We start from the raw sequence: 114,639 nt of genomic DNA, 5'->3' as shown, positions 1-114,639 counted from the left end.
TCTTCTAGAAATCTTCCTCTTGCTATCTGCTACCTCTTCGCACACCCCTTCGCTACCTCTCGTTCCTTTCTTTTTCATTTTCTTCTGTTTCCTTTTCTTTTCTTTTTCCCGCCCACATGACTGCTGCATCACCGACTGTTCACCCTCATCTCCCAGTCTGTCAGAAGAAGAAAACAAAACACACCAACACACCTACGGTCGTTGACTCTCGCTCTCATTCACCGCGCCCTCCTGTCCCACATGCAACATCTTTACCTGGCTTGTTATGTAATATCACTTAAATATGACGGGAACCCCCTTACATATATATCTTTAATCGATACTTTTTTGTGTTAATGGTAATGTATTTTTAAGGAGAAGTTTTGTGTAGATGGAAGTTATCTCTGTTATTTCGAAGTTTGTAGCATTTGTTTTTCCCTTTTTTTTTTTTTTATATGGGGTCTGTTGGTACTTGGACCTAGACACTGTCAAATAAACTGTGTTTTGTATGAGCCTGATGTCTTGGTTCTTGGAGAGATTTTCAGATAACAGAAAGTTTTCATAATCCCCTCTGAAGTCCCACTGTACTGGCTTCTGCAGTCTCCTAAATATTTTTTTTTTTGTTTTGGTTTTTAAACAGTCAAAATATTCTAACTTCAAGTCAGACATATTGATATTAAAATATACATGTAATGCTACTAATGAGAACCGATATGCATTTAACAGTCTTTGTTACACTATTCTGGTGAAAACTAAATTAAACAAGCAACCACACTGTAGCATCAAAGGGTACAGTTGGTTCATGATGAAATCCTAAATAAAAACAGAATTACCATAAATGTATAAACTCTCATTTATGAGAATCAATAACCTCAACATCAATACTAGTTTGTCATATACATTATAGGTAATGAAATGCATTTGCTGACTTTCTCCTCGCCTTTTAAAATACAATACATTTAATGGAAATAACGTAAAACAAAAACAATAAATGGCATAGAATGATTTTTTTTTTAAATCATCTATGAAAACATGCAAATAATCCTCAGAATTTCACCACACAATACTGTAAAATGAGTCACAAAGATTGTAGTGACTTCTTTTCCTCGGACCATAAAAGAGAGTCACTCACTGTTGCTGATGTAGTAGCTTATAGTTGACGCGTGCATGGTGCTAGTAAACCAATTGCCACAACGAAGTTTACCATAAAAAAGGGATTTATTCGTACAAACCAGTGGAACAGGTCTTCATGTCACAGCACAGCATGTCACGGTCAAATAATTGTTTGCTTCCAATCAGCAACACCTGCCGATCGCTTGGCTCGGTTTAAATAAGCCCCCCGTGACATATGCCCCACCTCACTTCCTGTGTGAGCGGAAGTTACAAAATAAGACACAAAAATACATACCAAAATAAAAGCCCAGAATGGCTCCTACAAAGATTATGTCACACATTGGCAAGTGCACATTGTATTTAGTTTTATGTGCCATGTGAATCAGTAAACATTTTTGAGTTTTTGATCAGTGAGGCTGAAAGTCTGTAGTGGGACAGTCATATTAATGTTTGGTTTGGTTTCTGCACATTTATCAGCACAGATAAGATTAAAGTAAAGATCATTAAACTGAAACCAATGGTACACAGAACTTTATCACCAGGCAAATCTTATCAAGTTTTAATTATTAGTTTAAAATAAAAATAATTTTAAAGTTATTCTCCCCCAGTTACAGACATACCAGCTCATAGTGCTGGACAGACATATAGGCGAGAAACATCTTTGAACAGACACTAACCAACAGCATATTTTAGCTGCTAACAAGAATTTCCGTCTCAGAACAATACGCAACGGCGTGACCCAATGTAATCCCAATGTGAGCGACAAGAGACCTTTCTACTGCAGACATTATACTTAATGGTCATTTGTACCTCATACAACCCCACTTCAATTTTCAATTTATTTGTTTATTTCGGGCATGTCAATTTAAATCATCATCATCACACTTCATCTTAGTTCAATAATACAATGCACATGGCCGAAAGGGAAAGCGGGAGAAGCAAAAGCTTATCTAGTCCCGCCCCCATTACCCACAGAATAAAATCTTTATCATAATCTTTTCTCCTTTTTTTTTTTTTTAACATTCTTTTACTTATGACATTTTGACATAATATGTTACGGCATTAGTAGCATATAGATCATATCATAGTCTTTTCTTTTCTTTTTGCTTTTTTCTGTTTTTTTACATTTTGATATAACATATTTTACTTATGACATTCGATATAACATGTTGGCAACAGGTAGTAAGCAGAGCTGAAGTTTAGCTCTAGACAGTACAGTACATACAACCCCACTTCAAAAAAGATAAACTATCCCTTTAAGCGGTGTGTTGAGGAATACTGAGTAAGTTTCCAACAAGTTGATGCACTTTAAAAAAAAAAGAAGAAGAAAAAAAAAGTATATAATCTACAAACTTAACTTAAACTGGTGAATTTTTTTGAGACGGGTCTTCTTGTAGGCAGCGAAAACACGCTGTTAGTTTGCGTTTATCTCCTGTGTCTCTGCACCATGCACTGGTAAAGCTAACTGAGGGAGAGCAGAGAGCTGTCTACTGCAGATATATTTTACCTCATACAACCCCACTTTAAAAAAAACTGTTCTATCCCTTTTAACCAGTGAGAAGTTCACGGATCTGAAGCTAATGGATGTTGTACTGTACTTCCTGCACTGTACTGTACCATCCTGTCTGTCTATTGTTTTTGCCTATTGTTTTTCTGCATCAGAAACTGGATTATCTGTGTGTTGTCTTTGTGTTGGGATTAGGGACACTGCTACAAAGCATCAGTATGTGGTGTTTTCACACTGTAAAAGACACATTTCAGTGACATCACAGGTTTATGGAGCTGCTGCCGTCCACTCGGAGATTCTTTGTCCCTCCTGGATACTTTATACTGTGAAAATATAAGTGGTTTCCACATTTATATGGGAACTGAAATACATTTACAAATATGGGAATTGAAATTAATTTACATTTGTAACATTAATAATATGTAATTATCAGGAGTTATTAATATTTTTGAATCAAATGCATTAAGTATTTTAGTATTTATTCATTATAGATATTATACTTGTGTAACAACAGCTCATAAAAACACGATCACGTAAATATAAAAATATGTTTGGTTTTTCAGTATTTATCACATGATTGCGTTAAACAATTAATTCAACTGTTAAATATAACTGAATAATAAAGTAGAGATTAGTGGAGGTGTGGTATGGCTGCAGAGTTAGTTTTTGGACTGTCATGTTGGGTCATTAGATTACTTTCTGCATTTCTACATCCAGTTAAACCGTGGGTATTTGCCCAGCCTGGGGGCACGTGACATGATTTTTTTTGGGGGGGGGGGGGTGTTCTTGGTTTGGGTTGTTTTGCTGCCTTAGCTGCTGAGCCCTCCTGATTGTAGCATCTGTGTGTGTGTATACACATGAAGGGAAAATGATAAGAATAACACGTGTCCTGTCGCCATTTAAAACCTAATCCCAGCCGGCCGCGGCCGTAATCTGGCGAGAGGGGGATTTCTCCGTCCAGCAGATTGACCATGAGGATGTTATCGAGAGGGATGAGGGGCCAAAGGGTGATTACTCCCCCAGTGGGACGGGAGGAGAGGGGGGATGGGGAAAAAGCCTTGTATTTTGTATTATTTGGTGCCAGACGAGCAGGGCCAAGAGGATCCACTCATCAAGCGGTGTGGGAACAATGATGGTGCAGATGCAGTTTAGAGCCTCAGTCCATGTGACACATGAAGCTACTAGGAGCTGGATTCAGATTCAGATTCAGGGAGCTCAGAGCTTCAGACGTCCATTAGATGGTCCAATACAAATGATATAAGATAAGAATCTTTTATTTATCCCACTTGTTGAAAATCCACTTGTAACGCAATAAACAACAAGCAAGAGTAAAAAATAATATCCAAAAAGAGACGCACTACACATGTACAAAATATTATATAGAAAACGATACTGTTTTGTATTATAAATCATAGCAGAAGAAAATATACAATGTTTCTTCATTTTGTTGAAATATTACACAGTATAGTGGTATGTATAGGCATGGATAATAATAATAAATGTACAGTTTTTCTATACAAGAGTGGCACTTGAAGTCAATAAATAATTATTACATGTTTGTAATAAGTTGTCAGGCAGAACAGTAAAAAACCACAATATTTATATAGGGAAGTAAAGGTTGCACAAAATGTAAATCCTTAAGCAAAATAGGTCTTCAACCTCTTTGCAGTTCTGAATCAAATTAAAATAAAATAATTAAGTTATTATAATAGTGAAGGCAATGGTACAGTGATTTGTGTAAAACGTAAAATAATAAGTGATTTGAGAATCCTGTAATTTAAGGGTCATGAGATAAAAACAAAATACTGAATGCTGAATGAGACGCATTTATGTGATTTCTAAGCAAAGAAAAATGAAGTTCACCCAAGGTTAAAATGCGGATGGGATCTAGCATGCAGTAGCTATCTAAAAAGTAGGCTCCACCAAGAGTCAACAAAAAGTGACATACTGTCAAAAAACATTTCTGTTGTGCACATTAATTTGACAGAAGGTGTTTATAAATCAGACTTGTTTGTTTTTAGGTACATGATGGATGTGTTAAAAGTTCTAATAATACATCCACAACACATGGCAACAGGCAGTCAAATGCAAAAGTCGACAATTACGGAGTATAAAATGAACAGATGCGTTAGTCTGGCCCCTGATGCATATTTTGGTTCATAATTAGATACACACACACGTCTGCTGTTCACTATAAACGGTGTGTTAACCCAAAATACAGAGATAATGTTGATAATGTGTTTCCATTAAAAGCGTCCTGCCCGGGAGTGACTGTGTAGCTGATGTAGGGAGTGTGTGTCTGATTATCTTGCAGACAACGAGGAATTCAAACAGGCAGCGGTCCAGTCTTGAGTCTGACTCTGAAGCCTCGGAGCTGCTGCTTTCCTGGACATGTTTCCAGAGGAGGAAAGACAGAGCAGCTGTCTGCCAAACACTCGCCGAAAACGGACCAATTTGCATTTCGCTGATGCTCCAACTGAACATATCTGACAGGGAGTGAGAAGGAAAGGCCCGAGTGTTTTACACAAGGGCATTCTTTTTTATTTACTTGACACATGGGCTCAAACAGTGACCTTTCGGCTACAGACAGCGTCTTGTCACCGTCAACCACAGTACTGCTGATTTAGGCACGCATGGATATCGCACATTTCAAGTTTGCTCAGTAAAGCAAACGATGGGCTGGAGTCAGGATGTAAAATGTGTCATTTACCATCGATCTGCATCACATCTGAGAGGTGGAAAGAGCTCAGATCATAATGGTCGGTCCACACCTGGGCATATTTTAAAGGAGACATATTAAGCCCGTTTTCCACAAATTAAAATAGTTCCCAGGTGTCTTAAAGACATGTCTGTGACATGCTTTGGTCACAATCCCCCAAGGATCAAACATCACAGCTCTTTTCATCCTCTCAAAACGCCCTATTCAGAATGGCTGGTCTCAGTGTCTGTCCTTTTAAATGCAAATGAACCACTGCTTGCCCCCCCCCCCCCCCCCCTTCTACTGGTACCAGGTAGGTAGGTATAATGCAAATTCGAAAACTAGTTACATCACTGGAAGACAACTGAGGGAACAGCTCATAAAACCACATGGATTTCAACCTAGGAAGCCTGAAAATTACAGATTTTTTGTCAATTCACACATTTTGGGACCGAAAGGCAAGACAAACACCCATGTATGTGTATATGTTAAAGAGCCTTCAAAAAGTGATATTTTCATAATATGTCCCCTTTAAACTCTGTGGACATATTATCTGATAAGTTAATGTGCTACTGGGTATCAAATATTAATATTAAATAAATCCTAAAAGATCTGCACCAAAAATCTCAAGTAAAAATAGTCAGATTCCTTAAGTTTTAATTTTACAAAAGGACACTTCCATCCATCCACAGCTCATGTGCATACACTTAAGGAGATGTGAGTCAGGTAATAATGATGATTATTGTTCACTTCCTGCATTTACCAATGGCACTTGTGTGTGCCAAGGCTACGTGGAGGCGTCTGAGTCAGCGATGACGTTTGGAAATGACTCCTGTTGTTTCTCTGCTGGTCTCAGTTGAACACACTGGATGTAGTGTATGAATGGATGGAGGCTGTTGCACAATAGAGTATGTATTCACTTATCTAATTGAAAACCTCACTTCATAACCTGTTCAATATTACCCCTTTTCCACCAAATAGAACATGGTACTAGTTCAGTGCTGCTGCTAGAGCCAGCGCTTAAAGGAATACTTCACCCAAAATCGATAATTCACCAACTTTCTACTTACCGTCATGCCAAGGAAGAGTTTGGAGAGCTTTCGGAGTTATCAAAACCCTTTTGGAGTTCCAGGTGGGGGTCCGGCTGGCTGGATTTTCAGATTGGTGAATTATCGATTTTGGGTAAAGTATCCATTTTACTGTTTCCAGGCTGGTGCCTCCAAAGAACCAGTTTGCTTTTCCACAAGCAAGGAGCCATCGCAGTGCTGCTCTTGTCTTTACAAGCCTACATTGCAACCCAGAGGCGGAAAACAAACATCCATTTCTCTCTTTTTAGTCGATGCAACTGACTCGCTTGTTCTCGTTTTTAAAAATGGTGGTTCTTTGTTTTCACTGTTTCTGTTTGGTCAGGTAACCCCACCCCCAGCCCCTCGTGTCATTGGTGTTTATCTGGAACTAACCAACTCGCTCAGTATTCCTCCGCACGGGCAGGCTCCGTGACACTGCGTCGGAATACTGAGTGAGTTGGTTAGTTCCAGATAAACAGCTTTTTTCTGACTAGTTGATGGACTGAAAAACATGTGTATATAATGGAGGACAGGTGTATTATTTGTGACGTCGGAGTCGGACAGTAACTTTTTCGATTACTCGTTACTGAAAAAAGTAACATCCAATCACTGGTCATCAGTTGTTAACTCTGGACCAGCTTGGAGTTAGTTCTTGCTTGGAACCAGTTCGGAACCACTTTTGAGAACCAAGAACCAGTGCTAATGGTGCGTTCCAGTTGTACTGGGAAGTCGGACTCTCCGAGTTCTCACTCGGAAATTTCACCTGGAACGCACCCTGATGTCGGAAATCCGACTCGGAAAGTGGGACGAACCTCACCAACCCCGACTTGACCACAATGCCATAGAAACGTCATTCAGAATAGCTGCGCTGTACATCAACAGTAGTGAAAGCCCTCGTAATGTATTTTTTATTAGCACGTCTGTTTTGTTTTTTGTGAAATTAAATTAGTCGTACACAAAGTACTGTCCAAAGTACATGGTACGGTATGGTTTAAATACCGTTCTATATGCAGTTTTTTACTGGAATACTGTTAACTCGGGTGTGACGTAATTCCTTGCACCGACGTCCAACTTCCAAAGTAACTGGAACGCAGCATAAGTCAGGCACTGGCTCCGAACCAGAACTGGAACTTTCTAAATGAAGATGTTTGCAGAGTTACAGTTCGACCTCCCGAGGTTAGAACATACTTTCCTTTTCCCTCTCCTTCACAGCCACGTTTTGCATCTTTGTGACTTGTTGTCGCTGCTCTTCCCCTCAGTTGCATCCATCCTGTTACTCCTCAGCTCTGCAGCCCTCCTGCTGGTGCAGGGTGTAAATAAATGAACAAAGCTGCAGTGGGTTTTAATTTAATTTTCATACAGCTGGAACCACTTAAACAAACGTCTCAGCACCGCGAGCTTCACCTCCTCCTTAACTACGGCCACACAGGGGAGTCTTGATATGTTCACACGTGAGCCTGTGCACACTAAGCACGTCTGTATTATGCGTGTGCGTATGCGCTGCTCCCCCAGAATGTTTCATAATTAACATGGCCGTTCCCTCCGGCCTCTCACATCTGCACTGAATCTGCCACTACTGATGAGCTTTACACTTTACGGCTCAACCGTTCCCTGTGACTCTCTTGTTAGTCTCTCTGGATTTTGTCAGTCAATCCCTCAGCTCTCTGTGTTTTTTTCGTTTGTTTTTTTTTACCTCGTCTGACACTCCAGCAGTTCACGGGACAGAAATGCCGGGCTAAAGCATACATGCATGAGTCAATGACTAAAAGAGACCTGGGGAAGAAGAGACAGAAAACTGAAACAAAACATCATCAGATCCATTCAGACCATCTGCACAGAGCAGTGAGCTGGATTTAGGGAGATGATTGACTGACTGCTGTTCCCTCCAGTTAGAGAATTTACTAAACAGAGTTGAGTCAATGGGAATAAGAAGGAGTACATCATCTTCTCACTGTGTTATGGCCCCACAAGACTCTTAAACAGCACATTATGTAAGTCTCCTCACATCAGTAGACCTCAGCATACTGAGGTTGTTTTATCTCCACAGTGGGAGCTTCAACAAACTTCTCCAACTGAACCTCTGACAATACTCAGATCTGCTCCAAACAAACTCACAACTGCAAAAATCTTGATGCACAAATTTACCGCAACCGCACAGATTATAATGAGCACCACTCACTCTAAAGGTCAACGACATGTCCACAAAGTTACCAAAAGCACAAAAGGCAACGCAGCACAACAGGCTCTTTAAGCGTGTTCCAAGAAACATCCAGCTTTAATACGAGCCGTCTGTGGCTAATCCACCAAATCTAGATCCAAACAAAACACTATAATGAGAACTTGAAACGTTTTCAGTTTGGACGAGCCCCCAGATGATGTTACAACCCTCACAGGACTTTTTAACAGCACAGCAGATCAACAAAGGAAGACACTCGCAGTGATCAGGTGTCTTCATTCTAACTTTACAGGAATAAAGCCATGATACAGGAGCCATCTCAAAAACAAAAGAAACATTGAATTAGAGCACAGCTGTAGATTCCCCTCTTTACAGCTCATGTCACAGATCATTTTGCTCATCATAACTCTAATGATAGACAAATGGTGGATCAGATGAAATGGAAGTCAATAAAATACAATTAACAGAGCTTAGTCAGAAATCAGAAAAACTTTATTGTCCATTGCAATAGCAGGGGAATTTCATCTCATCTCTGACGTGGCTCTAAAAAAAATTAAGAACACATGGTTAAAAACCATCAAAATCAAAGTTACGGTAGGTTTCAGTAAGTTTGTCCTTGCTGGAAGGGATCCTATAATGACGGCCTGAGGGGAGGAGTTGAAATGAATGGTGGAGTGGATGTGAAGGGCCATGTATGATAGTGGTGGCTTTAGTTCTGACTGTGAGTGTGGAGATCTGAAAGTGAAGGCAGTGTGGTGCCTGATGCCCAGTGACAGTTTGGATTTATCTTTAACAGAGAGAAAGTTGTACTAGGATGAGATATTGTAGGTGAGGACTGGCTGAGAATATTTTTGCTTACATTAAAACTCCTCAGTTTCCTCAGCAGAAAGAGCCGTTGTTCTGCCTTTGTGCAAATATAGAAAGAATGGCCAGAAAATCCACCTCAAAGCGCAGGCACCTGAAGGCATCCAACTTATTCCTTTAAACATCAAGAGAGCTGCTCCATGCAGCATCAGAGTTGACTGGAGATGATGTCAGTTGGTCAGATGCTCCGGAAGATGGATGATGACTCAATTCAATTCAATTCAAAAAACTTTATTTATCCCCGAGGGGCAATTTAAGAGCAAGCTGAGCAGTTCAAGTAACCGTCTTGTCACAGGTAATATCCACTTGGATTCCCTCTGGTATACATTGTATTGGTTTACCCCACAGTCAGCAACAACATGGGAGACTACCTGGGCTCTACCAGTCAGACAGGAATTAGTCTGGTCCCCATCACCCAACATTTTTAGATTGGAAGCTAGGTAGAAGTTTTTTTGAACAAGTGGTGATATAGCCTATTTGCTGGTGTTTTAAAAAGTGTCAGAGGCTATGGGTGTTAGGTTTCATTCAATGGTAAGTTAATATAATGTAGTTTAATTGCATAGCTATTTAATTTGTTATTCTATTACATGTCAGTGGAAAATGTTGATACACCCAATGGCCTTATAGGCTACTATTGCATTTCTTGCATTAACCCTGCACTCCTGCAAGCTTGCTAAATCCTTGGTTGTTGTATTCAATCAATTGTGAACCACTGAATGAATCCAATGTGTATTTGTGTCTTAAATCCTGCAGCAGATGAAGCGCCGCAGGTGCATGCCCTTTTGTCAGACGAGCCTGTTGCTATAGCGATGGCTCCACAGTTACGGTCGATGAGCCTGTTGGACCCAGCGTCGCGTCTGGTGGGCATGTGCACGAGGCCACCGGCTCGGTGATGACTGTCATGACCTACACACCTGCAGCATCATGTAGATCATTAGAGTTTTGTTGCTTGGTAACAGCTTGTGTCCAAGTTTCTTTCCTGTCTCGGCTGACATTTACAGAACCTGCCGTCGGACAAATAAATTGGATCTATTTAAAATTCATGTTTCAGCAGTGGGTTAGTCAATAATGTACTCAGTCTAATTTTTAAAAAAAGATTTTATCACAATAAATTATTGGAATGGAAATCCAATCTACTCTCTCACTGCATCCTATTTACAAAATCCAATCACAGGGAAATTAAACTGCTCCCCAGCTGGCTGAGGTCAGTCAAGGTAGAGCTATACTACTGTATTACAGATCATTTTTAACCTCCCCAACAGTCAGGAGGGGCTGTATGTTGTAGCCTAGCTGTGTTTGTTTTGTATTCAGTGATAGAACAAAAATGGCATTATTGCTGTAAAGAAGTTATTCCCTGTTAACTGTTACATTATGGCTCTTGGAAGTGAGAATCTTTAAAAGGAAACTCATTTGTAAAAAATCATTTAAATAATTGTCAGACATTTGCTTTGTGTTTAGCATTTAGCATTGCACAAATAGCCTGGTTGTTTTTGCCCATACAAGGCAGCTGCAACTAACTATTATTTTCATTAGCGATTAATCTGTTGATTATTTAAACGATTAAAGCAGAAGTAAGCGATATTTTTGTGTTAATATAAGTCTTAAATAGTTATATCTTCCCACAGCAATCACTTACATAGAGTGTTTGGACCGAAACACGGGTCTCTCAGTCACTCTGCTCTGCTCTGAGCCGAGGAGAAAACTTTTCTCGTATCCTACAAGTTTTATCCAATGAGGAAAGAGAACGGCATGAAGGGCTGTGTGTGCAGCCAAGGGATGCGCCTGAATGTGGTGACATAGGGCGGGGGCTGCTAACTCCGTCGGCTGACAAGAAGTTATGGTGCGTTCAAGGCAACTCGTAACTCGTGTCGTGACTTGAAGCCGTAATTTACGGTTTCAAAAGCCTGCCTTGAACGCAGCATTAACCAAAACGACCGGATCGCTTACTTCTGCTTTAATCGATTAGTTGTTAGGTCAATAAAATGTTGAAAAATGTTTAAAGAAATGTCAAGATGACGTCCTCAAAAGTCTTGTTTTGTCCACAAACCAAAGAGATACTCAATTTATTGTCACAAAGAAACCAGAAATATTCACATTTAAGAAGCTCAAATCAGAAAACTTTGACTTTTTTTTCTTAAAAAACTACCCAAAGCGATAATTCAATCACCAGAAAAGTTGACGATTCATTTAATAATCAATTACTGTGCGATTACTCAATTAATTGTTGCGGCTCTAACATGTTTTATTCACCACAGAAGCTGCAGTGGTGATATTCTCCATGAATGTAGCTCAGCGGCTATAGCCTATAGGCAACAACAACTGCGAGACTAGCAGTGTAGGACATGTCAACTGTGTAGCCTAATGATGTAGAGTGGGCAGACTGTCAGCTGTTAACAATTTACTGACTAAGAATGGCTTAAAACCACTGACACTGAACATTTCATTAGTCACATCCCCTTGGTTACGTAAGTTACCTGCCCTGCAAAGTTTGTATGACTATTATATCTCCACTGCTAATAAGGGCCCTAATGTGTAAATATGGAGGCTGTGGAGCTACAGGCTAACAGTTCCACTGCTTCCTGGTCTTAATATCATGATAACATGAGGAGAATGTGAAAGAAAAGACCTGGGAACATTCACCCATTATTACAAAAAAAAAACAATTAGCTCTAGTATCCTCATTAGCATGCAAATAAGGATAGCAAGTATTTTAATGTGCCACTTCATGAACATTTGCAGATAATGTGTCAGTAACACAGCTCCAGAGTGTCAGATAGATTCACATGTACAACTTGCCTGTGATTAGATTCTGCATGAGATAACAGTGAACACAGCATAAGCTAGGCGAAATCACACGTGAACCAGAAGTAGGCTACACGGCCAGTAGAATGTTTAATAGGCTACAGTAGGCTACTGCTGTGCATGTGTTGGGGGCTCCACCTGCACAGAGAGCTGACTGTGGCATGGCTGCTTCCATACGTCAATATCGCAAACCGCATTTTCAACTTTTCAGGTTGTGTGTGGTCATGCGTGTTTTCATAGATGACATTTCACTGCTGTGTGTGCATGCATGCTCATTAGGGCATGAAAGCTGCCTGTGTGTGTGTTTGTGTGCACGTATATAACAGACAAGTCGCAGTCTCAACGTGTCCAATGCTCTCTGTGTGTGTGTGTGTGTGTGTGTGTGTGTGTGTGTGTGTGTGTGTGTGTGTGTGTGTGTGTGTGTGAGAACAAACATTCTAACGTTAATGTGCCAATAAGTGTAAGTGTGTGCGACTGTGCGCGAGTGTGCGTCATAAAAAATGGAGAAGGCTAAAAGTAGGCCAGCGGTTCATAACACCACAGAGGCTTGTGGGGTGAAGGAGTCACACAAACAAGCCTCTCCTCCCTCTCACTCTGCCTTCCTCTTTGTCTTCATCCTCTCCTCTTCTGCCTCCTTCTCCCCTCTCCTTACGCCTCCTTTCCTCTGTCCTTGTCTCTTTTTAACTGTCTTGTCCTGGACTGCATGACTCTGCAGTTTTTACTCATGATGGCTGTTGGTGGTTTGATACCAGAGCTGCTTAAAGTGCCCCTGAGCAAGAGCATTCAACTTGATGCTGAACCGTAAAGGGATATTTCAACATTGCCATGGTCCCTATTGTTTTAGGGGTAGGTTCATTACCTTTACTGTAATTGTCGGTGCAAGCTGTTTTGAGATCGGCGGGGCAGAGACGTGAGCTGCTCAGCTAACGCAATAGAGGCGCATGGTATTTCTACGTTTCCCTCATCAAACTCATCAAATACACAATCCAACAACTCCAAAACGCTCTGGTGGACAAGTTGTGACCTGCACATTCACCACACTATGAAATAATAACGTATAATTATTTATTTATTTGTTTATTTCGGCATGTCAGTTAGATCAGTCATCATCACACATCATCTTAGTATAAGTAATAAAAGCAACATGGCCGAAAGGGAAAGCGGGAGAAACAAAAACTTATCTAGTCCCGCCCCCGTCACCCACACAATACATTATCTTCATCACAATTTTTTCTTGTGACATTTTGACATAACATGTTACAACACGACACATGAAGCAAATACTCGCTTTTTGCCGAGCAGTCGTGTCTGGAATGTAGTTCCAGTTACGTATTTACCTTGAAAACAACTCTGTCTCATAATGTTCCATTATTTCATAGCGTGGTGAATGTGCAGGTCACAACTTGTCCACAAGAGCGTTTTGGAGTTGTTAGATTGTGTATTTTATAAGTTTGATGAAGGAAAGCCCGGAAATACCATGCGCTGTTCAGAGCTCACGTCTCTGCCCCGCCAATCTAAAAATAGCTTGCACCGACAATTAAAAAACGGGTTTATGGCAATAGGCAAATTTGCAATTCCTCAAATGTTAACTTGAGGCTGTCTCCCAAAGTGAGTCAATCCCTACGGATGCACAACTTTGGTCTATAAAGTATTTTCCCTTTCTATACAGGTACACACACACACACACACACACACCCTATTTGGTGGTGATGGTGAGCAGCTTGCTCTTCACAAACTTGCATGTGATGTAATGGAGGCTATTCCCATCTCTATACAGTCTGTGGTTGTAGATTCCATTGTAAATGGATAAAAATACTGTTTTGTTTACAATTACTATCAAATGCTAATATGTTTCTTTCTTTTGCTCCCAATTATGCCCATTGGAGAAACAGAATAAGACAGACTAAAAGTTAAACCTGAACCGTTTTGTTCTGCCTCAGTACTGACTCTAATTTCCCTGTGAGTCCAGTAACTGACAGAACACATGTTGTTTTTGTTGTAACACTGATAATAATATTGTCATCACTCTCCACATATCACACCCAGGATAATATCAGTGACATTTCTCAATTTTAATGACTTCCCTGTGTAAATGTCAGAGTTGTGTTTGGTCTGCAGACACTGACAAATGTGAATTACGCACATTGACAGTTGCAGCTGATTTTCCACTGAGCACAAAACACATGGCTCTGAAATGTGCAGCAGCGTCCAAAAACGTTTCCATAAATCCGAGGACTTCTGGACCTCACTGTATATATCACTATCATTTAGGACTTTCCAGTAAAGTTTGGTTGCTTACAGTAATGATGGTGCTGTTAGTGAAATGTATAAAATAAAGAGAAAAGGCATTATGCACACTGTGTACACTGTATGTAGAGTACATATGGATTTCATAAAAACAACAGGTTGCATTGAATATTGAGTCTAAGTCTATGGTGCCACATCATAATGTGAAATAATACACTCGAGTTCCAGTTTAATTGCACTAATGAATGAATATTGCTAATAAGAGGCAGATGTATTTAAGGAGGAGCAAGCAAAAATAAGCTAAAGATAGTTTCACAATATCATTCATTTATTTTTTAGATACATTGATGATTGATGCACTTAGTCCTGCAGACAAATAATTTTGTTATGGAAGTGAAACTTTATTTATGTTTCAGAAATTCTTGGTGCTCAGTTAAAGTCACCCATTCAAAAGTTTACTTGGCATAAAAATAAAAAAATAATTTGCAAATTTTGGAATAATGTGTATTCAATTACTTATCTGAAGATAGTAAAAGTGGAACCTAAATATTTCACACTGTTAGGTTGTGAAGTCATGTGAGCTCAATAATGTTTAATCGTGAACTATAACAATACACAGTAATTTAATTGATGGTTGTATTCTGTATCTTCACATGTATAAATAACAACTTGCCTTTGAATTGTGGTTCAGAAAAATATTTCAGTGGCTGAAAATGTGAATATCCAGATACAAGAAACTCAGCAGTGTACTTCAGAGCTGTACTTGAGTCCACCATGTAAACTCTTGGTTGTAAAGATGTGTGCAACTTCAGATGATGAGTCTCAGGCCTTCCTCTGCGTCCTCTCCTCCTCCTCCACCACTCTCTGACTACTCGGTGCAGTCTTTTGTGGGTGAAGGTCTGTTTGGGAAAGTGGCCGAGTGCGTTAGCCGTTAACAGTGGCTGTGATGATAATCGAGGACAGCAACTTAACACCTGAGGTGCAGCAACAGGAAGATTAGGAGTGATGTGTATGAGGGTTTTTAATTTTCACAAAGCCTCAAAAGTGCTTAACGTTTTAAATCACCGTCTCATACGTTGCCCATCCTTAAAGAGCTGAAGGCTTTTGATTCAGACAGATTCAACTTTGTCAGGTTCAACTGTCGCTTTTTCGACAGCAGTGTTTTCCTTGACGCTAGGCAAAAATCTGCATGATTGCTTGGAGAGACCATCCCACTGTCTCTCTGCATCAGGTATGAGCCACCTCCCACACCTGCTACACCACAGCTAATATGAAGAGCATGCTGGAGCTGTATGGGTACCAATATATTTTCACATATGCACTTTCCAATAAGATTTACTTTCCATGTCCCCAGCCAATAACATCTATGGATACAGGTCTATGAGTAACTGCAGATGTAGGTTGGTGGCCCTGTGAGAATGGTATAAGCTCCCACTAATTAATCAGCCAGCTGGTTTAATCGTCTGATTTAGCCTAAATCTTTCTCAGTCATATCAGCACTATGTGTTGCAGGTGAACTGCAAACTGCCTGGGTTCACTTTAGAAATTATGTCCTTGCATTGGTTGATCCATAAGAGAAAAGTAATATTGTGTTATGTTTATTCCGTCTTTTGGTTATCAGTAGGATTGAAGGTCGCATGTGAAAAGAAAGTGTAATTATTCATTATAGCAGTTCATTTTATCTACTTAACATTTTCTGAGAGTTTACTGCAGTGCTGCACTGAGGCCATTTTGAAAAATAAGTGGGCTGACAAACAGCCTTATTGTATTGGAATGTATTCAGCTGCATTAAAATGTGATGTGTTTCTATTTCTGTTCTACTGACTGTAAGTAACTCATTTGCCCTGATATAACACTGTAGCTTAGATCTTAGGGTTTTGGCCTGGAGCCACCAGGAAGGATTCAGATATATCAACTGATGTGATGTGCACCACCACCTGACCCAACATGATTTATTCATGACTTCAGATGGCCACTGCACTGCAGCTCCTGAGGAATCTAGGAATTGTACTTGCAGATTTAAAGCTTGACAACATCATGTTGGTGGACCACGCCAAGCAGCCATTCAAGATTAAGGTGACAGACTTTGGCCGGGCCCATTTTATCTGGCAGACAGTGATGGACTCTTGTCTACAGGCCCGCTGTTACAGGTAAGTAACCGGCAACACTGCAGAATGGTTCTGGTTTTAAGTTTGTGCATCCAAAGCAGCCATCCAAAATATATTTTTAGAAATAAATGAATGCTAATAATCATAGGGCTTTCTTGCACATAGACGATAGACATGTGATCGCTGGGCTGCACTGTTGCAGAGCTGTATGTGGGCCGTGCACTACTGTACCTCCAGTAGTTGCAAGTAAGATGTGGTGTTATAATTTAAATTTATTAAAAGTTTCTGTGATAAAGCTTGGGAATTAGCACCCAAAGTAAAACAACCTTATACCATTACATAAGATATTCTATTATTAGTTCCAGGATGGGTCAATTTTCTACATCAGTGCTCAAACATACACTCCAGTTGCTCAGAGCGCTTGCCAGGCAAGACTAAGTACTGAAGCAGCTTGGGTTTAAAAAGTAAGAAAAGTCTAACGAAAAATTAATCATCAAAATATACTGTATCTAATATATCTAACTCATTAACATATTGCATCTCAAGCAGTACTGTAAAAACAACCAACAACTTGAGATTTAAGCTAGTCGGTAGCTAGTTTAAGGCTAGTTGTTCTCTTCAACTTGCAGTGTTTTTGCTGAGATAACCTGCCTTCATTCTCCTCTATCCGACTCAAAAAAAGTAGTCTAATCCTGCAAGAAAGTGATTAGAGCAATTCTGAAAATGTAAAACAACACTTCAGACTTGATACTGTGGTACCACATTTATATGTATCCCACCAAGATGTTGTGTGTTGCACATCTCTCTATATAGCTGTCCTTTTTTGTTTCTATCTTGTGTTTGTGCCAGATGAGGTAAATCAAATATTATTTCTCCTCAGATGCCATTTGAATGTGAACAAACCAGCAGGACTAAGAGCTACTTCAACTCCCTGGATGACCTGGATTTTTAGCTCCAACAAATTTTAAAAAGTGTGTCAGTGAGAGTCAATGAGATTTTACTGACCTTTGTGATTTTTTTCTGATTCAGATCAGACCACCTTGTTATCTCCCAGATGAAGACAACATGTCACCATTTGGACTTTTGCTGGCCACTAGATGCCATTTTTAAGTGTTGCCTTCTTTGTCCTGTGTTTGCACACCTGTTTCTTATCTAGGTTAATCATGTGTTCATCCGTTGTCATGGTGTCACAGCGTCTAAACCCTGTTTCTTGGTTTGGTTCTTGTTGAGTCTTTGTTGAAAACCCTGTGAGTAGCTATGTCTCTGATTAGCTGTTTGACTTGACTAACCCTGGTTTTTGGACAGTTTGTTTTACCTTAAGGATTCTATGTTGGTTGTATAATACACTTTCTAATCTATTTTTGGTTGTACCTTGTTGACGGACAGTCGTGCCATTTCCTGAGTGCTCTTTGTTGTGCTCTCTTGGACTAAGTAATTTGAATTTTTTGCCATTTTTTGCATGTGCTTTTGTTCCACCGTGCCTTTTATTTGCTCCGTACTTGCATCAACCTCGGTTCCTGGTAGTTCAAGGATTTATCAATCAGCTTTCTACCATGAGTCCAGGGTCTAAAGCTCATGGTGTGACACAATGTGGCAGAAATCAAGGACCAGAAGAACTTTTTGGATTTGCTGAAGGAAATGTTTCATCTGGACCTTGATGAACAAATAACACCCAGCCATCTCCATGAGTGACCTTGTTGAGAGCTACCCAGGGGCGGAGTGGGGCACCAAAATCTACCGGGAAAATTCTGACCGCACCGGCCCATCGGCCCAACCCCCCCCCCCCCCCACACACACACACACACACACACACACCATTTACATATTTCTGTACCGCTCACGGCTCAAACAGAGCTATATGTCATTCTATATGGCAAAATATATGAGTGCCAGAAGCAAAAAAAAAATGTGGGTGAAACAACTTAATTGGGGGTCTGCGGGTCCTCCCCCAGAAAATTTTTTGTAAAGGCTACACCATTTCCCATATTCTGGTGCATTTTAACCAATACATCCATGAATGTGAAAGAGCTGCAATTAGTGCCTCCCAAGCAGATTTAGCCTACTTAACACTGCTGACCATAACATTACATCCAGTCATGTTTACTCCTTTATTTCCCCCTTCTCAACTACTCTACAAATGGATTTTACTGACAGCGCGCTGCAAACGCCACGGTTTCGTTTCGGGTCTTGTCCTACTCACCAACATGCTTCGGTGCCCATGGAGAAGACAGAGCAGCTGCTGCTGTGATGTGAGAGGTTCCGGCTCGTAACGGTACCGCGGTCCGCGTACCGCCGCCCCCTGGCCCACTTACAGTAAAGCACGGACTTTGTTGTCTTGTTAAATTAATATAACTTATAGATAACGTAACACACGGGCAGGACTGATAAGGTTTGCTGGGTAGCTTCCGTGAGTCGTTCTGTTTTTAGCCGCAGCCGCTAGTTTAATGATAACTTTAACAGTGACAGGCTGACGCATTTCCCATGAGGCTTTGCACCATTCTACATTACTTTAAGAACAAACAAACTAATTAAATTGCTGGTTATTTTATATTTTGTGGTCATGGAGGTTTTGTAACATTGAAGTAAAATAATTATATAAAGATAGGAGGCTAAACAAAAATCATTTATAGGCTGGATTGATGAGAGTCTGATTCACTATCGCAACCATGAGTGAGAGGTAGAGAGACATGAAGGGGTACAAATAATGGGTGGACTTCTAATGTGGTATAGAGGTAGAGCTTGGAGATTATCATGAGGTCTTGTGATTACAGTTACTTTTAACTCATGATCACCACACGGCCACGCAGAGCAGCTTGCGGGCCGGCTCACTTGGGTTTATTGGCCGCCGGCCGACCGGGAAATCTCCCGGTCCTCCCGATGGCCACTCCGCCCCTGGAGCTACCCCATCAGCTTCTTGTAAGTCTACATTAAGATGCTGTATGTGGAGTCTCTCTGATGACATAAATAAATGGAGTTACTGGACCTAATCATTTTCTTCAGGTGTGAAATCATGCTGCGACGTGATGGAGATCTGTCGGGATCAGGTTCAGTCAGTCCAACAGCCATGGCTGGACCTCCATGCCTCCACCAGCACCTCCTCCTCCTCCCAGCTTCTTCCCTCACAAGGTAAGGACACTGCCCATCACCTATTAGAGGATTCTGTTCTGCACAGGCGACGTTAAATCAGCAATGAAAATGTCTGTCTGAAAAGGAAGGGGAGCGTACCTATGTTCCCCGGGTTCTATGTTCCGCCATAGGGGAATATAGGACCCTCTTGCTGAAAAAGGGTCCTATGTTCCCCACTGTTGCCGGGGAACATAGGACCCTTTTTCAAAAAAAGAGTCCTATGTTCCCCGCTGTTGCTGGTTGATGGACTCTCTCCACTTATCTGGACTCTCTCTATCTATCTGGCCTGTCTAGCCTCTACCTGGTCTTTTTACTAAACTTAACCAACTCCTTTCTTTATTGCCTAAACCCAACCAATGGGACAATTCCACTTCTCACTCAAAGTCACAACTCAACTTGTCACTCAAAAATAGGCAAAAATCTGCAACGTCACAACTCCACTTCCAGGTATGGCAAAAAATTGCATGTTCCCGGTGTCCTTTTGGGGAAAAGCGGGGAACATAGGACCCTCTTTCTAAAATGTTCCCCGGTCCGGACACAGCGGGGAACATAGGACCCTTTAGGGGAAAAGCGGGGAACATAGGACCCTTTTTTAGAAAAAGGGTTCTATGTTCCCCGGTCCCATACTAAGTGGGGGACATAGGACCCCGGGGAACATAGGCATGACCCCAAAGAAAGCTAGGCTGCCTCAAGTCAAGGAGTTCAAGTATGTCAGGGTCTTTTTCATGAGTGAGCGTAGGATGGAGTGAGGGATCAACAGACAAATAAGAGCAGTATCAGCAGTAACATAACAACATAACATATTATGCTAATGTTTTTTCAGACAATTTGTATCATGCTTGTATATCAGCAGTGTTTTGTGTGTGAGTGTGACTGTACACTCATTGTATGTAGAGTGAGAGTGGAGTAATTTTTTTGGTTAAGACAGAAGTAGGAGGGGCTGATTATGAAGTCGGGGGACAAACGGTTTATTTCTGCTCTGGTTAGCAAACACAGCTGACTCCACCCTCACAGCCCAGGAATAGAAAGTAAAAACGAGAGCAGATGAAATGAAAAATCAGGAGAACAGATGAATGAATGAAAGAAGGATTGAAAACAAGGTAAAAGGTAAATGTGAATGGTTGTTGGAGCTAATCAGGCTCCTATCGTTATACACCCCATATCAAAACCTGAATGGATGAAAATGGAGTGAGTGAATTTTAATTGCGTTGCTCAAGTGAAAAGGATGAGGGTGAGGTCATGCGTTGTTTTGAACATCAGGAAACTGGTATTGCCACTGATTTCCTGCATTAATTCAATTACAATTCACAAGGTCCCAATTAGATTCAGTATCAGTGAGGAGATATTTCATCAGTTTTTCTCTGATATGTCAGGAGCCCAGAACTACTGCTGGAACCCTCTAACCTGGTGCATGTGAACGATGTTAATGTTTGCACGAGGAATTGGTCCCAAAACAGTGACAGTAGTGTACGTTTTGTTCAACATGACTGTTGAAATATTTTCCTCTCAGCAAAGCATGACTCAGTTATTCAACTCTGTCGGGGCTTTGGGAGCAATCAGTTTCAACAACACTGTGTGGGTGTTTATGTAATAGATGGTGCATTGAATGTAAATGTTAAAATTACCCTCTAATTTCCTTTCTCTAATGTTTGGGGTTTGTATTATAAAGAACAGTTATGTGTTGTTGTTTTTTTTTCAATTTAAGTTTAGGTTGATTTAATTTTTAGTTTAATCATTAGTTAATTTCAGTGCAGAGATGTGTTTTGACTGTTTTGGCCTTCAGAGTTTCTGTAGGGGGGAGTGTTGCTCATGGCATGTTGATTACAACTTGGATTCAAAGCCAGAAACATCATGTACGCTTTATCTCTATATCCATATTTATGGAATGAGGAACAGAGAATTGGACTGCAACTTGTGAAATGTAAAACGGTTTTGGCAATTTATTATATTTCCACTGAATTTCACAATCATTTGGAGCATTTCACTGTACATACGGCTTTGCTCTTGGCTGTTGGCTTTTTTGAATTTAAATGAGTGTCATGTTTCTTACAATGTACCTGCTTAAAGTAGGGAGTACTCCACAGGCAGTACTGAGAGGAGGAACCATTACAGCATGCAAGTGTTAAAATAGAAAATCCAAGTGTGTCCTTTTGCATTAAACCAGGACACAGCATCTCATTTCCATATGTGCAGCGATGGCGTCCGTATGAATCAAGTTCTCATTAGCACACAATTTTTAGAGGGTGAACTAATGAGACTTGATACAATTTAATCTGCACGTATAGAGATATAGGTCATAAAATAACCTCAGGTCTGTTGTTACACTCTTGTGTTGTGTTGGTTCGAGGAAGCTCCAGTTGTCAGGACTGTGAACAATGGAACAAGAGTGAATTCACACTAGTGAGCAATTTGATTTATGGGTCATTCTACTGACAATATGAGAGGTTTTCTTTAGCAGCATTAAACGTTTTTTTTTTTTTTGCTGCTGTCACGCCACTGTTTCTGGTTTTGATGAAGACATATGGCACAAAGCTGCTGCTAATTACTTCACAATATATATTCCACAAGGAAAAGCTCAACCTTTGTTATTCTTTATACACTAGCAATGAAAAACAATAAAATATAATCAGCAGAGCAGCAGTGAATCACAGAGATCTTATTGTAACTGACAGTGACTGGTTCAACTCCAGCCAAGATGAATGTGCTTCCCTGTTTGTTCAACTTTATTAGAACCTTTTTTATTTTTATTGCCTGCAAAATGAAAGCAGAGGGAGGAAGGATGAATAATATCATCATTTGTTATATTATATTTATTATATTACATGTCATGATTTGATTCCCTCTGTGCTGCAGTGCCATGTAGGCAGCGGGGGGCGGGGGGTCATGTTTTGGGGGTGTACGAGAGGGATTAAATGGCGCTAATCCGTGTTTTGATGAGCACTGTCCCCAATTTGATATCACTAAAGCTTTTGGCGTGGACCGACACAACAACAGCACGTGACCCTGAGATGTACATGATATCTGTGAGAGGCATTAACCCCAAAAATAGAGGGTTAGTCAAACTGCCCAACACTAGGCTGACATTCAGGTTGTGTGTGTGTTATGTGTGTGTTCAGTGGAGGTGAAGACCTCGAGCCTCAGTATCAGTTCACATCCTGTTTCCTATCTCCAGCTGTGTCGCTGCGTTCCCTGTGTCTGATCCCAGCAAAGCAGATTCTTGAATATTGGAGCCACATTTACATTTTGACTTAGCATGCAGAAACAAGTTGATTGACACATAATGAATCAACCATAAGGTAAATGATAAATTCATTGTCTTTAGGTTTTATTCTGCAGAATGCCTTTATTGATCAGTGACAAAGCAGAGAAACATTTGCAGTCTTTTGAGCCCATGTTCTATCCATCTTAATCCTTTGGCTTCCTGGTCCCTCCCAGATGAAATGTTCAAAGCTCCATATTTTACACCTTCCCATTGTTTCATTTGAAGTGTTGAGCCATAAGAAGATATATCTGTGGTTTTAAGGACCAAAACCATCTCAGTGTAGTTTTACATCTCTCTCAGCTTCTCTCTGGAGCTGTAGTGATCCCAGGTCAGTGTCAGCCAATGAGAAGAGAGGAGCCTCTGAGCCTTAGCTGACTGTTTTCTCCATGATAGAATAATAATATAGCAGAATTCAGGTAAAATACTCATAGAAACTAAATCCTTTTAGTGTTTGATAGTGTTGTGACATCACAAAGTCACAGGAAGTCCTGACAGCTGGTTTTAAGTCTCAGTTTCTGAATACAGGCTGTGTGCATTTCTCTGTGGACTGAGGCTTTGATACTTTAGTAGAACCTAGAGCTGCTTTATAATCACACTACACATGGACATCTACCTTTATACTGTATGGAGCTTTAACACAAACATCTACCTTTACACTGTATGGAGCTTTAATACAAACATCTACCTTTATACTGTATGGAGCTTTAATACAAACATCTACCTTTATACTGTATGGAGCTTTAACACAAACATCTACCTTTATACTGTACCAGAAATTCCATTTTGTCAAAAATGAAAACGTAGAAGTACATTGAAAACACTGAATATGTTTTGAACTGGCACAAACAATTTGAAGCCTCTTTTTTTTCTTACATTTTTACATTTCAAATATGATATTAACCAAACGATTAATCTTCATGTTGATGGACAAACTATTAATCCAAAAGCAGCCTACATGTAAATTGTGGCCTCTAAAGTTTTATGTTTAGTTATATGTGGCAGAGTTGGTTTGTTGATTCTTTTAGCCCAAAACTGTCTCATGTTCGAAATATTGTAATGTTCAAACATTTGTTGTTCACATAGATTCAGTCTGACTTACTCTGATGTGACTTTTCTTTTGGCACCAACAAGTCAAACTTCACTTATTTGGCCAAACAGCTCGTCATCTATAAGGATTGTCACAAAATTGAGTGCAGAGGTTCAGGGTTTCACTGTGATCTTGAAAGAATGTGACTTGATCCTCTGTCTTTTCCTCCAGCTCCACATGAGGTTCACAGTCCCGGTTTAAAGTGAAACATCTCAGTAACCATCGGATGGATATTTGTTTCCGATGGCCGCGGACTCTGGTCTTATTGAGTGTTAATAAGTATTGATTGTGAGAGTGGGACAACAGTGGGACGAAATGAGGGAGAGATACCACTTTATTAGATTTGGATGGGATGACTTTTTCCAGTCAAACTTAGAAGGCACGCAAACAAAATCTCCCTGAGATGAAAGTTCATAACAGACGGAAACGACTTTGGTTATTACTCCTCCGTCCATCGTCACTGTCAGATAATATTGGTATCATGGAGCGGAGCAGATGAGAGCAGAAATCAGGAGGAGGGTCGGTTGTGAGAATGTTATCTCATTGTGCTCATGATGAATAAACCAGAAGTCGTATAGATCTGGGCACGAGGCAGACGGAGAGACGACAGGTGAAGTCAAGGTTTTCTGGCAGGATGTTTTTGGGGTCTGAGTGACACACATTTTTTGTACAGTGTTCCCAAAACATTTCCTCTGCCAGAGAGAGAGAGAAAAAGAGAGAGACAGACCATATTTTATATTATTTAAATGGAAGACACCAAACTGTCCTGGTGACCTACTTTTCACAACAATCCACCCAGCACATTTTCTCTGCTGCGAAACATTTGGATTCCTCTTTATATATATTTATATATAGCGCTCTGGAAAAAAATAAGAGACCACTTTCACAAATGTTTCTTAAAAGCATCTCTACATGTATGACAGTCATTATTTTATTTTATTTTATTTTTTAAACTCATTCTACTTAATGAGACAATGATGAGGTCATCACTGGGATTAAACATTGACATTATCCCACAAAAACTGATTTATAAACTCTTCCTGAGTTAAAATATTCTTGCTGTGTTCTTCAGGAATAAATATGAACATGTTTTCTTTGCATTATTATTATTATTATTATTATTCAAGGTCTGAAAAGACTTGATATTTCTGTTATTTAGACTAGTTTAGTCATTTTCAGCCAATAAAAGCTCTAAATGACAATATTTTTGTTTCAGTTTTGGGAGAAATGTTGTCGGTAGTTGATAGAATAAAACAATTTTTTTTAAATTTAATTTTACTTACTGTAAACGCATACCTATAGTAAAACCAGAGAAACTGATCATTTTTCTCTTAATTTTTTTCCAGAGCTTGTATGTGTGTGTGTGTGTGTGTGTGTGTGTGTGTGTGTGTGGCACTGCTGCTGCTTCCATGTGCACATGTACACATCAACAACAACCAACTGCTAGCAGACACACACACACACACACACACACACACACACACACACACACACACACACACACACACACACATGCATCCACACAAAACCTCTCCTGTTGCCCTGCCCCTCTCTCTTCCTTTATGCTTTTTTTGTGTGAGTGTGTGTGGAAGAATGCCCCACGACCCCCACCGCCATCATTACCCCCGGGGCCCTTGGGTATTCATCACCATGTGTATCACCCCCCCATTTACCCCTCCATCAGTCCCCCATACACACCCTCCTTTCATCCAGACACCCTCCCATACTCTCCTCTCCCCCCCTTTTGTTTGCTTCTCTGTGTCACACCATTAAACAAAGCTGGTTGTTTTGACAGCATCAAACACCACACTTCTTATTTTATTTTATTTTATTTTTTTCTACATAGTCTTACGTAAACTGCCTCATTCTCCGTGACACTCACAAAGACACGCAAGGAAGTTAAGTTCCAGAGAAACAGAGTGATCTCCCTTGGGAAAGAAGGGGAAAAAAAGGTAGAGAAGTGGCCAAAGTGTGTGCACTCCCATTGAGATCCAACACTTTCAGATGAATAGCACATGACGGAAAGCTTTGAGAGAGGAGGAGGGAGGGAAGTGAGGGAGAGGAGGAGGAGGAGTGAGGGAAGTGAGGGAGAGGAGGAGTGGCAGAGTTTAGGGAAAGAAAAAAAAGTGGAAGATACAGAAGGAAATGAAGGGGGAAGAAGTTAAAGTCTCAGAGGAAGAGAGAGAAAATCAGATGGAGGAAAGAGGAAGACGAGTTTAGTAGGAGTGTAAAGGAGGACAAGTGAAAAAAGAGAAAAGGATGGAAACCTCTTTAAAAGATGCCAGAGAAAAGACAAAAGAAGTAATATGTAATATGAATAAGAAAGTGGGGAGGAAAAAGAGGATAAATGCCTTTTAAAGAGATGACAAAAAGTCTGAGGAGGAGAAAGAGGTGGAATAATCAAAACAGGAAAAAAGATGGAGACGAGGAGGAGGCAGGAAGTGTCTTCAGAATGATCAGGAATATTTTTGCAGAAAGTAAAGTAAGGATAGAGAGAACAGGCAGAGAAGTGCAGAGGAGTTTTGGGAGAGGAAAATATGAGGAGGAAGAGGAGGGGAAAGATGATGGAAGATGACAGGAATTTTAAGGAAGAGGAAGGATGCAGATGAGGTAATAAACAAAAACTAAGAAAGAATTTAAGATTTTGTAGATTAAAATTAAGAGATTGTATAGAGAAGGTTAACATGGAGGAGGAGAAGGAGAACTGCCCATGGAAAGGAGGGAGGAAGGCAGATGAAGAAGATGAAAGAAGGAAGGAACTTTTAGAAAGGAAGGATAGGAGAAAGGGGAAACAGAAAACATCTCTGGAGCAGGAAAAAAAGTTTTCAAAAGTCTTGGGAAAGGTTTGAGGCAGGTGAAAAGATCTGAGATGATTTGAGAAAAGAGGGGGAGGAGGATGAAGATGGATGACTCTTTGTAAGAAGAGAGGAGGTAGAAGGAGAGAAAAGGTGGAAAGATATGACGGAAGAGATGATAGAGGGGCAATGGGATTTAGGAAGTATCTGAGGGATGGGAAGGATGGAGATAAGAGGAGGCAGATGGAGGGAGAGGAGCGATTGATAGGGAGAGGAAAAGTAGGTTACTGTAATAAAGTCTTGGAAGATGAAGTGAGGAAGAAGAGGAGGAGAAATGTCTGAAGAAGGACAAAAAAAAGTCTGAGGAGGAGGAGGCGGTGAAGGACAAACAAGCAGGAAAAGTTTTCGGAAGGATGGAGAGAGGAGGAGGGGGAGGAGAAGGGATGCCTTGGGAACATGAGGGAGGGGAGGGGAGGGAGGAGGGATGAAGAGGATGGGGGGCGGAGGAGGAGGAAAGGGAAGGGGGGGCATCAACAATCCTTTTTTCCCTCCTCCCCAGATGATGAGGAGGAGAAGGCTGCCGAGCGCGCTCCACTCCGCCGTGCGTCCCAGTGCCCAAAGCACCGAGCCTCTCTGAGCCAAACCGAACCGAGCCGAGCCGAACCGAGCCACGGCGTGCTCCCCCCGCCTCCTCCACCAACACTACTACTACTACTACCACGACTGTTACCGCCACCTCCACCACCACCTCCTCCACCCCACCCTCGCTTCGCCATCTCCGCCCGCTGTTGTAAAGCGATGGAGCCGTAGGCAGCCTCAGTGCCGAGCCGAGCCGAGCCGAGCGGAGCGGAGACAGCGGAGACCAGGCGGCTATGGAGGAGGCTGGAGTCTAGACTGCACGCGAACCAACAGAGCCACCGGTCCGGATTACTTTTGGCCACATTTAGTGAAGTGTAGCGCCTCTATCAGAACAGGGACTTTGTGTTTTTTTCTTCTTTTTTTCTTTCCATCTGAGGCCACCACCGCTCGCTGAGGATGCAGGCGAAGGAGACGAGCCTCTGCACGGGATGCTGGAGACTAACGCTGCTGTCGTGCGTCCTGGCTCTGCACTTGATCCCGCCGGCTGTCCACGGTAAGAAGCTGCCCTCAGCTGTGCACTTGAACCATGCAGCCGGTTTTTATTTGATAATGTTAGTAATATTTTGCTGCAGCGGCAGCAGCGGCAGCAGCAGCAGCAGCAGCAGCATGTCCTCTCTGTGGTACCTAAACACACTCCCACAGGGCAGCCAGAAAGGAGGTCAGTGAGGCTCGGATTGTAGGTTAGGAAGCTCTCAACGCTCAACTGGTATTAAAAGTCCATTGCCCAAGACAATTTGGTGCCATTAGCTTAAACACCTGGATATTTTCTGATCAAAGCAAAACACATTTTGCAGAATCTGTCACCCCCCCAAAAAATGTAGATAATACACATTTACATGTGGACTACAGCAGAGAAGCTCCTCGGTGTCACTCTGCAGGGTGATCACAGGAATGTCCACATTTCATATCTATTTCACATGGATGCCCATATGTCATGATTAAACCACGAAGGGCTCATTATTGATCACCGAGTGTCTGCAGGGACACTAAAATGCCACAGGAGACCCAAAAAAAGGCAAAACCCAAAATTAGGTCACGATAAAGACACAATTAGACAATCAACGCTCCTATGGATATTATAGAGACACCAGAGGGGAGGTAACAATGGGGTCAGTGTGAACCCTTTGGACACCACAGACACATTTGCAAGACATGATATTATGATTATGAATTAAAATATTCGATTCCTCATAGGAAGAAGTGATATTATAGATGGAGGATTAAATATGCAATAAGGTCACAATGAGCTCAGAGATATGGCAGACACTGAGAGTGATTATTCAGGGTTAAAAAAAAAAAAGTAGGACATGATAGTAACATCTTTAGAAGGCAACACAGCAAAAAAAAAAAAAAAGAGGTCAGTAAATCAAGAGTCCGGGGGGTGCAGACTGACTGTGAGACACTGAAGGAACATTACAGGAGGAGTGAGGGAGGTTTGTGGCGGTGACAGCGTCCAGTCGATGCTGGAAACCGGGTCCGGATCCCCGGAGGCGCACTGGCACTACAGCGACACAAAGGCGAGGATTAGGGCTGTAGGGGGGGAGAGAGGGGGGGAGGGAGGGTGATGAATAATTCATGAAGGGATCTGAACGGACATTCTGATACACAGAAAGAGAAAGAGAAAAAAAACACACCGGAGTAAACATAAAAAAAAAAGACACGGACTCTCTCTCTCTTTCTCTCAGTGTCTCTTTGTCTGAGATTCATTGCGCATGGCGGGCTACATTACTGTCAGATTAATAATGCAGGAGCGTGCACGAGATGAAATCGCTCTGGCGTTATAATCTAATATAATCTGGCTGATTCTTTTCATCGCACTGCCTCCAATTCACCGGCTGAGATGTGATTGCAAATTGGAGTCCAAAAACCATCATGTTCTCTTTTTTATTGTGTGTGTATGCGTGTGTGTGTGTGTTTTATTTGGAGCTGAAAGAAAATCTGACATCAGTGCAGAACATCCAAGAGCAGTGATCTCTGTCAGCTGCAGCTGAGCCTCAGTGTCCAGCCCTCGCTCCATCTCCCCTCTGAAATGTATTACGTTGATGTTTTGTATTATTTTCTTTTATTAAGTGGCGGGTGCATTCTCTTCCCTGTGGCAGCAATCTAAGACATGAGCTCATCTGAGCAGTTTTTAAAGGCCTTGCCTGTGTGGTGTGGTGTGATGTGATGTGTGTGTGAAAATGAGATAATTGGCCTCGGCTCTCGTGCAGGAACAGTTCCGACTTTGGGAAATGTGCCAGTTTGCTTTCTTGAGAGTTAGATGAGAAGATCAATACCACTCTGGTGGCTAATATGAAGCGACTGGCAGCAGGTGGTCGTGTTAGCTGCAGGAGCAAACAGCCTGGCTCTGTCAAAAGATTAGAAAAGACACTAATAACACTTCAACTAAGACTGGGAAGACTCGCAGGAGTTTGCGCTGGCTGCCTTTTAAAGAATTTCACAGACGCTCTCAACAATGACAGTTGTGGTTGACCAGGGTTCAGGATTCAATGCCCTGCACCCCTCACTCCTCCACAAAACACACCTCTGCTGCTCTGCATAAATGATCCTGTTGGCACCTGAGCTGCAGCAGCGGCCATGAAAAGAGAGAGACTCCACCTCTATCCAGTCGTTTTTTCAGTTTCAGTTTTTTTTTCTCCTTCCAGTTTCAGCTACAAATAGTGAATGAAGCGTTTTCTATAGAGCTGAAGTCTTAAGGACCACTCCAAACGCTTTACACCACATTCCTACAGTGCTTTTACCTACATACAGTATATAGGCTAGTGTATTCCTCCCATACACACACCAGTGATACATCAGAGGCTCAGAGGTTCAGTATCTTTTCAGTGGACACTTGTGGAGGAGCCAGAGATCAAACTCTGATCAGTGGACTGGACAACCTGCTCCCAGACTGAATGAAATCAAATGAAATAAGACAGAATGATGCAGGTTGGTGGCATGGCAACATCTGCAGCATAACATGGTTGAAGCAGATCACATGAGCAGATTTAATCCAAATCAGAGTCTGGATTTTTTTAAAGCAGGGAATTTGTTTGGTGATTGGCGCACAACAGTAAACATAAAGGGAGGTAAATAGAATAGAACAGGTAGGACTCGGTGATAAAGATGGCTGTTGCTCTGTGAGGTTGCACTTGTGATGCACAGTTGTCCCCATGGAGCCTGAACGCCTCAACCAGACTCAGTGGCCTATCCAACTATTTCCGAACGTCAGAAACGTAAGCCGGTTTTGCTCTTCCGGTGGAACTGTATGTTTACGTTTCCATGGTTTCAGTATCTTTTTTTTTTTTCACTTAAAATCTGTAAAACGCATGGATCATCATGCCAGCTTTTAACAATGTATATCACACAGATCCATTGTTAAAAGCCAGCATTAATAGATCCATCTACCGAAACCGGCTTCCGTTTTTGATGTCTGGAAACTTGTGGATAGCCTAACCGGAAGCAGGAAGTAACGTCGCCATGGGACATCAATTCGGAAAAAATCTCCATGTAAGTGAATGGGAGTCAAAATATGCAGATTTTTTGGCACAAACACAATGTTTTAAATCGGTAAAGGTCATATATTTTTCTTGTGACACAATTCAATTAGATCACAAAATAAAATTTTGACTCCCGTTCACTTACATGGAGATTTTTTCCAAATTGAGGTCCCATGGCGACGTTACTTCCTGCTTCCGCTCAGGCTCTCTATAGAGAAATTACAAGTCAGTGATGTCTGCAGCAGGACTTAGAGCTAACAACGGAGATTTAGGTGTGTAGTGATTACCGTGGGACACTGAGATGATAAAACGTCACATGACCACCTGAGACTCAGATTTGACTAATAGCTGCTGTAACCCCCTAGCCCCCCCCACCCGAGGGACGACTCCGCTTCCTGTCGGCTCAAACTCCGGTGGCTGTTTAACAAAAAGAGGCAGATCTGGTTCAGACCCTTAAAACAACCTTGGGCTAAACCTCCTCCTTCCACACAGACACACACACACACACACACACACTATCCCCACGTAGACACACACACATTTTCCCGCTTCACCGGTGAAGTGTAGCGGCGGCAGCTTGCCCCACATCTGTGAACGATGCTCAAACGTCCAAGGCCAACGGCCCGGAGCTGACAACAGCCCAGCACAACGCCGTCACTCATTTCCTGTCCGCTTTTTCTCTAGTGGCCATTTGCAATCCTCCTCTTCCTCCTCCTCCTCCTCCTCCTCCTCCTCCTCCTTCTTCTTTCTGTGTGTTTAATACAGATGATATGCCGCCGTCTCTCCCCTCCCCTCCCCCCCGCCTCACGGTTTAACTGGTAGATAGGTGGTTGATGGACTAACGGCTCCTCGCTCTTGCAGGGATGTGCAGCCGCTCCCTTGGCCCTCCTGCCCCGCTGACACATATCTGCTGCCTGACAGATTATCTTTGATGTGCACTGGGTCAATCTTGGAGCCAAATCCTCCCTCCATGACTCCACTACCCCATCAAGCCTTGTTTTTACCACAGTGTGATAAAAAGAAAGAAAAAAAAACCAGGTCTCCTCCTCCTCCTCCTCTGTGTCCTTCATCCTCCCCCAATAAAATCACCTGGCTATACCTTTATGATTATTGGTGAACAATGGCTTTGACACTCTTGTATCTTCCTCCCTCTCTGTCTCCATGGAAACCACACACATGGGTTGACATGACACCGGCTGGCAGAACAGCGTGTTCATATCGCCGCCATAATGTGTTCGCGCTTTGAATTTCATTAAGGCTGAAAGCGTCGGTTGGATTTTTGGCGAACACCGAAGCTTCTCGCCAAGTCTGGTGGCTCGACGCCTACTGGCCTGTGTGTGTGTGTGTGCTTGTGTTTGTGTGTGTGTGTCCAAATCCCACTGCTGATGGGTGTAGTCCATCATAACCCGCTTTAATTTGTAGATGATATCATCATTTTCTAGTGGCGTATTCATTATTTCAGTGGAATGATTCCCTCTACGCTGTTATGTGGCGTGTTTGATTCCCAGCAGCAGATGTACAGTCGGCTCTGCAAACATCAGTGGTTTTTATTTTGGAAGCCGCAGCTTTTTCAGAAGAAGTCATCCTGGCTGTTTCTGTCACTGCAGATCATTTACAGTCGATCTTGATGATATTTTGGGAGCAGTCACTTTTAGACGCTGCTTCAGTTTGCGAGATATTTGAACATCTTGTTCAGCAGAAGTGGAGTAAAGGGTTTGGTTCCAGAGACAGGAAAACACTTGTTCACACCTGGTGAAGGAGAAATGATTTGTTGTTTTAGAGGCTGCGATGTTTGGTGTTTGATGGAAGTGATGGAGCAGCTCTGAGCAGCTCATGGCTCTGCTCTGCCATTCTAAAAATAGCTTGCACCGACAATTAAAGGTAAAGAACCTATTCCTAAAACTAGGGATTATGCAATGGGCCAATTTGCCAAAATGTTGAACTATCCCTTTAATGAAATCCTATTCTCAAGGAGTGATGAAGTCGGAGCCTTGACACCAAACTCAGATGCATAATGAAGCTGCAATAAACATTTTAATCGTGAGTTGTCGACTGAAGTATAGATATAGCACAGTTAGAATAGATGAGATGAGCTGTAGGAGCGATGGCAGCTGCAAATCTGAAACCACTGAGGTCATGAATAAGCAAAGTTCATTGGCAGTAACATGCAGCCATTACATGTCGACAAAATGACAATGACATGACAAAAGGAAAGACTGACGCCCTGATGTCCAGTTGGTGTTCTGTCTCATTTCCTGGTTTCTACTTCTTTTTCATTCAGTCTCTGTTTCTCTTTCTGCACTTTTGACTATTTTTCGCCGTCTCTTGAAACAAGAAGGAAGCAGTTGGTTCTTGTTCCCGGCGTTTGACAGACTCAGCAAGTAATCGATGGTGAAGACAGTCTCTGGTTGCAGCCACAGTCTGTGTGATTTGAGCCGTCTCTCTCTCTCTATCTCTCTGTGTGTTTCGCCCGGGGGAGCGAGCGGGGACACAAACTTTCCTCTCAGCTCTAAATTGGGATCAGCGTTGGGCTATTAGGACTCTCATCCAGATAAATCTGTTTGTTGGGAAACTAAATGATCCTAATCTCGTTTGTTATATCCTCCCACCTGGATCTGCCTGTGGGCCAAACATTAGCATACGTAGGTGGCCACGGGCTTGACCCCACCAGCTGCTGGCTTCTCTCTGTGTTACTGTGAGAGAGAAAGTGTGTGTGTGTGCAGGAGGAACTCAACTCAACTCAACTGTGCATGTGTCTGTGTTTAGATTTTAACCTCCTCCGAGGCGTAAGTAAGAACATCTTGGGAAATGGGCATAAAACAGTTTCGATGTTGCATTTGGAAATTATGTAAGAATAAAGTTTGTTTCTCAGCGTCAGAATGAGCTGATAACAGTTTAACACAAAAGTCTTTGCTACACAAGTAGGCCTACACACGACTCAAACTTTGGTTTCGGTTGTCACAGTTTCACACAGACTGTACAGACAGTGTTGCACCAACTTTTGTCACCATGCTAAAAGCACTCATGGCTTGGTAAGGCTAAGGAAAAGATGGTGATTTGGGGATAAAATAAATAGGCTACTTCCTCAACACTATATGGTCATTGTTGTCATGGTTACATTGATAACGAAAACAACATGAATTGCTAGTTTGACGCTCGATCTCCGTTGTCATTCTTGTGTTTTGTCGACCCGTCCGTCCATCATAATCTCCTCCTGACACGAACTTTGTCTCTTTACACTGCGTCACCGCACTTTTCCCTCTGCTCCTGCCATAATCACTATGACCACTGGATGTCGCCTAGCAACAAAACGTAACTACGGTTGACAATAACCTGCTGCAGACAACCTATAAGCTTGTTTCCTACAGGAGGAGGGCTTCATTTTGATCACTGACCTGCAGGAAATAGAAAAACTTCACTCACAGTGTTTTTTTAATTAGCACGATATTAAAACATTACAGCAGTGACAGAAGCCCCAGAATTCAAAGCGACTCTGTGGACTTCCTGTCATGATTTGGACTTTCTATTTTAAGTTTTGGTATATTTCCTGTTTTATTTTATCATCTGCTCCACCTTCATGTGTCTCAGTTGTGTCTGATCTCCTGTGTGTCTCAGTCAGTGTCTCTGCTTCATTCTGTTTGCTCATGTCGTCCTCTGAGTTTTTTGGACTTTGGCTTCCTCTGGTTTCTGTCACCTGCCAATAAGACTCTCTTAAATGATTAACTGACTGATTTCATTTGATAATCACAACATTTCATCCTCAACAAAATCAATATTTGGGGTTTAAATCACCATCTTCTTAGTTTGAACAATGTTGAGCTGCATCTAATATCCACTGGGATGTAACACTAATGAAGTATGAAGGGCCATAGTGACCCCCAAGGGAATGTATTGTGTCGAGGTCTTAACCAGGTGTTCTAGTTACCTAAACATCACCATAACTACTGTTTATTTGCAACAGTTCCTAAACTACAACCAGACTTGAGTTATCACAGGAAGAAGCTGAGTAAACACAGGTTTCTGTCTACTCCTTCATGTCCTGTGTCCATCAGAGATTTCTAACAGGAAACTGTCTTTTTTTATTCGTTCTCTGTTTGTTTTGGAGAGGAGCACACCTCTGTGGATAATTTGGCTCCTGGTAAAAACCTCCTGAACGTCCTGAACTTACGAGAAACAAGATTAGCTTTGGCTCAGATCACAGATGATTTTCTTTCTTCTACTTTTTTTGTTTTGGTGCTTCATATAATTTCACTGCTGTTGTTAAACATTTAATTTGTTGCTTTTGGTGAAGAAGAGACCGAGACGTGGTGTGATTCCAGTTGTGATAAACCTCAAGATCTTAACTTAAAGGGACAACGAGGAGTTTTGGAAAAGCGAAGCGTTTTCACACTACATGTATGAGCCTCTGCGCACCGTGAAATTCTTTGACCGGCGCAAGACAGACTCATGTTTTCATTCATCGAGAATTAAAGTCAGAGGTTGGAAGACGATCACATACCGTCGTAGTTCCGACCATAAACAGCTATTCGGCGGCGTTATTCTCATGACTCGCCACAAAACCGAAAGTAAAGAAACGCTGGTCGCCGCCCAGCATTTCCACCACCACTAATAATAACAAAATAACGATAGAGACAAAACGATATATTTATCGAAAATGGGCCCATTAACAAGTGTGGGTAGCGTAGATTCATCCACATTAACGTGAGACTTTTTTATAACCGAATAGAAACTCCTCGTTGTCCCTTTAAAGAACTGATTGATAAACCCTTCATGTGTTTACATGTGGATGCACAATGCAGACATACTGAATCAGAACCAACCGGTAATTTTGTTTTCAGCGTTCCCAACCCTGATGTGATTAAAATTCTCCAGGGGAACTGTTTATACTTGTAAGATTTGCATGAAAGTCATCACCCACTGTGTCAGTGAAGAAGTGAGTGTCCCTCTGCGCCGGCGTATCCTCCATGTCTCCGTCCTCGCCTGCGTCCAGCTGTTTTTGGGCTCACAGGTGTGGCAGTTGCTTTGGATGCCATTGTCACCGTCGTCCTTGGCGGCGGACGTGCGGAGGTTTGTGGTGCAGGCGGAGAAGGTCACGAAACAACCTGACAAAGTTTGTGACGGCCCGGAGCTGCTGCCGCCGTCCTTCCTGCTCAAAGACAAAACAATTAGGATACAGTATGTGTTGCTTTTTCTTTTTTTTTTTTAGCAGTGCTGCTGAGTTGGCGTTGTTCTCAAACTCTGGTTGCCCTTGAACAGTAATTTACATGTTTGTGTGTGTGTGTGTGTTCATGTAGGAGGAAACGGTGGAAAAAAAAAGATGGAAGTGTGCATCGTTTTGTGTGCGTAGGCCTGCACCTGTCTCTCTGCTGTGATGTGAGCTACAGTGCGTTCGCTCTGTGTGTGTGTTCGTCAGCGTGCTACATAGATGCTAGACTGTGTGTGTGTGTGTGTCACTGTGTGTCCTTCCTGAAGCGAGTCATTGAGTTCATGCTTGTGCAAAAGCCCCCCCCCCCCCCCCCCCCCCCCCTCCTATCCTCCGTCTGACGGTGCGTGCTCCTCTGCTGCAGACTGTCATATTAGCATTCAGTCCACCCATCACATCCCTCTGAGAGCGCACACACACACACACAGACACACACACACCTGTCATGGCAACATACCAGGTTCAGCAGGAAGACAGATAATTAGACAAGCGGGTTTATTTGATTTGTGCGATGCTGTGTTCTCAGGTGTTGAGCTTCAGTTTATGATCCAACTGGATGAAGAGAACAGAACACAGTAGAAAAAAATGAATTAGAGTTTTCATGATTCCTCCAAAACATCAAATAGTCATATTGGGTGAAAAACAATATTTTAATATATTGTTCATATTTATTTCTGATATTTTATAGACTTACTGGTTAATTGAAAGTGAATCAATCATCAGTTGTAGCACTGAAGAGAAAGACAAAATGAAGCGAGCTGGTTCAGGCAGCCAACTCCAGCTGCGCTGCGTCACTCACATGACACTACGGTCTATTTAAGATGGGTGACTTACCCATCGTCCTCTTTGCCTGTCTGTGACATGCAGCATCACACAGCACTACACTATTTCTGCCCCACCACCACCCCAGCATCCACCTGTTGGCTCTGGGTTATGATATTCGCTCATCACTCCCATATACTTTAAAGGGAAGTTCAACATTTTGGCAAATTGGCGCATTGGCATAATCCCTATAGCAGTAGGTTTGTTACCTTTAATTGTCAGTGCAAGCTATTTTTAGAACGGCGGAACAGAGCTGCAAGCTGCTCAAAGCTACGCTATAGAGGCTAATAGGATTTCTTGGTTTCCCTCATCAAACTCATCAAATACACAATCCAACAACTCTCAACTCTCAACAAAGTTGTTTTCGAGGCAAATGCAGAGACTGCTTGCCGACGGGAACGCACATCAGCAGTTTTGCATGAATTTACCTCTAAAACAACTCTGTCTGGTAACGTTGTGTTATTATCTCATAGCGTGGTGAATGTGCAGGTCACAACTTGTCCATGAGAGCGTTGTGGAGTTGTTGGATTGTGTATTTGATGAGTTTGATGAGGGAAACCAAGAAATCCCATTAGCCTCTGTAGCGTAGCTCTGAGCAGCTTGCGGCTCTGCTCTGCCGTTCTAAATACAGCTTGCACTGACAATTAAAGGTAAGGAACCTACTGCTATGACTATTATATAGAAATTATGGCAATGGGCCAATTTGCCAAAATGTTGAACTATCCCTTTAATGAAATCCTATTCTCAGGGAGAGATGAAGTCGGAGCCTTGATGCCAAACTCAGATGCATATTGAATCTGCAATAAACATTTTAATAATGAGTTGTCTGACTGAAGTGTAGTTAATAAAAATCACAAACCATCTGTGCTTTTGCAGAAAGTCATGGGATGGCCTAATGGTTAGACCATTCACCATTGGGGGCTCGTGTTGCATTTGGCTGAGAGGCGTTCAAAGCTTTCCGATACTGATACTTTGACTCAGTATCAATTTGATACTGATTCATGATTCAGATCGCTGCAAATCCATTTCCTGTAAAAGAATATTATAATACAGATCACAGATGTACAGTCTCATCTCAAATGCCCATGTAAATAAACAGATTTTCATCCATGCATGCTGGATGCTGATTGGCTCACTGACACTTGGTGAGGTTTACTCCCTCATTATCAAAAGTTAGTATTGAACAAGGAGGTACAGTAGTTGTGGATCCTCAGTGGCACCAAACCAATGAAAGATTTGAAGTTTGATGCCCAGACTAGTGCAGCTCAAACCTCTCACTCTCTCCATGTTTCCTGACTTGCAACCAAATACATTCTTATATATTATCAAATATAAAATATCTTTCCACAATTATTGTGCATGACAGAAAAGATCATGAATAATGCAGATGACAACGAAAACAACTTCTAGTTCCAATGTCCATCCACCACCGTCTCCTCATTCACTGCCCTGCTGCAGTATGCACATGTTTCTTTCTACATCAGAACAGGAGAAAAAAATCATGGGATGCCCGATCCTCCAGTAAGAACATGATTTCTAATCTTGCAGATTGAGCTCCACCAGATGCTGCTGGATGCTGACGTGTGTAGTTCAGAGGAAAACACGGGAAACGGCAAATTAGTTTCTGATCATACACCACAGTTCAGAGTCTGGCTGGTTGCACTGAGGATACTATTTTTATATTTCATCCTCATGTGTTATTCATTTTATCCTGTCTGATTTTTTTTTTATCTGCTGATATACAAAATAAACATGGGCTACTGACGATTTCAAAATAAAAGCTCAAAATAATTAATTTAATTTAGTTTTCATGAAGTCAGGGAGGAAGAAAGAGTGGTAGGGAACTGTGTGTGTGTGTGTGTGTGTGTGTGTGTGTGTGTGTGTGTGTCTGGAAGAGTGGAAAACACACACAGACACACACATGCTTACACAATTGAATTTTAATTGACTGTTTAAAATCAGGTCAGAAGGAGCAAGAAAAACTGTAAATGAAGATGCTTGGATGCACATATACAGTATGTATGTGCTTACACACCACACCACACCTGTCAGTTTTAATTGGACTAGCCACTTTAACGTAAGGATAGAGAGAAGCAACACACACACATAAACAGTACAATATTACATTTTTCTCGGTCTCATAAATTTGCACTTCTACAAAGATTACCACAATATTATTGTGTGTGTGTGTGTGTGTGCGCTCAATTGTGTGTTTACCGTGCGCGAATGCAGATCACAGCTTGTTGGGTTTGCAGCGCCGCAGAGACTCTTGCGAGGCTGAGATCGTCTCCATGGCAACACCTCCTTCCTCCATCCCACCACCTGTGGAGTCATAAATGAGAGGATTTACGTGGTAGAAGGAGGAGAGGAGAAAGAAAAGGAGAGACGGAGAAATGTGTTTAGAAAGACGAGGAAAAAGACGGAGGAATGAAAAATGACATTTCTGATATGAGACGTGAGAGACGGAGAGGAGACGAGAAGACAGAGTGAAGAATAAAGAAAAAAGATGAGTGAGGGAAAAATCGATGGTGAGGTTTTCAATTAGAGGCGACTGCAGGCCTGAGCGTTTCCCCTTTATATCGATATTAATGAGCAGCATCGAGTTGAGTAAAGATAAAAAAGCCTCATGTCTTATTCATTGAAGTGAGTGTGGGAATGGGATGTGTGTGTATGTGTGTGTCTCCTGAGGTTCAGGTATTTGATGCTAAAATCAATGAGAATGAGTGTGAATGAGGCCTTTCTCTCTTCATCTGACTCCTGTGGCCATTTTTATTTTGCTGTGTTTATTAGCCTACTCTCTCACTATCAAAAAAAAACACACACACACACCTCTTAATGTGCTTTGTTGGTTTTGTTATGCGTCAATTGGCAAAGAAATGGTGACTTTAAATCATTTTTACAGTTGAGTCACAATTCACCTGCTAAGTTTGAAATGGCAAACCAAAAAATTAGTAATGTAAACAAATTAAAATTCTAAATGACTCTCCAAAGTCATAAAAACATTCATACGCTCACATTAGGTGATTTTTCAGACAAGTAAACAAAGCAATATTTCATCTAGCCTACCTCTATGCCTTGGCAATCTGTTGCAAGGGGAGGCTGAAATATTCCCTTATGAGACACCACTACTATCCCATATATCATCAACTGCATCATGAGGCACTGATATCAGATGAGTGATAAAAACGTTAAACAATTCTCTGCTGCTGCTTGACTTTAGGCTTGAGGCTGTGTGTGCCCAGATGTGCTGCAGCTGTTGTTTCTTCTGTTCCTGTTGGTTCAGTCACTTTGGACCAGGTGAAGGGTTAGATCTGGGCGTTGTCTGTTAAAGGTCTTGTGTGCTTTGGAGTCAGTGTGCATGTCTCAACCATTTTCCATTTGCTTCATAACAGAAATTTTTTTTTTGCAAAATGCTGCTAAATAAATTTGTCCATATCTCTAACTGGGTAAAGGACAGTTTGTGTCCACATGAGGAAGACTCAGTGTGGCTCATCACCGTCTCTCTCAATGTGAGCTGTGAGTCATTTGTTTAATGTCATAATGGGATATCACATGTTGTGTAATTAGTCTCATTAAAACATATTTATAGAGGTTTCACCACAGACAGGATTGAACATATTGTTCTTACAGGAGCCTGGAAGCTTTTGTTTGTTTGCCAGCCAGTGTCCAACCTTTCCCCTTCTCCCTCCTGTCTGGGTCACCAAACTGGCTGGCGGGCCCTGACTGTCAGAACCAATCAGGTTTCTCTTTACAGTCTGTCATGGCCAATCAGGGTCCTCCAGGTCTGTGGGTGGTTTAGTGGCTTCCCCTCTCCAAACCGATCTGGGTTAAACAAAAGGCTGAAGCCTGAGGGTCGGCGGCTCGCCAGCGCAGGCTAACAGCACTTGGCCCCGAGGCACCATCACCCCCAAACAAACAGTCTGAGACGGACACACACACACACACACATCCTTGTAATGCTATCTTTGTGAGGACACTCATTGACATAATGTATTCCCTAGCCCCTTACCCTAACCTTAACCATCCATAACAAATACCTAACCTTAACCATTACTCTTAACCTAATATAAACCTAATCATAACCTAAAGTCTTAACCCTCAAACAGCCCTTGGAAAAAAGTGAGGACCGGCCAAAATGTCCTCACTTCCTAAAAATGTCCTCACTCTGTTGGTTAAAAACTCTTTCCGGTCCTCACAACGTAGTAAGTACAAGAACACACACACACACCCACACACACACACACACTGAAGAGAAGCCAAACTCCTCTCATTATGACCATCCACACCCTTCACCAGAGGAGCTGGAAGCCACCCCAATTACCAGTGGGTTATGCTGGCAGAGAGACAACACACACACACACACACAATCAATGTCACCAACAAATCTACTGACGTGCTGTGTGAAGAGTCTCCTTATGTAATACTGTTTCATTATCTCATCTAATCTGAGCAGTAACCAAACAAAGGCGTCTTTCTTCGGTCACTTTGGTCTCAGTTGTTCAGTCCTGGACCCAGACCCAGTCCCAGTCTGCGGCCCTGAACCAACTCGTCCTGACTCGACCCGGCCCTGACCCTGCCAGCTGATGTCTGCTCCGTGGCTCTAATTGGGTAAAAGACACTGGCCGTTCTCCGTTTAGCTTAGCTTGCACTTCCAATGTAGCCACTAATTGCTGATTCATGCCACACAGAATATTTCTCCCTTAATCAAACTGATTCAGGCTTTTACTGAGCTAACAGTTTTCTCCTCTATGAGACCCATGGACTCCAGTGGGCTGAGATAAGTGTCCGATAAAACCTAACATGCCCTAAAAAGTCCAGTTCCATTGGGTGGATTCTTACTTTGTAAATGTAGAATGATGGGGATTCAACATCTAACAAATATAATGTAGCCAAGGTTGCAAAGGGATGGTAACATAGCAACTGTGCAGCGGTCATCTGTATCTGAAATTCAAAAATTGATCTAAAAATGATCTTCATCAAGATCTGTATTTGGATTTAAGCTAGAAGTGGGCGTGGTTTCTATCCCAAATTGTGTAATAGAAAGCAAAAATGACCAGACGTAGTAACATTAGTGTTGTTGAAGCTCACATTTTCATTTTTCTGATGATTGTAGTCCATGTTGACTTGAAAAATACAGTGAATGTGAGTGTCAAGTCTTGTATAAAGCACTTTTTCAGAAAATGACTTTCAAAGGGGCCAAAAGTTATTTTCTGATATAAAATATACTTGAAAGTAAAATAAGAAATCAAGCAGTTACAATTATTGTGGCTTCCTTCTAGTAAAGTATAATATTCAGGGTTCCCACATCTTGTTTAGCATCAGATTCAAATAATTTTCCAGGACTTTCCAGACACAGATCCCCTGAATTCAAGGACCAATCTAAGTATATTTACAAAGTTTATAATAATAGGCAGAAGAATCTGTCGACCCAGTGTAAAAAAACATTTATTACCAATATGTCCACAGGTGTGTACAGTAGGCCACCGTTATCTTCTTTGCCACCGGTGGGGAGTTCATCGAGTTCACCACGGTAGTCAGACTCCATGCTGTCTGATGCTCCATAGCAGCCACTGGATGAGATAAACCAGCAAATATCATGATGGAGGTCATGTGAGATGATTGAAAGCCCCGGCGCTGCAACTAAATGGACAATATGAGGAGACAACAGTGAGCATTCTTGAATACGGGCACACTGAAAATAAATGTGTCAGAAATAGGTTTGACTTTATTTAATCAGTGCTGATGTGTGGCTCAAAACGTTAACAACAAAAAACAACCTCAAATTTAATCTGCCTTGTTTTGTTGACCAGACAATGGGTCAGTTTATCTCTTCAAACCTGAATTCAAGCAGAAACCATACACTTTAGAAAATGTCTTCCACCAGACACAGTGTTATTTGCTTCTGTACAGTTGGAGCATTTATCCACACGCCCACAGGTGCACTGGTTGCAGTGTTCTGCGCAAACCAGCAGCAAACCTTTTATGAATTATCTGATGATTCAGTTTCATAACACGCGGGACCTTGAATCGATTCAAAACCTCACTGTGCAGCGGAGAAACACAAGAGCTGCAGCGAGACAGAAAACACTCGTCTTTTGTTCGTCGCTTTCAGCTGATCTGGATTCAAAGACGAGATGGATTTTCCAGTGACGAGTGAAATCTTAAAAATCATGACCCAGAGCATCGTGCATCAGCTCATTTATTCCTCTCGTGTGTTGGCTCACGTAGGAGCCGTTTCTGTGCATTCACACTGTAGTTCTCATCATGTTTTTGTGAAGCCGGCCCAACACTCTCAACACGTTCCTTCCTCTGCCTCCGAGCTGTCGTGCATCGGTGTGTCTCGCAGTTTACTTTCTGGAGCTGCCACAGAGTCGCCTCGCCGCCCCTGGACCAGCCGTCCGTCAAAAGGTTCTCCCTCATTAATCCAATTAGGCAAACGAGGCGGTGAAAGGAAGACATCTCCACTTAATTGGAGCCCAGTCCAGAGCTGCAGAGTGAGGACAGGCGCACTGACACCATTGAGGCCTCCTACGGCAAACTGCCCCAGCTCAGACAGTTTGTGCTCATGTGTGTGTGTGGAAAGTGTCTGTTGGGTTTATCACTGTTTGAAAGGAGATGCAGAAGATAAGTGTGACACAGGATGTGAGAGACTCACGCAATGTCACTTGTACAGTAGATGTCATTTTTTTTTATTAGCAGCTGATTGGGGACGATGGAAGTATTGGTGCTGTTTGGATGTAAAAGTGAAAAGTCAGGAAAACAACAAAGTGTTTGAAGTAGAGATGAATGTTCATACCAAATATCATGTTTATCCATTAAATACATGGGAAAAAAAGGGAGGGTATGCCCACACACTGAATGTCACACAGTGATTTTTTATTGCACACAAACACTTCTTCAGGTGCTGTTGGAACAATAGAACACATACATTACTGTATGTAAACATGAACCACGAGTCACAGGTGTGTTAATGTGTGGTCCAATTGGATGAAAGGGGGCAAACCTGAAGGTGAGGGGCATGTCCTTCAACTTAAAGTTGCCTCACTCTGCGTAAAATGTGTAGGAATTCCCCCCATCTAGCGGTGCGGTTGCATATCAGAACGTATTCTTGATGCTGCATTCAGGTGAAATGGGGCAGACGTCAGACAGACAACAGACGCTGCATGTAACAGGATAAACAAGCGTCTATGTAAACAAGTGGTCCGCCAGCACGAGGCAAAACAATACAGGCCTGACAATATGTTGTCATGGTAATGTGGTATTGTTTACCTGACCCACGTTTTACCGTTTTTCTCTGGTGGAGTAAAATGACATCCGGTTGGTTTGCCGACGGCCGTCTGCCTGACTGCACCTGAATGCAACATCAGTGCCTCCGTCCTTCCTCACACTACACAGTGGTGACAGTTTTGACAGGCCGAGCCGACAGCTCCGCTGAGTTTCCGTGGTTACCTACGGTCACGCTGCCACTGGCGATGCAACATGGCCGCCTCGGTTCGGTGCGTCGCCCACTTATGTATTTGAAACGACTTGTAACAAGTCATTCTAAGGTACGAGAACGCTTTGATTTGTATGCGGGTGTGATTCGACTTCAGTGAAATACGTATTTATGAAAGCAATATTAGATTTTTGCTAATAAAAAGCCAAATAAGTTACATACTGGGGCTTTAAGACAGTGGAAAAATTTGACAACCATTCATAAATACAAACAATGACATCATATATTATTTGATAGCCCAAACAAATCCATAGTAAATCCATAATCACATAAATATAATCAGTGGGAACACCATTCGTAATCAAAAAATTCATCATTATGAGGAAATTGAGTAAAAACGATGTATATAGTATAAAAAATGGACACAAATGCATGAACAACAAACCATTATCCAACATCACATAATTACATAATTATGTTATGTTTTGGTCTGAGTACCAAGCTGCTAGCGCGTTACAGATGCTCCAGCTGCAGATCAGGTTTGAGAGCAAAGCCCACGTTGTCTAACATGAATCCACGTCTCTGCAGATGTGCATCACTCTGACCTCATGGACCACTTGGAAACAGGGAAAAATAAACCGAGGACTCTGAATCTCTCTCCTGTAAATTGTTTTGCGATGTTAGAATTTCCCGTTGTGTAATCTGAGAGTTTGACTGGCAGGTGACTCACCCTCAGCTGTGGTGTTTCTCCACTCACTTGTTCCACCTCTCGGCCCGGCGACGCCCTCTTTCATCCACGGTCTGGCTCTCTGCTCCGAGAGCCGACGCCAGTGTGAGGCGGGGGTGAAGTCCGGGCTGCGTCACCGCCCTGTCAATCACCTGGGGCTGGTGTCACAGTGAATCATGTCCAGTGTTTCACAGGCTTTGTGGTAACGAGCTGACGAACGCTCCAGAGATGTTTCTCCAACAGTGTTGAAGAGCTTCATCACTCCTGTCACCAGTCTGTAAATATGCTCTCTCACACCCAGCCTCCTCTGACCGTTCATGTGTTCATGTTCTCCTGGTTTTAGTTTGAGTTGCAGCAGAACTGCTGCTTTGTTGTCAGTGATGTGATTGAAGAGGAGAGGAATCAATAATATAGTAGATAAGATAACTGATCAGTGTCACCTCCATCAGCTGTGAGACAGGGGATACATGTCAATTTGTGTGTGTGTGTTTGTAGATGCTTCTACTGCTACTATAATACTACTTTCACTACTACTACCAGTAATAATGATGAAAATAATAATAAATATGATAATGATACTAAGGATGATGATTCTAATGATAATAATACGTAGTAATAGTAATATTAAGTACTAGTAATGATAATACTGAATGATGATATTAATGACAATGATTTTGTCCTCTATGTGGCATGCTCCATGGTTCATGGTTCATAGTCCATGGGTCATGGTTCATAGTCCATGGGTCATGTTCCATGGTACATAGTTCATGGTCCTTCGTTCATTGTCCTTGCTTCATGCTCCATGGTTCATAGTCCATGGTTCATTGTTCATGGTCCATGGTTCATGGTTCATGGTTCATGGTCCATGCTTCATGGTCCATGGTTCATGGTCCATAGTCCATGGTTCATGGTTCATGGTCCATGGTCCATGGTCCATGGTCCATGGTTCATAGTCCATGGTCCATGGTTCATGGTCTATAGTCCATGGTTCATGGTTCATGGTTCATGGTCAATGGTTCATAGTTCATGGTTCATGGTTCATGGTCCATAGTTCATGGTTCATAGTTCATGGTCCATGGTCCATGGTCATGGTTCATGGTCAATGCATGATCCATGGTTCATTGTCCATGGTTCATAGTTCATGGTCCTTGGTTCATAGTCCATGGTTCATAGTCCATGGTCCATGGTCCACACAGCCTGGTGGTTGTGGAGCTGTGCAGTAACAGGATCTGACTGAATCAGTGTGAGATCTGAGGGCACTGAGAGGAGGTAGCAGATCTGAGATCTGCGTGTGATGTTTCTGACTGAGGCAGAATGAGAGTTAAGGTCCAAGTTTCTCAAAGCCCCAGCTCGTCTCTTGTTTGTCCCTTTTCTCTCTCCATCCTCTGCTCTGTCACATCATTCTTATCCTTCCTCTGTGTTTCTCTCTGTCTTTCTTCCTCCTGTCAGCATGTGCCACTTCTCCCCGTCCCTCATTACCACCCCCACCCCCGCCCCCACCCTCCCTGTCACTCTGTCTCTGGTTGTGTGGCAGCCATTACTGTCTGTTCACCACACTGTGCAGTCTGAGTTCAGAGGAGGAGGAGGAGGTGAAGGCTGACTGGTCTCCTCAGGAGATCCACCTAAACGCAGCTCACAGCTGGACAAAGAGTCACTTAATGAGTGTACAGCTGTCAGGTGCGTGTGTGTGTGAGTGATTGTTTAATGTGTGACAGAGTAAGACAGTTTATGATCTTGAATCCTAATTTCCTTGACAACATCAAGCATTTAGTGTGTGAAATGCTTTTGTGTTGTGATAGCAAAGCCTTATTTGTGTGTGTGTGTGTGTGTGTGTGTGTGTGTGTGTGTGTGTGTGTGTGTGTGTGTGTGTGTGTGTGTGTGTGTGTGTGTGTGTGTGTGTGTGTGTGTGTGTGTGTGCGTGTGTGCGTGTGTGCGTGCGTGCGTGCGTGCGTGCGTGTGTGTGTGTGTGTGTGAGGAAGAGGTTTTGGCATATTATCCCAGGGTGTTGCGTTGACGTGTTAAACAGCAGTGGATTGTGCGACTGCTGGACGGATTAGCCCCAGAACGACCCCGGCTTCAAAAGACGCCGAGAACCAGAAAACAAACCTCTGAATAAACCGAATCCCTGCACCTGTCAGACTCCTCGTGGCCACGGCGACGGCTTCACACCTGACGATGACAGTCAGGGAGGATGATCTGTACACATCGCTTTTTCATTTTGGTTTTTATTGTGTGTCTGACTCATGTTTATCCAGGAAAGGTTCTCTCGTGGCGTCCCGCTCAGAAAACACTGATGAAATGTCTTGCTCAAGACTCTGCGAGGGTTTAACATGCAGACTCTCACAATGCAGCGGCAGAATATGTTGTTACAGTGTGTCATCGCTCTGAGCAGCAGAACTAATTTCCTTAAAATGGAAAAGAGAAGCCGAGCCAATCCCTCCTCCCTGTGCAGACTGTGTGTGTTTCAGTGTATTTCAGCCACTTCAGCACCGTGCACAGAGCCGGAGCTGGAGTTTCTGGGCTCAAACCGATGCAGCTATTATCAGGTTTTCATGTCACTCCATCAGAATCAAACATCCTGGACCACCTGCCTCATGTCCCCACTTTTACTCCATTGATCTTAGTGTTGTCCTTTCTAGCTGAATATAAATATTTTGACCTCAAGGAAACTTCAGTAAACCTCTTAAATCTGGGCTATTATATAATAATGATAGTAAAATTTTATTGATAACCAATTAATGTCTTAACATCAGCAATACCTTATAACTACATTTAATTAAGCGGTCATTTAAGTAAAGTAAATTCTTCTTGATTAGAATGTAAAACACATCTCAGTAAGTTATCACCCCCATGATGTGTATGAGTGATTGTATTTTCATATTTAATTAATGAGGGATTCAGTATTGATAAATCAATATTATAAACAGTTATTAATAGTGTAATTTATTACTAATTTATGTGGTCACTTCATAAAACATATAAACAAAGCATAAATGTAGATATTATTCATTTTACAGATTATAAATGATCTTTTCCTAATAACTACTTTGTAATTACTATAAAACATCTCTCAATATGTGTGCAGTTGTTTATTATCGTAAATCTTCAATATGAAAATATTCTAGTGGTTCTGGACACATACTGTGTCATTCACTAGGACTACTTGGCTGAAAGGTCTGGACCTAATAAGATTAACAACCACCTAGTTATTTAAGTAGGACTGAGCAGCTCAGGTGTATTTAGAACTGTTCAAAGATCTCTTGGTTGTTTTGCTGCAGTTTTACATGATGAATTATTAGATAGCAGCTCGATACAGACGGATTAGACATTACATCATACGAGTCATAAAAACTTGCTAGAGGTCATAATAAATAATAATAATAAATTGCTGATTGTGTAAATGGATCCTGGCTGAGCGTCCAGGAGACATTTAGAGATTAAAACCCCAGAGGGTCTCGATCTGGGCTTAAGTTGCAGATCCTCACTGATATCCTCACAGATGCCATTTGGTGGAGGCTGTTAACCAAAGCTCCTTACACGAGGACAGGAGTGCACACACTCGGTCAGCGTATGTGGTCGTGGTCGGAGCTGACCCCAACGACTGCAACATGAATCTCTAAAACAAGACGGATAAATATGACATACACTTTTAAATGAGAGTAGATGGAATATTATGGAAGAGATTTGCCCCCTTTTAACTTTTCATTATAGAAGATGAGTGGATAAGATTTTATTATGTCATAGCAAAGAGGGGCCTTTTAGTCTAGTGCTTATTAAAAACCAATCTGTGAGTAAGTAGTTATTTTTTACAGGCTCTGAGATATTAGACACAGTTTGTAGAAGTATGAGTTTTTTCAATTATTTACAACAGTTCAAACTCCACATTTTCCTCTTCTCCTGTGTTTTAGATGAAGTGTTGATCCATACAGGGTTTTAAAAACCAAAATGTCAATGTAGTAACAGCAGTTTGGTGTCAGCCAATCAGAAAAGAGCTTCTCCACTAACTTTGTTGACTTCTTTTCTGCTTGGCTGAATACAGAGGTAGCAGATTTCAGGCAAACCACTCAGAGAAACGAAATCCTGTGTGTTAGATTGTGGATCCGGGTGGGCGGGGCTTAGTGACTGCTCTGTTGTGATGTCACAAAGTCACAGAATTTCCTCCAGCTAGTTTCTGAATACAGGCTGTGAGCATTTCTCTGTGGACTGAGGCTTTGATACTTTCACAATATTAAAATAGGACTTTAAACTGTATGAGACATTTAAAACCAACACTGTACCTGCGTTTTGACATCAAGTATTGTCAAACACAGCGTTGTCATACACCAAGGAGTTCATCTGTCCAACAGGGAGCTGCTCTCATGTCAACACTGTATTCATAGAGATGCTTTAGAATAAACCGTGTTGCCTGTCTCTAACACATCAGGATCAGGACCAGTCAGGATGAGTTACAGCTTTTGTTTTCACTTCAAATTAGCAGAATGGCTACTGGCTACATAACAACTGGCACTACCAGCTGCTGTTGAAGGCAGCACCACTACAGGTATCATACAGGTCTGGAACCAGGGTAGATACCTGAGACATGTTGAAGTCAGATCTGTCAGGCTGGGGTGCTGATATACTGTATATTTGTCTCTCACTCTCATGAAGAACAGTCTTATCAGATTTCTTGTATTTACTGATACAATCTCTTGTCTGCATCTCTTCGAGACCCCCCCATGTTGCCCCTGCAGGCCCCCCCCCAAAGTCTCCAAATCCTATCCTCTCTCCCACCACATAATCCCTAATCCCAGCTCCTCGCCATTCAACTACATTAGTGAATTATTCCTTTAATCCAAAAGGGTGGGTGGGTGGGTGGCCATAAAGCAGCTTTTTTATTCATTTATCTTCCTGCTGAACTCAGCGAGCCGACCTCAGATGAAGTAATCGAACAGACGATCAGCACAATCACGCCTCCTCCTTTATTTAGCTTCACCTCTGGTCTCATGTTCGATACCAGACCGTTAAGGTTGTGATGTCACTAAAAGCAGTAACAGCAGAGTGTGTGTGTGTGTGTTTGTGTGTGTGTGTGTGTGTGTGGCCTGAAAATGAAGCAGTTGGTGATTGTTTGCGTATGTTTGTATTTATAGTCCGGATACAAACAACAGCAGATGTTGCCCAGTGTGTTCTTGCTCACTAATATTTGCTAATTTTCCAGTTGGTGGGAAATTACATTTTTAACCTCAGTGATCTGATTCAATTTTCTCAGTGATGAATATGGATCAACTATCACAACGTAAATGTTGATTTTATTTTATTTTATTTTATTTTGTACCATTGAGATTAGTTTAAACGAGTTCTCTGTGAACGGAGAGCGAGCAGCGTTTTCCAACTCTACATCCCTCACCAGTTTATTTTCAACCTCCTCCGATGTTGAATTTTTCATAGTAATGGCTGCTGCGTCTACTGACGGCACTTGTGGTTTGTATGGGGGTCAGTGAGTGCGTCGACTGCTGCCAGCACTGAACACATCCAGTCATTCATGCAGAAGACGTGAATGAATTATCTTTATCTTTTTGTTTGATTTTAATTTGTCTTGCACTTGTTTTTAACGGCAATGCCAGTCGTCTCAGTTGGTTCAAGCTGTCCTCTCCTGAAAAAGAGATTTGATCTCAACTAGACTTTTTCCCTGCAAGAGAAATTAAGGTAACACTTTTCTTGAATAGGTATTCATAAGATTGACATAACACTGTCATAACCATGACATAACAGCTGTCATAAACATCATTGAATACTTATGACAGCTGTCGTTAAGTGTCATTCGGTAAGTTATGTCACTTGCAAAGTTGACATTATTTGAGATGTTTTTGTTCTGACAACTTGACATAAAGACAATTTAAACTGTCATAGCAGACCTAATTGCCAAACTTAAAAAATTATGTCAAGTTCTCATAACAAGGACATCTCAGATAATGTCAACTTTGCATTAAAAGTGACATAACTTACCAAATGACACTTAACGACAGCTGTCATAAGTATTCATTGATGTTTATGACAGCTGTTATGTCATGGTTATGACAGTTTTATGTCAATCTTATGAATACCTATTCAAGTAAAGTGTTACCGAAATTAAATCCCATTAAAGTATACAGGTCAAAAATCAGAAAAAGTAAAAAAAAAAAATATATATATACATATAATGCACAGAAACCATATTTCTGTCATAGTTTTAAAATATTTTGTGCATTTTCAAAGTTGTTTCTGACTTTTAAATTCTGAATTAGGGTCCAGGCAGATGATTTTCAGCTGCTGACGTTCCCTCTCGGAGCGCTGTGCTCCAGTAACAGGCCTATTCCAGGGCCAGAGATTTTTCCCAGGCTGATCAATACAAACAATGTTTTGGTTTTAAAGTGAAACCATTTTCACCTCATTAAATGTGCTGCTGTTTCCAGACTCCACTCTTCTTCTGCCTCCGTTCAAGCAGCAGTGGAAACTTTGAGTCTCATTGATCAGAAACCTGTTTGATGGTTCCATGTTCTTGGTTCCAAAATTTTGTTCTAACAAACATTTTTTTGCTTGTGTGTTTTCAGGAAATGTCGTCGGGACCAATGTCACGGCGCAGGACAGCGCGACCAACGTCACCTCCCCTCTTACCGAGGAGGAAGGACCCGCTAAGGTCAACGAGATTGTTGTCGCGGTAACCGGGACCAGCAGCTCGGCCAGTCCCGGCGTCGTCAGCACCGTGGCTCCGAGGGCCGGCCGAGTCCCCCGCGCCGGCGAGGAGGAGGAGCAGAGCAGCGGTATGTTCGGAGAATCGGTGATCCCCGCCGTGGAGGAAGTGGGCGTGGCCGCCCCGCCGCAGCTCAGCCCCGATTCAGCCGAGACGGAGCTGCTGCTGCCTAGCAACCCTCGCAAACAGGATGGTGAGGAGGAAGAGGAGGAGGCGGAGGAGGAGGAGGAGCGTCTGCCGCACACTGACCCGCCTTGGATCCACGCCAAGGACACGGCCGTGTTCGACCTGGATCACCTGTTCACCACCACGGCCCCGCCCCCGGCCAACCCCTCCAACCCCGACGTCCTCCACGTGGACTTCTTCGACCCATCCTCTCGCGGGCGCAACCTGGACCTGGCTCCGGCCTCTCCTTCATCACTGGCCCACGAGCTGCAGGCCGGCGACCCCACCTCCTGGGCCATGCCGGACAACTACGACTACCTCACGCCCTACGAGGACGGCGCGTCCCCCACGCCCGACGAGTACACCTACAGCACCACCACCGACGCCTACGACAGCGACGAAGACCTCCGTCTGTCCGCCGGGTCTCGCTCCAAGCCCCGGATCCCCCCGGGTTCTAGCCCCTACATCCCGGGGGCGTCCTTTCCCGGCGCACCGGTCCCAAACATCCCCGTGGCGGCCCCCCCCGCAGCCTCGCCGGTGGACGGGTCCGACGGGCTGGGCGGATGCCGCGTGGGCTACCAGGTGGTGAACGGGAGCTGCCGCTCGCCCTGCGACGCGCTGCCCAACTACTGCTTCAACGGGGGACAGTGCTACCTGCTGGAGGGCATGGGAGTGTTCTGCAGGTGAGACGCCACAGGAACACACATCACACACAATAAGGGACTAACATGTCCACACAAAATATGACACAACCACGACAGCTACCAACACACTGGTCACTACGTACCACAACACGTGGACATTGCTCATATTCTGCTGTCAATACAAACTGGAAAAAAAAACTATGGCAAGTCATCGAATAATAAGTTTACAGTTTTACACAAAAGTGCAAAAACATTCAACAAGGCACACTGCAGGATTGGTGACAAAATTATTACAATGACTTTATTTTACATGGCAATTAATTAAAAACCATTACCAACGCGTTGCGACCAATGGGATGGATCAGACTACACGCAGACATAACTCACTGGCGGCCATATTGGGTTTTGAAATTATGTCAGTATGTAGATATTACTTTAGTACTTTAGTGTTACTTTCAAAAGTACGTGATTAAAATTATTCATGATTTTAACTATGCAGTATTGTAACTGCATTTCTGACGTTCATAACAAACCAAACAGTTTGAAAATCGGTCAAAAACTGAGCTGGTTATTGTAATAGAACATGCACCAGAGGCTTAATGCTCTATGGGAGAAATTGGCTGAGCCAAGATGGCGGCCGTGTAGCAACGGCAAGAAAAGAAGAGGAGTTGACACACCTGCTTTGTTCATCATTCCATACATCCACATGCCAATTTACTTTTCAAAGAGTCTTACTTATTATTTGTATGCAAGATCTTCACTCTTTATAAGTTGTGCCTAACACAATACACCTTATAGGGCGTTCTTTTACAAAAAGGGAGAAAAGTCTACTTCATCATAGAGGCCTGGATGTTTTGTTGCTTGCAGTTGTAGGTTATAATCCAAATGGTCTCATGTTGCAGGAGTCTCCTTACACAGACGCAACGTGTTGGCCATGGTTTTTAATTAATTGCCATGTAAAATAAAGACAAATAATATTTTCTTCACCCATCCTGCAGTGTGCCTTCAATGTTTTTTTTTCACACTTTTGTGTAAAACTGTAAACACACACTCAAAGAACACCTGAGGACTAACAACAAGCAGCACTTCCACCTTTTTGAATTTAAAGTTCATTGAATAATAATGTTTGAAACGTTGCCGTTTGTAGATGGTTAAAGAACAAAAAAGCAATAGAACTGAAAAACAATCCAAGTGTGCAGCTGCTGCAGGCTTCACCAGGGTCACTGGTTTACATCTTTAGACAACAATACATCTCTCTCTTCTGTCAGCTCGCGTCATGAGCGAGACTGCAAGAAGCTGCTAATGCAGTTTGTCTCTCTCTGGTTTGGACCATGTGGAAAAGTTCAGCGCAAAATAGAAACCAGGACGTTATTGTTAATTTAAACAAGAAACTTTTTTATGAGGGAATGTCCCCTCGTCTGCCACGCTGTGTTCTGAGGTTTCCTCCTTTTCCTTTTGTGAGAGCTGGAGCTGAGCAACAACGATGAAAACACTGGAAGACACAACTCAAAAACACTCACTCATAGACACACTGATCTTATTTTTATATATTTCACATCTGTAAACCCAACTCCCTACCATTACTATACGACCTGCCCTCCAGGCTTTAGCCACAAACTGCAGTAATGACTTTTCCTCAGAACTTGATCCAGCGGGGTTGTGGTGAATCTGGGTGGAGGTCAGAAGTCAAACGGATTAAGAGATATGAGATATAAAATATGGTGTAAGCCACAGAGTAGTTCCAGCTCAATATGAGTCCTCTGCAGCCCATGTGAAAGTCAACGATCGCAGCGCATCTGTGGATTAAAACGTCCCGATCTGTGATGACAACAGCTACAGTTGGGGGAAAAAACCCATCACATCAGTAATGAGTCGGGTTCAGGATTAAAAGCCGCTACAGAGCAGGGAAAGATGTGTGATAGAGAGCTATATTAATCATTGAATCAAGAATAGACCAAATGGAACCATTCTCCCTCTATGCATCCTCTCAGTACAGACTCTACAGAGGCTTGGTGACGACTCACAGGACTGATTGATAAACTAACATGATCCAATGGCCGTTAAACTGTATTCATTTTTCCCTTCATACCAGGATCCATCTAACGTGATGTAGCCTACATTTTTCAAATTATAGTCAAGATACAGCACAGTGGGTTTCAGGCGTGTCTACCGCTTGATTGACATCTTGAGCATGGGCGTTGGACTCAGTATTTAGAACAATAATATTTGACCCACTCACGTTTACTGTCTCTAATTCAGCTCATCTGTCTGTTCACACGGTGGTACTTTCAGAGCGCTGTCAGTTAAATCCATTCCACTGAGGAACGTCCTGATTAATGAAACTCCACACTGTGTTTTGGCGGCTCCTGCTCTCTCACTCCTCTCAGATCTGGAGCATTCAGTTTAATTGAAGCTTAAAGCAGAAGTAAGCGATATTTTTGTGTTAATATAAGTCTTAAATAGTTATATCTTCCGACAGCAATCACTTACATAGAGTGTTTGGACCGAAACACGGGTCTCTCAGTCACTCTGCTCTGCTCTGAGCCGAGGAGAAAACTTTTCTCGTATCCTACAAGTTTTATCCAATGAGGAGAGAGAACGGCATGAAGGGCTGTGTGCTACAAAGTCGTAAGTTGTGACTTGAAGCTGTAATTTACGGTATCAAAAGCCTGCCTGGAACGCAGCATTAGCCAAAACGACCGGATCGCTTACTTCTGCTTTAATTGAAAGCCACCAAAATGCAGGAAATGGCATCTAAAGGTTTTTTTTGTAACGATTTTCCAGAGGAGGACCCACCCACATTTTTTTGCTTCCTACACCCATGACCTTGAGACTTGTCAATCAAGAGTGCTTCCTCCTTATAGCATTGATCACTGACATTAACATAGCTCTGAACTCGTTCTTGGATGTATTGTTCAATTTTCAAATTGGTCTTACTGTAGACTTTTTTATCTTGCTGCAGCGCCTCACTCCTCCCCAGCTCCACTCTCTCCCTCAAATATGGGATCATTGGGTTTTAAAAACCTTGGTGTGGTTGGAGCAGATCCTCCATGGGCGTAGTATGCCCCCAAATCAACTGCTGATTCCCCCAGTCTCTTTTCACCGTCATATCAAACTAAGGCTTAAAGGGATAGTTCAACATTTTGGCCCATTGCCATAATCCCTATAGTTTTAGGAGTAGGTTTGTTACCTTTAATTGTCGGTGCAAGCTATTTTTAGAACGGCAGAGCAGAGCCGCGAGCTGCTCAGAGCTATGCTACGGAGGCTAATGGAATTTCTTGGTTTCCCTCATTAAACTCATCAAGTGGACAAGTTGTGACCTGCACATTCACCACACTATGAGATAATAACGTTACGTTACAAGACTGAGTTGTTTTCGAGGTAAATTCATGCAAAACCACTGATGCACGACACGTTCCCGTCTGGGGCAGTTTTTCCGACAAGCAGTCTCTGCATTTGCCTCGAAAACAACTCATCAGTTATAAACATCAAGGTTCAGGTGTCAGTTGTTGAGAGAAAAAGAAATCTGCCAAATATTCAGCCACCATTTTGTTCTGACAGTCAGCATTGATACAGGAAGAGATCCATCACACACAGAAAACAATTTACAAACCCCCAGTTTCCTTGGTGGAGGGAAAATGGCTGCACAGAAAACAGTTTACCACACACACTCGGAAACATCTGGACTGCTGCAAACATCTGAGACTGATGAGATGTAACGATGTCTCTTTTTTTGTTGGCGTATGTGTGTTTGTGCCGTCAGTCACATGAACACAGATCTCTCGTCGCTGAACGACAGAGATTATACACATCTCCCCATAATCATCAAATGAGCGAGCCGACCAATCAGTGGGGAGAGACGTCCAATTAGCGCACAGCTGCACAGATTAACATGCAAATTTATGCACGGTGGCGACCGGCCTCCTGATGGGAGCTGATGGAGAAAATATTACACTGAGCGACACTGAGCAACACTGTAAACATTGTTGACACACAAACACAAACACACACGCTCAAGAGCCAGAGACAACTCAGTCCGAACTGATTTTATTCGTCCCCATCCCAGTTCATCACCTGCGACCCCGTGACCTCAGCTGATTGTTACAATCAACAGACCACATGATGACATCATATCTCCGCTCAGTCTGCTGTGACCGTGACCCTAATCCTGTCTGACCTTTCACTCCCTCTGTGTCAAATCAGCTGTAGTTCCATGATCTGAATCATAATAGGAAAATGTTTTAAGATTTAACATGAAGTGACCTTCAGTTCTTTAGTTTACTCAAACGATATTACATGTAGAAGAACATCTGGAACACATCAGTTACCACAACTGGATGAGGAGGCATTAGTATGTCTAAGAATAGAGAAACCTTTAAAAAACATTGTTTTAACCATTTTAAAAGATGGAGTCTGTTTTTATGTCCCGAAACCCTGAAATTAATTGCATTTTAGCAACACTGATTCCCTCGTCCTGAGGCCTATTGTATTCTTTGATTTCTGAAAGTTTGCTAACAAGTGTCTTGAAACTACAGAGGCTGCTGAGGACGTTAAACATTGTTACCTACAGCCTCGCTGTGTTTGTACTCACTCTTTACAAACTGTTACTACTCAGTAAGAGCAAAAGCTTTTGTAGAAGACGTCAGAACTAAATCAAACTATAAGAAGTTCAGTGGTGCTGATGTTAAAGTCATGTGACGGTGGTGTAGTTCATAAGTAGCCAAACATTAGCTTCGAAATTCTGGAGATAGTTTAACATTTTTATAATTATTTTGTTGAACAAAATATGTCAGTGACCGTGTTTCCATCCACTTGTCAGTTAGATTATCTGAAGATCGCTAAAGATATTAATGCAGTGCAGTGTTCTATCTAAGAGCTATACATTGAATAAAGATCCACGCGTAATGACGTTGCATGCTGTTTTACAATCAAATTAGTGTATCAAATAGATTTCTTGCATTTGTTCCCATCAATTTTTGCGCTGAATTGCAAAACCAAATGCACAGAGGCCAAGTGCGACGAGCCGCTGGAGTCGGTGCCTGGAGACTACCAAGTGGTACGAATGCCAGCCAAGTTAGCTTTTTAGCAAACATGGAGTGCATACCAGCAAATGGTGAATATTGCAGAAGTTATAATAGTGCTTATGTGCCAACCAATTGCAAAATACCAAGCGACATCAAAAGCTGTAGTGTTAAAAGCTATTGCAGTGGCGACCTGGGTTTGGGAAAGGCAGCGCTCCAAGTTCTGGAGTCGAAAGACACCTCAGGGAAAACTTGTCCGTCCATCTGTCCACTTGCACCTTTCTTTATTTTCTCCCACTAAGCTGAAAATACACAGCAGAATTGACTTAAAACGTGATCGGCAAAAAAAGCTGTTTCCATCAGCATTTATTGCTTAAGCTTTTTATCGATCAAGAGAAAATCCGACGAGATCGTCAGTATCGTCAGTGTCGATTTTCATGACAGTTTACTGTTATATTCTACATAAGGCATTTTTAATTCAATATAATTTAATTTCCATGAAAACGTGTGGAAACATAGCTAGTGCTGAGAAGTGCTGTTAAGCCACTGCTCCAATTCCATGAGCTTTTTACAGAGGATGGCCAGGTTGGTTGGTTGCCAGGGTGACACTAACATCTGGTTAGCCTACAGATATACATTTTGTCATCTTTGCAACGCTCTGTCATCAGAAGGGGAAGGTCCTGCAGTTTAATCTCACATGAGTAAATTGTATTAACAAATCACCCTGTTGATGTTATCAATGTGATGCTGCTGTGTCGACTCAGTGGAGATACTGATGTGTTCCAGTTGTACTCGGATGTCGGTATTTCTGAGTTCCAAGTCGGAAGTTTCAACTGGAGGTCGGATTTCCTACTTGGAAAATCGCGGAATCTTCACAACCCCCGAGTTGACCTTTAAAGGGGACATATTATGCAAAACTCACTTTTTCATTGCTTTAGTATGTGTATTTGCATATCCAGAGTGCCTCCTCACCCCTTAAATGTCAGTTTTGACAACTATGTCAATATTTTGTAAACTGCCATAGTCAGAAAATATGTCTCTTAACGAGCCGTTTTAATTTCACCCGGCTTATTACATCACAAGCCGGGTGATGTGAATATTCAAGCCCTCACTCCCATGGTTACCTCAGCTACCAGAGCGAAGGTTCTAAACCGACCGTTTAGAGCAGGGCTGTGAAACTGGTGTGTAGAGAACCCAGCTGTGCTCAATCTTTTGTTTTTTCTGACCAAAGCATGTTACTAACATTTCTTTTAGACATCAAGGTACCATGTAAAGAAGCAGAAATGAGCATAATATGTCCCCTTTAAAGATGGCTGCCCCGTGCGTAAACAGCAGTGAAGCTCCTGTAATAAGCACTTCTGACTAGTTTTGTTGCACTAAATCAGTTGTATACATAATATTGTTTGACGTGTATATAGAAATGATACTATAGTGTACTTTACATTTTTCATGTGCAAACTACAATGCAGGCTGTGCTAACGGCTAACAATAGCCTGGTAGATCGTTTTTTTCTTTTCCGACATTGTAACTGGAACGCTGATAACTCGGCTGTGACGTCATTCCCAGCTCCGACTTCCAACCTCCGAGGTAAATGGAACGCACCATCATTTTCCAAAACTAGCTACCTCACTAACACAGACACATACTTGTTTCATGAGCAAAAATGGACATGACTGAACATCCATTCTTCAGGCAGATCCACTGATCCATAATTTAAATTTCAGGATTTAAAAAAAATATATATTTTATAGTTTTTCATGAAAAATAATTCCAGTCAATTAAAGTCTCAGTTATAGTGTAGAATTTAAACATGCTACACGTATCAATACCTTAAAAACATCAAATTCCTTCCTTATTTCCACTTTCCAGTGCAACCATACTTTATGAAAGTGGGAAACCAGAATTGAACCATATTAAAAGCAAAGGTATGAATTGAGAGGGGAGTTAGTTGTAACAGTGGTAACACAGCAGGAAACAGAAATGATCATTACAGTTGTGTCACATCATCAGATGAGCTGTGTTATTGACTGAAAGGGAAACAGGGTGACTAAGTGGACGACAGGATCCAGATATTTAGGGCAGATCTGGTCCTCAGTCAGCAGATAGATAGTAGCAGTGATGAACCTCCGGAGAGTGAGTCAGCCGGCGGAGGCTGGAGAGACTCCGGGAGGCGTTTTACTGCCGGGCAACGGCGCAATATGGGTCAATGGAACGCTGGCACAGATGAGAACCAATATGTTCCCCTGTCAGTGTGTGTGCGTGTGTGTTTAGGCATGATTATGTGTGTAATTGCACATGTGGTTGTGCCTGCGTGCACATGTGAAACAGAGTTTGTGTGTGTGTGTGTGTCTTTCTGTGCCGTGTGTTGGTGCGTGCAGCTTCATGCTTCATACATCAGGCCAATTCAATTACAGCAGGATGAATGTTTGGACCTCTGGCCCTCAGCAGTAAAACACACGACCCTTTCAAGTGCTGTTTACTGACCTCGGAACAGCCTGACGTATCTCATTCTCACACACAGAAATACTGTACACACCTGCAGGGCTGTGGGGAGCTCACCTTTCTCTCTCTCACTGATAACAGGCCACAAATAACAGCTTCTTAATTCTTTTAACAAATGTCCCATAAGACTTTACTTACCTCACCGGGGAAATTTCAAAGTATTAGCAGCTCAAACATACAAGACAGAAAAAAGAGACAAGAACTGAAAGACATAAGAGTACAATAATAATCAAGTAAATTGAAAAGTATGAAAAATATACACAAATTGAATAAGAATGGAACCTGAAATATGAAAAAATACTAAGTAAGCAATATAGCTAGTGACATGAACAGTGTTACATTGTGCTAGGCAGTTAAAATTAAAGGGACTACGAGGAGTTTCGGAAAGCGAAGTGTTTTCACACTACATTTCCCATGAGCCTCTGCGCGCACAGTGAAATTCTTGAACCGGCGCAAGGCGGACGAAAGCGAAAACATTTGAGATTCTACAAGAATGTTTTCATTAATCAAGAATGAAAGTCAGAGGTTCGAAGACGATCAGATACTGTCGTAGTTCCGACCATAAATGGCGATTCTGTGGCGTTATTCCCATGACCCGTCGGGCAGCGTCCGCGAAACCGAAAGTAGGAAATGCTGGGCGAGCCGACCACTAAATAATAATATCAAAATAACTATAATGACAAAACGATATACAGAAAATGGACCCATTAACTAGTGTGGGTAACATAGATTCATCCACATTAATATGAGACTTTTTTATAACCAAAAGCAAACTCCTCGTTGTCTCTTTAAATTATATTAATATGACATAACAACATCATAATGCAGAGTCAAAGAGAAGCACAAAGACCATAGTTACTCTGGATTAGTGACATTTTTAACATAAAAATGGCATATTCATTTATTAATTGAATCTTTTATTTAGTATTTATGAATAATTTTGTCAGTTTCAGGCCTTTATATCTTTTGAGTTGCACTCTATTAATTGTAGAAAGAGAGGACATTCATCGGTTTTGAACATCACACTCGGTTTACTCAGTTCACTGGTGACGGAGACAACACTAACATTTGATAAACAGTTGTGTAAGTTTTTTAAAAGTATTGATGTGGACCTAAAGGAGTTTTGTCAAGTGTGTTGGGCAACATTCATCTTCCCAACAGATGGAGCCCGTAAAAAAAACACAAACACCCAGTGGGTTTATATGTCGTCCCCCACACTGGTGTCAACATCTTGATCCACTGGGATGTGACACTGACATGTTTCCCAGCGTCTTTGTCAGAAAACCACAACCTTGACATATTTGCTTCCTGTAGGACGAGTGTGATGGATGATGAGGCATCGATTGTCTCAGATCAGGTGATACAGAGCTTGAGACATAGCGTAGATAGATTTAAGAATATACCTATAATTATCCTTACAATATCTATATTTTAGAGTCAGGCCTGGTATGTTTCCCCAGCAGCATCAAACAGCACAGTGCTGTATGTTTACCTCATTGTGACCTGAGCCTTGTGTCTCATCCAAAAATGAAAATGAAATAAATATGTGTAATAGAAACTCTGTGCTGCAAACTGTGGGAATAGATTTTTAAAAGATGTGGGCGTTTTAATGAAGATTACTATTGAGTTGCGGGATGAAAATTGTAGGATCCGATGTTTCTGGAGCTTGAAAACCGGGACGTCTCAGCTTCTGCTGCTTCAATTTTTAAAACATCCTTTAAAAAATAAAAATAAAAAAAGGATTGTCTTCTTCAACTTTATAGAGCTGCAGTAATAAATCGCTGCTGGTCCACTGCTTCAGGATAAGTTCAAGTTTCAGTTTCTCTGTTTTATGAGAGGCAAAACAGTGAAAGCTGAGGAGAAACGGCTGAAAAGATGTAGAATATGAGAGAAACATTTGTGCGTAAACTGGAAATACGGGAGCGTCTGAGCCGTGACACACGGTGTCTGCTGCCTGTTTAACTGCAGCACTTCACCTGTAGTTAAAAACAGGCTGAGATAAACTCCAGTGACTGACTTTGTTTTGTTATCAGCACGAAAACACATTTATAATTTCATTAATTTTGCAAGATTGAAGCTGTACACCTCCGTGTGTGAGTTATCTGCAGCATCTCTGGCTCTGCTCGTCCCTCTGAGTGATGAGATCTGACATCGTAAACCGCTCCCTCCTTTGGAGCTGCAGGACCGACGACCATATTCGGAGAAACAGATGAGAGAAAGGAGGGAGGGGAGGGAGGAGGGTGTGCGCCGGGGAAACACAGACAAACACAAGAGGAAGGGTGTTTATATTCTGACTGTTTATGAAAGAAAAATGTAGATGTTGAAAGAAATAGAAATGTGGGTGGGGGGTGGGGGGGGTGATAGAGAGAAAAGAGGTAAAGAGAAAGTAAGAGCAGGAAATGAAAAAGAAGAAAAGAGTGGGAGAAAGAGTGAGGAGGTGGAAGAAAAAAGGAGTGAGAGAATGAGTCAGAAGTTTATAACTCCTGCCAGTATGGAAACGACTCGGGCGAGCCAGGTCGAATTTACGGGTGTGTGTGCGTCTGTTTGTGTGTGTGTGTGTGTGTGTGTGTGTCCTGCAGCTTGATGTAATTAAGGGAAGCTTTGAGCACCAACAACAGTTTGTGTCCATTTTAGATTTCATGATCACATCATGGAAACACACTCAGATACACACACAAATAAACCCCTTTGCGCACTCACTCACTCACACACACACTCACGCTTGCACACTCTCACACAGGATTATGGGATGTATTAGGGATCACCTCCAAGTCAAAGAGCGTGGGGTCGTGGAATCAGGCCATGGGTCAAACACACAGGAGATTTATGGCTGCTTAGAAGGCCAGGACAAAAGACACACACACACACACACACACACACACACACACACACACACACACACACACACACACAAACACACACACACATACACACATGAAACAAACACACCCACCCCTTTGTTTTTGCCAAAGGTAGTCCGGCCTGATGTGTTCATTTGTTGACTACACACACACGCATGGAGACAAATTTGTTTTTTGGCAATAGTTGTCACGCTGCAGGATAACACACTTTTGACTGTATGGTTCACTGCACACACAAACACACACACACACACACACACACACACACACACACACACACACACACACACACACACACACACACACACACACACACACACACACAGGGACACACAGTCATATTCACACACATGCTAACAATAACAGCGTCATCAGGTTTGTATTGACTGTTATGTGGGCGGGGCTAACAGGCTCTATTGAGTCTGTCAGTCTCTGTCTTTGTCTGTCAAACTCAAATTCCATCACATTTCTTGTGCTTTTATTCTGAAACAGTAGTGAAGAGGAAATCATCAGAGGCAGATTTCTCAGTGTGCAGAAGGACCAGAGCTATGGTGTGATTCCCTGAGCTGGACAGGTTCCTTTAATTGTCGGTGCAAGCTGTTTTTAGATCGGTGGGGCAGAGATGCGAGCTGCTCAGCTAACGCTATAGAGGCTCACTGTATTTCCGGGCTTTCCCTCAAAACTCATCAAATACACAATCCAACAACTCCAAAACGCTCTCCTGGACAAGTTGTGACCTGCACATTCACCACGCTATGAGATAATAATGTAACGTTACGAGACTGAATTGTTTTCGAGGCAAATGCATGGGTAAATGCAAAGCCGCAGATGCGTGTTCGCGTCAGGGGCAGTCCTTTTTCAGCAAGGAGTCTCTTTTCGGCACAACACCGGCTATGCATTTACCTCCAAAACAACTCTGTCTCGTTACGTTCTGTTATCTCATAGCGTGGTGAATGTGCAGGTCACAACTTGTCCACCAGAGCGTTTTGGAGTTGTTGGATTGTGTATTTGCTGAGTTTTGAGGGAAAGCCCTGGAAATACCATTAGCCTCCGTAGCGTAGCTCTGAGCAGCTCATATCTCTGCCCCGCCGATCTAAAAACAGCTTGCACCGACAATGAAAGGTAACGAACCTACCCCAAAGACTATAGGGATTATGGCAATGGGTGAATTTGCCAGAATGTTGAAATATCCCTTTAACATGCGACCTGGACCCCGTACCAACCTGGTTCTTCAGTAACATCCTCTAGGCTACTGCCTGTGCTCTGATCTGGGTTCTGTTCAAACCATCAAAACTTTACCAGGGGGTTTTAAAACTACTTTTGTGAGCAAACCTATTAATAATAAATAAGAACGATCTGGCTTCAAGTGGCTTATTGATTTCCAACCTTCTGCTCTTTTGCAAAGCCCAGGGAAAGCTCATCCATGTGCAAGTAACTACGTTAGCAAAACCACACACTTCATTTAGAGGTTGAGTGTTTTCTGATGTGGGTAGTTAATCATGTCAGAATCAGCTTTGATAGAAAACCTCTCAGTTGTTATGATTCATGACAGTGCAGCTTTAATCTGTGTGCAAAGTTAAAGAGGAACTAAGCAGGATTTCTCCCGTGGCTATGCTATATTTTTACCTTCATAAAAAAGCTTTTTTGTTAATGACGGTTAAGACTGCACAAACACGTGGTAACATCGTATATGTTATATAACGTTGTCCACCGCTCCATGTATTGACTTTTGGCCAGCTTCGTCGTAAACAAATGCACATGGGCAAGTCGAGCGTTAGCAAAACAGCAGAAAAGTGACCAGACTTGCATAGTTCCCCTTTAAGACGCAGCTTAAAGCTATAGTGCGTAACTTCTATCGCCCCTAGAGGATTTCTGCGTTATTACAGCGAAACGGCCGGCACCTCAATATGGAGTATGGCCCGGTGTAACCCGCCCCTCCCCTCCCCACCGCTACTGTTTGTCACTCTCTTCCTTGGCCAACAGACCTTCTGCCGACGGGAAGGCTTTTTCTTTTTAGTAGGATCCACTTCTGAACCTCTTGGTCGCTTCTTCGGGTTCTCCGCCATGTTGCTTCTAGCAGCACTCTCCTCCCCCCTCCCTTCTCGTTGTCAGGTAAAACCAATGCTGCATTCCAGGCAGGCTGTTGAAACCATAAGTTACGGCTTCAAGTCACAACGTACGACTTTGTAGCGTTCCAGGCAACCCGTAACTCGTGTTTTTCCGACCTGTTACCCGTGAAAGTCACTATAACGGCCACTCGTAACTTCCGACCCGTGAACTCGCACCAGATCGAACTGGTACGACTTCAAAGGTCGGAAAAACACGAGTTACAGGAACACCACTATTTCCTGTGCGCCAGCATCACCAAATACTAAAAGAACAAATACTGAAAAATAGCGCAAGGTGTTAGAGGAGCCGAGCGGCTTAAAGCAGAAGTAAGCGATCCGGTTGTTTTGGCTAATGCTGCGTTCCAGGCAGGCTTTTGAAACCGTAAGTTACGGCTTCAAGTCGCGACTTACGACTTCGTAGCGTTCCAGGCAACCCGCAACTTGTGTTTTTCCGACCTGTTTTACCTGTGAAAGTCACTATAGCGGCCACTCGTAACTTCCGACCCGTGAAGTCGTACCAGATCGAACTGGTATGGATCTATTGGTCCTCGTCCCTACGTCACCACATTCACGCGCATCCCTTGGCTGCACACACAGCCCTTCATGCCGTTCTCTCTCCTCATTGGATAAAGGTTGTAGGATACAAGGAAAGTTTTCTCCTCGGCTTACAGCAGAGCAGAGTGACTGAGAGACCCGTGTTTCAGACCAAACACTCTATAAGTGATTGCTGTCGGAAGATATAACTATTTAAGACTTATATTAACACAAAAATTCAGCTTACTTCTGCTTTAATCATCTCCTCTTGTAGTGGCTTGGGTGAAACGGATATTTACAGACATGTAGAAGTTACGCACCATAGCTTTAATGTAAGTTATACGTTTTATTACTTTGCCACCGGTCAGCAGTGCGGCAGCGTCAAAGGTCACCAACACTTGGCTCTTTGTGATTCCACTGCATAGGTTTTCTTTTGTCTCTGCGAATGACCTCCTTTTAAAATGAACTGATAGTTAATTAAATTTGTCATAATGAAAGCTGCTGCTGCTGCTGCTGCTGCTGCTGCTGCTGCTGCTGCTGCTTCTGCTGCTGGGACCGAGCTGAAACACTCAAACCTAATGGAAGTCAGTCTGAAAGTAACTGACACAACCTCCAGTATCAGCTGTGTTTGTCATTATTCCGGTGTGTTAAGATGAATCCACGTGTCAGGCTTCCTGAGCTCCCATCAGGCTCCGACGCCGAGGCGCTTTCATCCCTGTGACAGCTGATGGTCGTGGTAACCGCAGACACGGGGCACATCTGCATACCCGTAATTGGTTTGCAGTTTATGATGGTGATGTGAGTGCTCCCCCGGGGGCTGGCGGAGAGGGTTCATCTAAATAGGTTTTGGTTACAGTCGCATCCGCAGATCCACTCAGAGTGAATCAGTCACAGCGTTAACCAGCCTCTTTTAGATAGGAAAGATGATATGATGGTTAGAGACAGACGACTCTGCAGGAAATGAAATATAAATGGGATAAGCAAACAGAAACGTACAGAATTAGCGCACAATTCTGTTTTTTATTGGACTGTAGGATCATTTACCAGCTCATATTTAAATCCTGGATCGTTGTGTTGTTGCATTATCTGGCCTGAGCCCTGGAAAGAGAGAAACTTCTTCACCTGATGAAATGTGGTTTGAATTGGTCAGATTCTCCTAAAGCCAAACAGAGACAACACAGATTATGTCGTCCTGTTTTCAAATCCCCCCCGCCTTTCAGTTTTCAAATCGTGGGATTTAACGATAGCCGCTGATTGAATGGAACAATCCACTGTGGCTGCTAATAAGTTTATAATGGTTCCATCTGCATAATGGAGGCCGATGTAGTGATATTTTATTTAAGCTGGTTTGTTTGGGATCTGGTGCGGAGGACTGGACGCCTTGGGGGAAATCTAGGAGGACAGCTGATGAAAGACAAAAAGCAACTGACCTAAAATAACACAATTAAATGTGTTTCTGATGAAAGTGGCCTGGATTTTACTTCAGCGTTCCATCGCTTGCTCATGTGTCTTGTTTATTATTTTTTCTTCACACTCAGACTTCAGGAACACTTTGCAGCGCAGAGCTTCCGTCTTTTTTAATGGTTTTATTTTTCATAGTTTCTCTTCCAACGTCTGTCACATGCTGTCAATCAGCTGCACAGCAGAGACGCCAGATGTTACAGCTGACAGTGGAAGACCAACTGTAGCAGCATCACACAAAGAAATCTATGACTATTTATAGCAGAACAACTGTAGGAATGAAACTATAGCAGGGTGTGAACTGTGGGTTAAGGGCTTTGCCTCTTTGCCCTGGTTTCCCAGTTACTATGGCGCTGAAGGGAGGTGGAGTTGCGAGCAGAAAAAGCAACTGAAGTAATGTAAACAAGTGTGAATCATCAGTATCTGCAGTAATTTTACTGTAGCAGTAAACAGAATTAAAGTCTATTGTTTACTGCAGTAAAAAGTCACCCACACATCCAGGAGCAGCACACCAACAATAGAGGTCACAAAACATCACTGGAAAATGAAACACAATATACAAAACGTTAGGTGAAGAGTTGTAGAGCTGAATTTCAGCAACACTTTTAAATTTCAAGTTGCTGACTTGTCATAAAAACACTTTTGAGAAATATTTTTGACCCTTTAAAAGATGGTCGTATTAAGATGCCAAATCCCAGTCGTGGTGATAAACCTTTATAATGCTCAGCAGAGTTTAAAGACCGGTGATTCCAAATGTCTGGGATTTTAAAGCTTGAATATTGTATAAAGGTAGATTATCATAAAGCAAGTTAAAGTTGAAATACTCTGGAAGTATCACAACCTCAATCTACAGAGAAATGTACACAGGCTGTATTCAGAAACTGAGCCTTAAAACCAGCTGTCTGGACATCTGAGACTTTGTGATGTCACAACTGAGCAGTCACCAAGCCCCGCCCACTTGGACCCACCATCCAACTCTTGGATTTGATTTCTCTGAGTGTTTTACCTGAAATCTGCTACATTCTTATTGGATCACTGGATTGGCTGAGTGACCAACACTTCAGGAGAAGTGTAAAATAAAGGACCTTTAAGTGAAGTGATATGCCTTCAAGTGTTCAGCCAAACCAAAAGAGTTTTCCCTTTTCATGCTGTTTAATTTGAATAGTTTTTCAAGGTTTTAAACTATCTGGTATATATTTAATTAAAAAAAGAAGTAGAGTAGTTTGAGAAAACAAAATAGAAAAACATAATTCTCAACTAATAATGTAATAAGTCTCAGTAGAGGACAAGACGATGAGGTCACAGCTATTTTCTATTAACTCCACCTCGCTCTAACCCAGTCAGGCATATTTTTCTTGTTAACACAAAACAAAAAGACAGTAAACTTTTACCCTCTGTCTCCCTTTGTTAAATTTCTCATAAATCCATCTAATCAGATGAGATGAAACTCTGTGTCCACAGCCTCCTCCTCCTCCTCCTCCTTCTCTTCTCTGTCAGTGTCTTAAAACCAAATCCAGTTTTTAGCTCCTGCCCTCGGCCTGACCCGTGCTCGCTCTCTTCCTCCAAAAAGCCCTCATGTGGCGCATTGTGGAAAAAAATACGTTTGCTTTTATTCTGCAAAGTAAAAGAGTTTTCAGAGACGCTGAGCTTGTGCCCTCTCCTGTCCTCTGCTGGCCTTGTGTCATCAGATCCACCTCTCCCCGGACACTGCAGGCTTCAGCCTCTCTCTCACTCTCTCTGCAGCTGTTGCATAAGAAAATATGTTTTCCTTCGAGGAAGGAAAGTTTAAAAATAGCCTTATTTTAATGCAAATGTATATGATCTATGCTAAAATATGCAGCGAGCACCCTGCTGTGCCCTCTCCCATCACTCAGAGTCCAGCCTTATGTTTTCTACAGAACCAGTTAAAATATGCTTCTCCTCTCAGCTTGTTCTCCATCCACTCGGTTGAAGAAACAGACTAGGAGCTCCTCTGAGCCTGCAGAAATCATTTAATCCTTCTAACTTCCACTTAACATCAAGCAAAGCAGAGTGTGAGCGAATTGAATGTGAAACATGTGGATTTCTCTCCCACAGTGTTCCGACGCAGACGCAGATTAAATATTTGTAAGTTTCTGTTGCTAATGATTCCTACGTACATTTCTGGAACTGCACTTTATCTGAAGCCTCTCCAAACTAATCAGCTTTATTGATTTACTTAATAATGTAGAACTAAACTTATTCACTACAGAAATAGGACCAAAACATAGAAAACTGTCAGTATAACAGGAAAGATCATTTCATTTCATCAAAATCTGTTGTATTTGTGCTTTTCACAAATCTGCATGTTCCATCTGCAGTGTGGTTGAACCTTGTGGTCAATAAAAGCTCAATAATCCTCCACCATCATGCTCACCTGCTGTAGCTGTGCAGGGTGAATTATGTTTTGCCATTGAACGTTGGTTTGTGCGCGTAAATCACAAGGTGCACAATGATTCAACATGTGTCCCTGAGGAAACAGGTCTGGAATAAGTGAGTTTGCAGTCCGTCTGACTGATTGACAACACGTTTGTTGATTCTCAGCTATAGTTACAGTGTTGTCATAACTCTGAGGATTAAAGCCCCAGTATGTAACTTATTTGTCTAATTGCCTCCACACGGTAGACTCATTTATGAGGCAGTTAGCAGTTATGGCTAATTGATAAATGTGCAAAGAGGTGGAACATGTGGGGTGGGACCTTGATATATGTTAAAACCCCTTAATCACAGGCCACACCCTCAGTTGTGCATAACAGTGAAGTTAGACATACCGTGGGAAAATAAGTATTTGATCCCCTGCTGCACCCCTTGCACTTGATCAAATGGAATGGAATGAAATTTGTCGCATTTATTAAAGCCCCAGTATGTAACTTATTTGTCTTTTTATTAGCAAAAATCAAATATTGCTTCCATAAACACGTATTTCACTTAAGTCGAATCACATCCGCATACAAATGAAAGCTTTCTGGTACCTTAGAATGAGTTGTTACAAGTCGTTACAAATACACAAGGGGGGGCGCACCGAACTGAGGTGGCCATTTTGCATCGCCATTTTTTACGCTGAGTGGCAGCATGACCGTAGGTAACCACGGAAACACAGCAGAGCTGTCGGCTCGGGGAGAAAGTTTTCCAGGTAGCGCCTGTTAAAACTGTCACCACTGTGTAGTGTGAGGAAGGACGGAGGCACTGATGTTGCATTCAGGTGCAGTCAGGCAGACGGCCGCCGGCAAACCAACCGGATGTCATTTTCCGAGAAGGAAAATGACATCACAGCCGTCCATGGCCGGTAAAACAACACATCCCTATGGACAACATCACCATGACAACATATTGTCACGCCTGTATTGTTTTGCCTCGTGCTGGCGGACCACTTGTTTACATAGAGGCTTGTTTATCCTGTTACATGCAGCTTCTGTTGTCTGTCTGACGTCTGCCCCATTTCACGTGAATGCAAGCACCGCTAGATGGGGGGAATTCCTACACATTATACCTTTAAAGATCAAATCTATAAAATCAGACTCAAGTCACCATCTGGATTTAGTGACATTAATTTCCACCACTTCCCGCCCCTCCCTCCCTTCTGTCTGCTCCCCTACAGCTCGTCTCCTGCCTCTTCAGCCTCCATTACTCCTCATCAAACCTTCAGGGGGTCTTATAGAGGGCTGCAGCCACATCTGCACCATTGTCACCCTTTCTGAGTTAAATTAAACACTCTCCGTCTCTCTTTCCCCCCCCTCTCTCTGTCTGCCCCCTCTCACCCCAGCGGGTCGGTCTAATCAGGTAAATATTGAGGGGATTTGTTAGTTCATTGTGGTGTGGCTGGCTCGGGCCACCCTGATGCTAATTCCTCTGTATTCCTGCCGGGCTGTGACTGCACTTTAAACACTGCCGTGGTGAGCCGCAGCCACGGAGATAATGACGGGTCAGGGAGGGAAACAACTCTGTTTTCTTTGTCCCTGATGCGGAGGATTCTTTTCCAATCTGATTTCTGCTCAGTGCAGCTGGACATGAGAATTCTGGAGAGGAAAATTCGATCCTGGCACTGTCGGTAAAATTCTGCCACAAACTATATCCTCTTGTGTCAGTTTGTTGAATTAGATTCGAGAGATCTCATTGGATAAAGTCAATCTGCATTTTCCGTACTTTTGACAAATTAAACAACCTTTTCCTGCTCATGCCTGTTTATAAAAATATATCTTTAACAATTGGCAGATGGAAGACATTTTATTGAAACTGGGCACTGTAGTTTTAGAAAAAGAGGAAAAGTGGGGACTGTTTTTCTCTGTGGAGGAATAGGCATTAGATGTTCTACAGCCCAGAGATATCCTCATAGAATTTATTATAAGAAGTATATTTGAGATTTGAGAAATTGATTGGATTGTTCATTCGAGGATGAATCCAACCGACTTTGCACACTGATGTTAGCATTTTTAGGATCTCAGTGCAGCCTCACAGAGCTGCTTCTATTTTACAGTTGACTCTGAGTCTTGTTAAACAGCGGTGCAGCTCTGTGGTTTAGAGGAATAAGCTGCATCAGGCTGCGGTGACACAGGTCGTCCATGTGCAGCTCAGCTGGAGGCTTTTGTTTTCTCATTTCTCTACAATTACAACCCGGCCAGAACATCCACCTCGGCCTGCCCTGTCCTCCTCCTCCTCCTCCTAATGTCAGTTGCACAACCCTGAAAGCAGAAACATGATTCAGCTGGAGGCGACCGGCAAAGTGCAGGAGAGAGGGAGGGAGGGAGGGAGGGAGGGAGGAAGAAGGATGGGGAGGTAAAGAGGGAGTGAAGGAGGAGATTTTCAAAAAAGACACAGCAGCAGGAATGAAAAGAAATGGCCGCTAAAACAACACATCCCTATGGACGGCTGCTGAAGCGTGTGTGTGTGTGTGTGATGGAATGACATGCCGCTGCTGCATCTGCCACGTTTTGGCTGCTCAGCTGGGTTGCCATGACGACCAGCACATCCTCACCCCCGCTCGCCATCCTTCCTTTTATGCATCTCCCTGCCTGGCTCTCTGTTGGGCGTCCCCTCCCCCCTCTCCCCCCTCCCCCCACTCCGTCCGACCCTGACTTACATAAACCTCTTTTTGTACGAACAGCAGCTAACGCTCGGAGGTTGAGTGCGTCGAAGTCTCCTTGAGAGTGTGATATAAGGCTTCATCGCTCTCTCTCTCTCTCTCTCTCTCTCACTTTCTCACATCCAGTCAGAAGGCCCTCTGGCTCGGCGCCAGCGTTTCCCTTCAGCTGGCAAAATAAAAGCATCAAGGATTCAGGAAGGATCCAGGAAGCGGGCCGGTGAATGGAGGTGCTGCTTAGCATGGAGAGAACGTAGCGGGAGCGGCCGTGCATCCAGACACCTCCATTCACTCAGTAGCCCTTCATCTGTGTGTGTATGTGCACTTTATTAGGAACACCTGTACCTGCTTACTTGTACAGTTTTTTTGTCAAACTCTCTAAAGGTGGACGCAGCCTCCACACGGTAGACTCATTCATGAGGCAGTTAGCAGTAATTGATGAATGTGCAAAGAGGTGGAACATGTGGAGTGGGACCTTGATGGATGTTAGTTTATGGCAACCATTATGTTAACCCCTTAATCACAGGCCACACCCTCAGTTACGCATAACAGTGAAGTTAGACATACCGTGGGAAAATAAGTATTTAATCCCCTGCTGATTTTTGTCCTCATTGCACTTGATCAAATGGAAAATAATTTGTCACATTTATTAATTCTGGATTTTTTTTTCCCTTTTTTTGTATATTGTGTCTCTGTTCAAATTAATTTACCATAAAAAACTATTGACCGGCCATTTCTTTGTGGGGGAGCAGTGGGGGAGTCAGTGGGGGAGCCATCACCCTGTTTACACCTGGCATTGACATGTGTCTCGTATCCAGATTGTATCTGGATACAATTTGACCGGATAGCATTTACACCTGGCATTAAAGCAGAAGTAAGCGATCCGGTGGTTTTGGCTAACTTGTTGTCAGCTGATGGAGTTAGCAGTCCCCGCCCTCGTCCCTACGTCACCACATTCACGCGCATCCCTTGGCTGCACACACAGAGAGGACCGCCCCTTTATGCCGTTCTCTCTCCTCATTGGATAAAGGTTGTAGGATACAAGGAAAGTTTTCTCCTCGGCTTACAGCAGAGCAGAGTGACTGACAGACCCGTGTTTCAGACCAAACACTCTATGTAAGTGATTGCTGTCGGAAGATAGAACTATTTAAGACTTACTAACACAAACATTCCGCTTACTTCTGCTTTAATATGTGTCTCCAATGTCCACATTGAGATCCGATTGAGATCTGATCACATATTTGCGCAGGTTAATTAAAAAAGAAGATAAATAGTAGAAGTACTTCCACCCATACTGTTTACACTTGTGTTCAGTGTGGTAACAATGCGTCCCTGATCACCTTCGGAGGTGGTTTGGGCGATCAGATCACAATCCGTCCTCAATGTGTCTGGGTGCATTTACACCTGTAGTTTCATGTGATGTGGTCAAGCTCTATCTGATTGGATTGTGATCACTGAAAACAGATGTAAATGCCAGGTGTAAACAGGGTGTAGTGTATAGGAACTGCAGCTTCTACCTCCTCATAAATACAGAAATGTTTAGTTGTTTTTGAGCTGTAACTGAACAGTATAATCCTACCTGCAGTATCACAGTAAAGACAAAACTCACTTTGCTTGAGCTTTAGGTGTTGATAGAGTTATATAATAGGTGTATCCCTCTGTCTTCATGCTGTATGCTGGCTAAGTTTACTGTCTCCTGCCTCCAGCTCTGTAAAGACACATAAAGCTTTACCTTTTATTGATGCTCAAGTTATGTTAAACAGTGACTCTCATTTCATCTACAGTATCAGTCCTGACTGATATCTTCCCTGAAACAGATTCTCATCTTTCCTCTCACGTGACAGCGAGGCGTCGTCGCTCAGCGGCGTTATGGCCTCTTGAAATGGTGAAATAGATTCTGCCGTTTTACACGGCCAAACAGTCTGTAGACAAAGCCATCTGCCTGTCGTTTATGTCCCCGGGCGGACACCATACTCTGCCAAACAGCTACACAGGGAGTCTGGGACTCAGATGGCGGCTGTGTGTGTGTGTGTGTGTGTTTGTGTGTGTGTGTGTCCACATATGTGCCCATAATGTACATCCACACATGGATGCACATATGCAGTTCGTTAGATCTTATACAGTCGTAAAAGACATTGGCTCATGTACACGTGTGCGTGCTTTTGTGTACGTGTGTTTGACAGTCAGCGTGTGTGTTTGTAAATGACAGTGTGTGTGTGTTTACTGCCTGAAAATCGCCCCAGGCTCCTCTTCTTCTTTTTTTCCACCTTCTATTTTCAGACTCAGAGTGATGACATTATCCTTTTGGAATAAAGCGCCTGCAGTCCATTACTTTACAATAACACTAAAGATTTATGTAACGTGCAACATGTTGTGAAACATTTGAAGCTTTTTATGTTTTCAGAGCTGCATGTGCAGAGCTTCAGATGCCACAGTTGAAGATAATCAGTCACAGAGAGGAATCCTGAAGGTCCATAAACACACCAAATTAGAATAAGGAGGCGTTCAAAGCATGTCGGACTGTTAAACAACGCTCACACACAGTTAAGTCTCATTAGGAGGTGATTTAACCTCACTAACCGCTTCCTCTTTTGTCTCTCCCTCTGTTTCCTGTCCTTTCTACCCGCTCACACCTCTCCACCTGTCCATCCTCCACATCCTCCCCCTCTCCACATCTTCTCTGGTCTCAGATGTAACGTCCAGGATTACATCTGGCACAAGGGCGCTCGCTGCGAGTCGGTGGTGACCGAGTTCCAGGTGATGTGTCTGGCCGTGGGCGCCTCGGCTCTCGTGGTCCTGCTGCTCTTCATGATCGTCGTCTGCTTCGCCAAGAAGCTCCACGTGCTCAAGACGGAGAACAAGAAGCTGCGCAAACGCAGGTGAGAGTCAGAGGAGAGTCCCAGGCAAGTTACAGTAAAAACTGGAAGGCGTGTGGACGTAAGGTTCATTTTAAACTCACAAAAAACAACAAAAACATGAACACTTTTATAGAATTCTTACCTTAACCCCTAAGATTTGTTCTCAGTGATGCTGACATGGAAAAAGGCATGTATAAGACCTTTCTCCCACAAAGTAACAAGTCTCTGCAGAAACTGAAGTGAAACCACATCCGTCACAGTTTCCTCTGTCAGGCTCAGGCTCCACGCTCGCCTCTGAATCCGTCGACTCATTTGTCTAAATTTAAGTCTTAGATCAATCAAACTAAACTAAAAAACTAAAGTCTTTAGCGCTTTGCTCAAAGGCATCACGGCACAGCAGGATTATTACCAGATCCCGGGCTCTCGGCTGCAGCACATTACCCCCATCAATTTTAAAGACTGAAGCGGAGGAGAGCTGGGTTTCTGTGGCCCGACGCTGCCTCCAGGCCAAACTGTGTTTAGTGTGAAGTTTAGAGAACGACAGAGACAGACTGATCGATAAAGATGGAGAGAGAGAGAGGGAGTGAAGCAGAGCGGAGCGGGGAAGGAAGAGAAGTTGGGTAGAAATAAAAATTTGAAGCAGACAGAATCAACAGCTCTCAGCCTTCGTTGAAATTCAGTCGATACGTCAGCGGTGTCAAGACATAAGTCTGACAGACAGAAAACCGTGCTGAGGTTGTGAGGTATAAATAGACAAAGAACCTGACACATACACGTGTTAAAAATTCAACTGATCTGAATCAACTGACTGAATCCTGCTTCTCCTCCAAAAGACAAGTTTAAAGTTGTAAGAGCGTTTTGTCGATGTGACGCTGAGCAGCGGAGCTTTTTTTCTCCAGGGGCGGGGGAAACAGTAATCCTGCCCAGACATAATGATACCATAGAGGGGCAAGGCAATTTTATTTGTATAGTCCATTTTTACAAAGAGTTTGTCTCAAAGGGCTTAACACAGCATGATAACTTCATCCTCTGCCCTTAGACCCTCACATCCACTGAGGAAAAATTCCATAGAAAAAACAGGAGGTCAGGGTGAGCAACAGAGGAGGGATCCCTCACCCAGGACGGGCAGATGTGCAATAGATGTTGTTACAGACAAGAAAACAGTTTACAACATGGAATACGGGATAATATGTGGATTGTCCAGTCAAGGAAGAGCTGATGGAGGCGGCTTCTGGTGGGCAGGATAACAGGATCATATACAGGGAGAGGAGGGAGAGCAGACCAGGCCTGGGCTGCAGCCAGTTGGGGCTCAACCTTCTCCCATCATGCACTGCATGTTTGTGGAGATCCCAGTGCTAGATCACCTGCAGATGACCTGATTCTGGGTCAGGAGGTCTCGTACATAGCGTCATGTTGACCAACCTGAGCTTTTGTTTTAAAAGAAGAATTAAAGAGGAACTAAGCAGGATTTTCTTGTGGCTATACTACATTTTTACCTCAATTGAAAAGCTCTGGAGTAATTGTGACTTGTGACTTGTTATGAGTGAGAACGGAGGCTCTCTGCCTTCCACCTGGTGTCTCATGGCTGAAAACCAACCTTGTAAGATCAGTGTAGGACCCAGCTCTCGTCTCACACACACGCACTCAGTAACCCGCAATCTCTTGTTTATGACAGTTAAGACTACACAGGTATACATAATATGTAGTGACATCATATGTTATATAACGTTATCCATGGATTGATTTTTCACTGGCCTCATTAAAAAAAAATGCACATGGCTGAGAGGAGGGTTAGAAAAACAGCGGAAAAAGCAACGAGACTTGCATAGTTCCTCTTTGAAATAAGATTTAAAATTGACCAAAAAGTTTAACTTATTTTAACCAGTTTGTATTTTTATTTGCCTTTGAAACTAATTTAAATAGTCTCCAGTATGTGTTGCTATGTAAGAGCTGTTCAGAGGTGAGGAACCGGGTGGAAACCAAACAGGTGATGTCCAAGGCAGAGCTGAAACCGCTGACAGGAAGCAGCCTGAATGCCTTTTGTAAGATGTCAGGAGCTGTCAGCAGAGTAAGAGTCGTGTTATAAAAAGGAAAGAAAAGAAAAAAAAACACTTGAGATTCAGCGGAAACATGAAAAGAAGAGGAAAGACGTGAGGAGTAAACAACAGCATGTGTCCTTCACCGGAGCACAGAGGCAAAGACGGAGGCAGCGGAGGCTCCAGAGCCCTGAACACATCAGCAGCTAGAACTTCCCAAAGTTCTGGTTGTTGACAGAGCGACTCAGACCGACTGAAATGAACGAGGCTCGCTGCCTTGCTCAAGGACATGAGGGGGATTGAACCTGTTTCTGATCAGCTGCAGCTCAGACGGTCTCCACCACAGGAAGAGATATTTTAGATGATCCCTAAGAAACCTCAGAAATACTTTTATTTTGACATCTTTAGATTTACAGTGCAAAAATTCACTATGACTTATAACACTGGCTTTTTGTGTCACAATAAAACCATTGATTCACATATTTAAATGACAGAGCTGAGCCTGATTTTAAACCAAAGAAAAACCTGTTGAACGTTCCAGTGTTTTCATGGTTTTTGCAGAATCTTCAAAGAAACTGTTCTCCGTCGGCATGAAAAATATTCTGTCCGCTGCACGCTAGGAAACATTTTTGAGATTTTTCTGCAGAGACAGTTTCCAGAAACGCCACAGCTCCATGTTCAGTTTGCACAATGTGAACCTGAGTCATAAATAAAGAGCCTTTAAAGTTTCCCCTGGGATTCAAGCCAGTCCACTGTTGTAGCACTGTCACTCTCCAGTGTGTTGGCAACAGTAGCGTCAGAGAAACAGACAAGGAAGGAATGGAGGTAAAAAAAAAGAAAAAAAGAAAAAACAGATGGAAGAGGAGGATAAAGAGGAAGAGGAAGAGGAAATTGTGGAGGATGAGGAGGGTCTGTGAGACAGAGGAGGATGGAGATGGGGTGATGGGGTGATGGGGGATGGGCGACACAAACGTGAGACAAGGACAGTCTGGTGGAGGAGGGGGAGGCTGGATCTGTGTGTCTGTAGTGAGCCGGGTGAGGAAGACAATGGAGGAATGCAGGAGGAGATGAGGAAGAGGGGGTGGTGGTGGTGGTGGTGGGAGGGGGCACGGAGAGCTGATGTGGACCGGCCAGCGGACGACCAGATGACAAGACAGATGGAGGGAGACGGCGGGAAGACGGAGGAGAAAGGCCCGGTGTTCACTTAGGAAAATAAAAGAGGGTAATTGAGGGGGATGGTTGGGGCTTTTACAGCACTGAGGATATTTATCACAGCATCAAGCTGCACTGGTTTAATTTATCATCTCTGGGGCTGTAAAGGTTTCTGCAGTGCTCCTCTTTTAGAGTGAATGGTGCACTGGTAAAAAAAAAAAAAATACAAGAAATTCAAGTTTTCTGTGTGAGCATCAGAATAGAGGACAAAAATACTTTTTTTAGTGTTTTATGACATGAAATGTTAGCAGTTAATTTTATCTGCAGTTCTTATCATCTCCATGGAGGGCGGGACTAGATAAGCTTTTGCTTCTCCCGCTTTCCCTTTCGGCCATGTGTATTGTATTACTCGAATTAAGATGAAGTGTGATGATGATGATTTTGACATGCCCGAAATAAACAAATTGATTGATTGATTGATTGATGGAGCATTTTAGCATCTTTCAGCACATTGTTTTGGTGTCAAATCCACAGGTTTACTACACAGACTGCAATAAAACAGACCTGTTGGTGCTCCCTGTGAGATGCTGCAGCTGGTGGCCGAGTGTCTTCCATATTTATCTCAGGGGCTGGGTTCACTCTTCCCTCCCTGACTGCATTTGTAGCCAGTGTGTGTTTCTGTTTGATTTGACAGCACTGGGATCTGTTCCGTGACAGACAATGCTGCGTGGAGAAAGAAAATTAGTGTGTTCACCCAGGGTCGATGAACACCCGTGTCTGCTGACCCGGGTGGGGATGCTGCCAAAAGCCAGATGTTGGCAGGTCGTAGCCGTGTGAGCTTAAGACATTCAGTATATGAGCTTAATGAAGGTTTAAGGATTCAAAAATAGAGAAAATGGATTTCATACAATTGAGATATTTAACAGCTTAACTCGCTCCAAAAATGAAAAATCAAACCTGTTTCCAATCAGACTAAAGGCTATTGATATTCTAATATTGTCAAATGTGACTTAGATGTTAAGTTGAAACCCACGGAGCCATTAAAGAACCCTCCTGACTGCTGGTGGGAGGTGGACTGAATATAAACTGGAGGAGAGAAGAGAGTGACAGACAGATTGAAGGGCTGGATTGAATATAAAAAAGGAGGGGGTGGGTTCGGTGTTGCTTTGCCAGTGCCGGTGTTTTAGCAGCAATCTCCCTAGCAACAGAGTCGTTGTGGAGGAGCAGCAGCAGCAGCCTGTCGATCCAGCACCGCGGATGCAAATTTGAACTAAAGGACCGAATCTGCAACCGTCGCTGCAGGCTCTGTTTCCACCTCCACATAGGTGTAGAGGGGGGGGGGGGGGGGGGGGGGGTTACCATGCGAGTCATGGTGGAGAAGATGGTGGATGATGAAGATGATGGTGAGGAGGAGAAGCGGTGGAGTCAGTAGCAGTCGTAACGCTAGCAAGCAGAAATTAAAAAAAAAAAAAAGGAGGAAAAGGGAAAAGGGTGATGTCATTGGTTCTCTGGATCCAGCTGAAAGTAGGGCAGTCTGAACAGGAGAGGGGGGAGGGAGGGAGGAACAGGGGGAGGCGGGGTTGACCTACATACAGCTGTGCGACCTGAGGGGTGTGTGTGTGTGTGTGTGTGTGTGTGGTGGCACGGCGCAGCATGAAAGAGACAACACCACCTCATCAAGTGGTCGGCGAAAAAAATAAAGTAAGAGGAGGATGAGGAGGAGGATGAGGAGGAGGAGGAGGGGAGGGGGGCAGTTAAGAGGAGTAAAAAGGAGGGCAGGATGAAATGTGTGTGGAGGGGGGGGTGAAGGAGAAACTGTTGCAGGAGAGAGGGAAAGAGAAAGTGAAAGAGGGAGAGAGAGAGAGGTCGGCTTCAGAGAGAAAAGCTCAGCATGACACATTCAGAGGAGTGTGTGTGTATGTGTGCGTGTGTGCGCACTGCTGACAAGGCTCATGAATACATGAGACTCCCACACTCCCCCATCTGCTGTGGGTAATTGCAGTCGCAGTGTTTCTCTGCCGCAGTCGAGATCAGACCCAACATCCTGGTCAAAGATGGAGAAAAGAGAGAGAGAGAGGCTGAGGGAGGGAGGGAGGAGAAGATGGAGGAGAAGATGGATGCATCGTTTCACTATCTCTATCATGGCCGATGTCGTTTTTTTTAACTCAGCGCCTGTTAATCTGTGGTCATTAAAACCCAGTGAATCCCAGTCGGATGCCTCAGCGTGTCATGTGTTGATGAGTATGACATGTCTACGGTGATGCATTCACTTACTGTTGCATTGATCAGTCATCCAATCAAACTTTATTTGTATCGAACATTTCATACAGACAAATGCAATTCTCATTCGACAGCGCAAAATGAAGACTGTGTGTAAATTTGAGATTGAAATTCTGGAAAATACTTGAGGAAAAATCGAAGTGGACGTAAGAGACATTACAGCACAGATAAGATGTGATGGCATGAACGAATCATTGAATTTAATTGGACGAAATGATTCATGATTTAATTGAGTGATTTGTGACCCCCCCCCTTCCCCCCCTCCTCCTCTCCCCATTCAAGTGTTGTCTTTTCTGACCTCTGTACAACATTGTCCTTGCCTCACAAAACCATTGTCGTCAATGTTTGGTGAGATTTGTGAACACAACGTGACCTGATTAAGTTTAGGGAAACGGTGTCATTGGGCAATCTGTGTTGCTATGGTTACAATGATAGGACACGATAGAGAAGAACATCGCCAGCATCAGTCGTTTCCACACAAGCATCTAAAAAACAAAGTCAGGAGCAAACAGACATACGCCACCAACCATGATCAATCCCTGACCCCAAACCAGGTTTGGTTTGGTTATCATTGTAACCCTGACAACGGCGGCCCCCTATCCTGAGCAGTAGAAGTAGTTACATGATTAGTAATATTTTAGATGGCAGAGGCAAATTGTGCCTATATTATATAGTTAAAGGAATAGTTCACTCAAAATTGAAATTTCACGCATTATCTACTCACCCTCATGTGGACTAAGGGCTGGGAGAAGTTTCAGAGTTATCGGTGGCTTCTCTGAGTTACAGGGGGTCTCGGTGTAGCAGTGCATGTCCATATAACGGTTGGAAATGGATACCAACTGTCTTCATAACAAAAAGACACACCAAAAAACATCCAAATACCTCCATAGTGCTCGTATGTAATGTCCGTCTTGTATTGAAGCCCCGAAATGCGAAATTGTTCCGGAAAAAATTAAATAAGTCTATATTTCAAGCTTGTTTGTAACGGAAGCTCCGGCGTCAGTAATCGCACTGACGCCGGCGCAAATCTCGCGAGATTTGGACGGACCAGGAAGAGGAGCTTCCGCTACAAACAAGCTTGAAATATAGACTTATTTAATTTTTTTCGGAACAATTTCGCATTTCGGGGCTTCAATACAAGACGGACATTACATACGAGCAGCATGGAGGTATTTGGATGTTTTTTGGTGTGTCTTTTTGTTAGGAAGACAGTTGGTATCCATTTGCAAACGTTATATGGACATGCACTGCTACGCCGAGACCCCCTGTAACTCAGAGAAGCCACGGAGGACTCTGAAACTTCTCCCAGCCCTTAGTCCACATGAGGGTGAGTAGATAATGAGTGCAATTAGAATTTTGGGTGAACTATTCTTTTAAGCACAAACAAGAAACACCTTTTTTTAAAAGCTCACAAATCTGATCACAGATCTGTTGAGAAACCAAACAACAAATCACCGTTTTCCTGGGGAGTTAGGTGCAGGCAGGTCTGTTGGCAGTGGGAGGTCTGTACACTCAAAGAAAAGTTCTGTTGGATTTACTTAAAAATGTTGTTTCAAGTGGTTCCACATAACTTTGTTAAGTATATGTAAATTAACCAGTTTGCATACCATTTACTCAATATAGTTAAGTATACTGTACAACAGCGACTTAAGTTACTCTAACTTAATTGGGTTATTTTCATTTTATGTATGAAGCCTAAGTTACACTTATGTGATATAGTTAAGTTCAGCGAATGAACTGAATATACATTAAAGTAATACAGGGTTATTGAGTAAGAGTAACTTGATGTTATTAAGTTAGTCTTAATTGACTTTAGTTTGTCCAATTAAAAGGATCACAACTTTTCTCAAAACAGCACTTTTATTAATCATTCAAAGCAGGATGTTATACAAAAATACTGCATACAAATGCTTGTACTTGCACATATATGACCATTACATGTTTACCAATTAGTTAAATGAATTGTCATTAGATACATTTAAAGAGCAGCTCCAGCTCCAGCCATGTCAAGGGCTATGTCTTGGGCAGGGGTCACAAGCTTTTAACAGCAAAGGGTTTCCAGAATCTTTTACCCAGTAGGGCTGACAGTGTGTACAATAAGAGGCAGCGTACTGTATAACTGGAACTGCTGTCCACACAATTTGACACATAATAATAACACAATTTTAAACATAATCATGCCACAGAAAAATCATGACAAGAACACTCAAAAAAATCTTATGTCTGGGGGACAACAACAAAATCTTAACAGAGGACTTTGCAAAGGCATCAACAAGCAGCATTTGGTCCCCAGTCAATGGTTTGATACAAGAGTCCCATTTGAAACCTCTACCTTTCAGGCACAACAGTAACAGTGAGACATTACAGACAGACGGTCAAAACTATAGCTCAATTAGTCAAAATAACAAGAGTATTTCATCACACTGAATGGCCTCCAGGTCACAACACTGACCGCTTCATGCATTCATTCCAGCAGTTTGTTTTTGAGTACCTGGATTTTGGTTGAAAGACTGTGTGTAACAAGTCCCATCATGATGTTTTGAATAAATTCAAACGTGTACCTGAGGTCAGTTGGATAGCTCAGGTTCAGGTCGTAGATGATACAGAACAGTAGGCACAAGCTGTGGCGACATCTTTGAGTCCAGAGAGCACCTGCACCTGCAACTATGATGCCCAGTTGCCCACATCTTCTGGAGTTGACCAACACCTGCACCTGGATGTTTTATCACATAGATGCTGATGACCGTCTGGTCCAAATCTCTCTGGGTTTCATCAGGGTTCTCACTCCTGAAACAGACAAAAAGGGACAAGATAATTTAATAAAAACTCTCCCACTGAAAGCACATCATTCACATGATGAAACTTGCACCATTTTAATATTCACCTTGATAACCGACTCCACTAGTAAGTGAAGTCAGTTAAATAAAAAAATAAAAACATTGATGAGAGCATATATAGCATTCTACTCAATGTTGAATGAAAATATCACTTTAAAACAACCGATAACACTTACTCCAGATTCCTTCACTAGCTCTTCGGGGTCTTCATTGAGATACAAAGCTAGAGCTTGGAGGCTGCAAGCTCTCCTAGTTTCGATGGAGGTGTTCTGCAAAACACAACAGGAAATACACTGTATAAACAAGTCACTGACATTAAAAAGATGGAAAAAATTCCAGAAAGTGACCCCTGACACAGAAATCACAGTTAACTACGGGTGCACTTGCCAATTAGTGTTATGTGAATTGTGGTATGATGCTTTTCCACGAGCTCAGTACAGCACAGCACGTTTTTTTTTTGCGTTTCCACTAGTACCTGGTAGTTTTTTGTAACGCCTCAGCTCTGATTCCAAGTGAGTCGAAGCAATACTATACGTGACGTCAGCAGACTGCCTTCCACTGATTGGCCAGAGCGTCGTCACTGGAAGAGTCATGAGCGCCACTTCCAACACGAAAATCAAACCCGCTAATTTTAAAAACACACCAACAACAGCGACCACTGATCTGCACATTAGACTGTTGTTCCTTCATGTGAGTTAAATGTCTGCTGTGAGGAAAACCACGCTGTGGTCCGTGATCGAGGTGCGGCCGAGTGTTTTTGGAACTGGTGAAAGGATTGAAAATACAGAGCGAGACAACATGGCCGTAGCCGTCGTGCTACGAAGACTCCACCCCCGCTGAGGAGGTACTATGGAACTCAGCTGTAATGGAAAAGCACCTAAACTGAGCCGTACCTTGCCGTGCCATACAGTGCTAGAGGAACAGCGCCATTAATTTAAGTGGGTGGGTTGGGGTGGAGGTTTATTATGCTACTTGATATTTTAAAATAAGTATCCACAGCAACTGAGATATCTATGCAAGTAATTATATTTATACACAAACCTGGTCAATAACAGTGATCATATTTTTGGTTTTGCATGCTGCTGCTCCTCCTCCTTTCTCACGGAGCACTCTAGCCAACTTGCCAGAGCAGTGGTCCAGCGTGAACTCTGCACAACAAGACAAAAACACAAAGTACAGAAGGTGGTTAACACACAACTTAAAATGTACAAATACAGGCTTAGGTACTTAAACTAACAGTTAAATGTAGCTGAAGTAACACATTTTTCAACACTTTGATTAGTATGTGACCTGCTTAAATGACTGTGAAGAGCATTCCAAGTTTCCATCAGCTAACCTGTTGTATTTTAGTAGATCGACTCTTGATTCAGTTGTTCCAGACAAGACCACATTCATATCTGTTGAAAAAAATAAAGTGAGATTAGAATCAAAACATTAAAAGGCAGTCCTATGCAACATATCCTTCAATTGCCTTGCCAGGTCTGTCAATAAAAATATAATTTGTAATTAATTTTGTTAAATTACCAGTACACATTATTATTATTATTATTGTAAGGCCTGGTTCAGGTTAAACCCTTTGTAAAACATGAATGAAGCAAAAAAAAAAAAAAGCTTTCTTTCTTGTCTAGTTTGACAGTCAGACAAATAAAAAAACAAATATAAATCTAGGAATAAATAATTGATTTAAAAAGGTGCAGCCACAGTTGCTGTTTTCAGACATGGTGTAGGCTATAGGCTACAGTAAGATGTTGGTTCATTTTTCAGCTCATACTGTACACATTTGTTTTCACTCTGGTCCAAATGCTTCACCACTGGCAGGACGTCATGTGTCCGTGGCGACTGACCGGAAAAAAACGTGCCTATGTCCTGTCCCTACATGATAAACGGACCGCTCTTGTTCGACTGTAGCCGCGCTAACGACGCTAACGAAGCTAACCGCGCTAACGAAGCTAACGACGCTAACCGGGCTAACGGAGCTAACTGGTAAACAGATACAGCTAGTAATGAATCGGTGCCTGGACTCACTCGCCGATTCCGATACTTGCTTTATGAAGTAGCCTAATGGCAGTAAAAAAGATGGTTACTTACCTCTATTTCGAGCAGCAGCCATGTGCAACAAAAAGAATGGTGGAGGTAACATAATCTCACGTGATTTTGAACGAGATTAGAGGGGATGTGCGGTGTCCTTTCGGTTTTACATGACAGAGTTGAGTAGGGATAACGAACACAGCAAGTAAACCTGACATTGCTTACTTTTTGCTTTCAACCACTACAACCAACTTAAGTTGATATAAAAACTCGTGATTTTTGAGTAAGTTTAACATAATACTATGATTTATAGCCAACAACACTGATATTTCCTTTTTTTGAGTGTAGCCGGTTTCTGCTGCTGGAGTTTGACGATGGTGGAACACATTTCTGTGTCGTCTCGTCTTTGATTGTCCCGTCACAGTATTTGTGAAATATAAATGTGGAAGTTTGTATGTGGATCAGAGACGAGCAGGAAGTAGATCACAGCCTCGTTAACTATAGATACGACGGGGGACTGAACGACGGAGACGCGTTTGATGGCGAAACGTTCAGAGCTAAGGTTTAGATGGGCAGGGGGCAAGTGACAGGCAGTTCACATACAGGGAGGCAAATCTGTGACACTCTTGTCACTGTCATCGTCTCACTGGATCCTCAGAGAAGCGTCTCGTCCCTTTGAGGAGGCGCAGACGAAGCAGAAAGAGGACAAAATTCAAAGAGCTGAGTCTAACTCAGTCAGAAGGGAACTCCCGAAGTTTGCCGCCTCCCTGACGAGATGAAAAGACACTGTGTGTGTTTATCTGCGTGGCTTTTTTTAAAGTAGTACACTAAGTTTTCAGGAGGCTGTCCCATTGATCAGATCAGACGGAGACTGACAACAGCACAGAAACTGAACTAATCTCAGCATCCCATAAACAGAACCTCGTTTCTCCTCCTGAAGATTAAATGAGAATTTAAACATTTTCCAGTCCAAACCTATTTTGACAACCTTGACAACCATCTCTCAATTAAGTGTTGCTCATGATATAATGAACTATTTGTATGAATTATATTCAAATAAATTTAGTTTTATAATATTTCTCATAAATATGACTTGATGCATTAACCATAATGAAAAACTGCCTCATAGTTTGCATGCAGTGTCCATAGGATATAGCCTGTATTGACCATATTCACAGCGTCGCCATCTTTCCTTATGTCATCACTCTGCAAGCCGTACAAACGTCTGGAGTCTGATCAACTGCTTTCCTTTCATCCCTTCCCTGTTGATACAGATTTAAGGAAGGCATGGGTTGTTAACATCCGAAGGGACATCGGGCCATATTTCAAAGTAAAGCGACATTTGGGTTAAACTGATTTGAATGAAGTTAGCCAGCATTAGCTGCAACTGCTAATGTTAACGGTAACGTTATGCAACGTTGTTGAATCTTCCCACCTTGAGTGACGGTGTAAGCAAAGACGGCGACGCTGTGAATATGGCTAATAGACAAATCAGTGCTAATGGAATAGAGGCTTTCGAAGGTAGAAGTTCATTAAACAACATTATAGCCTGTTTATTTAATCCATACAAAGACAACAATTCAATATGTTACTACAGCAGACTGATACCTTCAAGCCACAAGTTTCCGGACGTCATCTATGGTCAAAACCGGAAGCTGGTTTTGCATTTCCGGTGGAATTGTACATTTACGTTTCCATGGTTTTCAGTCGTTGTCATAGTTGCGGTAAATGATCCATGCGTTTTACAGATTTTCATTGAAAACATTTTTTTTACTGCGACTACAGAAACCATGGAAACGTAAACATAAAATTACCCCGGAAGAGCAAAACCAGCTTACATTTTTAACGTTCGGAAAAAGGTGGATAGAAGTGAACTGTTTTACCGTCTTATGCTAAGCTAGGTTAACTAGCTGATGGCTGCAGAAATGTGAAACTGTTCCTTTAAGGTACTAATCCCAATGCCAAGTGGGTGTGATCTTTATATTAACTTTCTCATTAGTATTTATGTCATCTGGTAAAAGCTTCCACTGACGCATGGATTCAAATGGAAACACAAAAGCCAACAGGCAGGTTCTCCTCTGTTGCCCCAGACAGATGTTAGATCATCTGCCACAACTCAGCAAATCACCTAAGGACAGGGACATAGAGACATTACCAACAGAGTTCAGTCTCTGGTGAAACGTGTCACAGTTACAGCTCATAGGAACCAGGTACCTGAACTTGATGCTTGTTACTGTTCCCTGTTTGTTGCATCACAGATTAAATGTTTGTGTGTCTGTTTTATTTTCTGTTTGTCAGTTCACAAACAGAAGACGTAGACCTGTCGTCAAACTAATGCTGCTTTCTTGCTTTTTTCTCCCCCCTCCTTTTTTCTCCTCTGTCAATCCCTTCTTCCTCGACTCTCTTCAATAATATAATCTTTTTTCCTGAATTTGTCCCTTGTCCTTTTTCTCCTCTCCACTCTCTGTGTTCTCCTCTTGTTCCACCATCTCCCCATTTGTCTTTATCTTCATCCTTTTTACTCCACTAATTCTTTCCTGAAAATGTCATTTTACCCCCTGTCTTTTTCCAACACTTCATTGTTCTTCTTCCTCCTCCTGGATCTTCTTCAAATCCTCCAACTCCCTCCTGCTCTTCCAACCTTTACCCCCTCCTTTACTCTCTTTACCTTCCTCCAATCTTTCCTCATCCTCTCTCCTAAATGCCCAATACTTTCCGTTAACTTCCCCTTTTCACCTCTTATTCTCTTCCTCGGCTCTAAATCCCTTTATCCTTTCATGGGACATTTTCCTCTCTACATCCCTTTCCCTTCTCCTCTCAAAATCTCCCCAAATCCTCTCCTCCTCTTCCTTTATTCTTTCCACTTCTCCAAACCTTTTCTCCCTCCACATTCTCACCACATCACGTTTATTTCTCTCCACCTTTCACTCCTCCCCCCTCTTTCCTCCCCTCCATTCCCTGATGCCCAGCAGTAAGTACCGGCCTTCATCGGAGCAGCACAATGATAATTTCTCGCTGTCCACCATCGCTGAGGGCTCCCACCCAAATGTAAGGAAACTGTGCGACACCCCTCCTAACGTCCCTCATGCCCGTGCATTGGCTTACTATGATAACATTATCTGTCAGGTAACGTGGTTCTCGCCTCTCTCTCACCCCTTTTTCTGCATCCCCCCCCCCTCCTGCCCTTCCCCTCTGCCCGGGCTCCCTGACTCTCCCTCTAATGCATGGGCATGAGTATTCTCCGATACTCCGAGGTGTGAAGCGCTGTAAGGAGGGGGATGGGCGAGGTTGGAGCGTGAGGATGGACAGTGGGAGTTTTCTCTAGTGGCAGGATGGAGGGAACACACACTTACATACTGTAGATACACAGCACTGTTGCTTGTAGTTGAACCCTTGTGGGTTTGGTCCGTCTTAACATTATAGAGGCTTAGGTTCACGTTTTATTTTTACTCACAACAGGCGGCTTCATGAGTGGGTTTTAGCCACTTTAAAGGGAAACTATGTATGTTTGACGTCACAGCTAACCTATAGCAACAAGTGAATGTACCTTTTTCTACAGCTTAATACTGAGGCATGTGAGGTGTCTGTGGTGACTGTGAGAGCTCAGAGCACTGTAACTTAAAGGGATATTTCAACATTTTGGCAAATTCACCTATTGCCATTATCCTTATAGTCTTAGGAGCAGGGTCATTGCCTTTAATTATCAGTGCAAGCTGTTTTTAGATCGGCAGGGCAGAGACGTGAGCTGCTCGGGCGCATGGTACGTGTCCCTCATCAAACTCATCAAAATACACAATCCAACAACTCCAAAACACTCTCGTGGACTAGTTGTGACCTGCACATTCGCCACTCAAAATAATAAGGTAGCCTATAATTATGTAACATTACGACACATGAAGCAAATCTCATGATGTTCCATTATTATTTAATAGCGTGGTGAATGTGCAGGTCACAACTTCTCCACGAGAGTGTTTTGGAGTTGTTGGATTGTGTATTTGATGAGTTTGATGAGGGAAAGGTGAGCTCACGTCTCTGCCCCGCCGATCTAAAAACCGCTTGCACCGACGATTAAAGGTAATGACCCTACTCCTAAAACTGTATGGATTATGGCAATAGGTGAATTTGCCAAAATGTTGAAATATCCCTTTAAGAAAACACCTGCAAAGACACAAACATGCTACAAATTCAGAAAACAATTTCATCAATGTGAAGCTGCAAGCACTGCAAAAACTCACAACACAACAGAAGTGTGTCTGGGGACACAAAAAAGTGACGGACCTCTCTGGTGCTTCTTGACTTTAGAAGACGGCTACCTCTTAGTGCTGTTTGAGCATAAGGTCAGCTTCTTCTTTTTTTTTATTAAAATGTCAATATGATTCACATATTATTGCAAATAGCTATTTACTGTTAGTTTAGCCTTAGTCTGTAGCCGGGGCCAGAAACACTTTTGTTATGTTGTGAGTTATTGCATGGCACCAGTGGATTTGTAGGAGTTTGCAGCATATGCTTTGTGAAGTTTATGAAGTTATTTTCTGAATTTCTTTGCAGTATGTTAAGCTCTCCCCTATATTAACAGGACAGGAAGTAAGAGGATCTGTGTTTCTTGTTGTGAGATCCTGGCTGGTCTTACCACGAAGCAGTTCAAGAGCTGATCTCAGGTGCTCACAGCTCATCGACATATTGAGCCTGTGAGGAGGTCTAGAAGCAGACACTACTTGTTTTATTGGGTTAGCAGCCAAATAGGCAGAAAACCACTTAAACAACTGGTCAAGAGTCTGGTAATTGATTTTCATATAGTGGAGAAGTGAATGGAAATGAGTGGCTGCCTAGAATGTATGAACAAAACCAAAATACAAAGACACAAAAAATGTTTGCACAGGTGAACAAAGAAACCTGACAACACAAGACAAAATCCTGTACATACACACTTGTATTTCATGTGTGGAGTGAGAAATGGGCCTAACGTGAATGAAAGAGTTTTACATGTTACTGAAAAGCTCCACAGGCGAAATATATATAAAACTAATGTTCAAAATGAAAATGTTGATCCACTTCTGACCCCTCATGCTCAGGTGCCAGGACCGGCCATGTACCGGTGGGGTGGGGGTTAATGTCTGGTAGAAACAAGTACACCTGGGCAGTGACCGGGCTCCTGCTGCCTGTTACCACAGCAACGCAAGGGCTGTCGAGCCTCATAGTTTAATCGTGTTTATTGATTTAGTTTCCTGGTTTATTGCTTATTGATCCCACTATGAAGGTGACAGCACACACAAACACACACACACAAGAAATGACAAAAAATAAAATGATATCAGGTTGTGTATGGAGTTGCTGTAGAAGCCGTTTTTTTCTTTTTAACCATTTCAAGGTGGAGTAATTTGGAGGAACCGAGTCTCAACCTGTTACTTAAAGGGTCTAACGTCGTCACACTCATTTATTAACTCACCTTATTGCTGACAATGGCTGCAGCAATCAGTTCAGGATAGGAGCGCTTACAAAGCCAGCCACGGGTCAGAGGTTCAATTCACCCTGAAACCACTCAGACTGTCCTCACAGCACTGCTAGTAGGCTAACCCACCCTGGCTTTAACCTGACCAGTCTACGAGAGAACTCCCACAGTCCTTTGCTGCAGCCCCCTCCCCACCCTGTCTCTTTCTGACCTGCTCTCTCTCTGATCACCTCTTGCATCGGTATGTCATGGCATGTCTGCTCTGTCTGGTAAACACGCACCATCCGGTGGCCGTGTGCACCACTGCAGCTCTGCTTTGCTGTCTGTTTACAAAACCTGTTAACAACATGTTCTTCTTTACCTGTTTATCCTGAAAAATGGTGGGTGGGAGGGGAGTGGGAGGGGCTACCAACCTACAATTGGTCAAAAATGGTGGGGTTTTGTCAGGAGACGATGGACCAGGTAAGCTAACGGTGTGGGGTATACCTGCGAGAAACGGTCGGGGGGCTATCAGGATAAACATCTGAGATGCAACACCTTGCCGCTGCCTGCAGGTGGCAGCAGAGAGCCCACAGGTGCCTCACTAACTGAAGCATGGGTAGCTAGTAGCGGCAACGCTGTAGTTGTAGCAGCATGGGTAGTTCTAATCTAGTGCTACAACTGAGGTAGAGTTTGTTTTGTTTTCATTTTCTATTGCCAATTTCAGTCTCTTTGAGATGTGGTACCACCCTCTAACAACTCCATCAGTAGTTATCTTCTCTTATGAAGCTGCAGCAACCACTTGTTTCTCTGTAGTTCTAATATTAGGCCTATACCATGCTGTTTTAGATGTTACCTTTTTATAGAAGAAAAGCTACAACATCATCTACAAACCTAATACCATTTTCACCACCCTGAAAGAACAACAAAAACTATACGTCATCATCACCTCCTAACAACATCTCTAAAAATGTAAACTTCCTAACTCAAAATCACCAACATGTCACGACCTCTGAAATACCCACTCATCCACTGGGTTGAACAGTATTTGTGAACGTTTTAAACCCTTTGATAAAGCACACACCTGACCACTGCAGAGCTTCCTGTGTTGTTTAGTAGCTAGCCAAACAAAAATATCTAAATATAAATAATGAATTTCCTTGCTCCTTTTTTTTTTTTTTTTTTTTTGCAAAAATCCAAATGTACGAGTAATTTGGGCTGCTAGCTTCTAATTTACATGCAGTTCTGATATGTGAGCTGTATCATTATATAGCCTAACCATTGGGCTATGTCAGTGGGATCTGTATGAGCTCAGCCAAAGTTAGTTTGTTAAGAAAAGAAGCTTCACTCTGTAAAGTTAGATCATGAGTGGGCTGCATGCTTTTGCCCTTCTATCTGAATCTCCTTTTAGTTGCTATGCTTCCATGCATGTTGATATTTTAAGCTTAACAGAGCCGAATCTGGACCCCCACTATAATTAGCCTACTTGAAAAAGTTTGGAGTTTCTACAAAAGTAAGTTACAGTATAGCATAACTGTCTGTATGGGTGTGTTATATAGCCGCCGGTTATGCACATTCATTTTAAAGGTCCAGATTCAATGAAGTCTTTGAAAGGATTTGGATTTGATAAACAGATTTGACTCTGGATCCAGATTCAGTGAAATTGTATTAAACTCCAACCTGTAAATGAGTTAAGTCTGAAGAAAAGTGTTTGAACATCGACCGACTCCCTTTACGCGTCGCCTTCCTGTCCATCCATTCAGCCTGGAACAAACAAGACAGAAACGTTTCCAAATACTGTTCAACCCAGGTTTGTTTTTTTTAACACATTTTCCAACCACATATCCTACAAAACTCATCCAGACACCCCACCATCCCTCAAAACCAAAAACCCATACCAGCTCACCAGCTTTCCCCAAATACACCCAAAATACACAAACTAATAAAGCAAATAACCCCAACACCCACCCACCCACCCACCCACCCCAACCTCCAAACTAACAGCCCAGCATCTGTGAGGCTACGTTCAGGAACCTCAACACAAATATCCAAAGCTGTATTTACTGGTAATGCAGAGTAACAGGCAGGCAGCACCAGAGATACTGCAGCCGGCTGGGAATATCAGCTATCGTCTGAAAGGAAGTCTCTATGCCTCTATCTCTTCCTGTCTGCCTCTTCTCTCTCTCTCTCTCTCCATTTCTTAATCTCTCTGTATCGTCTCTCGCTCATCTTCCCTCTCTCCCTCCCCCTCTCTTTCTCTCTCTCTCCACTTCGATCAGTCTCTCCTCATCCTTTCTCTGTCCGTCTCAATCTTGTCTTTCTCTGACGATGCCTTGAGTGCTTTTTTGAGGAGTTATAACCCTTTGCCCCCCATCCCCCCTCCCCTCAGAAAACCATGAGCAGATACACCTGGGAGTGTAAGACCAAAGAGGAGTCCGACTGCGAGGTAAGACCAAAAATCCCAAATGTCAGATACAGTAGTCCCGCCCCCCTTCCCACCTCTCTCACCCTCCCAAACGGCTCTCTCATTGTTCCTGTGGCCCTGTCAGTCACCCTCTCTCAACTTTCAGTGGACCAAATCCAAGTCTGTGCCCCACCCCCACCCCCACCCCCAAATAAACACAAACAAAAAAAAAACATCCTAACATCATGATCAGACAGGAAACTGTTATAAAGGACAAACCGACACACATAATGTCACCTGTGACAACTTAAAGACATGGCTGGATTACTGAGCAGGCCGACCAGACAGAGGCCCCGGAGCCCTACAGGGGTCAGTGGGGCCCCCCAGGACTTCACCTACAAAAACCCACATAAAAAAACACAAAACAAACTCCAGCAGATGGAGAAAGTGAATGCATCATTTGTAGTCACTGTGCATCTCTTTACGTAACTCCGGGGGTCTGGGGGGCCTTTTACATATCTGTGCCCAGGGCCCTGTTGACTCATAATCCATCCATGCAAAAAAAAAAAAAAAGACACACAAAACGAATGCATCAAAGAATATTTATAGAGTTATTTTATGCCAACTCTTCACCACCACCATCATCATCATCATTTCTCTGATGTTTACACTCAGTAGCTATATAATAAAAACTGATGTCAACCCTTGAAAGATGTCACATGAAGTAGCATTAAACTGAAGGTTCATTCTCTGTGAAACAAAACTATTTATTATTTTCAGAAAATTTAAAAACCAAGCAAACTGTTCTCTGGTTTTATTAGCTTAAGACTCAGGCTCATTAAAAAAAAAAAATACTTAAAGGGCCAGTTGGAGCATAAAGCTGTAGTGATGAGAACTTCTCTGCATGTAACATGATGTGTTACAATGAACTTCTCCGGTGATATCTTTAATATGTGTCTCATTGTGACACTTGAAGCTCTTGGTTAACTCAGTGTTTTCTCCAGCTGCTAATTGTACTGATCTCCAGTCAGTTTATTATCTTGTGAAGCAGAGGATATGCTTTTGGCAGCGACAGAGCTGATCCTGGAACTGATAGTATAACAAAACGAAGAAATGTGATTATTAGAAATTCTTTCACAAGGTCAAGTTAATGCAAGTTTGTTTCTACATAAATGCGACATAGGAGTTTAGTGTTTGCACTGCGACCTGTCATGTAACCGCCACACCTCCCCCTCCCCCCTGTAGACGATGTGAAAGAAATCATGAAAATAGTGTGAAATTGCCCTTTAAGCTGCAGCTGGAGGTAAAAAGTCAAAAACCCCATCATAAACAGACATGAAGACTGCACTGCAGAAATTTGCTGACCTTGTGGGGACCTTGTCAGACCACACACACACACACACACACACACACACACACACACACACACACACACACACACAGGCTTGTAATGGAAGAAGTAAACCCTCCCTTCAGAAAACGCTGAATTTACAGAGAAATTGAACCTCTCACACACACAGAAACACATGCACACAAACATTTTACATACCACCCAAGACACACACACACACACCATCCAATCATTTCTGCACAATAACACCAAAATGTTTCCCTGCAGTAATAGAACCCTTTGTGTTTCATTCACTGCAGTAGATTGAACCTGTTTGTCCTCAATCTTCGCTCCTCAGTCATTCTGCCGAGTCCGGCCACACGCTCTCTCTCTCTCGCTCTCTCTGCAGAAAACGGTGAAATTGAATTGAATTGTTTTGTTTCTTGTCAATACTAAATAAATTCAACCCAGAAAATGAATTGGTCAGGCTGAGCTGGCTGTAATTTCTGAGAGGATTTCATTTCCATCGACTGAGGCGCTCGCCTCAGACTGACCGATCACAACTGAACACTTGCACCTGTAGGTTACTGTAGAAAACAGAACTGTAAATTGTCTCTTTAATAATTTCAATACATTGATGTGATCTTTTATATAGATTATGTGGTGCGACCATCATGGTAATCCTTAAAGGAATAGTTCAACATTTTGGAATATTGGCCCATTGCCATTATCCCTAGTCTTAGCAGTAGGTTTGTTACCTTTACTGTAATTGTCAGTGCAAGCTATTTTTAGAACAGCGGAGCAGAGCCGCAAGCTGCTCAGAGCTACACTACGGAACGTTATGAGACAGAGTTGTTTTCGAGGTAAAGACTGCTTGCTGAAAAACTGCCCCCAATGGGTATCGCATGAATTTACCTCGAAAACAACTCCGTCTGGTAACGTTCCATTATTATCTCATAGCCTGGTGAATGTGCAGGTCACAACATGTCCATGAGAGCATTTTGGAGTTGTTGGATTGTGTATTTGATGAGTTTGATGAGGGAAACCAAGAAATCCCATTAGCGTCCGTAGCGTAGCTCTGAGCAGCTCGCGGCTCTGCTCCGCCGCTCTAAAAACAGCTTGCACCAACAATTAAAGGTCACGAACCTACTCCTAAAACTATAGGGATTATGGCGATGGGCCAATTTGTCAAAATGTTGAACTATCCCTTTAAAGCTGGTATCTGAGAAATCTTAATTTTTTTTGTCCATATAAATCATTCAAAAATGTAATAATGTAATAATAGGTTTCGATAAACCTCTGTGACGTCTCTGAACACATTCTTGCATGAAACAATTCAGCATAAACAAAAATTTAATTTGTTCCTTAAAATAAAATGTATATTAGGCTACTCACAAAAATATTTTCCCAAGTAAAAGCCCAGTAAAAGCCAAAATAAAGCCAAATAAAAGACCAAAGGACAACAGGAAGTGTCCTTGTGCCTCCATCATCATCATAATCGTCATCATCATCGTCATCATCATCATCATCATCATCATCATCATCATCATCATCATCATCATCACCAGAACCTTGATTATCTCTGTTCCCACTTCCCCCCAAAACGACACCTGCTCTAAAGTCCTGGTGACTCTGTGCCCCCCGCCCCCCCCACCGCTGCCCCCCTCCCCCCTCTCCACCAATGCAACAACAGCAATGAAATCCAACAAACAAACAAACAAACCAAAAACACATTTTCCAGTTTCACGCTGACGGGAGGACAGAAGGCCCCTACCCCGTAACCATGGAAGTGACGTATCCACACGTCCTGCCCGAAGTTACTATCTAGGCCAACGGCCAGCGGGTAAATGCTCTCACTGCTCTTCCTTCTCTCAAAGTGCCATTGAATTCAAACGCAAACATTCAATTAGGGCGTGTTTGTGAATGGCACAGGCCTCAGGGTCTGGAGTTTGATGTGTGAGTGAGTGAGTGTGTGTGTGTTTGTGTGTGTCTCGACACTCCTAAGCTTGTGTGTGTGTGTGTGTGTGTGTGTGTGGGTGCGCCCCTGTGGACATGGGGGCGCAGACGGACGCCCCAGGATGCCTCGGTGCAGCAGGGTCGATGATGCCATGCAATATTAATGGGGATAAGAGGCTGGAAAACAGAGTGAAAATGGACTCTGCAATCAATGTTTTCCCCCTGACCCCCCCCCCCCCCCCCCCCCCCCCCCCTTAATTAAATTCACATGACTTAAAGTGAAACCTTGAAAACACATTTCACACTTCTTCTTTTTTTTTTCGGACTGTTTGGGTATGTATGAAGGTGGTACCTACAGATAATTGGTCAAGGTGAACTAACCTGTGGCCCGCTTTTATTTTCTTCTCCTTTTTCTTTAAAAAAAAAAATGGTTTTGATTTTGGGACAATGATAAAAGGAGGTGAAGCAGGAGGAGATGTGGCGTTCTGCATGAGCGACTACACGGGGTGCGTTGCATGTGGATGTGCATGTGCTTCCTGGGTCGGCTTGGAGCAGGGAGGGGCGGCGTCGCTCATGCAGTTCACCTCATTGTCTCCTCAACCAAACACAACGTGCCAGCCGAGCATGATGACTATAAAACAGTGGCCACTCAGATGGATGATACTGAACAATGCAACAAGGTTTTGTGATATTTTGCTGCATTCTGAACGATCAAACCAGTGTTTGATTTGATCTATTAAACACATTTTAGCCCCTGAACTACAAATCAAATGTATTTTATATCACAAAATTGAATCTATAGCATATCTCTGCTGCTCCAGGTAGGCATTCATTTCTGAGTCTTGAAACTTACTTGAGTTACAACTAAATTTCAAGAGTAATCATTTTAACCTTAAATTACAATAATAAACCTAATCTGGAATAGCAGATATACTAAAAAAAAAACATAAAAAATGTGAAGCATCATTTGTGGTTGAGGAGCTAAAGGTTGCAGTCACACTGGTGCAGGTCTCTAAAGCATGAAGGTGGAACATGGAGATCTGTTGCACTGCATGAAATTAAAGACAATTCCAAAGCTCTGGGGTTCATCAGAAACATATGAGCTACAGTTCATCTTTGTTTTTTACTTTATTTTTAAAACCCAGTCACCAGCTGGCCCATTCTGCCCGACACTAGGTTACATTCAGTGCCAAATGATTTCAAACTTTTCACTCTAGATCAGGCTCATGGCAAATACTGGGTAACACTTTACTTGAAGGTCTGATCATAAGAGTGACATGTCACAGTCATGAACATGTCATAAACATTATGTCAATGTCATAACACCCGGGTTTGTAGGGTTAGGGTTAGGGTTAACTGAATGACACTTAATAACAACATTATGACATTGACATAATGTTTATGACATGTTCATGACTGGGACATGTCACTCTTATGATCAGACCTTCAAAAAAAGTGTTAAAGTGTTACCAAATAGGGTATTACATTTGTTGAGGGTTAGACAACTAAATATATCAGAGCTGATTGGTAATCCAATCCAATCCAATTTTATTTATATAGCAAGATTTTAAACAAACACAAAGGTTTCCAAAGTGCTGCACAGCAAGATAAAATACAATAAGTAACACAACAGAAGCACAATAAAACAATGGACTCAATAAGATAAAATAAAATACGATAAAACAGAATGTAAAAATAGAACGTAATGATGATTTGTAATGATTTTTTCGTATTTCGTAATTTAATCGTATCCATTTTTACAATTGTTAACAGTTTAAATTATAGATTACAGTACCTGTACTAAGTCAAGTTTAACTTTAAGTCTTTAAGCGTCCCTTTACGACACCTGCGTTATAAGATCTGAGTCCACAGGTATTGAAATCAAGCCAATCTGGTGAATCTTTTAAAGTATTGATGTTCAATATGCTGCCCTATAACAAGTAAACGGCAAACATCAACCTTAAAGCGCACCATGACCCTAAGTCCACATCCTCCATCTGCCACATTAAAGCAGAAGTAAGCAACCCGGTGGTTTTGGCTAACTTTCTGTCAGCCGATGGAGTTAGCAGTCCCCGCCCTCATCCCTACGTCACCACATTCACGCGCATCCCTTGGCTGCACACACAGAGAGGACCGCCCCTTTATGCCGTTCTCTCTCCTCATTGGATAAAGGTTGTAGGATACAAGGAAAGTTTTCTCCTCGGCTTACAACAGAGCAGAGTGACTGACAGACAGACCCGTGTTTCAGACTAAACACTCTATGTAAGTGATTGCTGTCGGAAGATAGAACTATTTAAGACTTATATTAAAGCAGAAGTAAGTGATATATTTGTGTTAATATAAGTCTTAAATAGTTATATCTTCCGACAGCAATCACTTACATAGAGTGTTTGGACTGAAACACGGGTCTGTCAGTCACTCTGCTCTGCTCTGAGCCGAGGAGAAAACATTTATCGTATCCTACAGTTTTTATCCAATGAGGAGAGAGAACGGCATGCAGGGCTGTGTGTGCAGCCAAGGGACGCCGTGAATGTGGTGACGTAGGGGCGAGGACTGTTATGGTGCGTTCAAGGAAACTCGTATTTTTCCGACCGTGAAGTTGTACCAGTTCGATCTGGTACGAGTTCACCGGTCGGAAGTTACGAGTGGCCGTTATAGTGACTTTCACCGGTAAAACAGGTCGGAAAAACACGAGTGGGTTGCCTGGAACGCTACAAAGTCGTAAGTTGTGACTTGAAGCTGTAATTTACGATTTCAAAAGCCTGCCTGGAACGCAGCATTAGCGAAAATGACCGGACCACTTACTTCTGCTTTAACACAAATATTCCGCTTACTTCTGCTTTAAAGTCACACTACTTCCAGAATAGGTGCTTATCATTGGCACTGAGCGTAACGTGTCAGGTACAGAATTGTTCCTGAGCTGGTTTTCTTGATCCCAGCAAAGATGGACGCCACCTCTGAGGAAACCCAGGTCTTGTGGTTTGGTCAGATTTTGTAAAATAATCCAAAAGTAAAGTTTTCCACCAGCTGGTTTTATCAAATTGGTGCTGAGCAACAAACAAATGACACTTGTGTGTGTGTGTGGTTCTAACTGTACTTTCTACCCCTACCCCTCCACCTCCGCCCCCCCCTCTCTGGGTAGGATGATCCTAATTCCCAGAACAAGCTGGAGGACCCGGTGAAGGCCCCGCCCAAGGAGGACGACTCCCTTAACATCCACAACTCTCTGACCCCCAAACACGAGAACCACAAGGTCCTGGGCGAGGAGAACTCCTCGGAGGTAAACTCACTGCAGAACAACATGATGTGAAAACAAAAAAACAACACAACAGCCCCAGCAACCCCCCGACAACAACACAGTGAAAACGACGACAAGGTGCGCCGGCAACGGGAGCCCCCCGCCTTCCCTCGCCCCCCAGAAAAACCCCTCCCCGCTCTCCGTCCAACCCGCTGTCGGCTGCGCCTATAACCGGTCAACCAACCAACCAACCGACCAACCAAACGACCAAACAACCAACCAACCAGCCTGTCAACGTACCAGCCAACCAACCCAGTCTGCAACCGTCTCTGACACGGCAACACTGCCACCGAGCGGCTCGGGCCGCCGCCAAAAAGAAAAAAAAAAAGAAAAAAAAAACTGACATCACCACCACCACCGCCGTCACTGCCCAAGCTGAGAGTAACCCCGCCCCCCTGCCCCACCTCGCCAGCCTCACCCCCTGCCGCCGCCTTGCAACCCCAGCCCCCTCCCCCCCCTTTACATCCACTCACTCCCCTGTTTCGCAGCCCCGCCCCCTTGTTGCTGTCACTCTACTGCCCCCTATCTTTAACCTACACACACACACACAGATACATACACATAATGAACATAACACACACAGTGAAAAGATGAAAACATAAACACACTTATATGTAGACACACACAGACACCTTCCCCTGCCTGCATTGGTGTATTTTGTAAAAAGAAAGAAATCATACAGAAGTTTAAAACGTGCGTAAAACGTCATTGTAAAAAAAAAAAAAAAAAAAACATTAAGATAAAGCTACTGAGAGGTTTTGATGTTTGTCTGACTAATCCAGTGAGTATGTATAAATATTGGGAAAAAAATTGCTTGGATTGATTTAAAAAGAAGAAACACAATGTGTCTTGGTTTTCATTGATGTGATTTCTAATCCTTTGATGTACTTGTTTTTTTTTGGTTTTGTTTTTGTTTTTTTTTGTACTTTTTTGGGACTTCGAACAGAGAACAAACAAACAAGATTCAGACAGTTGTTGAAATAAACCTTTTTAACATGACCTCTGTGGATCCTGTGTTTTCCTCAGCGTGGCAGCCCCCCCCCCCTCCCCACAACCTTTCTCCTCCCACCTTCAACTCTGATGCTCTCTGCATGGCTTTGAACGCAGCTTCTTAGAGTCTTGTCATATGTGTGTCTCCCTGCCTTCATGCAAATAAACTCTCTCACACACTTTATGCAGGTTCTAGACACTTTGCACCAGTTAAAAGCTGTTTATATTGATAATACAAACATCATGTCACACTGTGGTGCACATGCAGCTTTTCAATTCATTCTTGACCTTCAAAACAAAACAAAACAAAAAAGTCGACTTAATTGGCTTATGTAGAGCTTTTAGCCACATCTCATGGCCTTCGTCTGGCTCAGCTGTTGTCATGGAGATGGTTTAGCTTCTATCAAATGACAAATGAGATGATTCAGTCTGCTGATGAGGGCCAAGAAATGTGGCTGAACATTTGAATAAGTGGGGCTTCAGATGACATTTATCTGTCCAAATTACTGATGTGGATTTAGAAACAAGCTGAATCACCTGTCAGGGAAATACTTTAAACATTTTTTGTTGCATTTGAAGTTCTTATGTGGTGCTGTCCATCTAGAAACCACACACAGTTACAGTTTTAGGGACATATTACAGTAACCTCATGTAGCCACGCCCACTTGACCCACCTCTGGCGATTGTGTTACCACTTCCACCAATCATGAGTTGCTCATTACATCAAACTAGAAGCCACCTCGGAAATCACACAGAAACTCCCATAATCCTTCAGGTTTATCAGAACAACACAAGTAACAAACATTACTGTATAGTAAGGGTTGTTTTATAAGTGAAATTCATGCAAACTTCCTATACAGACATTCTGCTAATATTACATGCATGTTAGCTAGATAGATAGATAGATAGATAGATAGATAGATAGATAGATAGATAGATAGATAGATAGATAGATAGATAGATAGATAGATAGATAGATAGATAGATAGATAGATAGATAGATAGATAGATAGTGCACTGTTTGAAAAATTGTCTTCACAGATCTGAAACAACAAACTCCAGGACCTGCCCTGCTGCTTCTGCATGTTTCCTGCCTCCAGAGATGCTTTCCTATTTCCAGCTGGGCACACACAAACACACACAAACATGCAGATATGCTCACAAATGGAGATAAATGACACTAATGGCATCAAATTGCTGTAGACCAAAAAAAAAAAAGTTTAGTTTTATGAAAAAAAAACAAAAAAACACTTTTTCCAGGGAACATTGAATGTTGGTTGAAAACGGTCAGTGAGGTGTTAACATGATGTTTTTACAGACACCAGTGTAACTATTTTAATGACTTTTCCCTCGTGGACATATAGACATTAGCTCCACATATTCATCTGTGGCCTGCCTACACACAGCCACACACATACACACACACACACACACACACACACACAGACACCTCCCACACATATTTCAGCTCTGCTCTATAGAACGTTTTGTTCTATTCAGGCGACTGAACTGGCACAATAGAGTGCACACACACACACACACACATATATGCACACTTACATTGATACATGCACAAAGCATCTGTCAGCTTCCCATGCTCACTCCCACTCCCACACACACACATCTTTACCTCCATTCTTATGAAGACCTGAGTTAACTTCATGCATTAACCTATAGTGAAGTCTCAGGTCTGTCTGAACAAAACTGAATTTTATCCAAGTCAAGTCTCAAGTCATTTGAATAATAAGGTCACCTGAGGGAAAATTTAAGTCTACAAGTCTAAGAAAGCAAGTTCAAGTTTTTCAAGAGTGTCTATTGCAGTCTCAAGTCATTCAAAACAGTCTAAAATCAAATGTGCAGCGATTTAAACACAAATTTATGCCCAGTCGTGAGTAATTTGAGTCATGTTTTAAATCATTTAAGATAGGAGAGGTCTGAGGCTGGTTTGGACTAACTATGGAGATCTAAGACACTGACTGAAGAATTTATGAAAGTCTCTCGGTAATCCAGTTCTGTTTAAGTCAAGGTTAAAAGATGAGACAGGAGAGGTTCAAGTCTAATCTTACAGTAGTTAGTCTGGTTATAGTCAAGTCATAATCTAGTTTTTAGTAAGTGAAGACATTGGAGAATTTGAGATACGTCTCAAGTTATTTGAGGTTGAGAGTCGAGACAATGAAGGAATCTCAAGACTTTTTAGACAGGACCGTATCAAGTCCCAGTTCATCTGAGGCTATTTGTTATTTGACCGGAGTTCAAGTCAACAGGTCTCATCATGTCATATGAAACTCAAGTTCTGTTGAGGTTATTAGACATCAGCTCAAAGGACATGTCAAGACATTAGGACAGGCTGTGAGCCGTTAGGGACAAGTCCAAGTCACGGATCAGCTCATGTGTGGAAAAGTCTAAGTCAAGTCTTGAATTACAGTCAAGTCCAACATGGGTCCCTCTGGAGTCAATCCAGTCGAAGTCATGACCCAGATCGTCTCAAGTGGATTAAGACTTCTGACTGGACTTGTAGCAATAAGGAATTCTAGATTCAAGTCTTCCAGGTGCTTTTGGAAATGGTTAAGCATTCCAGCACCTTGGGCCAACCTGTCCCAAGTCTTCATGGGAAGTCTTGATTCCCAGTTTTTGTGAGTAAGAATAAGTCAGGTCCAAGTCTCTTAACCTTAACCCTCAGCTCTCAGTGGACAGAATGTTTCCTCCACAAAGTGTGAAACTTAATTTGGTTCCCACAAGAATACAAATACGACAACAACAACAACAACACACACACACACTTTCACCCTGAATGGATCTGGGGTTCCTCCATTTGGACCCTGAGAAGGCAGTGGGTTAAACAGGGGTATTGTGAGGGATCCTTCCCAGGGTGGAGGGCTGCTGACGGGTGGGTGGGTGGGGGGAGGTCTGGAGGGAGCCCTGCTCTTTCTTCAAATAAATAAAAAAAGGGGGGGTGGGGGTGAGGGAGCATTTCAGCCCTGAGAAGGTAGAAGAAAAGACTTTTTTAAACCCAGAGTAAGAAACAACACTTGGCGGGCTACAAAAACAGCAGCAGTGATTATCACCCTCTTTTCAGCCAGTCTCACACACACACACACTTGTGGAAGTTGGCACATGCACAAGCACATGAGCGCACATTTTGAAACGCATACACACACATGCACACACGCAGACATAGTATACACACACACACGCACGCAGCAAAGGACGGTCCTATGAACCAGAGCGAGCGAAGCCAGAAGTACCAGCCGACGCCATGGCAACAAGTGGGCATTACATTACCAACAGAGAGAGATGAGGCGAGGGATGGGGGAGGTGCCGTCATCCCTCTGAGAGTAACAGTGACAGACTGAACCCTTTATGTGGCTGCTCAGAGGAGTGCAGCGAGTTTAAGGCTTTTCAAAACAATAATCAACTCCTACAAATACTCAGCCATCAGTCACAAACTGTAGCGCTTCAGCAGAAAAGCATATTGTCAGCTAATTCAGGGAATGTTGTAACATTTTTTAACATATCTGTCTGCATCTTGGAGCTCTTTTAAGCCATGTGCGTTCAAAATATGAGACCAACTAGTTACGTGTGTCTGCTGTTAAATGGTGTAGCTGTTATCTCTGCAACACAAACAGAAAATGGTTTAGTCTCAAACAAGGAGTGAAAAGTTACAATTCATCCCGGTTAGTTGTAACACACCCTGGGGTGAGATGTAACATTATGAAATAAGTGTTATGACAAAAACTGGTAACACTTTATAATAAGTACACTCTATTATTAAGTATTAGTTAAGCATTAAAGGGATAGTTCAACATTTTGGCAAATTGGCCCATTGCCATAATCCCTATAGTCATAGCAGTAGGTTCGTTACCTTTAATTGTCGGTGCAAGCTGTTTTTAGAATGACGGAGCGCAGCCGCGAGCTGCTCAGAGCTACGCTACGGAGGCTCATGGGATTTCTTGGTTTCCCTCATCAAACTCATCAAATACACAATCCAACAACTCCAAAACGCTGTTGTGGACAAGTTGTGACCTGCACATTCACCACGCTATGAGATAATAACAGAACATTACCAGACAGAGTTGTTTTAGAGGTAAATTCATTCAAAACCGCTGATGCGCGTTGCCTTCAGGGACAGTTTTTTTATTTACCTCGAAAACGGCTCAGTCTCGTAACGTTCCCTTATTATCTCATAGCGTGGTGAATGTGCAGGTCACAACTTTTCCACGAAAGCGTTTTGGAGTTGTTGGATTGTGTATTTGATGAGTTTGATGAGGGAAACCAAGAAATTCCATGAGCCTCCGTAGCGTAGCTCTGAGCAGCTCGCCGCTCTGCTCCACTGTTCTAAAAACAGCTTATACCGACAAATAAAGGTAACGAATCTACTGCTATGATGTGTTATGAAATGTTATAATTGCATATCTAGTTAACATTGTACAATTTAAGTCTGCAACAAGTGGAAGATTATAAAAATGTTGCCTTTAATTTCACAAACAAAATTTAATGTAGCCTATGTTAAATATATGACTTTAAACTTGTTGCCAGTCGCACAGACCTATCCACAGCTGTTGAATGATTTTTCCCACTGTAAAGTTATGTAATATTCTGTTTCAAGTGCTTTCCAGGAATTAGTTGGCAATGTCAAAGGTCAGAGATGTAAACTTTATCACTCATATCTGAGAACAGGAACAGTGGGAAGTTTAGCTTGAGGGAAGAGGGAACCACATCAACACTGTCTGAAGCCTCCAAGCAAAGACGGACACTTATCACAGCAGGACAGAGCGTGTGTGTGTGTGTGTGTGTGTGTGTGTGTGTGTGTGTGTGTGTGTGTGTGTGTGTGTGTGTGTGTGTGTGTGTGTGTGTGTGTGTGTGTGTGTGTGTGTGTGTGTGTGCGTGCGCTCATGTGTGTGTTTATTTATCCATGGCCACTGACCTTTTGAACATTTTCACTCTATCTCTGTTTCCCTCTCTGTCTCTTTTTCACTTATCTGCTGTTGGCAGCGATTTTATGCATCTTCAGACAGAGAGAGAGAGAGAGGGCGTCGTTGCCATGGAGACCCATCGATTCTGATGCTACAATTTGAGCTACACAGATCCAAACTCAGTGACCTCCCGGTTACACACACACACACACACACACACACACACACACACACACACACACACTGGCGCAGAGGCGGATGGATGGACAGCACAGATTAAGTGACTCTTCTGCAGCTTTACTGTCATCTAGTAATGAAGTGTAGAATGTCAGAGCTTCATGACGACTCTCCACTTCACCACAGGTTCAAGGTTACAGACGACCCCAATCCTCTCCCATACAGCTGTCCAGCTGTCACTTACAGTTGTCTGACTGCACACACGCACGCACACACACACAGCACTGTCCTCACCATGACATTTGTCACATATAGCATCTTGTCTTTATATAAACCATGATGATGAAAATGATGTGATGAAAATATCACAAGACTCTTAATTCCACCAGTATTATATTGTAATTCCTTTGTAGTCCAGTCATTTTAAGCCAAAAAAGGGGTCAACGTTAAACAAATTGCAACAGAAGCAAACTCAACTGATTTTGTATCCTCAACATGTCCTGGGTGAGGGGAAAAAAAAGCCCAGAAGAATCCCATTAGGGGAAAGTTTTGAAAAAGACCCAAACATAGCCCATTCATACGCCTATTAATTATTTTTCTCAAATGAAAAGTACTGAGTTGATTACTTACATTAAGACAAACAAAAATGTATTACAACATGAGCAAATTTGCATAATTTTGCATAAATCCCACCGTTTTGACGGCACATGTATATATAAAGGTGCTGTGGTGGTACCGGCATGAAAATTGGACATGTTGAGGATACAAAACCAGTTGAGTTTGCTTCTGTTGCAATTTGTTCAACCTTTTTTCATAAAATGACTGGACTATTGGTTCAGTCTCCTCAACAGTGTTCTTTACCACCGCAGCAAATAGTGGAATAGAAACCTAGCACCAAAAGGTAGATATGCTACTTTAAAGAGAGTAGAAATCAGATTTACACTCAGCAGGATGTAACCAGAAACATGACTGTAAATGAATGCTAATCCTGCCACCTGATGATATGTCAGTGTTGTGTTTATAAAGTGGCTGATGAAGGTCACCAGTGGTGGAGTGGCTTATGCCGATGATAGCGACCCAGTTACTCCCGACCCTTCATATGGCTGGTTAATATGCTCCACAGTTTTATGCAATTACATTATTACATTATGGTCAATATGCATTTCAGTCATTCAGCAACTTGCTATGGTGGCTATAGGCTAACAAAGGCTGCCTAACATATGAATCATAAGAGTGGGAATCACACAAAAAAAAAAGTCATTTCAAAAACCATACACGTCTATGGATGAGAAAAACGACCCAGTGGCTGTAGTTACAAAACCACTACTGGCATACCATCAGCCACTTTTCAATCTCCACATCCCTCTATAGAAGACCAGGAAAAGAAAGATTTATGCTCATAACAGAAATAGACAGAACAGCAGCAAGAAAATTGTTAAATGCTGAAATTTGAAATAGACATTCTTCAAAATTAGCCCAGGAAGGGTCATTTTCAGTGTCAGTCCTAGTGAGGCAGAGTCTGCTGACACTTTATCACAGCTTGGAAATTGCTAGAAAATTTCTTTTTTTTAGTGTTTTACAAGAAACAAGCCTTGAATAGGAAATATTTATTCTGTCCCATTTAATATGACCACATAGTCTCAGTACATGGTGTAGTAGATGTTTAAAAAAAAAAGAGTGGAGAGAGAAAACACAAAACCCTCACAATCATACTACACAGGGTTTGAGTAAATGTGAAGAGTTACTTTCACTTCATCCATCAGCTGCCATCCTGACAGAGAAAGAGAACAAGTGCTCTCTGGGGTATAATGGAGGGTACTGAGGGTAGAAGGAGGGGGTGCAGGAAAAAAAACAAACGGAAAACAGAGAACATGTGAAGGCGAGTCAAGATTTTCTTTCTCTCGCTCGCTCTCTCTCTCTCTCTCTCTCTCTCTCTCTCTCCTGTTCCAAGTCAAACCTGCTGGGACTATGGGATTCATCAGCTGCCTGTGATTGGCTGAGGATGTGGTGGAATGATGGTGTTAGGATCCTGAAGGAGCCGTCCTGATTGGCTGACACAGGCGCACACACAGTAGTAGTGCATGATGGGGGCATGCACATGTACATGCAAATACACACACAGAAACACAGAAACACACATATGAGATGCTTGGATGAACATAAAACATACAGGACATATGGATTTATATGCACAAAAAAATACACACTGAGAAAAAAAAACAGGATGCACAATGACACATATACATGGACACACAAAGGAAAAACCACACAAGTGCACTTAAATTAGATTTACATGCATGCACGCACACAAGCACACAGTGTGCCTTACAAAGCCGCCTGAAAAGAAGGGATTGAAACCAAAAGGAAAGAGGAGAGGAGCGAGGGGGTGGGGGGTGAGGGGGGGTTAAATGAATCGCTCTGGCACCGTCTAGTTTACTAATGAGGCTCTGAGGAATGCTGCTGATCAGAACAGCACCCCTTGGCTTCTTTTCTGATGGAAATCTAGCGATACATTACCAGTCATAAAGCAGAGTAACAACCACAACCACAACCCCCACCACCACAAACCACCGCTACCGCTACCACACACACTCCTCCACGCCAACCCCTGTCCTGCACTGTGTGTGAATGAACGGCCGGTTTGGCAGCAGGGCAGCGTGATGGCACTGACCCCAGGGCGAAGGGATTGATGTGGCCATGACCTAATGACTTTGGTTAAAGGTGTCCAGAAAAGAAAATTGATTTTGATTCCACTGTGGGTCCTAACATTAGTGTAATAACTCATCTATCAGACGATGTAGGCCAAACTTTGTGCAAAATTCTATTTTCAAGTAAATCCGGGATGAAAGTGGGGTAGTTTTTTTTCACATTGGATAATGCAGGCGCACAAATTATGCGTCATGTTGCTCACGATTCATCAGCCACTGATATTGGATCCGTCATCTGTCAATCAAACATCTGAGACACACACACTGAGCTCGGTCCCGCCCCAAACATTGAATATCCCGCCCGCTCGATAACGACCAATCAAATTTGTTTTCCTTACTCGGGTAAACTCGTGTGGCAACTCGTGGAAACTCAGGACAAACGGCCATTTCTGAACTCCTTTAACCCTTTTTCCTGGAATGCCCATTTTACACCAAATGTAGGTGTTTTTAAAACTTGTTCCAGGGCTGTGTCTCATTTCATTCCTGACTGCAGTGTGTTGCCACAATGTTTTAGTTTAACAGCACTGTACTGGGCAGGTGACAGGTGTGTCCACAGCATCTGTGCTCCAAGAGACTGAGAATGAGTGGGTTCACCTGTTTACATCAATACTGATCATAGCTGGGGTGGCTCAATACCTTCATCTACAGCAAATAGTAGTGCTGTCTCATCCGTTCGTGAACGTTTTGTTCAAAGGAATGAATTGTTTGAGTGAAAGAACTGAATGCAATCACTTCCTGACCTGATTCGTTCTTCTCTCAGTTCAGTAGTTGAGCTCAGCAGCGAGCGTGCAGGGCGACAGTGGAACTGCCGTGGTCCGTGAATCATTGAATTACTTGTGAATCTGGCGGCGGAGACTCTCATTGCGAGGGAACGGTTCATGTTCAGTGATATGTTCACTGAACGTAGCCTACTGTCACTCAGGGCTGAGGGCTCACGTTCACTGAACGGGATACATGCTGTCAATCCCACCATTTAGACAGACCACCATTCCGATGTACCGCTATTCCGACATGCGAACGTCCCACCATTCTGACAAGGCTTTCAATATAAGGAAATGTGCGTTACTCAACAGGTGACTCGCTTCTTTAAGACATGCTGATAGAGGAATACCCACATGGTTGTGTGTAATTAGGCAGCAGAGCGCAGACAGGGACTAGTCTGCCTGTCTAGCCTCTACCTGCTCTTTTTACTAAACTTAACCAACTTCTTTCTTCATTGCCTAAACCCAACCAAGGAATTGTCGGAAAGGCAGGATGATTAGAAAAAGAAAAAGAAATACCGTCATTCCGACCATAGGAGGAAAAAATTGTCGGAATGACGGGACATTTGATAGAAAATGAAGTGTTGCCATTTAGACAATTAGAGGTCTATGTCAGACTGGTGGGATGTCGGAATGGAGGTTGCCCTCCCTCAATGAACGTACCACTCAACGTAGTGTTGTGTCGTTCGTCAACGTGCTGCTTTGTTGCTAGTGAAAGTATGTGTAGTACATTCAGTGAACGTACTGCACATGAGCTGAGGGCTCGCGTTCACTGTGGTACATTCACTGTGTACAAGCGACTCACCAATACGTTCGCGAATGACACAGTATATTTGCAAAATGTGTCATCTACTAGACAAAGTAGGCCTAGATAAAGATCATGTCGTTTTAATAATAATAATAATAATAATAATAATAATAATGAATGGTGAATTGTGAATTCGGTGAATGGGTTTTTTGAACAAATCTTTTTAATGAACTGATTGTAGTGACTCAGTAACCTACTCTCAGAAGAACTGCCGTTCCCAACACTAGCAAATAGCTCGACATCTGCTCAGTGAAGTGGCTTTAGATTTGTTTGAACACGTCCTCACTTCCTTCTGATGCTCCATTAGGTCTTTTCCACCACTGGCAGTTAACAGATAATGAAGCACAAAGGTGCCATTAATGTTAAAAGCAGTTTAATAGCCTCCACACACTCCTTTAGAGTGTAGCTTAAACTGTTGAGATGATTTTTTTATGAAGTTTTCATCATCTGCAAGCCAGTCAGGTTGGATCACCATCCCTAACCCCTGAGGGCCTGACCCCCAAGAGCACAAAGGTCACAGTATGTGAGCTAGTTTGTGGTGGTCTCATTAATGGCATCATCCCAAAGCACCGTCTTGTGCTGGTCCCTTCTTGCACCAAACAGTTTACTTTTAAGCAGTGTATTATTGAAGATGGCATTATTCGGGCTAGGTTAGTCGTGGTACAACAGCAATTTTGGTGCAGGAACAAGAACAAATACTGTATGCAGCAATTTGTGCGTTATGAGTATTGGTTGAACTTCTTGTGTGTCATTTCCATGTCAATAACCAGTCTATTCCTACATCGTAAGGTGACCATTGACTTGGAGCTCCACCTCGCCAACAAGCCCAAGCTGAAGCCTTCCAAAGGTCCTTTCGCCCACTACGACGTCTATCTCTACAGGGTGCCCAAGACCAAACCCAAGACTCCCAACGGGCCCCGAGCTAAGACTGTCAACGGCCCCAGCAAAGCCAAGGAACGAGTCCTTCGATGGGCGGACGACAATTACCCTCCCTCACCCCCGTGCTCCGTCTGCAGCCCCAGCAGCACTCGCTCCATGCCCGCTTCCTCAGTCAATGAGCTTCAGCTGCCAGGACCTTGGACTTGGAACCCCTACACCCCCTGATGAACCGCTCCCCTCACATCTCACCGTCCCGGCGGCCATCTTGAATTCTGGTTCTGTGAATGTACGTGTTGCGTTTTCGTCGGCCTTTTAGCAGAAGCTCTTATTCAGGGAACCTCAACTTCACATGAACTTCTATGGGGTTTTTGCTTCCATAGTTCAACATACTATGTATCTCAGGTTGAAACAAAAAGCAGGAATGTGACATAGAGGTATTAAAGTGTCTGTTTTACAAACATAGCTACACTCTATGGGACCAACAAGGAAGGTGACTCAGATGAAGCTTCTATTTTGTTGTAGGCAACCGCTGGCTTCCTCTGTCATCAGAAATGTGCACTCCCAAAACGTAATTACTGTAATACCAGCAACTGAGAAACATTACATGTATGGTGTCCTGCTCAGGACAAAACAAGAGATTTATTTATTTATTCATTTATGTATTTATTTTCAAATTAAATTCCCAGTCAATTTTTTTTGCAATTGTTTCATGACAAAGGTATACTAAAAATGAATGATGGTAGCCTGTTTCTTTATTCAAATGTGTAAATGACATTAAAGGGATAGTTCACCCAAAATTGAAATTTCACTCATTATCTACTTACCCTCATGTGGACTAAGGGCTGGGAGAAGTTTCAGAGTCCTCCGTGGCTTCTCTGAGTTACAGTGGTCTCGGCGTAGCAGTGCATGTCCATATAACGGTTGCAAATGGATACCAACTGTCTTCGTAACAAAAAGACACACCAAAAAACATCCAAATACCTCCATGCTGCTCGTATGTAACGTCCGTCTTGTATTGAAGCCCTGAAATGCGAAATTGTCCCAAAAAAAAAGAAAAAAGTCTATATTTCAAGCTTGTTTGTAGCGGAAGCTTCTCGAAGCTCCTCTTCCCGGTTCGTCAAATTTGGACGAACTGGGAAGAGGACAGACCCTGGTTTGTCCAAATTGGACGAACCAGGAAGAGGAGCTTCCGCTATAAACAAGCTTGAAAAATAGACTTATTTAATTTTTTCGAGACAATTTCGCATTTCAGGGCTTCAATACAAGACGGACATTACATACGAGAAGCATGGAGGTATTTGGATGTTGGTATTTGGATTTGGACCCCCTATAACTCAGAGAAGCCACGGATAACTCTGAAACTTCTCCCAGCCCTTAGTCGACATAAGGGTGAGTAGATAATGAGTGAAATTTCAATTTTGGGTGTACTATCCCTTTAAGCAATTTCTAGGAAGAAATGTTTTTTTTTTTTTTTTTTTGCATTTTTCAGTAAAAATGTAATGTATTAATGATCAACTGAATTGTTCTATAATACAATGATAATTTACGTTTATTTACATAATACAAAACTAAATGGTGAAAAAACAACAGAGACTGAGGTTTACAAATGAAAAACTTTATATAAAACTTTTGTGTTAAGAAAATAAAGTCCCCTTTTCACTTGTTTGCGATATTATTGCATCATACTGTATTATTTACTGTGCTGAATCTCGGGAACACTTCAGGGGCTGAAGGAATCAGACTGTGACCTTTTGATGACAGGACAGATTCTTGACAGCCTTCACCCAGGCAGGAACACAGCTGTTCATTTCTATGCTCTTTGTGTATCTGTGCCAACAATTACACCAAAAACAAGTCGGCAGTTTGCCAGACGCACAAGTCAATGAGAGCTCATTGGATTGTTCTGAATTACTCATCTCACATGACACAGTGTTTGTACTCTGAGCCTGCTGCAGTCAACTCACTCACGCCTGACTCAGCAGTGTACTGTAAAATAATACTGATGTACGTGCAGCTTATGCATGTGTAGAATATAAAACCATGTGATGATACTTCATTGATCCGAGCTGGGTGCCTGCTATCTCACAGACAGAGCTGCAGAGTTCAAGTCCAACTTTAGTTTTGATGAGGTGTTACTTGAATTTCTCAACACAGAACATGAAGGTGACACGGTGGTGAAGTGGTTAGCACTGCATGTTCTCCCATGTGCTAACCCTCCCTGGGATTGGCTTACTCTTGGATGGATGGATGGATGAATAAGTGGATAATAATAGTGAATATAAGTGGAATATGACAGGTGTCACTTGTAATGACAAACCCTCTTCTGTCAGAAACATGTTCAGCAGCTGGTTTAATCACAACAGAAAAACAAAAGCAAGTAAATGGAGAATTAAGTGAAGCATTTAGAAGCCAAAGAGTCAGATATTCTCCCTGTCTGTTTAGTTTTGTGTAGACCTGTGTAGACAGAAGAAAGAATCATACACTCCTGCACAAAAATGTAATATATGTCCATATATTCAATTTCTGACATATTTAAATGAAATTAAAGCACAAATGTAAATATTATACAGAGAATCTATATTGGACCAATTCCACATATTGACATAAGTGTCTAACCCATACAATTATATGCCTGTGCAGGTCTGTGTTTGCTTTTATTGTAGACATATGTTACATGAATATATAGCCTATTCATCATAAAGACGGTTAATATATGTTGATATTATAAACGGTGGGTTCCAAAATTCTCAGAATATGGATATACATCACAATGAATGTGGAAATTAAAAAGAAAAATGTACAATATGCATATAGATTTTTTTTTCTGTACTTCTGTATGGGGTTTGCTGGCATAACAACCTCATGTTGATGTAGCTACAGCTTGTTCTTCTGGCTCCAAGCAGTCAGAAAAATTAATAAATGCAGGTTTAATGTCTCCTCTGGATTTCAGTATGTTGAGTCAACTGCTTGTCTGACAGCTTTAGATACAACACAGGTAAATGTGTATGGCTTCTTTTCTTTCCTTGGACTTTTTGCAGCGTTTGGTGACTGGACCACAACACCTGCTTCAGCACATAGACAGGATATAATCAGATGTAATTATTCCAACATGGGACCTGAGCTGAGCTCCAGCTGTTTGAGACCTTGAGGAGAAAGTGCAGCCTGTGTAAGTCAATATCAAACATGCTTAAAGACTAAACTGCAGATTCATTGCATTTACCTTCTGGATGCTTTTGATGACGAGGCGTTGGAGAGCTACACACTGCCATCTGCTGATTTTCAACAGTGATCAGATGATAATTTTTCTATCTCCCATTTTACTAGTGTTACAGTCAGCTGTGCTGTTCTGTGTGAACCATGAGTGTAAGATGGATGACTAACATGAGGCAGGCTGAATTTCATCACTCACAAGAAATGTGTGCAGGACTTGTGTCCCAGAGAGACACATTTTGTTGACAGTGATCAGCAGCGTGGAGGTGATGAAATATTCATATCACAACAGGTGTCTCATGAATGCATTTGAATCAGTGACCTCAGCAGATGATGTGTTTAATGTCACTGCT

At 42.5% G+C, this 114,639-nt stretch overlaps 1 protein-coding gene across 1 annotated transcript; it reads left to right on the top strand.

Annotated features, from left to right (window-relative positions):
- Window positions 1-27,852: 27,852 nt before the first annotated feature.
- cspg5a (chondroitin sulfate proteoglycan 5a) lies at window positions 27,853-99,852 on the top strand (the record flags this gene model as incomplete). Its single annotated transcript, XM_083988864.1, has 5 exons — window positions 27,853-27,963; window positions 51,703-52,690; window positions 74,924-75,112; window positions 88,394-88,550; window positions 99,685-99,852. The coding sequence occupies exons 1-5, from the start codon at window positions 27,867-27,869 to the stop codon at window positions 99,850-99,852; spliced, it is 1,599 nt and encodes a 532-aa protein (XP_083844990.1). The 5' UTR covers window positions 27,853-27,866.
- Between the last annotated feature and the right edge of the window lie 14,787 nt (window positions 99,853-114,639).

Source organism: Trachurus trachurus (genome assembly GCF_905171665.1).
Source record: "Trachurus trachurus genome assembly, chromosome: 16".
In the NCBI taxonomy this organism is placed as follows: Eukaryota; Metazoa; Chordata; class Actinopteri; order Carangiformes; family Carangidae; genus Trachurus; species Trachurus trachurus.
This window is presented reverse-complemented; position numbering and strand designations above follow the sequence as displayed.